Source organism: Protopterus annectens, chromosome 8.part1 (assembly GCF_019279795.1).
Source record: "Protopterus annectens isolate FY-2018-M chromosome 8.part1, PAN1.0, whole genome shotgun sequence".
In the NCBI taxonomy this organism is placed as follows: domain Eukaryota; kingdom Metazoa; phylum Chordata; order Ceratodontiformes; family Protopteridae; genus Protopterus; species Protopterus annectens.
Window position 1 is genome coordinate 19,263,781 of NC_056742.1, and position 143,623 is coordinate 19,407,403.

Here is a 143,623-nt window from a genome sequence, read left to right on the forward strand (position 1 = left end):
TATTAGTATGGCCAGAGTGTGCAGCTATCACCACACATGGGGTTAGTTCCCTATGCCTCTGTGTAGTAGAGCTGATGAAGTGATCCATGGTGTGACAGTTCAGTTTCACATACACTCATCAGGGCTCCTCTGGAAGAGTGTCACTGAAGGACTCAGCTTAATGTAGGTTGGGAGCCTGTTCCAAAGCAAGGGAAGTCTGTGAGTTAGTAATGTATCTCTCCAACATGTTCTATTTATTGTTGTGATGATGATATCCCTAGAGCATGTGGCACAGTGAGCTTGGGTTTACTTCAGATAGAGCATGTGCATCAGTTCTGCATTGGACATCGACCTGTCTGTTGGGTAGAGATCACCCGAGTAGATAGTATGTAACAGAGTACAGATTGAGTTAACTTCAGTCTTGTTGCTTGGGGCAACTGTTTGAAGCCAGTAATCCTCTTGTTGAGGTACTTCAGTGGTCTTTCCAACTGCTGAAGGTGCCTAGTCAGATTCATCGCAAGTGTGCAGTGATACACTCTGATGGGTCTGATGACTGATGAGTAGAGGGAACCTCCTTTGACCTACATGCAAAGGCCTTGGCAATTTGTGGGAACACATACCATGATTTTCTAACCACTTTGTGAATCTGTTTCTGGAAGTAGAGATGACTATCCACATGTGTCCATAGATCCCTTATTATTACTTCCATATTTAGGGTGTTGGCACCTATGCAGTATTTGTATGACTGTAGCTCGAGGCCATAATTTTGACACCACATCTGTCTGACTGAGACCCTTTTTAAGGATGTCTCTGTTGTCCCAAACATTGATTATGGCAACCTTTTTGCAGTCATCCACAAATTTTGCTAACCATAGCCCTTGTGTGTTTGACTGTATTTCTGAAAAGTATACACCAGACAGGAGGGGTCCCAAGACTGAGCCATGGGGGACAGCAGTTGTTACCAGCTTACAGTCCAACAGGGAGACCACAATTCCTACCTTGTGGGATCTGTCTGTGCCCCAGTTGGTAATCCATCAGATGACATACGTGTTTATGCACAGGTTGTTGATTTTGTGGATACGACATGTGTGGGGGATGTTGGAAAAGGGCTTTTCAAGGTCTATGTAGGCTGTGTGGAGCTCATTTCATTGATGTATGTCCTGGGTAACTGCCTTGAAAACTGTCTAGCAGATTTCGGGACCATGATCTGCCCCTGACCAAACAAAAATGGGTAGGGTTGGGTATTTGTAGGCTCCCAATAGCTCTGTTTATGAGTTCCATAATGATGGAATCCATGGCCTTGCAGATCAGGCTTATTAGGCTTATAAGACAATAGTTCCCATGGTCTGTTGTGCACCAACACTTGTGGAGTGTGCCAAACATTGCTGTAACCCATTCAACAGTTTCATATCCTGTACAGAGGGTGAGTCTCAACAGACTGTTCAGGTGCAGGGTCTGTTTGTTTTGGAGTTCACATATGACACAGCCATGGACACCATGTCATCCCATAGACACTGTGTTTTTAGGTTTGGTTAGAGCTGCCTAACCATTGTATATGTGATTTCTGGCTTTTCACAATCTCTAGGTATGGTAATGGGCCCTTTTGTCAGTAAGAGGGGGGTAAATATGTATGAACCTGTCTGAGAAGATGTTGGCAATGTCAGTCATGTACATGTATTCATTTACATTTTGCACTGACTCAGAACATATATGAGTTTACATTGATATTTATGACATAGCTAAAGAAAGCGTCATGGTTCTCTATGGACTCTTTAGCAATATTTTTGCCAGAACATGGCTTGGATAATGTTAGAAGTGCTCATTGTTTCTTGATGATACTGATCGGAGATTTATTGATCTTCTTTGGATTTTCACTTTCTTTGAACAGCTTAAGTGCTTGTATTACATAGTTTGATTATGACAGGGGTCCAATATATTATATGGGTCTGTTTTCATATCACTGTGTGCGCAAGGCAGGATTGGTGAATAGTGACAAGTGTCTGGAATAAGAACTGCGGCTGACAGATATGTGTGGCCCACTGCTGTATTCAGACATGGCCTAAGTGTGTGAGCATGCCCAGTATGAACTTTCAGTATGCTGCTGACTGACATTTGCTAAATAAGTGTGTGAGCATGCCCACTATGGACATATATACTATATGTATGTGAAAAATCAAGTTGGTTTTTACTTCAGGGCTCACCTTTGTGTTGTACATCGACAGGACGCACGCTCTGTCTGCAGGGCTTCCATGAGTCAATTTGCATAGACTTATCAACATTTCTACATACAGGGGGGACAGCTATTATTTGTACATTTCTAACCGGGGGGGCACACCTGATTGTTACTGTGGGTGTACATAGGATGAGGGGTACACCTGACACTTATACACATTTGCTAGGCCTGCAGTGCTATGTCAGGTACTCCATTTCAGTCTGTACTGTTGCCTATCATACTGGCTTGAGGCATACTACTGTACTACAGACCTTAGCTTCCAATTACACGCATATTAGTTTGTGACTTCATAGCCTACCCAACCCACATCACACTGCCTGGCCTGCTGTTATCTGTCTGCATAGGCCTGGGGGAGGTTACTCATATGCCTCTTCAGAGTTCATGATACAGCAATTGTTTGTGTTTGCGTTTGTCTACAGTTGTCCTGCTGGCTGTGACTGTTAGGTATGTGACCCCTCCGACTGGTATGTGTGAGTGACTTAAGTTGTACCTGTGCCAACAAAATGCTGTCATGGCTTAGTGGTTCAGTACTGTGACTATAGTGTGCAGTATCCTGAGTTCGAGCCCTGTCACTGCTTTTTATTTTTCTGCTAGCCAGACCTGACTGGTTAAGGAACAGTAAAGCAGGTGTGAGCGTGTTTACCTAACTTTGCTCAACGTTGCCCAACTTTGCCCGACGTTGCCCTGGTTAGTGCGGTGCACAGCTATGTGCAATTGGATTTAAATAGGCTCAATACTGGTAAAATGTGCTTAGCGGTGCTTTATATTGCTTAAAATAGAGCACTCATGCCTTAGGTGGTGCTGCAAGGCTACCTATGTCAGATGCACATAGTACACTCCCTATACATGTTTGAAAACAGGTAGTGTCATGTTAGGCATCCCTTTTACTGTATGTGCGAGTCAGAGAGAGGTGTCATTTCCAGGGTTCCAAATGAGTCAGTGTATGTGCTATGCGTTGCCTCTTTGCCAAGGCCAGGGCATACTGGGCTTGCCTCCTTCTGCCTACTAGGGCAGGCTCAGGTTGTTCCTCCTCTGAGTCACGCTGTGCCTGTGCAGGCCTTGGCAATGGTGGTGGGCTGTTTGGCCCTGCCCCATGCTGTTCCTGCTACAGCTGTTTCTGCAGGATCATATTGTGTAGCATGGCACATACCATAACAATTTGGGTACATGTAGTTGGTGAGTACTGCAAGGCTCCATCAGATGTGTCCAGGCACCAGAACCATGACTTGAGCATCCCAAACACATGCTCAATTGTGTTTCTTGTTTGTGCATGTGCCTCATTATGGAGTTCTTGTTCAGGTGTGTGGGCATTTTTGATGGGTGTCATCAGCCATGGCTCCAGTGCGTATCCAGCATCCCCCATTAGGTGACCATCAGGGATGTCCCCATTGGCAAATCTGTGGTACAGCTGTGTCAGATGCCAGATGCAGATGTGGGAATTGTGATAGCTTCCAGGGCAGCCAGCACACACATTCATTATTATGCCCTGGGCATCGCACACTACCTGGCAGTTGATGGAGGGGAAGCCCTTGCGGTTGATGTGGACCCTACCCCACTCACCAGGTGGTGCTTTGATGCATATGTGCATGCAGTCTATTGCACCCACTACCTCAAGGTATTCTGCTATTTTGTGGAAAAGATGCATATTGCTGGCCAATGCCTCACAGGAATTGGGGAAATATATGTGGTCACCGACATGTGCTGACATGGCATCCAGGAACTGGCTGAGTACCCTGGATGCTGATGCCTGTGAAATCCCCATCATATCACCAGTTGGTCTTTGGAAGGTACCTGTAGCTAGTATTCTTATGCCAGCACATACCTTGGTACCCAATGGGATGGGTTCCCCTCTTTTGGTTCTGTGTGTGAGGCATGGCTGGCACAGCTCAACAATTTGCTGTAGGAGATCTCTGTCTACCCTATAGCACTCCACTATCTTCAGCTCATGTAGCCCCTGGTAGGTTACCCTGGGTCTGTACACTCTTCTCCGTCTCCTCACTGTGGGTTGCTCAGCAGCATTCACAACATCACCACCCTCAGCACCTTGCACATGTTGGTTTATGATAGCAAGAGCAGCCCCTAACATTTTGTCTGACTTAAGCTTTTTAAGCTTTCCCTCTTTGTATACTGCAGTGTTGCAGAGTTCTTCAGAAAAAACAGGGGGAAATGGTGTTTGCAGAGTTTAAAGTGCTGGGCTGGGCTGGGCTAGTCTGCTGCTTGTGTAATTGGCTGATTCTGATATATTTTACCTGGCAGCTCTGCTAGTTCTCCTTGGTTAACTTCCTACTACTTCTTTTCCTTCCTTTTGCCTTTCTGTTTCCGCCCGGGAGGAAGCGCCGCACAAACACGGGCAAATGAGAACACACGTGCACACACGCTGTGTGCATGTTTGCAAGGAGTTTCTTATCATTTAACATTGTGCACCTTTGGTTTGAGGTTTTCAAATAGGACAACTGTAGGTACACCTGTTGCAATCCTGAGCAACTCAAAGCAAACATAAGCCACTGTGCTTCAATTAGCTTACAGCCTGTCTGACACACCCCTCATGATGTCACCTATATTCTACTCTACTACTCACCTACTCCTACTCTTACACTCAAGGGACATGGCTCACATGCTGGGGAAAATTGGGATATCCTTATGCTCATTTGCATAGGATTGCCTACTAATGCATGTTTACATCTGTCACACTGAGCTTCCCCCACTTAGCAACCACTACTCAGTGGCCATGTTGTCTTCAGCCTGCCATTCACCTGCATGGCAGAATAAGCTTTTTAGTGAAAATGCCTATTTTTGGCTTTTTTTAAATTATATTCTTGCTTTTGTAAGCGCCACGCATTTGCACGGTGCTGCGCTATGCTTAAACTTTGGAGATCGGGGAAAAAAAAAGTTAAATTGTTATATTTTTAAACATTTATAAATGCCAATGGCCTTATATTTGGCCATTGGCATGCTTCCTCAACTGTATGCATCCTTTATTTGGAGCTGTCATAGCTCCATTTAGCTATTTGCAGAACGATACTCCGTTACCAACGGAGTACATTTCTGCAGCTAACACTAATCTTCCATGGACAGGTTAGTGTTTCCTGGATCACAAATTTACCTCATTTGCATGGCTTTCACCAGCAAATGAGGTAATTTGCATACCACGATGCTGTCCGTGCAAGAGTAGCTTTAGCAGCTCTTGTGCATGCCCTTGCCTGCTGTACTTGGATCGCACGGCAGACATATTGCCGCCGTGAGCTCCTACACTCTTCTTGCACTCCGTGCAAGCTTTCGTAAATCTGGCCCCATATCTTTTATTGCATTGTGCTGAATAAGATTATGAAATCAGTGTTTGTATTGTACCATTCAATGTTTTGCTGTTCTAGATACAGTTTTAGAAAGGGCACCTATTTTCTTTAATAATCCTTAATTATTATACATTTGCTGCATGATGTCACCGGATAGAATACAGAAAATACTCTATAACATGAATGTAATGTTTCTGTAGTCTACATAGTCCATAGGGCTTTTTAGTCTGTAAGTTTTCTATGTATCGTTGATAAATCAGACTACATGTTATGATTACAGACATTAACATTAAATTATTTTAAGTCATGGTACATGCAACACTTGATTATATCATATGGGCCACCTATTGCTACTTATGCAGATCCTTTATGGACATTTCCACCTCCCAGAAATATAGCAGTACATGGGAATTTACACAGATGTCCTGATTTACTGCTACAGTGACTCTCCCTGCAGAAGATAGTACAGTTGTGTGTAGGTACATTTTAGCAAAGCAGTAGACCTTGAGAGATATTTCACTACAGCAATAAACCTATCGTCCCTCTGTGTCCCAGGGTGGGGTATATATAGTTGTATTATATTTCTTTAATAAGTTGCACAGCTGCTTTTCTTGTTGAAATAATAATAAATTATTTTTAGAATAATGCATTATTACATTTGTAAGTACCAAAGAAGAGTGAAAGAGGCTTTAAAAACTGAAGAAGGCTCCTAGCATACCTTTCAACCTCTTTGCTGTAGAAATCTGAACAAAGCCTTTCGTAAAGGGAACAATGGGCCACAAATAGAGACAGATTTTAAGCATTGCTCATATAAACTTAGAAAGTTGCTAGAATAACAAGATTTGTGTTAGCATGCATTTTCTGAAGGGTACGAGATCTGAAACTTAAACATATGTCATTATTTTGTGACTTTGGTCCTCTGTGATTTGCCAGAAAAAAACAAATTCTATGAGGAACAGAGAACAGACCAAAAATATGAAACAAAAATCTAGACAATCTGAAAATCTGGGCAGTTTAGAGGTATGGCTCCTAGCAATGTTGGCTATAGTCAAATGCCTCACATACCAAGCGGGGTTCTATGGAGTGCTGGTGAGAAACCAGCATGAGTCTTGACAACAACAGAAAGACAGATGATGAAAATCTGGCTGAGAGAAGCCGAGGTATGTGAGATACAACTCATGTGTCAACTGTTACACTAATCTCTCTTTGAAAATCTATTGTTGCTGTAAGCACACCTATAGCTGTATTTTCTGAGGTGAACTTGAATATATTTCTCTTTCCTGCCCAGCTGTCTTTATTGTACAGTTTTGTTTCAAGTATTTTTCATCTTTATTTTTGGCTGATTATGACTTTTTTATATGCGTTAGGTGTTTATTTGTATTTTGCTGCCTTTTTTCTTTATGTTTTGGTTTATTATTTATTTTTTTATGTTTACTGTAATTTTCTGTAGTTTTCTACTTCCAGGACTGATTTGTCAGTAGCAGCAGATTATGATTGGATGATTGTGGTCAGTCATCTGTTTTGTGTTTTATTTACTTTATTTTATTTTTTTGTAATGTTGAATTGTATATGTTTTGGGGGGTTGATTTATATAAATGCAATTTTTATTGGGTATTTGCATGTGTTTGTCTCTTTTTCAATTTGCTTGATTTTCTCCCTCAAAGATAACTGGAATTAGTTCTGGAATTGATGAAACACACTTAGTAGTGATAAAAGTCTGGTGATATATACAAAGTGATAAACAAAAGTTACCATAGTCGTTACCCATTAAGCATATTTTTCACCCCTTTATCAGTGTCCAGTGCTACAATATGTATCTATATAGAATACATGTTTGCATGCATATATGTAGAAAGGGACTGGGAAAGAACTGAGTGGTTGCAGCAGTCAGATGGGAAACAGAAGACAAACGAAAATGCATATTTGCATGTGTTATTCTTCCAGAGGCTTCAGTCCTGCTTCTATGAGTCTCACCAACTGAAAAATAAAATTTATTTCATACAAAAAGCAACAAATTCCTAAACTCACTGTTAAATGTTTTAGAATTTTTGTATGGGGCTTCAACCCCTTGCACCCATGACATAGAGTGTTGTATACCCAACACTTGCTACTTATATACTAATGCTGAGATCACTGTACCTTTGAGTACAGGGGATATACTGGGGTAAATACATTGAGATACTGTGACCTCTGTAGTTGTCAACATTTGAAGCTGCATTTCTGTCATTCCAAGAGTCACGATTGCAGAACCCCGGATACATCATCTCTGTGCTGCACACTCTTTTCTGTCCCATTACTGACATTTCGTATAATTTGTCTTAGAGTTGTTGTCTTCTGACACAAAGGCAGCATAATGTTGTGCTGCGCTGGTGACTTAGGTTCAAGAAAGGGACTGCAGAGTTGTAAGGTTTGGCTGGGTGAGGTAGGGTAATGTGTTTACATTCCTACTGTCCTCTTCCAGCGATAGTGCATGCACATACCGTAGCTGTGTCTGTACAATTTTACTTTCAGGGAATGGGGAGTTAGATATCTTGTGCAGAGTATGTGGAAGGGTATATCATGTCTACCTGACAACCCTGTCTATGTCACTTTCTTGGTTAGCACCAAGAAAGGTTAGTTACTGACCAGCTGCTATAAGATGAAGTTTCTCATATCTGTCCCAATTGCCCTTATTGAGACCTCATTCAACAGCTTCATTGAAGCAGTAAACATGAGGATCTGCCTCTAAGGAGTCAGGAAGACCATGCAGTGAAGGGTCACATTCAGGAAAACCAGTCAAGTGCTTAGAAAAAAGAAGCAGATGGTTACAGCAGTCAGATTGGAATTAGGCAGGCAAAAAATATATGACCTATAGTACTAATATGTAGGAAGACTGTATTCTACTAGTTAGGAATGCTTTGGATGCAGGTAAATAAACCTGTGTTACTTTTCATGTCTCATGTTTATTCTGGAACACTCTAATACCTGGCCACTTGACATAACTGCTTGAAGACAGACTGACTGACCTACAGAGCAGTATGCTATAGACTAAAGTAATATTTTGGTAAGCTAGGTGTGAGCATAGTTACTTTGGTTTGTGGTTCAGTCCTGACATCTGTGGTCTCCTCTTTCTGAACCTATTTGCTCTGGTTTCCTCCTCCTTTCCAAAAACATGTTGACCGAATGGTTAAATAAAATTTTGTATTTATTCTTTCCCTTGTTACCAGGTGATTCTTGATAAGGGTCCACAGACTAGCTCACTAACCTGGTTAATCATTAATAGATAGGTAGACAGATAGATAGTTGCCTAGACTTGTTTCATGTACTGTAAGCTTTTGATTTGTGCTCTAGTAACATACCACATACGTTGTCCAAAGATACTATGAGTGGTCAAATGAGACAAGTACATTATTTATAATTTTCATATCTTTTTACCACTATCATTCTAGATGATATACTAGCTGTTTCAAACATGGTGACTTGACAGTAACTATTATAGTGCACATCTGAAGGGATCGGACCTGTAATGTTCCACATATCATAGGTGTGATTACAGACATATGGCAATATGTAATGGGCCTTACTGCCTGATGATGATGGGTGTTAAGTTAATGCAGTGGAGTCTGTAGCTAATGTCATACACCTGTTGACAAGGTACTGTAGAATGTCTGCATGGCAGCATGACTGAACAGCTCTGAGCATACTATGACATGAATATGATAAATCTTTTGGTACTTTTAGCTGTGGTGTTATATCAGGCTGTTGTATTACTCAGCATGTCTGATATTGTTTGACAGATGCTGCTGAACAGGAAGAAAACCAAGAGATGTTCCATTGATGCTAGTTATGGCTATGTCAATGAAGTGATGAGTGTTTCTACCTTGATAACCATGTATTCTTATGTATGCATTCTGCCTGTGACTCTACTATCCATTTTTGCTATAACCACACCTTGCACTTTTTAGCTACCAGTCCTGAAGAGTGGCGGAATGATGTCCTGTATGTAGCCATTCAGTCTCAACCAGCTGAGGTGGCTACTTATTGGTGCTGTGCATGGCACAGAGTGAAATTATATTTGCTGTGGTGTAGGGTTTGACAGTGACAGTAATCTCCCAACCCATGGTGGTAATGTAGCTGACACTGTATAGGCCATATACTACTTCACCATAACAGCAGCTGCCTTCAAATAATGAGGTTAGTAAAGGGCTGTGCTTCATAAAGCTTACTGGTATCACCACTACTCTATAGCTGGTATCTACAGAAGTTACATAATAGTGCAAACAACACAAGTCAAAGTATGACAATGTGTTCATACCTGAAAAATCCCAAAACATAATAAAAGGAAGAAATGTTGCAGAGAGACGCACCTTCTATATCACGTGCAACAAAAACACTAACTTTGAGGTTACTGTACCTGGAAGCAAGTGTTATTTCACTTGTTGGGAGAAGAAGGACTTTATTTTTTTGTGTTAGAATTAAACTGCTGTGCATAGTTTTGTAGGATGAAGGCTCATTTCATTCATAAAAGCACTGTACCCCATCATGAGGTACATGAAGACATTACCACATTACACAGGAAAACTAGGCTGAGGATGAAGCAGTGCATGTGCTAAACTTTAGGGACCTCAGACAGGCATGGATCCTCATAGACATTGTCTTGCAAACAGAAAGTATTATGTAAGACCAAGGGGTATTCACCCTCATGAGTACCACTCCTCATCTGTGGCAGCCATAATAATATGCATGCTGTGCATCTGTTTCGCTTTAATGACACGCACAGTATTTCTGCCTGTACTGCTCCATCCTATGGCTACCTATATAGAGACATTTCTGTTTCCCTAGAAATATTTTTAAAGATCATCTATCACCAGAAATATGCTTGTCAAAACATTTGTCTCTGTTTCCCTAGACCACTTCCATCTTTGCTTTGTCCTTCTCCTTGCTTTATGTTTCTTCAACTCTATCCAATTGTATTTCCATCTTTCAACACTGTACTTCAACTCATATAATGTGTGTCTAAACACCTTTCTTTTGTCTTGCAGCTGCCAGTCTTCCCATCAAATCAAATTATAAGGCTGCCAAACAATATGGCTGTGATCTTACTTTTTTCTACTCTCAACTAAGTGTCCACTTTCCATCTAACTTAATTAGAACCAGTCTTCTTTTACAGTTTTGCATACTAAATCTTCATTAGTTGTTCTGTAATACTGGAGACAGTAAAAATGTCACAGTTTGAATAGTCTTCTGAGGGCTGTCCTGAGGAAATCAATCCACGTTTTTGCTGATATTTACCAGGGGAGCATAAAATCTGAGGGAGGAATAGGTTCTGTCAGTGTTTATTTTCCAAGTTATAGTTTATGTGCCAGACATGACTGTGCCTTGGATGTAATACGGTATATAATAAACAAAGCTGAAAATACTTAACTTTTTCCCATAGAAAAGGAACAGCTGAGGGGCCTGAATTATGAGAGAGGAAACATGTTATCATAAACTTCAAAGACGAAATTAAAGATATATTACTAATATACTACTAGCAGATAATTTGAATCCAGAAATCAATACAGATATATTTGGCAAATCTTAACATGTAATACCAACATTTTAAATATGTCTATTTTTATCACGTTCATGACAAAATCGGTAACTTTTTAAGTCTTGATATATTCCTAGAGCATATCACTGCTAAACTAGATAAATGTAAATTTTAGTTTTCAAAAAAACTGGTCTATGAATGGGTCATCCCTATAACTAGCATACATGCAAATGGAACAGCAGTAACTCTTGAAAGAAGTTTTTGTCACTAGCATTGTTCTGAACACCTCCGCAGCAGACAGTTTGGCTGTAAATAGGTGCATGTCATTGTGTACTATACCTACAAATGAGAGTACAACATAGTTTTCTATCTGTTTGTTATCCAAGCAAGTGAAAAAAATGGCTCCCTATTGAAATGTCAGCACATAAAATGCTGAGTGATGACAAGCTGAAAACAAGATCAAAAATACAGAACAGCAAATCTCAAAAATCATTCTTCTCCTTTAAACTTCTTTTTGCAGGGGGACAAGGCGCCCCTGCACCCTCCCATGAGGGAGGGCAAGCACCCACACCCCTGAACTTATATATACTAACCTCAAGAATGCCATACCTCAAAAAAAAGGGGAATATTCCGAAAAATGGAATCTCAGACTTAGTATATGTAAGTCCAATCTTTTCCCATTCAGGCTCTGTAGTTTAGGACTCACTGTAGCAGGTCCTGAGATTCAAAGGGTTAGTAAAAAACAAATGTTTGATTAAAAGCATTGACTATCTTAGTATCCATTAACAGGAAATCAGTTTTATTTATTTATTTATTTATTTATTTATTTATTTATTTATTTATGTGTTTGTTTATTTGTTTGTTTGTTTGTTTGTTTATTTATTTATTTATTTATGTATGTGTATATGTATTTATGTATGTATGTATTGGATATCTTGTTTAAACATTTTAACAAGGTGTTCCTTTAGAAAGATTTAATTTCAGGAGAGAATTACAAGCACACTAATAAAGCTTTACAGTGTATAGCAAATATGTTATGTGGTTTGGCTGCAAGCAGAACATGCCATCATCACAGAATAAACCAGCAAGCAGATTATAAATCTATGAATAAAAAGTAATAGCGCTGCAGTGAACATACGCAAAGAAATTATATAGTCATAGCTTATGAATAGGCCATCGTATGAGGAGAGTAAAAGTATGGCCTGGGAAATATGTAAACATAATATTCAAAGAACATACATTATAAAATGGGCAAACCATTTCATAATTAAGGAATATGGCACAACAAGGTGAGGTTTATCATTGGCTAACACCCCTATGTATAAGACAAAGTGCTTGTCTATGGCTGACCGTCTTTGGGTTTGCTCATATCAGATAATAAATCACACCTTAAAGCATCTTACTCCACTTAAACATTTCCCTCCAACAAAGCAAAGTAGATATAAAACTGAATACAAAGTATAAGCAAAAGATAAGTAACAGAAGAAATTGGTAATTGTTAGAAAAAAAGTGAAAAAATGCTTCCTACTGATTAAAGTGCTTCTTTCAATCTGACACACACAGACACACACTCTACACCAGGGTCAGAAAACTTTACTGCATTGCTCTAAGTAGGAACAGCTGTCATAATTTGCACAGGGGGACAAGAGAGTACAGGAGTGCATGTGGTTTACACGGAAGTGTGTGAGTGTGAGTGTTGAGGTGTAGCAAAAGGAAAAGTGCATCTACGGCTAATGTGAGAACTTGCTTGGGGGGTAGTTAATGTGTAGAAGGACCAAGTTCAGTGGATGTGTGGGATGTGCTGGGGGGCTCTGTATTGTATGCATACATCTCCAGGGACACAGTGTCAGCACATGGCACAGCACTGTGCCTTGGTTTACTGTAAAGGTCCAGGGCATGCATGACATAAAGTTAATCTTCCCAGGCATGCCCACAGCCACAAGAACTGGCTCTACCAGGAGTTGTGCTGGATGTGCCAGCATAGGCACAAATATGACCACAAGAATGGCCTGTCCTAGGTGTAGATATATCCACAACTGATGTTGTAGTGGAGGTGCTTGCAGTGTAGGAGTAGAAACTTGCTCATCTGTGGCTAGGATGGTTAACATCCGAGAATGTAGTAGATGACTGGCCATGAAGATGGTGCCACACACCTGATAGTTGACCCAGAGAGACACTACATGCGCCAGTATGTCATTCAGTCTATCCCATGAATCATACTTATGAGTCATGCACTCTTGTACATCAGCATGAATAGCACGGATCATTCTCACTAACTCTGCCACAGCTCTGGTGGAATTAACCTGTGTCTCCATAATGTTCCTGCACATACGATGGGTCACAGCTACTAACACACAATTCTTACAGGGAGGACAGTAACTATGACTCTGGCCAGCACAAGTATCTACCCTTCCCCTATGTAGGTACCCCTGCCTACAGATGTTAAGGACAGATTCAGTCATCTCTGCACTGGTGTCTCTCACACTTCCATGATCTATAGTGTCCCCATCAACCTGTCCACTCTCAGATGGCAGTGTGTCTTGGGTATGCACAGGCACATACACTGTATCCATACTCTGAGGAGGGGGTATGGGGGTCACATTCCCTGTGTCCACCACACACTCTACACCCCCAGACTATACCAGCTCATCCCTGCCATCATTAGCAGAGACTAAAGATCCTCCACCATCAGACTAAGTAGTTCCACCGTGCTGGTGCCAGAGAGTGATTCACTTGTGAATACACCAAAACAATACCACAGTGCTAATGCCAGGTAATGATTCACTTGTGAGTACACCAAAACAATACCACAGTGGTGGTGCCAGAGGATGATTTACTTGTGAATACACCAAAACAATACCACAGTGCTGGTGCCAGATAATGATTCACTCGTGAATACACCAAATAATACCACAGTGCTGGTACCAGCTAATGATTTACTTGTGAATACACCAAACAATACCACAGTGCTAGTGCCAGGTAATGATCCACTTGTGAATACACTAAAACAATACCATGGTGCTGGTGCCAGAGATTGATTCACTTGTGAATACACCAAAACAATAAATATCCAGTGTAAGTATGACACAGCACCACAACTACACATGCAGCTAATAGCCTTAAAACTACAAAAATACAATATTGAATTATAAGCCTACCCATTACTTGTGCAGGTAGCTGTTGTACCTGGGTGCCAGAAGTGAGACAAGTATTATAAACTGTAATGTGATTAACATGTAAAAATTGAGGTTGACAGTGATAGTAAGACTGAATACCTAGGGCATTATCATTTCAGATTCTCAGTGGCATATCCAGCTCTGCCCTGGTGTCCCACACCACACTATGGAACTTTGTGGAAATTATACTGCTTTTACATGAGGCCAGAAACTCCTCTGTCTCCATAAGGGGTGGTTCAGTAGACAGCCAACCATCTGTCACCCTCTGTTCCTGTGCAATTGTCTCTGTTTTGTGGGTGGGAGCATGGATCATATCAGTCACCATCTGCCAGATGATGTCATAATTCTGATGTTGACCACCCACATTATTAACATTGTTTACAGGTTCCCACCAAATACAGTCATGGAAGGGCTGATCATTGGAATGCACTGCAAAGAGATATCTGCCATGAAGACAGAGGATATCTAGTACCACCTAATTTTTATCCTCCGTAAATGTCAGCTTGCAGGTGGATGTGGTTTTCTGCACTTGTTTCTTAGCCATAGCTCTGTTGGTATGGAAAACTGTAGAATTAACTACATCGGTGCTAAATAGATCTTAGAAATCCTAACACTGATGCTATACCATACTACTTTATACTATTCTACACTATACTATACTATGCTAATAGGCCATCTGCTGTGCTGTAGTTAGGCCTAACACTAACATATGTGTATCCACAATACAATCTTTACCTGAATATCATGCATTATTGTATCTTAAGCACAATCCTCCACCCCCAAAAAACAGCACAACTGCAAGTTAACAAGCACACAGCTTAATGACCATGCAATTTAACAAGCACATGAGCATTACAATATAAGTGGTTCAAAGGTTGTGGCTAATCACATATGTGAAAGGTGCACAACAGTACAATTGTGTTTAGCACAGTACTATTGCTGCAACCTACCATAACAGGCATACATGGTAATGTTGTTATTAAACTTGGAATTTGTCCCTAGAGAGAGTTTTGGCCAATATATTTAGAAACACTGACAAACTGACATCACTTCTAGGGCTTACATTAAACAGCACACAAAAAGCTACCCTTGGACAAAGAAGTAGATATAAAAAGTGTCACTTACTGTTATGTAATCAGATATCTTCTTAAGCAACAAGCTGTTGAGGTAACATGGAAGATTCAAACAACATTCACATTGTAGATATTTGTCTTACCTAGTGCAATGAGGACATGTGCTTCTCTTTGAGCTTATATCCCTCTCTGGGCATGATAATTATACCAACTGATGGTTTCTGAATCACTCAGTTTGCATGATGAGCAAACCTAATAAAGATCATGAAATGTTTTACTTGATGTCATGCACACAACTGAGCACTTGTGGCCAGCTCTTCACACCTGAGTTGCATAACAGATTAGGACTGAGAGACTTGTCATCCCATAATTAATCATTTGAATGATGGAATTGCTGTAGAGCAGGTATTCTTAGCAGCAAACAGATAAGTGGAGGACTGCCATGTTTCACACTTTAAAGTGCTATTGGAATCATAATAATACACTATGTACATTTAATTATTTTGTCACCTATCTTGCAGATAATGAGCCCATTGAAGCCTATCATTGCATGAAGCTTGAGACACACAAGAAGTAATTTGCACACCATTTTCCAGCCATTTTCTTGTGCTCTTTGAAGGTGAGACAACTATGGCTGGATAAGATGAGGGTGGTGTTCCTTGTAGAGCACAGAGGTGGGGTGAGGAGGAATCCAAAATTTTTCTAGAGATGCCATAAACATTTCGGCTGTACTCTCTGGAGGAGGGATATACCAGGTCACAGTAGAAGGCTGATGCCAGAAATAGTATGGCCAAAGCTGTTACGTATGCTACTGGCATCCCACATATGGTGGTGAGGGGTACAGTACCACCAACACTACAGCCACTTGAGCCAATTCAAGCCTGACCATTTTGGCTGATGGTAGGATGAAGTTAGAGCACATGGGCACACACACACACACACACACACACACATATATATATATATATATATATATATATATATATATATGGATATAGAGCACTGTATGAGTGGATTATGTTAGTGTATGTGCACGACTGCTGGTAGTGACCTCTGTCTGACATTACCTGTGGCTGGTATGGATGTGAAAAAGGAGGATGCAGACTGTGCAGGCACTGCTTATGCATGGGCATGGGTAGGTGTCTGTGTTTGTGCCGACTTTATGACTCCATGTCTATGTGTGGTCAATACTGTTAAATAACAGAGGCTGACTAGAGCAGAGCCATGAATTAGGGCTTTAATACCTCTGCTCTTCTTGACCTCCCATTTACAGTAGTAACCTGAGCTACTTGCAGTGTACAGATTTCACGTGTGTGTGTGTGTGTGTGTGTGTGTGTGTGTGTGTGTGTGTGTGTGCAGAATGATAGAGCATTGAACTGAGACAATGCTCAGAATACTCAACTGAATGATTCATAATCCTGCAAATTTTAATTGAATTAGATGCATCACTACTTGGGATGTGCATAGCTATGAATGGTAGAGATGTGTAGCATGTATTGTAATGCTGAATTATTATTTGTAAACCCCAGCCATAAATTAATTTTGTTGCTGTTATTCTTTCATGGGAAAATGTGCCAGTTGTAACATTTTCTTTGTTTTATGGGATGGTCCCTATGATGACATAGAAAAATTTATATACTACATTAACCATAGTACTGCATTTTTACAATTGACATACCAAGTAGGTAAAGATGAAATACATTTCTTGGACGTAAAATTGAACAAAGATTATAAAAATAAATGTTACAAATCCAACATATATAGGAAGGAACATTACTCCAATACTTATTTTGGAAGTGACCACCCTTATCAATTAAAAAAGAATATAGTCAAAGGACAAATGATAAGGATGGCTAGAATGATTTCAGATAAGGACAAATTTTTAAATGAATTTAATAATGTTGAAAAAATGTTTCATGAAAGAGGATATCCAACTGAACTAACTAGTTCCATTAAGGAATATGTACAACAAGGAAGGATTAACAATATATATGTTCCCCTTTTAACTAATGATGGGACTTTGGACTCAAATGTAAAAATAAGTACCCCAAATAGGCAGGATATAAGAAATTTGGATTGCATAGATACATTACCATATTTAACGCTTACCTATTACAAAGGTATAGGATGGTTGAAAAAATGTATTAACGAAACATGGGAGATGTTTAAAAATATGCCAACTAAAACTAATATATTTCAGTACACAATAAAATATAGCTTCAGGAGGAGCAAAAATATCAAGAACATTATTGAAAGAAAGAAAAAAAACAATGCAGAAGGGAATTGTAAGAAATATGAAACCTTTAGATGTGGAAGATGTGCACAGTGTATCTATATTGCTGGGTTAAAAGAAGTCAGAATACCCAGTTTGGAAATGACATTCAGGGCTAAGAAGTACAATAGTTGTTATTCTAAAGGAGTAGTTTATTTAGCATTTTGTAAGGCCTGTTGGAGTTATTATGTAGGGAAAACTGAACGTCATCTCAGGACTAGAATTTATGAACATATTAGGGATATTAATAAGCACAATGAGAATAATGCCCTATATAGGCATGTCTTGGTATGTAAAGAAGCGGATTATAAATTTTGGGTATTGGAAGAGATAGATTATCCAGAAAGGGGCGGTGACTGGGAGACACAACTGGAATTTAGAGAAATGATTTGGCAACTGAGACTCGATGCATGTTGTGGTAAGGGTCTCAATGACCACATTTCTATCACCCCAGCATTGAAATTGCTTGCAGCAGACCCAAAGAGACATAACAATAACAATAATAAAGTAAAAACAAGATGAAAAAGAAGAAAAAATGTTTATTATTATGACAAAATGGTAGTAATGGATACAATATTTACAATATTTATATTATTAGATGATTTTCCAGGGACCAATATATATTAGGGACATTTTAACATGAATTTTATTATGAATTTACAATGAATTTTATTATGAATTGACTATGTATTGTTTATATAAATTTTTATAAATACACACACACACACATATATATATATTTATTTGTATATATATATTCTTATTTATGGTGACATATAATGATATTTAATATATAATATATATTACATATTATATTTCTTATTTATTTATTATTATGCCTATTTATGGGTAATTTGCACTTATTTAAGTATTTTATGAACATACAATGTTTTTAGCAAAATGTATTAAACGTTTTATAGGAGTATATACATGTAATTATTTGAAAGGATGGTTCAGACAGCTCTGTCTTATTACACTGTTTTACTATACTGTTTTAAACTCACTATTTCTAAAGTCCTTTGTTGTATGCTAGTTCTTTAAATGACAATTAATTAATTAAGTATTTTTATTGCCAGCCAATGAACTAGTATAAAAAAGACAAATTTTTGTGAAGTTAATTGATTCTGAAGATGTCTCCGAAGGGAGATGAAAGCACTTAATCAGTGAAATCAGTGAATGTCAATGAATTGTGGATTTTATTTTTATTTTTCTGTCTCTGTATGTGGATTTTTACATCTTTATTAAATAATTTTTGGAATATTTTCATCTGACTACATTTGGTTTATCTGGACCATTCAGGTCCTGGTATATAGAAGACAGCCTTTATTGTACTGGAGCTGCACGTTAATGAAACTATTGCTGTTAGACAGTCAGTGCAAAAAAAAAAAAAACTGACAACACATTTTTTAAGCCAAAATTGTTTTCCCTAATCTGTTTTATGTTTGGGAAAAGTATGATACTGAAATAATATGTGCATGTCTTCCATGTAACCCCTCTCTGATAGCAAAGAATTTATGAAACTGAACAATATCACCACTGTAATACAGCTGTGCCATAAGAAGCTTTATTTGTTGTATAATTTATAAATACTGGTACCATGCCGTCCATATCCATAAAATCACAATCTTTTAAATAATCTTCTTTCACATTTTAACCTTCTCATGTACCTTTTTTGTTATTAGGGTTAGAAGCAAGATCTGAGTAATTAGGGATTGTTTGGGTGTCAATGAAAAATGTAAGAAAGACCACCATTGTTGCAGTCAAGGAATGAGTTACAATAACTGTCTCTGGAACACAAAGTTCTGCCTCAATTAGAGGTAAACACATGAAGACTTTAATACTGTTAACAAATAAACTCTCTCAATCATATAGCGCTAGTTATGTTTACTAATGAATATGTTCATGTTTAAGGAGAGTCTCATAATCACACATACAATAATGGCTTACTTTATTTTTAGTTGCTATTGGCTATTTTTTTTATTCTAGGGCCTAGCTATATACTTTTACTGAGAGTATAGGCAGAAGCCATGTTTCTGAAGTCTGATCTCCTCTGGATGCTAACTGAGTGATTTGTGTTTTGATTAGATTTGAGGGATGTTACATAACTCCAGGTAGAGAATTGCTGTTCTATAATACAAAGCTAGAGGAAGGTACTGACCACAGGTATCAGCTGGCATATGCCACGTACACAACAGCATACACTTTCATTGACACAGTGTCCAGGGGTGTCACTAGATGGGGGCACACTGGGGGCAAGTGCCCCCAAGTGCCTCATTCCTAGAATATTCTGTCTTTTAAACATTCCAATTGAAATCAAGCAGTAGCAGTGGTATGTTCATTCCAGATGGTCTTGTGTCCAGGAACTGGAGATAATGGGCCTTTTGAGAGCTTCAGGAGAGTGACCGGCAGTACGCAAGTCCCCATTTAAACCCAAGTTTCTGTTTAAGTGACTTGGCAAATGGAAGTAGAAAGAATCAAACCATGTAACCTTAACTGCAGGGGACAGCTCTTTCAGAGCTTAAAACTTTAATCATCCACACAACCTTCCAAGCCTCTATTACCTCCTGTTTTTTTTTTTTTTTTTTTTGGTAAATCAGTCAATAGGGTTTCATAGTTCTCCTTGTTTGGAAAATGCATGCCCATGCAACACCTGTTGTAGTTTTGTTAACTTTTTAACTTTTTAAATTAATTAGAGTTGTCTGCCTTTAAGGCTCTGAGATGTTAATAAACTGCTTTCTGTAGTCAAAAGTGCCTACAATGTGACTGTGAGCATATCACTCAGACAGTACTCCTGGGCAAACCCTGAAAAGGGACATTTTCTCTGATGGGGTTACAAGATTAACAAATAGATTTAAAAAAGTATTTGAATTTTGTTCCTTCTGGGACCTTTGCCCCCCCTTCTCCCCATTATTTTTGCCTCTGTCCAGAATTCTTGAGCAAAGAAACTGACAATTATTTTGGTCTGTTCCTCATACCATTTATGGTTTTCTGGAAAATTGTTGTGGATTATAGTTATTAAATAATGCCAGGCATGTGAGTATCAAACTTTGTGTCCATCAGGCAATCCGTGCTAATGTAACTTTCAAAGTATATAAGAGAAAGATATAAAATCTGTTCCTGATTGTTGAGTCTTTGTCTCTAATTCTTCAGCCAGATGTTGTGAGAGCATGGGGATGGTGTGCAATGGGATGTACTATGTGGTTCTCAAAGGAGTGAGCTGTAATACATTCTCAGTCATTGTTTGTTCATTAATTTTTCACAGGCAAACAAATGCATGCAGTCACAGAATGGACTTTAATTGTCATATCTATGTGTGTGTGTGTGTGTGTGTGTGTGTGTGTGTGTGTGTGTGTGTGTGTGTGTGTGTGTGTGTGTGTGTGTGTGTGTGTGTATCCTGCATCCTAGAATAGTCATGGTGTAAAGGAAGAACTGATTGTAGTAAACAGCGACTTCATCATATGAGACATGTTCTTTGTATCTAATATTTGATTCCTTATTTTGTTGACTGTTAAGAGTATGCTTATTTGGCTGTGAATAAACTGTACAACATGAAGCCTACTAGTTTGATGTTATTATTTTAACTATCAATGCATTTTTAATTTAACTTGCTTTTTTGCAGGAACAATGTGTGAAATGCTTTGTTTTGGGCTACAACAGTTTGTCTGGTGCTTAGTGTAGATCAGTTAAGGCTTTGAGCTGTTAATGAGCTGCTTCATATAGTGCATCTTATGATTCCCTAAGCCTTCATTTGCCTAGTCTGAGTCTGACCATGTCATTTCACCAGCCAGTGCTTCTGGGCTTCCCCTGAAAGGAGAAACATGTCTATTAGGCAATCCCAAGCTGTTAGCAAATTCATTACAAATTTGTCTTTTGAATTTCTGCACCCTTCAGATAGCCCCTAATTAGTGCTTCACTATTTGTTATTTGACTATGAATCCCTGCATGTCTGTCATAGTTTAAAGTGTATTGTTGCAATTTCCTAAGCAAATATAAATATCTGACCCATCGTGATGGTATTAATCTTATTATATGTCATATCAGATTTACAGTGTTTGATACAAATACATTTGCAATTAATTTCATTAGTAAACACCGCTCCTTGAAAACTTATTCGAAGCTAAAATCTCCTGACATGCCATCATGAAATACTGTACCACAATGCCTACTTACATTAGTGTATAAGCTATTATTTTTTCCATGCTATATGCAGAGCAAAGGGAGTCTTATTTCCTAGTAAGACAATTTGTCAGATATTTCTTACAGGTGGAACACCTATCCTTAAAGATTAACACATTTGATGCTCTATTAGTAAAACTAAAATGTAAATAAGTAGCTGCTCCTCTAAAGAAGTATGGTGGTTTGATTACCAAGAATGCATTGTTGGTGTATTTTAAGTAACACTAATACTCAATTTGATATCATTGTGTGGGTGTGGTCATAAGGGAAAACTGAGTCAATAGTGAAACTGAAACATAAAAAATGTCATAATCTTTGTTTTGTTTTCCAAACCACTTGCAACTTTAACATCAGGAGTATATCCAGAAGTGAAATAACTGTATGGCATTAGTGTAATATTTACTTATGAACCTATACACCCATTAGAAATTACTCAAAGTCACACAGTAGGCAAATAGAGGTAGAAAGAATGAAACCCTGTAACTTTGATTACAAGAAGCAGCTTACTAAGAGCTTAGAGCTTTAATCATCTGCTTAATTAGCAGATCATCACTCATCTTATTTTCTGATAAATCAGTAAGGGTTAAAAAAATACTAAAGTTTTCAATCAGTCAGTAGTGCAAGTTATTAGAGTTTCATACTTTTTGTTGTTCAAATGTTCAGAAAATGCATACTGAAGCAAAATCTAGCATTCTGTCAAATGTTTAAGTGAATTAAAGTAGCCTGCCTCTTACCTGTCTCAGGTTTTTTAGATCATCAGTGATTTCACCTCATATTTATGCCCTGTTCCTTGTTGGCTTCTGGCAATTTTTTGCAGATTAATGTCAGGTGTGTGAGTTTCAGATTTTGCATCCTTTAGAAAATGCTTGATAATGCAAAGCTTGTTATTCTATCAACTTTCTAATTATATGAAATAAATATTTAAAAGCTGTTCTTGTGTCCTTGTTTTTCGTTCTTGAGTTAAGAAGCCGAGACGGCAGAAGGGAGTTGCACTGTATGGTTATGGCATCAGTGAGTTGGAATACATTATTTATAAATGTATTCATTTCCTTGATCTCAAGCAAATATCTGATATATTCACTGATACAGGAGCTTGTGATTGATGTGTGTGTGTGTGTGTGTGTGTGTGTGTGTGTGTGTGTGTGTGTGTGTGTGTGTAAAGTATTAGCAATGTAGTGAGTAGTAGTGAGTAGAATGAAGTAATAACTGAGATGGAGAAAAAGGCTAGAGTTGTTGGTCATTGAGAATTTGTAGCTATTGATGCTGATGGAGAATACGGGAATAATCTGCTTATGTTTTGTGGTTGGGGCTGATTTACTGTATACATTTTTTGTCTCATAATAATGCAAAGGGAAAGTTTTGTGTTGTAACCAAATGACTATTCAGGCAAGCAAAGAGAGACTAGGGGAGGTATCAAAGAACTTTTTATAAATATAAAGTCCACATTTTAACCATGGTGTAAGCTTCCTTTCTAGGTATTAATAAATATGTCACATTTTACTGATCTTTACCATATTGTACAAGATAGTGTAATATTTAACAATTTGAAAATGGAAGGTTGACTATAGCTGTAGATTCTTTAATTCTTTTGCTTGCTGCTGTTATGGATGGTATGGCATTTATGATATTATAAGTTTGCTGTTACCTGTATTGCTGCTAAATAAAAATCAGCTCCAGTAAGCATTAAGTTATTTATGTATGTATGTATTTATTTATTTGTGTATTTACTTATTTGTTTATTTATTTTATGAGGGGGAGTTGTCTGGCTTCCCATCTGGGGCCTTGGAATTTTGCAAATTGAGTTGCTTCTCCAAAGAGACTGTAATGGTTGAAGAACTTGGTATGTGGTAAAACACGTGTAAAGTAACATTTTAACCATGCTGTGAGCTCCCTATCCAGTTATTAATTAAATGTTCCACATTTTGTCTATTTGTTCCACATTACAAATTGTGGTAAATTGTTCCGTATCTTGAAGACGGAAAACTGACTATGGCTACGGTATCTTTAATTATTTTGCTTGCTGATGTTATGGATGCTATGGTAATGTCAAACCATAGTAAACTGTCTAAAAATGAATAAGTTTATCTTTACAAATTTAAGGATATGTAGTTTTAATGATCTCAGTCATGCAAATTCTTCAGTCTTCTGCTGAGACTTGTTCATAGACATTTATAACAACATTCAGAAAATCATAACTGCATCATTTAAAATCCTACACATCCAAAAAATATTCCAGTCCTGGAATGGGTTTTTGTGACTGGACATTCCCTTTTGACTGCTTCCCATATCTCTCACTCTGTTTGCCCTATTTTTGCAAAATGTCCCTGATTTTGCTTCGGATGTGTGTCCTGCCCCTCATAACATTTTTGATTTTTCTGGTAAATCACATACAATTACACTCAATCAATAATGTCAGTCATTAGAGTTTTATACTTCCTATTGTTCAGAAAAATGTATATTGATGCCAAACGTGCGCTATTGATTTTTTTAGGTGAATTAATGTAATATCTAAAAAATCCCTGATTCTCTCTATCTCTCCCTATCCCATGATTTTTGGCTTTGTCCAAAATTATTGCCCAAATAAGTTGTGAGGTATGCTGGTAAAATGTGCTACATTTGTTTAAAAATATTTACTTACAATATAGTACATAATAAGTTCAACTTTTTGTTAATGATATTTTTTCTGTTTCTACTGAAGCACAAATGTTTCTGTGTATGTAAATTTCCCACCTTTGTTATATTGGTAGTTTCACTTTGACTTGTTATACTGCATATCGACACTTCATCCAAACCATAATTTTTTAGTGTAACAAATTAGTAGTTTCTCTGTGTTGTAAACATTGCCAGGATTTGTAAAATTACAGCAGTAACTGTTTTTTTCCCCACAGGGAAATGGTCTTGCATGTACTGCATACTTTATTGGTATGGAGTTTTGGTGTTTTTTTCATGTCTTACATGCTCCACCAGCTAGCCAAAGCAGCCCTACTGTGCCCCTGCAAGAAAAGGAACCTGGAGTCACTGCTGATGGTGACACAAGTGCCATGCATGTCCTAATAGGTTTTTATTTTCCTGCATGATTGAATAGACTTTTGTGATGTTTTTTGTTGATCACTGAGAAAATATTCTTTTACATAACAGACTGCTAAGTATGATTCCTGGTGCATTCAGAATCCTGTTCCCAACACCATTTACTTTTGTGACATTAAATGCACCAGGTTTAATTTTTTGAAGCATTTCCCTGCACAGAAATGTATAATTTCCAATTTCTTTTTTTTAAGTTTTACTTGGTGTTTACAAAATAAAACTCATTAATGTTTCCATGACATCACCATGTGCTTTTTCATAACTAAAGCTTTTATTCATATGTGTTGTCATGAAATCATGAAGCTACAATAAACTTGCAAAGAAGTTTGCATTCCTCATCAGGTCTGCTCTTTGATACTTATGTTTTTTCTGCACCTCAATGTTAGTGGTATCAGAGCCAAAAGAAAGCATTCGGCTTTGTTTCAGGGTATTGACTGTTAAAAGTTTCTCACAGCTAATCAATATTCATATAATGCAGTTGAGTTGCATCTGACTCCAGGACTGACCCCATGAACAGTCACCACCATCCATACAGTTAGCTCAGTTGACACATTTTATTATGTATTAATGCAAACTGTGTACAATTCCTTTGGCACATATGCTTCTTAACAGGCAAGAATACTTACTAAAGACTTAGTAAACAGCAGCCATTTTAAGTTATATAGGTATAACAATTCTGTTAGTTTTAGCTAGCAGATTGAAGTATCTCGTTCTCTCGGCTGCAAAAGCAAATTCACTCTGTTCATGTTTTCAGATGACTTTTTTTAAAACATGACTAGTCCATAAGCAATACTGAAATACAGCAGAAAAATATTTTTTAAATGGTTCTGCTTTGAATCTTGTTTAATTTCTGAGGAAGTTATGGGTGCCCATGTCGTCATCCATTTACTTCTTAAATGTATGAATTGATGAAATAAGATTAATTATGGGCAGGAATTTGTTCAACAGGCATGAGAGCTTTTGAAATATGAAATTGTCATGTTTCACTGTGCTGTTGATACAAATTTTTATTGAGACCACATGTCTTCTTATGTTTAGGCCTGCAAGGAAGTATTCTAATAAAAGGGTTTCAAACAGTATACAGTTCTTTAATGCTCTGAATGTCTGACATAGGTCTTCTCTTAGAAGGGGATAAAATACAGAGAAGAGAGAGATTTGCTGCAGCCTATTGTTATACGAGAAGCCTTGAAGCCATTAATGAGGAATCTTTGCACCTTTAGTTGTAGCAGATGACGAATGAGAAGGTTACAGAATATGTAACAATATTTTAGAATTGGCTTTCTAAGAGCTACTTACAGGTGACACTTAGTTTCCTGTTCAGCCCCAAGGAGAACCAGGTGAGGAACTCAGTATGGTATGTGGATGGTGATGGCCATATAAGTATCCAGTAATAGCTAATCATTTACAGGGCTTCCAAGACTTTTACCATTTAATACACGTTTAGCTGTTGCAGTATGTACAGCTAGCAGAGGTGGGGTCTGGGGGTTTGTGGATTGCAAAATCCTAAAATCCTGTTTTTTTTCCCCCCCTGACATTGAAACAGAATAATTTTTGCACCATTAATGTGTAATATGAAAATGCTATTTGAAGGGAGTTGGCGTCAGAGGGGTTGTAAAGACAAAGCTCCAAAGTTTGCAGTTATTTATGGGGTCTATATTAGAACACTGAACGCTGAAAATATCAAAGAAACAGAATACCAAATTTTTTCCTAGGGAAAGAATTTGGTTGTCTGTTTCTGTTGCTTTGGTATTTTCAGTGCTGTGGTGGAAAGTTACGGGTTGGGTTCAGGTAAGTGTGCGATTGCGTGGACGTGAGGGTTAGGGCGGGTTAGGTGAGTTAGGGTTAGGGAGCGAGTCAGGTAAGTGTGCAATTGTGTGGACGTGAGGGTTAGGGCGGGGTAGGTGAGTTAGGGTTAGGTGAGGTGACTGTGGAATAGTGATGGACCTTAGGGTTAGGGTTTGGGTTAAGGTAAGTGGATAGTTAGAGGAGTATGTATAGTTTAGTGTAGGGTTAGGTGTAAGAGTTTAGGTGTATGTGTGTGGATTGCTATTTGTCTGGTGCCCTTGTGTTGTGTGTATGTGTTTTGGAACAGCAAATTTTTTCCCTAGGAAGAAATTTGCTGTTCTGTATGTTCGATGTTTTAAATTTTCGATTAATAGGGTTCGATATTAGAACACTCGAAATTTTGAAAGTTTGGTGTTTTAATATAGACCCTTATTTATGTATTTGGTAAGTTAGACAATGGAATGTGTTTCAACATCTTTGGAAAAAGATGTGAAAAATAAGAGACTGCAGGACAGAAGAGTCACAGAGAAGGAGATTTCCCCTTCTGCCCAAGTAAATTCTATGATGTTTTTTTTTCCATTGCTTTGCTTGTAAGATTAATAGGTTTCTGATTATTGTGGAATGATCTCCTTTGTCGACAGGAGCTACAATAGCCTGCTTCCTGATATCAGGAACATAGCCATTTATTAAAGCCATGTTACAAATTTACATAAAGTAGTGTATTAGGTTATTCTGATTGCACAAATTAGGCTTTGTGCTATTTTATCCAGTCCTAAGGAATGAATGTTCTGAGCTGAAGGCAGAGGTGAAACAAAAATGAATATAATTAATGTAAGATCATTTTTCTTGGGAGGAACAGTAGTAAGGATTCCCCTTTGTGACCTGAAATCTGCTATACATCTGTATTCTACTATGTTAATTGTTGTCATATTGTATGCTGTGTCTATGTTATGATTCAATTTTGTTCTATAGCTTAGCATTTTTGAAGACCTTCTATACCACTGTCACATTATTCTTCACTGTAGGGATCTCCTGCCAAGGATAGCCCAATGTCCGGCCAGTAAACCAATCAATCACCACCAGTTATCTCACAGGTTGGACCTCCTCACACAGGACAAGGGGTCAGTCATCCATCCTCACTTGTCCACTCTTCAACTGACATGGCGGGTGATAGCGTTTTGATCCTGTTTAAGCACCTCTTTTCTGAGGATGTGCTCAGGGTTTTACAGGAGGCAAGAAAACCTGCAACCAGAAATTCTTATATGTCCAAATAGAAGAGATTTTCTGTATAGTGCCATACTCATAACCAGGACTCTTTCAGTGGGGGTCCATTTGGTTCTCTTGTATTTATGTGAGTTGCTCCAGTCTGGCTTGACCTATTCTTCTGTAAAGGCTTGTTTGTCTACAATTTCTGCCTGTCTGCCCTTGAATCCTACTTTGGTTTCTCGCTTTGAGATCAAACAGTATCTTAAAGGTGTCCTGCATCTTAGGCCCCCAAGGAAGCCTATTCCTCCTCCTTGGAACCTTAATTTTGTTTTTGAAAAAAAAAATGACCTAGACTCCTTTTGAGCTACAAGTTTAGCTTCTCTGCAATATTATTAGTACAACTGTCTTATTGCTTGCTCTTACTTCTGCTTGGAGAGTTTGTGAGCTTCTGGTCCTTATGGCCATCCCTCCTTTTCTGTTTTTTCACAGGAACATGCTTTCCCTTTGTACTATTCCTTCTTTTATGTCCAAGGTAGTTAATGAGTTGTCTTTGAATCAGGCAGCACAACTCCCTTCCTTTTTCCTTCTCCTCAGTCTTCTAGTAAGAAGGTCCTACATAACTTGGATTTGCACAGGCAGCTCAGGTATTAGTTGGGTAAAACTAAGGTCATTCAAGTTTGACCAGCATTTTGTTTCTTTTCATCCCAGGACATTGGGTTTGGCTGTTTCTAAGCAATCCTTTCCTGGATATCTAAGGCTATTTTGTTTTGTTATTCTTTTCATGGCAAATGTATGTCTACTTCAGTTAGAGCTCACTCCAGTAAGGCTGTTGCCTCTTCTGGTGCTTTCTTCAAGGAGTTGGACACCAATTCCATCCTTCAAGCTACTACTTGGTCTTCAGTGCATACCTGTACTACGCATTATGAACTGGATGTGGTTTCTAGGGCCAGAGCATGTTTATCTAGAGCCATTCTGCATGGGGTTGTTAAGGGCTCTTCCCGGCCTTCCATCTCCCAGTCCTTTACTCCTGAGCTTTTGTACTCTCCCTACATTGAACAATACTGCAACAGTAATACAGATGAACACAGTACAGTTGTGTAAAATATTACCATAACAGTAAATGTCCTTCCCTTCACTGTTGTAGTATTCGCTCCCTCCCTCCATCTCCCCTTTTTCTTTTGGGCTTTGTTTTGGCTTCCTTCCTGGCTGAGGGTCTCCCTTTTCCATCTGCACCCCCCCTTTGGATGTGCATAGCCTCTTTTGTCCTATGGAGGCTCTTCTTACTGGGGTAATTCAGTTCTAGGTAACTGTGCCTGTACATCACCTTTATGCCCTACATCCTGAATGGAGAGCATATATGTCATGTATGGCATATACAAGATCTAAAGGCTTTGGTATACTGTCCGTACATTGGGCTATCCTTGGTAGGAGATCCAAACAGTGAAGAGAAGGCCATCTACTGTTATAGTAATATTTTATATAACTGTACTTTCCTTCCCTTTTATTTTACAGGTGTGGTTGAAAAAATCTATTAGACCAGTTTAAGGTATCATATAGGGCCATGGATGATTTGCCAGTTTTTTGTAAGGGTCCAAATGTGCATCATAGCTGATTGATGCAAGGCAATTGCTCAAGGCACTATATTTGCCATTTGAAAAATCCTTAAAGATGTCATATGTTTGTATTAAGATTGCTATGGTATATATATGAAAAGGCATGGCATTGTGGCAGGAAAATAAAGGATTATCTTTAGCTTAGCACAGTTTAAAGAGATGTGTTTTAATATGACATTCACTATGCTTCTGCCCCTTGTTGGCATTTTTGTCATTTGTTCAAGATTGCTAATATTTATGAAGTCTAGTAGTTTTTGGACTCAATTATTGACTGGCACATAATTTGTCTAGTCAGTGCAGGGATAATTTGGGTCACTAGATTGAAAATATTTTGTATTATGGGGAGGATTATATCTTTATCAAGAAATTTACAATTTTTACTCTTAGAACACATTCTGTATTGGTAAGGTTGAGTTTTCTTTGGTATTTTATTTTGCTGTTAAAGACATTTTAGTAAAATATATTTTATACTCTTTATGGTATTTTTTTTTTATTCTTTTTACCCCAATCCTGCTGAATGTCAAGTGTCCACCTACTAAGCTAGAGTCTGTTCACTGTTTCATGGGCCACTCCCTAGAACAGCAAAGGTGAACGCCATCTGGAAGGGGCCATCATTTAGGCAAACATAAGGTTTGCTTGTGCCTTTTGCCTGTTTCTCAGCCATCAGCATGTTTCTAGTATGGCACCAACCACAATCTTGCAAAGAGGGATGAGAGATCTTCATTACTAGGCCATCAATCCCTTCCCCCAGAGGAATCAAGCTTTTGAGCACTAGAGACAAAGGGTATTGCCTGTTGTTGACATGTTGGCATGTAGAGCTGAACAACCATTCTCAAATCTGCATATGCATCAGCACCTCTCTTGAAAGGATACATGTAGCATGTGGCCAGCCCCACCCTCACCTTTCCCCAGGATTAACATGCTTATCATTCCCTGTTAGCTCCATCAGGTATCCAAACTAATAATCAAACTTGGGTCACCTCAGCCATAGTCATGGCTTTATCATTCTGTGCCACTGGGGCAGGTTAATTCACAGTATTAGGTAAGATTCGTAAACATAATGAGTACTGCTTCACCCCCTGCACCACCTTAGTAATGGGAGCTAACTATAACCCTAACCATGCCCCTTGCTAAACCCTAGCCCTGCACCTTATGTTAAAAAACCTTCCCCTGACACTGCCAGACCCGGATACACAAATATGTATAATAGCACACTACAAACATTAAATCTTACTCCTTACCTAACCCCAATCCTAACTCTAAAATGCACACATTTGTATGCAAACACAGCTTCTATACCCTTACCTAACCTTTACCCCAACACTATCACCCAAATGCACACATGCACATTCTGAATCCACTTCCAATCTCCACTCACCTGTTTTGAAGAAATGGCAGTTTGAGATATCGGATGTTCGATAATTTCAACCAGCTGTAACATTTGCTGACCAAAACACAAGATTTGACAAAATGTGTAATAACCATATACACATACTATAGATATACACACACGTATATATGTATACACACACACATACCCACACACACACACACACACACACACACACACACACACACACACACACACACACACACACACACACATACCTATCAGTTGAATGAGTTTTTAGAAACCTGAAATTCATATGGACATGGTGGTGTTGTCGCTTTTTTTCATGCTTCAATGTACTTTTATTTGAGAGAACAGCTTAGATTTGTGAAAACAGAGTAGTATTATAATAGTTTAGGTAGAAGGGAAGTGGAGTCTGTGATGACACTAGCATGTGGTATCATAAAAGGATCAACATGGTACTGCATACCTTGTTTGGGGTTGAATTGTTGCAAGATACTTTTAATACATTGTTCAGTCTTTAGTAGAGTAGCAAAGTTACCTCAAAGTAACTTGAAGAAGTGACAACTTCCAGAGGAATTTTCTTTTGCATTATATATTGAGATTTCTCTGAGCTCTGGGTGCTGGTTCTTATTTGGGTTAAATCATGTACTTTTTTAAGGGTGATGCTAAGTGTGGCTAATGATTTTGTGAAACACAACAGTCTAGATTCATCACCATACTCTATGATGGATTCTCTGACTCAGTGTAGGTGTGTTGTTTACAAAGATTGTAAACAGAAGTAGCCCTAGTACAGAAACTCAAAACAACTGTGATGTGATGTAATGTGAAGGTGATAGCTGACCAGACTGCCTTGTGGCTCACGAGTGATAGGACAAGTAACTGTTAAAATGCTGGAGGCTACTCATGGACAGGCCCATATTAGTTAATCTTTCTAAACGTATGTTATGGTGGGTATCAAGTCTTTGATAATTCATGAACAACTGAATTGATATATTTATAGTTATTTAGTTGCTGACAGAACAGGTCTATAAAAATTACAAGTGTTTCTGTGCCATGTCCCTGTCTGAAGCCATGTTAACCTCCATTTAGAATGTTATGAGTGGCAAGTTACGTAAGTTGCTATTCACTTTTTCACTTTTAAGTGTTTTAGAGTCAAGAAAAAGGATAGCTATGAAATAATACCGAGTTACTTCCATGTGTGGAACTCCTATATGTGACAGTACAATTTGTACTGATTTCTAGGAATCATGGACTTTTATAGACCTGTTTACTAATATTGTTGCAAAATAATTTACAGTACCAACACCAACTACAGTACCAGTACCAACACCAACTTTTTGTGTATGTAGAGTCATTGCCTGGTATAAAAGAGTGTATTTTTACACTTTGTAAGAGTTTTTATAAGTGTATACCTAGCAGAGTCTGAGGCTATTGTTATTGATGGTGATGGCAGTGGGAAAGGGGTAGCCTGATCTGAGGATGTTGGTGCATGATATATAGCTGTAAAGTCATTACAACATTTTATGGACATGTCAACATCTGTGCCTCTAGGGCATGGTTTAGGTTGTGATAAGTATACAAGGGTCAGAAAAGCATTTACTGATTTCCTGGAGAGGGTTGTAGTTTGGTAAATTTATGTTGTGTCTGATAATATTCATTTTTTGTAGTTGATTAGTTAGAAATTTTACTTTATTATTAAATTTCCTATAAATAAGAAGATTTGAAGCTGTTTTAAAATATATGCATTCTTTCCATCCTTTGCCTTGTTGAGTCATCAAGTGTTTTATGGTAAGAGTTGCCCACAGGCACTCTTTTTGTCTGATTCTTTTATATAGAGTGGTGCTATTGAATTTAGTATATCTAAAAGTGTTTTCTTTTTTAAACTTTTTTTTTATTAAATTTCAGCAAAATAATAATCAATAACAAAGAATGAATATAGAATTTAAATACCAATACAAAAAAAAAACAAGAAACATTCAACAACTAAAGTATTTACAAAGGTGTCTACTAGGTAAAATTAAAAAGCTCTTTTATGTATATCAACTATTCTTCAATGTTCAGTAACTGTCTAGTAAATGTTTTAGTTTAGACCACAGGTTATAGGATGACATAATTCTGATGGATCTTGATTTAATGGTCATCAATTCCAGGTGACATAATTCAATTATGATGCTCTTGAATTCCACAAAAGAAGGTGAAACCTCAGTCTTCCAGTTTCTGGTTATAACCTTTCTGGCAACAGCCAAAATAGACCATAATAATGGATATTTTATTAAATGTGTTTTCTTAAATAAATTACTCGCATTATTGAATGGGAGAGTTCATACTGGCTCGTAACAGATCTTAAAGAGTGTGCCTGCAAACATTTTTTTTTCTAACTGCTTAGTGTTATATACCTACTGGAGCTGATAAAAAAATAACATAGTGTTTTGTTCTGCAATTTAAAACTGGGCAGTTGTCACTTAATAAGTTAGGCTAGTCTCCACTTGTAACACCTCAAACCTTATGTAGTGAAAGCCCTTGGGATATATTTGCAAGGCATGTGCCATTATTCCCATGTTGGCATGTAAGTAAGCTAAACACTTTAAAAATAGCTGATTATATGGAAAGTTGTATTATGAAATGGCTAAAAGACAGAACCCACATAGCTTGAGTGGCAAGTGCCTCAAATGAAAGTATGAAAATAACCTGTGAAGTCCCCTAGGACTCTGTACTATATCATCCTCAACATCTACTTCTCTGATGTCTAAAATGAGAACCAAGACCACTGGTAACTAAGTTGTCAGATGATTGCAAACTGGGTGATATCGCCATGAACCCTTAGTAACACCTTCCCCCTTCAGAAAGAACTTACCCTAGTAAAACGTGATGTATTTAAAATGGGGACACAGTAAACATTAAAAGTTTTTGTACCATTGAATTTCACAAACATACCTTACCCTTAACATATATAATAGTTTACTAAGTAAAAATGTAATCACTGACCTAACTGGATTGACATTTCCTTCTTCTTCAGTAGTCATGTGGCAGTTCTTGTCAGAAACTCCTTTTTCTAAGCACAGCTAATAGCCATGGTTATATCCTCCAGCTCTGAAGATGTAATTGTTCCCTATGTCCAGCAATGATTACACCAAATTCAGAGTATGATGACCTCTTTGAGATGCACTTCACTTGACATATCAAGCAACTGATGAAACCCCAGAAGTTCCAGACTAAGAAGATTTCAGGCTTAAAGACCCTGAGCTACCAAGACAGGCTAAAAGCTCCATCTCCCTTTAATTAGTATCTTATAGAGTACACAATCATGATCTGTGTCTCACCTGCCTCAACAAGAGACCCTGTAATCCTTGATCTCCTATGGCTGAAAGTCTTATAACTTAGCAAGCACCAGAACTAGAGACCTAAATCTTCACAAGAGTATAAATAGAACATAATGGTAAGATAGATTCATTAAGCAGTACCTCCCTCATCTTTGATATAAGCTTCCCATGTAGATTAAACAGTGCAGTGCATAATCATCCTATAAACAGAATCTGGATTATTGGATGGGCACCTTCACATTTACTAAGGACTAACTAGCCAAACATTCCTTGAAAAATGGGGTACAGCTGGATATTGATACACTGTGCAATTGGAGGGCAGGGTGATGGTATAGAATTCAAATAGGTGAAAGGTGGAGGCATGCATAGCAGCTTCTGGAGGAAGAGTAAATGGCAGTATTATAAATGTTACTTCATGAAGGTATGTGCATTTGAATGCATTTATAACATGGCTGGTGGAGTACAGGCATGTAAAAATAGGAAAAAGAGGGGCAACTGCTGGCACCAGTTGCAGTACAAAAGAGGACCTGAGAAACCAAAAGTTTTTTTTCACTGTTTCCATAGATATATTCATATTAATCTAAAGCAAAGAGTGGCCAGCCTTTGAGGAGGCAATAAAATGTAAATAAGTCTATTATCAAGAAAGTGAGTTCAGAGATAGAAAGTCATTCCCATAAGAAATTCCTATTTTAAGTAAGACAATTAGCTGAAGCACTGTGGAAGAGGCCCTTAAATACCAAAGTGGGGTGGGGGTGGGGTTTACAGTAGGACAGGTAGTAGTGTTGTGCAGTACTGTTAATGGTAACACATAAAAACTAAATTTTTTTTCTCAGACAAACACCAGTCAGGCTGATAGAAATGGCAGAACCTGAGGAAAAACAATAATAACCAGAAAAGACTCAGTAACGTCCACGAAGGGAGACAACAGGTATAAATAAGTAACCAAATACCTAAAATATCTAGTCTTCTCCAAGTATTAAGGTCATGGGTGGGACAGAAAGCTAATTTCTTTCCAAAATATTGTGAACCTAGACCTGAATGGAATCCCAGTTCTGTAACTGGGAGACAAGGGGTGAACATAAATGAAATGTGTAAGTGACTGAGAATGGCAGAAGCTAGTCTTAATCTGCATATAACAAAGACCACTGTATAAGGAAAGCTAATTAAAATGATTAAGACTGCAAAGACTAGCAGTTTTGAAATAATCTCATATCTTACAACTATCCTGAGGGAATGTACCTATAAATTTGTGCTCCAGTCCCATCTGTTAGTGGATCAATAATTCAATGAGCGCATCACAGGGTTAGGCAAGCAATGTAGTAAATAAACTAAAAAAAAAAAAAAAAAAAAAACACGATACAAGACCAACATTTGCACTTAATAAGATGTAAAACAACATGCCATAGGACCCCAAAGCAGCTATATGTCAATAAATATATGACATATTGTATATAAGTGAGGCTAATGGGAAAAAAGCAGTCAGAACCCAAGTAAAAGCTTAATTAGGGCATTTTCCAAAATTAAAACATATTTGATGGGTAATGGATTTGCTCCATGTATATGTTTTGCATGGTTTCACCGGTGATACAGACAATCTTCCTCTTCTGTAAGAACAGTGGTTTTAAAAAATGTGCTTATCTCGTATTACCCACTAGTGAATAAAGGGAACAGAATAAATGAAGGCAATGAAAAATAAATAAGATGTAAAGAGTAAAACTAACTGCTGGGCTCTCAACCCCAGATCTATTTATTCAAAAGTGGATATCAGACAAGCAAAGCTTTTGGGATATTTCCCTTCATCAGTGCAAATAAAAATTCTCTCACATCTAACAACTGAATACTCATCACATAACACAGAACCCCCAATAGAACTCTCTTAAAACACATTCAAACATAGCAATTCATCTCATACAACAGTTTTAAAGGTGCAGATAAGATTAATAAATACATAAAGTAAATAAATACTGCATATATGTGTTTCAATAGAACTTATAAAAACTAAGTACAACTATAAAGACACAAATGTATTCATAGCTTTATTTGTCTGTTTAAAAATTGGTTTGAGGCTGACAGCAGCATTCAAAAAAGAGGAGAGTAACACTAATTAATTTGCTAAACATATTATGGACAGTGGTTCTAAACATGCTTTCAGGTTTAATGTTATTCAAAGATTGACCCCAAATATGAGAGGAGGTGTCATTAACAATAAAACAGAAACAGCTGAGTATAACTGGATTCTGAGATTAGAAGCTAGTAAGATTCCAGGTTTGAACACTGCTGTCACCCTTAAACTAATTTTAAAACAAAGACAAATGAAGCAATGAATTCATTTATGTCTTTATAGTAGTACTTCGTTTTGATAAGTTCTATGGAAACACGTGTATGTATTTATTTACTTTATGTATTTATTAAGCTTATTTGCACCTTTAAAACTGTTGTATGAGATGAATTGTTATGTTTGAATGTGTTTTAAGAGAGTTCTATTGGTTGGGGGTTTTGTGTCATGTGATGAATATAAAGTTGTTAGATGTGAGAAAATTTTTATTTGCACTGATGAAGGGAACTATCCCGAAAACTTTGCTTGTCTGATATACACTTTTGAATAAATATATCTGAGGTTGAGAGCCCAGCAGTTAGTTTTATTCTTTATATCTCTTATTACCCATAGTACCACTGGCACCACAGTCATCAGGATCTTCATCAGATCAGCATTCATGTCAGCAACAACTGAAGCTGAAGCTGATAGAAGGCTTCTTTCAGTGTCATAATGCTTTTGATCGTTTCACCTAGTAATTGTGCAACAAGGTGGTATACTAAGTACATTTCAAACAGTATGCATTAAAGCAGTCCCTTAATATGAACACAAGTGTGTGTGTGTGTGTGTGTGTGTGTGTGTGTGTGTGTGTGTGTGTGTGTGTGTGTGTGTGTGTGTGTGTGTGTGCATATGTCTGTGTTTATATATATATATATATATATATATATATATATATATATATATATATAAATATGGATATGCATATACATTTCAATAAGGGGATGTATGATAGGAGTTTTCAATGTTAATTGCATCAGTTTACATATGCTAATTTGTTCACATTGTTTATTATCATATAATTCAAAAGTTCACATCACCAGTAAAACTACCCATTGCATCAGGTGGCATGCTCTATTTTCCAATGAAAATTAGTAAATGAACAAATGTCCAGTGTGTTCACAATTATTATTTTCTTTCCTGAGATTCTGAGAGTGGTCTCAGTTAGCAAATAATGCAAGTTAAGTGAGTTTGATGCGGTAATGTTTAGTTAAGAGTTGGCAAGGTAAACACTGCCTGCATTTAGTAATCTCAAGTTTTCTTTCTGTATACTTTGAGGATGAAATAGTAGTAAATTTCATGTATGAATAAAAGATTATTATCTACTAGAATGTTTTTCTTTTGTTTATACTTGGCTTTCAGAAAGCCAGGTCAGCAAAACAGACAGTGTACACAAAGGCACAAAAGCTAACTTTCTTATTGCTTTTCCTTAACATGCATTAAGATAAAAATCCATCCATGTTTATGCTGCTTTATTTTCCTGTACAACAGTAAGAACAAGCAACTCCAAAATCTTGAATACTTTTGATTCTGTTTATTTTCTTTTTGTGACATAATTTCTGGAAGAAATCTGGTTGCAAGCAGGCATTCCCAGTGATGGGAAAGTCAACCAAACAAGCATTCATGAAACTGATTTCACAAAAGAAATAGCTATAACTTCTATCAGTATAAAATGTGAATGACTACCCACTTCTGTACAAAAGTTGATAATAAAGAGGATCATGAATGGATCTACAGACTATGAAGTACTTCAGAGGCATCCCTACAAGAAAAAGTAGATAGGTCAATGAGGGACACATTATGTGCTGCACTGGTGTGTGTGAGTGCGTGTGTGTGTGTGTGTGTGTGTGTGTGTGTGTGTGTGTGTGTGTGTGTGTGTCTACATTGGTGGGGGAAGGGGACACCACATGTGTAGCTGGATCCATTGCGAAGAAGGATGATGCCCTGATTTTGATTAATGGCCTGAGCACTAAAGGACCAAGCTGGGGAAGGAGAGAAGTGTGAGGAATTGTTTGCCTACCTCTTCATGGAGAGTAGGTTTGGGCATGTGTATTTTAAAGCCACATGGTATCAGTGTTAGGTGGTTGAGACCAGAGACATGATGGGGAGCATTTACTTTCAAAGGGACAGGACTTTTTCAGGTATTACATCACAGCAAAATCAAGTGACATTCCTCACTATGCCTATTGCATGCCTACGCTTTGAGCAATACCTGGGAATGTACAAGAAATGGAATTAAATGGTTTAATGTCACCATCTAGTGGCTGCCAGGTAAATGGCCTTGCAATGCCTGTACAGTCACCATGTAGCGACAGAGGTGGCACAGTTAGTGGGCAGGCACGAAAAACAAAAAAAAAAAAAAATGGTGAAAGAAAGAATGAAAGCAATCCACGTACATATTATACTAAATAGTATGCCTAAAACACAGTGGTTGAGTATTTATGTATTTATGTATATACTCTGTATTGCTTGTATACTATCTTTGATATGAGTATGTTTAAACAACTGTTTTTTCACCAATTGCATAAGCTGCCAATAATATGTACTAAATGTCTTTATTAAAGTAAATTCGGTATTGTATGTGTAATGTCTTACATGTGGAGCTTTTACCCTGGGACTCCACTGAAAATTGGCACTTCTGGCCCAGTTGGATCATCCTGGTAAACAAATGCAGATAAATAAATAAATGTTGTCAACCAAAACAAGAAACCATGAAACACAAATGGATTTGTAATCAGGAAACAAAGTTTATGCACCAGATTTTATTAATCACTCCAAATCGAGCACTTTCATCTCAAAATACTTCTTTGAAATCTGAAGTAATCATTGTAAAATCTTAATTTATGTAGACACATCCCCACCAATAAAATGAAACCATTTAAATCACATGACCAGTTAAAAATTGAAAAAAAAAAAGGAACACTTCACAGATACTTACAAAGGCACAAACAGTAAAAATGTGAAAACATAATCTTTTGCTGTTACCCACTTAATAAGTGAAGGATATAGACATCACCATTGTGTTATTAAAACAATTAATATTTTCAAAGTCTAACTGCTTTTAAACACGGGTAACCAGAGACTGAAACTTTTTTATTCAAACCCAGATAAAAATGAACTCCTAGCCTAAGCTGCAACAGTAGATCAAACTTTTCAAGTTGACACTCCCATAACCCACCTCTTTGGTTCTTTTCTACCTCTTGCAAGAATAAAAAATAAAAACGTTTAAACTCAAAACTCAGGACTGGGCTATAGAAGGTGTCAGCTTGAAACGTGTGAACTACTGTGGCAGCTTAGACTTGTAGCCTGGCATCTCACTTAGGGCAGGTATGCTACCTTCTGAGCTACTGTTGCTGGATTCAGTATATGTTTTCACACCCACAGAGGGGCTGACTACTTTATTGTTAAATCCACAAAGCACACTGTGCCTTTCAGCAAGGAAAAATGCAGCATTTTTCATGAGCTATTTCTGCATGGTGGATATCTCATTCAAAACTCACTCAATCCACCACCATCCTGATGGACGCAGGATTTTCCAAATGATGAGTGATAACATCAACAATTAGTATGTGTTATGTACCCCCTGTTCCCCATCTGACCAATGCTACTTTCTGGCTTATTCCCAACCCCCACTGTCTAAGTACTTATTTAGCTTCTCATTAGGTAATACTAAATGTACCCATTAAGAGGGTTCATCTTCTGAAGTCTTGGAGGACACGGCCTTGAGTCTGCCATGGCCTTGAGCAGGGAAATGGGGGAAAAAGTCCAACATGGGAACAGCTGGACAGACACTGGAAGCTGTCATATAGTGGTGCCCAGTCAGAATTACTAGCTGAGTGAGTTACATGCAATGTTATCAGAAAGTATGATGCAGGCACTGCACATAATGTGCTGGATATCATTTGATCCCTCTTCTTAACCTGCTATGGCCTGGAAGATCCTTGGATGTCACTAGCATTATAAGAGTGTTTAACTTACTTTGTTATCTTCTTGGTTAACTCTTTGTGGCACTAGTTTGTTTCATGTAATAAACTCCAGTGGCTTTTCTACAAGTTCTTTTTTCTTAACAATACTTCAGTTCTGCGATGCAACATCTTATAGGTTCATAGATTAGTACTAGGCTAACTGCCCTTGTGAGCAATTTTAAGCCTAGCTAATTATCCCCTGTAAGACTCAAACCCTGCACCTGGTGTTTGTAAGGCAAACACCTTAACCATTAGGCTACCCTCCCAACCACCCCTTTTTTTTTCATTTTTTTTTTCTTTTCAAACTTATCTAATTTTTATTTCATACATAAATCTCCCATTATCTACACATGTACAACATTTAGTTACTTGTTTTATTTTTACAATTGTTAACCAGGTAAGTGCACTGGTCCAAGGACTCTTTTAAGGCGCAACCAGAGCCATGACGGCAAGAACAAATTATATTTTAAACAAATTAGTCATAACACAATGTAAGGTACCATGATAAAATATACATGCATTTTGATATGTAGTAGCAAATAATGAAGAAAAAAATTAAACTAAATAAAGTAATATGCAATAGTCAGGAAGGAATGAAAATAAGTTAACAAATTAGTTTTGTCAGTTTTATGCATTAAGTGCTGTACATTTAAGTTTTTACTATGGATCTCCAAAACATGTAGTCTCAGGCACTGCTTGTGGATTTGTTAATTTCTCCATCAGTAAATGCTGTGCAACATTTCAAAGACTAATCCAAAGCCTCTAGAAAGCCTTTTGGCTTTCTGTTTTAATGTCACGATAAATCTTCTCTAGTTCATGTTTGGCACTTTGGCTACTATGTAACAGTTTTCATCATACCCTCTCAGTATAAAAATGGAACCAGGATTTTTCTTGATTTGGGTAGTCTTAAATTTTTGTAAGTACCATTTATGATGTTGCTTAGCTCTGGTACTTAAAATCAGAAATGTGAACACGGCAAAAGCAGCACTCTGAAGAGACCAGCAGGCCACTGCAAAGCCTGTCCATTCAATAATCTCTCCCAAAATGTTGGCTCCTGATACATATTCAAACATTCCTCCCCAGGGTATTTTGTAACCCATCTCGCCAGGCTTTCTTAGAGTTCGTAGTAGATGATCGGAGTGTAAATTTAATAACAATCCAGCCAGCCACAGTACAAAACCTACAATGAAACGCGGGTCAGTTATCCAGTCCTCTGAGTAAATTCCATACTGACTTAGGTATCTTCTTTGCAAGTATCCATTATACATACAAAAAATAAAGGCTAGTATGAAGGGAATAAATGGTGTGGCCTTTCCACCTCATATTAAAAATGGGTAGATCAATGCTCTTTGGACATAGTGAGTTAAGAACATCGCGATAAGTGAACTTCTATTCTATCTTTCTTAGAATTAGAGCAAGCATCATTACTTCCAAATAAGGTGTCTCTTTGCATATTTGAAATGCTCAGCTGCAAACCATTCATTTGAGCATGCTTATTAGAGACACTGGTGCAAAGCACTCTCTTTTTGCTGTGCCAAACATAGTTGACTACTAATAGTTTTTTGGGGTAACTCATATTGCTTCAGTTTAGTAGAGTTTTAAAACACAGAACAATTCAGAAATACAGGACATGTATGGCTCACATAAGCAGTATACTTTTTTTTTTTACTGTTGAAAGACATGATACTACAATCTCAGAATTTGCTTCAGCAGCCTGTTAAGATTTTATTCTGCAGACTATTGAATTATGAGCTTTACTGTCATTAGACAGCAACACTCTGCCTGACTTACTACTCTTAAAAACAGTGCAACATGTTTCCTCAGTACACTCTGGTGTATAGATTACAGAACTGCCTGATTTAGTTTCTGTGAAAAGTACAATAACTCTTCTTAGCACACCACTGAGCATAGACTTTTATTGGCACGTTTCCAACACTCTGTGTTTTAGTTACTATTTGACTTTTTAAGTACACTACTTTTCCATGTTTCATTTACTAGGGGAATTATGATAAATCCAGCCCCTTGTAGATACGTAGTTTGACACCTCGGTGCTTTATAATTCATTAAGTTCACTTCTAACTTTAAAACACACAAGTTAACTGCTTGGAATTTCGAAATGCAACATAATCCTGCCATGCTTGCTACTTACTTCAGTAATTTATTTTTTTTGAGAACATGCTTCATCCTGAAAGATAATCTTCCAATATATTTCTTGCATCAGCTTATTATTTATTTTATTTTATTTATTTTACATTTGTTTTTATTAGTACAATTATTGTATATATCTTGTTAAGCAACCCTCAAGTTATTTCATATTGCATTGTTAAAACACCTAACAGTATTTGCCATTCTGTCAGTCATTAACATGCCATATACTTCAGAGTTTACCTTCTGACTCTCTCCATCTCTCTTTCTCTTTCTCTGTTTCTCTCTTTCTGCTCAGGGTGTGGCAAAAGAGAAGCTTCTCGCAGTACCCAGCATTCTCTTAAGAGTTCACTTCACAATGCAATTTGAATTTCACCTTTGTTAGATTAACAGGTTGCTAAAAGAAAGACAAAAAAAGTAGTTTCTCATTAAGCACACACTGAAGTCACATATTATTTTTCCACAGGTGGGGAAATCAACTCATGTTAGATCTGCAGTTGCAGTAGCAACTTAGGTATCAAAATATGGTGTAGTTGTATATATCTATACTAAACTTTGACCACCAAATAACCTTCAATGTAATATTAGTAACCACTAGAAACTCTGCTTCATATTTCAAGAGTACTTTTTACAATTAATTACTCATCTGAAAATCTGAAAGGTAAGAAGAAGTGCTGTATAAGAACAAATCATCTCAAAAAGTCTTTCAAACGAAGCTCTGGTGGCATAGAAGGATAAAGGTCTGACTACAGCCCAGGTGACCTGAGCTTGATTACAAGCTCAGATATTTGACAGAGTTAGCAGGGAGGATGTCTGTGTCCATTCTGGGAGGAAGAATTTGCTGGTCACAGGTTGTAGCAGCCTCCCCCTGGCTAATACTCTCCTAAGCCTAAGCCTGCCTCTGGGCCTAAACCTAACCCAGAATCTTACCTTATAAAAAACTTTCCATGATACCATCACAGTGAGAGGGAGGGAAGGTTCCTTGTAAGATCACAAAAGGAACTTTTTTTTCCTTTATGATCTTTTTGTATTTTGATAGTTTTAGTTTTCAGTAGTTGTGCCTTTCAAAATGAAAGCGTTGATGAATTCTCTGTTGATCAGTTACCATAACCGTGTGCTTATGTGTGTATGTGTGTGTGTGTGTGTGTGTGTGTGTGTGTGTGTGTGTGTGTGTGTGTGTGTGTGTGTACACACATACATACACATGTATGTAACACGCAGTCAAACAGAATACAAGTCATAGTAGAAATGATAAAGAAAAATGATCAAGTTCTTGACTTATCTGCTATGTTGCAAAGAGGAAAAATAAAAAGCTTCCCTGCAAATCTGCACTACCCCTGCCAACTATTATTTATTTTTCAGTTTGTTTACTGGGATAGCCATGATCACCGTGAGGCAATGTCAGTCTCAGTCTGGGAGAAAACAAGTAAACAAGAACATCATAATTATCTGTCCTCCTAGCCTCTTAGATCCACTGATCCAAGAGATTCTCCTTTTACCACTTCAGGTGGGCATAGTGATGCCTGACCTGCTCACCAGTTCAGGGTATGCCAGTGGCCTGGTGAGGTCACAGGCGAGGCGGTCCCAGGCTTCCGCCTTGTATTGGGAACCCTGGTACTGGCCTTGTAGCAGTCTCTGGTCATAGCTTTCACAAGGAGTTCTGCCATGACTCTGGACTCGTGGATGCCACAGTGCTGTGCCCTAAAGCGCACACCCTCTCCCATTCCAGACATAGTGCCTACAAGGGGAAGCTACAACCAGTTATGAGATTTATTCCCACCCGTTGGGTTTAAATAGGGCAGATTTCCTGCACTTTGCTGTGACTGGATGGTTTTGAAAAGGCTAAGCTATGGGCAAACCTGCTTACCTAAGGTTGGTATTGCTTAAAGTGGTGTACCAATGTGCAAACTGAGTTAGATGGCCTACACATTGCTTACACCTAGTAAGCTGGGCTGTGCAGTGTTTAGCACTGCTTAATTTTTAATTTGTGTACTATTTGCCTTTGGCATTGATTTATTATTCATTACATATTATATATGTGTTTGATATCCATGATTCATGTGTGCATACACTGTATGCGGTCCTTGTGTTTATTAGAGGATCTCAACACTTTATTACAATGACACCTCACATCTGGGCTTAAAGCAGTACTCCAGTTCACATATTTATGTTATGTAGTAGGTTATCCCACATAAGACTGTATATAAATTCCTTTCACATGTTCAGTTTGAATTTCCTATAGTGAGGATCTGTTTGGTGATACCTCAAGTTTTATGTACTGCTGTGATGGCTTAGTGTTAACTACCTTGACTATAGTGTACAGGGTCCTGGGTTCAAGACATGCAATGACTGTTTATTTTGTTTCTGGCCAGAACAGCATCTGTTGCATACAGAGTGATTAAAGCACTTTTAAGCAATTGTAAGTGGGTTGCTTACCCCCATGCAAACAGGCTTAAACTCACTTACTGCTGCTTAAATATACTTACTCCCGCTTACTACTGCTTAATAGTGCTTACACTTGCTTACTAGTGCTTACTCTCCTGCTTACCACAGCACTAATTTAGACAGTAATGTCTAATGGTTCTTGTAAAGGTGGTGGATTCAGAAACTGTATGGAGTTACCATTCATTACACATTTTACCTTCCATTTGTATCCCTGATTCCTGTGAACATATACTGTATGGGGCACTTATGATTATCTGTGGACTTTGCAACATTATGACACTGACACCTCACATCTGAATTTAATGCAGTACTTCAGTTCACAAATATATGTTATTTAGTAGATTATGCAACTAAAAAATATTGGTCATAAAGTAATTTGACATGGAAAATGGAATGTATTGGAGTAGGACTTGAACCAGGAATGACTGCTCGTAAGGCGAATGCTCTGCCCACTACACTATTGCTGTACTTCTTCATGTGCATATATCTTGCTTTTTACCCTCTTTTGCGATTTAAGCTGCATTAACCATAGCTAAGTGATGGGCAAATCTGAGCACCTACAGTTACATTTCATCTGTTTCATAAAAAAAAATACCATCTTTATATTTGTTGTTTTAACTATTGCTCTTGTACACGTGGGAGGATGTTGCTGGGGATATACAAACACTTATGAGCAGTCTCGCTCATTTTTTTATTGCTACTCTGCTGTTTTTCATTGCAGGGACGTGTATGTTCTGAGGCCTCTGCTCTCAGACATGCCCTCTGCACTCTTACATGCTTTGTGTAAGATTAGGAGCTCAGGCAGCGCGTCTACATTAATATGCATAGTGCGCTGCCGTCCTGCTCCTAAACAGTTGCATCCAGCAGGACTAAGCTAGTCCTGCATGGAAAGATATTGAATCCAGGGGAGTATCATTGGCATAACAGAATAAGAGGAAAATGGTAGCAGGTCATTGGGTACTATGTTTGCAAAGACAGACAAAAAGGGGGGGTAGAAATTAACCTTTTGAAACACATTTGAGTAATATAGGTATGTGTATGTGTATATACAGTGGATATAAAAGTTTACACCACCCCGTTAAAATTCCAGGTTTTTGTGATATAAAAAAAATGAGACCACAATAAATCATTTCAAAACTTTTCCCACCTTTAATGAGACCTATAACCTGTACAATTCAACTATAAAACAAACAAATTTTGTTAAGGGAAAAATATAAAAAATAAAAAAATGTACAATAAGCTGGTTGCATAAGTGTGCACACCCTTAAACTAATACTTTGTTGAAGCACCTTTTGATTTAATTACAACATTCAGTCTTCTTGGGTACACACCTGCATCAATTAAAGACACTCTGATTAACCCTAAATAAATTTCAGCTGTCCTAGCAGGATTTTCCAGACATTTACTCAGTTACCTGCTACAGCAAAAGCCATGGCTCACAGAAAGTTTGCAAAGCATCAAAGGGATCTTATTGTAGAAAGGTATCAGTCAGGAGAAGGGTACAAAAAAATGTTCACAGCATAGGATATACCATGGAACACACTGAAGACAGTCATCAAAAAGTGGAGAAAATATGGGACAACAGTGACGTTGCAAAGAACTGGATGTCCCTCCAAAACTGATGAAAAGACAAGATGAAAACTGGTCAGGGGGGCTGCCAAGAGACCTACAGCAACACTGAAGGAGCTGTAGGCATTTCTGGGAAGTACTGGTTGTGTACTACATGTGACAATATTTTTTTGTTTATTTATTTTTATTTTATTTTACATTTGTTAACCGGGATAGTCCAACTGGATACATGTCCATTTTCAGTGGAGGCCCGGGGAGAAAAGCTCCAAAGAAACACATATGCAGGACATACAAATAGATTTTACATGTTTCTAGTCTATTCAACTGAGACAATATAGATGAGCACACATTATTAATCCCTTCACAAATACATATATAATGATTAATGCATATGCAAACAATAAAGTATGTTAAATATCTATCTAGACTCACATCATGCATCTGAATGTGGTATTGATAAGACTAAAACAGTCCAATTAGGAGATTATGTGTTTAAGGCAAGAGTTATAGCAGGAGTGGAGTAGGACTGAAGTTAGTCTGGTGTGGAGCAGGGACATAACCATTTGTTGCTGAGATGGCTTTTGAGATTGAATAGAGAAGATTCCAGGGTAATGTATGGAGGCAGGGAGTCCCAAATTTTGGATATGTAATATGAGTAGAGGGAGTCACCAGCATGGTTGTGTGATCTAGTAACTGTTAATATTAACTTATCTGTGGAGCGGAGTTGCCTAGGACAGGAATACTGATGAATTAGGTTGCTTAAAGCTGGTGTTTTATTTGGGTGGGAGAGCAGCTTATAAGTAATGATAAGTTGATTTTAGATTAATAAATTTGGCAGTTCAAGCCATTCCAATTGTTTTAGGTTATGACAGTGATGGGTTCTAAAAGATGAGCTATTAGCAAATTTGGCTATTTGATTATAGCAGGTTGCCAGTTGGCTGGTTTCTGTTTTGGATAGATTTGTTAGGATTGGAGATGCATAAAGTAATGTTGAGAGCAAGTGAGTGCGAGCAATTGTGTTCCTAGCAGTGTGGGTCAAGTAGGATTTGTGTTTGTAGAGACTACCTAGCTTTCTTTGAGTGTTTTTAATAGCTAGATTATTGTGGATATCAAACTTTAACTTGTTATCACTGGTGATGCCTAGTAGTTTTGTGTGAGATTTGGGTGTGATAAGTGTACCATTTTTAGAGTGAATATTGAAAGTGGCAGTAAGGCTGGTATTTTGTGAGGGGTGAAATAGCACATTCTTGGACTTTTTGGGGTTAAGAATGAGGCCATTGTCAGTAAGCCATTTTTCAACTGAGTTAAAATTATCCTAGGTTTTATTGTGTAGTTCTTGCAGGGTTGAGGCACTGCATATTATAGTGGAATCGCCTGCATATTGGATAAGGCTGGTGCTATTTGCTGCTGAGTGGAGATTGTTTGTGAAAATTGAGAATAGCAAGGGACCCAGTATTGATCCCTGAGGTACCCCAAGAGTGACTGGTAAAAGTGGAGACAAGTTATTGTTCCACCGTACTGCTTGTTGCCTGTCCCTAAGATAGTTGTCAAACCAGGCGATTGATTGGTTGTCTAATCCTAGGTTTTTGAGGTGGCAGATGAGTTTGTCATGGCTAACCATATCAAAAGCTTTTGATAGGTCTAAGAAAAGGGCAGAAGTAGGTTTACCATTGTCCCTGTTATGGTTTATGATATCTGTGAATGCTAACAGAGCTGTGGTGGTACTATGACCTGGACGGAAACCATGCTGAGTTGGAGATATGAGTTCCCGATTTATAAGGTGGGACATAAGTTGATGGTGGATGCATTTTTCTAATATTTTAGCCAGTGGAGATAAAATAGCAATTGGTTGGTAGTTGGATATGTCATAGAAAGTGCCACCTTTATGAAGAGGTATGATATAGGCAGTTTTCCAAATCAGGGGTACTGTAGCTTCAGTGATTGATCTATTGATTAGTATAGAAACTGGTTCAGCTATTTTTGCTGCTACCAGTTTCAGAAATTCGTTGTGGAGGGAATCTATTCCTAGTGTTGTGTGTTTCAGCTGGGATAGTAGTTTATTTATGTAGGAGGATGGGGTGGGTTGCAGTTTAAAAGTGCGCATGTAGTCAGTGGAGGTGGGGACACCTCTTGTAGTGACAGTGAGATATTGTTGAGCTAGTGCTTGTACAGTTTCAGTAAAGAATGTATTGAATGATTCGGCTATGTTGTCTTTTGTTAAACCTGATGTTGGGGGAGGGTTAATGGTTTTACTAGGGTGTAGTAACTTGTTTAAACCTGCCCAGAATTTCTTAGGGTTATTCATGTGTTGGGTTTGATGGTTATTGAGGTAATTTCTTTTGTCTTGGATAACTAGTTTTTTGTTTAGATTCCTAATCTGTTGGTAGGCTTGCTGTGTACTAGGACTTTTATTGGACCTCCAGGTTGTCCAGGCTCTATTTCTTTCAGCTATTTTTGCCTAGTTTCCCTCGTTAACCATGGAACTGGGTTTGACTTTACTCTGGTAGTTTTTGCAGGGGCATGTCTATTTAATTGGGGTTCTCCTTTATTAATAATCTCCTTTATTCTCCATATGTCTGGACAATGGAGTAGTGTTGCAAGACAGAAGCCTTTTCTTATACAGAAAAACATCCGGCCTGGGTAAAATTTGCAAAACAATACATCGAGTCTCCCAAAAGCATGTGGGAAAATGCATTATTGTTTGATGAGACCAAGGTTGAACTTTCTGGCCACAATTCCAAAAGGTACATTTGATGCAAAAACAACACTTTGCATCACCAAAAGAACACCATCCCCATGGTGAAGTACGGTGGTGGCAGTATCATGCTTTGGTATTGCTTTTCTTCAGCTGGAACTGGGGCTTTAGTCAAGGTGGAGGGAATAATGAACAATTCCAAATACCAGTCACTTTTGGCCCCAAACCTTCAGGCATCTGCTAGAAAGCTGAAGATGAAGAGGAATTTCACCTTTCAACACAATAATAACCCCAAGCATACATCCAAATCAATAAAAAAATGGCTTTACCAGAAAAAAATTAAAGTTTTGGAATGTCCCAGCCAGAGCTCAGACCTAAATCCAATAGAAAATTTGTGGGTTGACCTGAAGAGGACTGTGCACAAGAGATGCCCTCACAATCTGACAGATTTGGAGTGCTTTTGCAAGGAGGAATGGGCAAATATTGCCACATCAAGATGTGCCATGCTGATAGACTCCTACCCAAGAAAACCGAATGCTGTAATTAAATCAAAAGGTGCTTCAACAAAGTATTAGTTTAAGGGTGTGTACACTTATGCAATCAGCTTATTGTACATTTTTTAGTTTTTATATTTTTTTCCCTAACAGATTTGTTTGTTTTTCAACTGAATTTTACAGGTTATAGGTAACATTAAAGGTGAGAAAAGGTTTGAAATGATTTATTGTAGTCTCAGTTTTTATATCACAAAACCCTGGCATTTTAATAGGGGTGCGTAAACTTTTTATATCCACTATATATATATATATATATATATATATACACACACACACACACACACACACACACACACACACACACACACACACACACACACACACACACACACACACACACACACACACACACACACACTAGCTCTGAGAGTTCCAGCAGTAGGGAAAATAAACATTTTCATTCTCAAGTCACTATTGGACCACTGTATCCTACACATAAATAACAGCATTGTGTAATAGGCTATGCATTTATTTGGGGCACATCCATTTTCACTTTACCAGCTGCTCATACATGTTTGTGCGTATATGGATCTACTTCTAAATTTCTTATGGTTGAGGCCATAAGATTGAAGTTTTGAAACTTTGAACCATTATAATGGAGATTTACCATTTTCCTCACTGTAGTGCAATGTGGGAGTTGGTATATTTAATAAGCAGGGGGTATGGGGGTGCAGCCCCTCACGTGGGGGGGGGTACCAGGGGCTTCCCTGTACCCTGTTTTTGTTTTTATTTATTTTTTCTATTTGTATTTCAGTGTTTCAAAACTTTGCTCTTATGGTCTTGACCATAAGAAATATATATATATATATATATATATATATATATATATATATATATATATATATATATATATATATATATATATATATATATATATATATATATATATATATATATATATATATATATATATATATATATATATATATATATATATATATATATATATATATATATATATATATATATATATATATATATATATATATACACACACAGTGAATATAGAATGTTTATACACCCTTGTTAAAATGCCAGGTTTTTGTGATATAAAAAATGAAACCACAATAAATAATTTCAAAACTTTTCCCACCTTTAATGTGACCTATAACCTGTACAATTCAATTGAAAAACAAGCAAATGTGTTAGTGGAAAAAAATATAAAAAATAAAAAACTTACAAGCTGGTTGCATAAGTGTGCACACCTTTAAACTAATACTTTGTTGAAGCACCTTTTGATTTAATTACAGCATTCAGTCTTCTTGGGTAGGAGTCTATCAGCATGGCCCATCTTGACTTGGCAATATTTGCCCACTCTTCCTTGAAAAAGCACTCCAAATCTGTCAGATTGTGAGGACATCTCTTGTGTACAGCCCTCTTCAGGTCACCACGCAGATTTTCTATTGGATTTAGGTCTGGGCTCTGGCTGGGCCATTCCAAAACTTTAATTTTCTTCTGGTGAAGCCATTCTTTTGTTGATTTGGATGTATGCTTGGGGTCATTGTTGTGTTGACTAATTGTTTTCCTGTAGGAGTCAGTTTGATCCCACTCCGCTTTGCTTCTCACTCAACTCCCATTCCCAGCCAACTCTGACATCACTTCCTTTATACTGGGCCTACTCCTCCCTACTCAAATTCCAACCTATCATGGGACGCCTAACTCCTCCCATCTGCAGCAATGTAAACTTCTCACAAATAACCACTCAGGGGTTCTCCCCCTCCAAACAATAGAAATTTATATCTGCTGTTCATACTGTCACATGCACCTAAATGTCATTAGTGGCCTTAGTTATATTCTGGTCTTTATACATCTGACTAACTTCAAATATCATCGCTACTCCTCCATTTCCTTTCTCATTATTGCATAATTGAATTTATTAATAAGACAAATTTTCTCCACTTACTCCACCTCTGCCTCCCTTCACTTCATATTGCAACTCACTTTTTCCTCTTCCCTATAACAACCAAAATTTAAAATGTTTATCCAAGCTTCATATCTCTTTCTGCTACTATTAATATCCTATCTAAAAAACTATCACTGTATACTTTCATCTCTATGCACCTCTCCTTCTTTAGTTTACGCAGCACACTATGAAATCCGGAATAGCTATACCAAAATATTTCCATGGTTTTCTCTTCCCTTGTCTTTATTTTAAGCACAAAATACATCACTACCACCACGCTACTCAAAATCAATATACTACCTCTCAAAAATCCCACAGTGTTGTGATGCCCACTCTAACCTGGGCCCCGAAAACTCACTACTTAATCTACATAGTAAAGACCACCCCTACAGAATTGCAACTTAACTAACTTTTCTTCAGCCACCACCTCACACTATACCTCTTCCCAACTATACTGTCATATTATTGAACCTCCACTTATCCATACTAATAAAACTAGCTTATCAAACCACTCACCCCATCATTCTCCCACTGGCCTGCCAAAAAAATTGATTATTGTCACTATCAACCTCCGTAGCAATTGTAACACAATTACAGAACTGCATGCCTAGATGTCACAGTATAACCCTATTATTGTTGCTATCATAGAAACCTGCCTAAAGCCTAAAATTAAAGATTCTGAACTACTCCCTCCAGGTTATAGTATTATCAGAGCTGATAGGCCCTATAAGAAAGCAAGTGGAGTAGCCTTAATTTATCCAAGTTCATTTAGTCTCTCACCCTATTCACACAGCATTCCCAAATTCCAAAATGCCGATATACATGTATCACTTCTTAAGCTTAGCAATAAAATACACCTATGTTTTGTTGCAGTCTATATCCTACCTGGAAATATAACAACTTTAGAAGAAATACTGTCCTGGACAACTAATAAAATTAACCACTCAGTGTGGCTTACTACCCAGGCAAAAGCTACAATGTCTAACAGAGACAAAACATAGAAAGAATGGCTTAAACTTAAAACTCTGTATAAGCTGCAACTTTGTAGAGAATTGTGCAATATGGGTAAACAAGCTGACCTCGATAAAAAATAAAAAAAATATTATTATAGCCATCTACAACAACACAAAAATGATACCCCAAAAATTGTGGACATCAGTATGTAACCTGTTACATCCAGGTTCAAACAAGGAACTCAACCATTCTCATAATACCTCTTCATTAGTAATTGCTACCTTATTCAATACTTCATAGAAAACATTGCCTCCCTAATGAAAAACTCATCAACCCCATCCGGTGCTTCTACCACCCCCCCACAATAACAACAACTCCTAATAATTCAGCAAACAACAGCTTAGACCAAAACCAGCATTGTCCATACAATATACACACTGCCACTTCTTTTATCCCCACCCACCAACCAACATCCTCATATGAACCTAACTCACCCTCTATATCCATTGCTAGCAGCTTCCAGTTAGGACTGTCTCCAAATAAATGATAAAAAAAAAAATTCTATTTAAACTAAAACCTTGCTCCGCTGCAGCTGGCAACCTCCCACCTGAATACCTAAAGATAGCTGCTGATGCTATAGCATACCTAGTCTCTATCCTTATCAATAGATCAATAGCTGAATCCTATGTACCCTCACTGTGGAAAAATCTGGTAGTATTGTTCTTCATAGATGTGATATATCATACTGCGGTGGTGGTGCTGCGGTAGCGTTGTCGCCTCACAGTTAGACGTTGCACGTTCGATTCTCAGTTAGAGCATCTTCTGTGTGTTGACATGTGTGAATGGGCGTTCCTTCGTTGAAGGTTTTTCATTAGGCCCGGCAAGCCAGCACATAAAAATCTACTGCCAATCATTAGCAGACCGGAGTTCCACTGTGGCAACCCCTAACCGGGAAAAGCCGAAAGACAGTTATAGATGTGATATATCAGATGACATATCTAACTTTCAGCCTATTGCAATATTATCAATACCATTTCAAAAATTCTTGAAATATATATTCATAAGCAACTCTTCCACTATTTTCTGCAAGTATGGCTCTTAACATCCACCCAACATGGCTAGCACTCAACACACAATACAACTATTGCCTTCCTATCATTCATTGATACCATAAAAAACAGCTCAAGCAAACGTGTTTTCTCTTTATTCCTTGACCTGTCAAAAAGCCTTCATTACAGATTCTCACCCTAAACTCATATATAAACTTTCTCAGCTTGAACTATCCCCTCCTTCATTACTTTGGTTCAGTAGCTGTTTAACTGACAGCAGCCAGTCTGTAAAATGGCAGAATACTCTCTTTCCATACCTGTAAGTCTCCACTGGTGTATCCCAGGGCTCTATTCCTGGTCCTTTAAAACTCAGTAAGTCCAGATTCTTTTATACAATATGCTGATGAGTCCATGCTTATATTTGCAGCTAATAACTTGTCTTAACTCTACCATATCATGTAAGAAGTGTTTTCCTCAGTTGAGAAATGGGTCCATAATGCATAGCTACTACTCAGTCCTAAAAATAAGTTGCTACTATTTTTCCTGAAAATCACGCATGCCTTATAAAGCAACTTTAAAAAAATATTTTCACTAAACAAAACTGAAATTGAAGTAGTCTCTCATACAAAACTACTTGGAGTGGATATTCATAAGAACCTTAAATTTGACCTGCATGTTCAAAATAACAATAACAAAAAAAGACTCACCAAAAATTATAATGGTCTATAGACATAAAAACATCCTTAGCAACACTGCCAAAAACACTCTTGTCATTACATACCTTCTACCATCTATCTTATATGGCGTACACATCCAAACCAACCTTCAGGTTACAGTTAAAAATAAGCTGGAGGCTTGCTTTGATAAGGTTGCAAAATATGCCACCAAGAAACAATACTGTGGCCACCACTGTATTGCCCTTAAGGCTTTGAATTGACTTGAATTGCCTCACCACTTAGATAACATACAACTTATTTGCATATACAACATTAATCTAATAAACAACATTTTCTCAGCATATATAAACCCCAGAAAACCTCTTGCCGAAGTCTACACTCATACTCTGTCACTAAAAAATAGAATTCTATCTCTCTGCAGATTAGTTCTACCTGTAACCTCTCTAATTTCAAATAACTACTAAAAGACTACTTGAGTAAGACTTGGGTCTGCTCCTGCACTACCTCAGGTTGAACTAGTCTCTCCCTCCTTCCACCCCCAACATACTATGACTATGTTCAAATAGAAGGAATTAGTAAAATACATTTCTTAGATAAAGGGTAAATATATTTCCCCAGGCTATATTATCTAGTCATCTCTGTTCTAAAATGTGTACTTAATGTGTTTAATGTCATCTCTATGAATTGCAACTTAGTTTTGACTAATCACTTGGGCTTCAAACTAGTCATCTTACATAAGGAAGGTTTATGGTTTACACTCTTGTGACATTAGAGATAGTTTACATCCTTCTAAGCTGTGAATTGCTGGTTGAAGGCTTATTCTGTTTGTTATTCTAAAAGTGTCGTAGTTCTGGTTTAAGAACTTGAGCTTCAGGCCAGTTCATCATCATCATCATCATCATCTTTCAGCTTTTCCCATTAAGGGTCGTCACAGCGGATCATCTCTGTCCATTTCTTCCTATCCTCTGCATCTTGCTCTGCCACACCAACTGCCTGCAAGTTCTCTCTCACCACGTCCATAAACCTTATCTTAGGCCTTCCTCTTTTCCTCTTACCTGGCAGCTCCATCCTTGGCATCTTTTTCCCAATATTCTCATCATCCCTCCTCAGCACATGTCCAAACCAACGCAATCTCGTCTCTCTTGCTTTGTCTCCAAACTGTCCAACATGAGCTGACCCTATAATATACTGATTCCTAATCCTATCCATCCTAGTCACACCAAGTGCAAATCTTAACATCTTTAACTCTGCCACATCCAGCTCTGACTCCTGCCTTTTTGTCAGTGCCACTGTCTCCAACCCATATAACATAGCTTGTCTCACTACCCTCTTGTAGACCTTCCCTTTCACTCTTACTGGTACCCGTCTGTCACAAAGCACTCCTGACACTCTTCTCCACCCATTCCACTCTGCCTGCACTCTCATCTTTACCTCTCTTCCACATTCACCATTACTCTGAACTGTTGATCCCAAGTACTTAAATTTGTCCACCTTTACCAACTCTACTCCCTGCATCCTCACCATTCCTCTACCCTCCCTCTCATTTACACACACATATATTCTGTCTTAGCCCTGCTGACCTTCATTCCTCTGCTCTCTAGAGCATATCTCCACCTCTCCAGAGTCTCCTCAACCTGATTCCTACTCTCACTACAGATCACAATGTCATCTGCAAACATTATAGTCCACGGGGCTTCCTGTCTGATCTCATCTGTCAACCTGTCCATCACCACTGCAAATAAGAAAGGACTCAGAGCTGATCCTTGATGTAATCCCACCTCCACCTTAAATGGATCTGTCACTCCCACTGCAGTCCTCACCACTGTCACACTACCCTCGTATATATCCTGTACCACTCTTATATACTTCTCTGCCACTCCCGACTTCCTCATACAATACCACAACTCTTCTCTAGGCACCCTGTCATATGCTTTCTCCATGTCTACAAAGACACAATGCAACTCCTTCTGACCTTCTCTGTATTTCTCCAATAACAGTCTCAGAGCAAACACTGCATCTGTAGTGCTCTTTCCTGGCATGAAACCATCCTGCTGATCACTAATCATCACCTCCCTTCTTAACCTAGCTTCTACTACTCTTTCCCTTAACTTCAAGCTGTGACTGATCAATTTTATCTCTCTGTAGTTACTGCAGCTCTGCACATCACCCTTATTCTTAAAGATAGGTACCAAAACAACTTTTCTCCACTCCTCAGGCATCCTCTGACTTTCCAAAATTTCATTCAACAATCTAGTTAAAAATTCCACTGCCATTTCTCCTAAGCACCTCCATGCTTCCATTGGGATGTCATCTGGGCCAACAGCCTTTCCATTCTTCATCCTCTTCATAGCTGTCCTTACTTCCTCCTTGTTAATCTGTTTCACTTCCTGATTCACTATCCCCACATCATCCAACCTTCTCTCTCTCATTCTCTTCATTCATCAGCCTCTCAAAATACTCTTTCCATCTACTCAACACACTCTCCTCTCTTGTGAGTACCTTTGCCTCACTATCCTTTATCACCCTTACTTGCTGCACATCTTTCCCAGCTCTGTCCCTCTGTCTAGCCAGTACAGGTCCTTTTCTCCCTCTTTAGTGTCCAATTTACAATAAGAAAGTTTGTGGTCTACACTTTTATGGAAGAAGAGGGTAGCCTCTGCCCTTCTTCATTGTGAATTGCGGGTTGAAGGTTTATTGTGTCTGTCATTCTGAAAGTGTCTTAGTTCTGGTTTAAGCATTTGGGTTTTAAACCAGTTATTTTGCATTAGGAAGGTTTGTGGTCTACATTCTTGTGAGAGGAGACAATAGCCTTCTCCCTTCTGAGCTGGGAATTGCCGGTGAAAGCTTATTGTGCCTATTATTCTAACTGTCTCACTTGGCTTCCAAACCAGTTATTCTACATTAGGAAGGCTTGTGGTCTACACTGTTGTGGGAGGAGAGAGTAGCCTTCAGCCTTCTGAGCTGGGAATTGCTGGTGAAAGCTTATTGTGCCTGTTAAACCAGTTATTCTAAGGAAGAAGGCTTTGTGGTCTAGACTCTTGTGGGAGGAGGGAGTAGCCTTCACCCTTCTGAGCTGGGAATTACTGGTGGAAGCTTATTGTGCCTGTTATTCCAAGTGTCTTTGGTCTCCACTCTTTGACATTACTGTCTAAACAGATTTTTTAACTACTAGACCATCTAGTTTGCTCATAACAGAGAGTTCCTCGTCAAGTTGCTTGTCTTATTGACTTCTTCAATATTTTCGTTTTCCTCACTCCTCTCTAGTAGATCAGTGACCATAGATATGCACTTCCAGACTCTCTCTGTGGCCACTCTGGTTGAGATGGGTATTCTGAGGCATTGCAGCAATTACCTCATGTACACTGACAACACACTTATTCTTAAAATAGATATTGTGTGTGAGAGGTGTAAATACACTTTAATGCTGGAGGCAAAATTCTCTCATACAACCAAAACTAATCCTATAGAGGTCGTCAGTGACACTTGCTCCACGCCTAATGCACAGGGTAAAGACCCTACACATAAAGCTACTTATGCTGAGGCACTTAGAGCTAACCTTCCTAAAGCACTAAAACCTCCAGCACAGTACAATTAAAGAAAGGGTCTTCAGCCATCACATAAACACTCTTTTAAAACACCACCTACAGCTACACATAAGTAACATCATAGCCAATGCCTCCACTGCTAAGACCTTAAGGTAAACTGGCACACAGCCACATTTCCTGTTCACTGATGATTCTACAGTGAGGTACAGCGAATTCCCCCTCACCAGACTGGGAAGGGGCGAGTCACAGTTAGCCACCTTTCTGAGACTAGAATTTGTCAAGTCACACCAGCACGCAGGTCACTGACCAACTGTCTTTGTCCATGTGGATGTTAATGACCTGAGACTTACTGCCCTTGACTTTATGAAGTGAGACAAGATCCAGCTCGCTGATTATGTGTCTCAGGCAGGTATGAGCTTAGCACTAAGCAGCATACTACCTTCTCTAAGGATGGGGTCTATATCATATTGTCGAATACTTACTTTGTTGAGTCACTATTTATTGAATGCACTTTGTCAAAACCTGTCTTCACTGAATAGACATTTCATCAAACGTTTTCACAGGGAAAAGCAATGGCTGGCCAACCTAGTGCACAGCACTAAATTCTAAAAATTTAAAACCCACCAAAGTGGGGGGCTTCACCCCCCCACATCCTCCAATGTGGGGTTCTATGCCCACCACACCACCCCTAACTGACCAACTCCAAGATAGCACTACAGTGGGAAAAAGGGCAAATCCCAGATGATGGCCAGCCGTTGTTTTTCCCTAAGAAAAACTATGATGAAACAGCCATTCAATGAAGAGAGGTTTCAACAAAGTGTGTTTAATAAATAGCAATTTGACCAAGTAAGTGTTCGACAATAAGATATAGACCAGAAACCAAGTAAAACGGAAGGTGCAAAAAGTCACTAATAACCAAAAAAAGCACCAAAATCCAGGGACTGTGTCACAAACAGTTTAATAACAAAGCATGAACAATGCACAGAAACTGTGCATTGTTCGTGCTTTGTTATTAAACTGTTTGTGACACAGTCCCTGGATTTTGGTGCTTTTTTTGGTTGTTAATAAGATATAGACCCCCAAGGATGATGCCACGTTACCAACAGAAAATGATTGATTTTAACAATTGGCTTAGCTTCTGGTGTTAGTTCAGGGGGGTATAATATCTGACAGCCTGGAAGTACATGGTTGACAGACCACGCTGCTTTGCCAGGGATGGTCTGACTTATCCACTCTAAGCTTTCTGATATTGGCAAAAACCTTTTCAACCCCCCTAGTGCCTTTTTTAGGCAATACCAAACTGATAAATCTACTGACTTAACTGAGCCTATGAAGGTATATCTGAAGGTGGTACTGCTCAATGCTAGAAATCTTAACAAGAAACTCCACTCCCTGTAAGGCTTCCTTTCCTTGGAAAGTGTAGAAATCTGTGTAGTAATGGAGATTTGGTTTAAAGTCGCTAAGGGACCCTCAGCAATGCAAGGTTATAATGTCCTTCACACCTTTACACCAGCTACTGCACAGGAGGGAACTAAAGGTGGGCGAGTGTCAGTCTATTTTAAGACTAATCTCACATCCAGACTAGTTAAAGTGTATGACCCACTGGAACTCATACATGTGCATCTCACCATAAACAGGGTGCCATAACCTATCCTTGCAACATATAGGCCCCCCCCCATGTCACAGGAAACCCACACTAACTATCTCAATGTACTACAATCTCTCACCATTCAACCCAATACAATATGTATGGTGGATCTCAACTACCTCTCTATAGATTGGGAATCCTACACCACTTCTAATGCAAAAGCCCTGTAGTTCATCCTGGAACAGTTGGTCTGTTCTCCAACCAGGGGTACAAACATCCTTGACCTTGTACTCATGAACATGGGGGGCAGTGTTCCTCACCCAATGTAATATCTTTGCTCTTCAGATCTGACAATAAGGCAGTGTTACCTGAAATAAAAATTAAATCTGGTGATCCAACAAAACCAAAAATCATTAGGAACTATTCCAAGGCAAACCTCTCTCTACTAAGCAACACATTGACTAAATTCCAAGCACCCCCAAATCGAGTAAACACCATAGAATACACTGAGCTATTTACAAAATCTCTATACAGCCATATTCATAGCTGTATAGACTGAGCTGTTCCCACTTGTATCAAAAATAAGGCAAACTCAAAAGAAAAGCCATCCTGGTGGAATCACACTATAAACTGGTTGTACAACAAAAGAACAAAATCTTGGACAAGCATAGCAGGAACAAAGCCATACATATTAAAAGCCCCCCAACCAATCAAAACAGGCAGGTAAGAAGTTAATTAATACTTCAAAGGCTAAATTTGAAGAAAAATAGCTTTTCAGGTAACGGACAACCACAAAGCTTTCTACAGCTATGTCTGTAACCTCAGAGGAAATACACAACAATGGCAGAACTTACTGCAAACGGTATCATCCACACTGAACTGGAGGCCATTGCCAACCTTTTGGTTGGCAGGTTCAACTCAAGGTTTCCCCCCCACTCCCCCCGATAGTCCAAAGAAAATACCACATAACACAATTCCCTAACCATTACTAGAGATCAGGTCATTAATGCACTTTCCAAGGTCTAAAACACTGCATCAATGAGCCCCAATAACATTGTGGGATGTTTAATAAATAGGAAACAGGACCTCTCTGATCCACTTGAATCAATTTTCAACTGGAGCCTTCAGTCAGGTTTTGTGCCCAAGGAATGGAAGACGGCTACAGTTATTTCCATGCACAAAGGAGGTCCAACCACTGATCTGGGCAAATACATGCCTATTAGTCTTACCAGCCTCATATGTAAGGCCATGCAAAGAATAATCATGGAAATGATAAATGAGAACATAGATAACCTGAAAATGCTGAACCAATCTCAGTTCAGCTTTGTTAAATGAAGGTAGTGCCTATTAAATCTGGTGGACGTTTTTGAGAGGGCCACCAAAGCATTGGATAAAGGTAAGAATGTGTACCCAGCTTACCTCGACTTGACCAAGGCATTTGATACAATACCAACTCAGGTATTATAGACAAGCTCACTAATTTAGGTTTAACCCCTTTTATAACCCACTAGATAGCCAACTGGCTCACTGATAGAACTCAGGAGGTCAAAATAGGTGAGACCACCTCCACCAAGAGGCCAGTCACCTGCAGAGTCCACCAGGGCTTGGTATTGGGACTGCTCCTTTTTGGCATCTATTTGTCTGAAATGGAAGCAAATGCTGAAGGTTTATGGCTGATTAAGTTTGCAGATGATTACAAGTTGGGGGTTATCATTCCCCTGCATACACTAGCTTTCTTTAATAAGGTCTATCTCTGACTAATAAATTCTGCTAAAGCCATGGTCTTAAACTCAATGCTAATAAATGCATAATTGTACCCTTTGGGAAATCAACCATCCTGGTTAATTACCATGTTGAAAATACACACCCTAAGAGTCGACCCATTGTGGTTAGGAGTGGCGGCTGGTGACTTCAAATCGAAGGGGGGCTGCAGGAGACAGCTGAATGGGTAGGGCCAATGGGAAGGGGTGCGACCAACTAGAAAGAGGAGGAGCTATGCTCAAAACCACAAAAACTGGAACTTTAATTAAATACGCTGCTCTGGGTGCCAAACTGTCATTACGATAGTCCAATCAAGACAAAATGAAGTGTAGAAGAAAAAAAATATTTCAATGCATTGGCTGCATGACAGCTTACTTAATATCTAGATGGAAACAAAAAGGTTGTGAGGCATGAAAAAATAAATTACTTTTTAAATACATTACTGGATTACCAGTCAAAATCAAGTACAAGACAAACAAGCAGCACTCATCTCAAACCACTTCTCCTTGCACTGCAGTTCTAATTATAATTTATATTCATCTTTATAAAAAGTACCAAGTAACCTGCTGAAAGCAGCAATGATACCCCCACTTGTAAAAATGTTTCTTACCCAAAAAAAGACCTGCTTCCTGATAACTATCTACTTGCTTCATTGGAAAAACATGATCAAAGTAAGAAATGAACAGCAAACAAGAAACAAGCTCAAGATAAATTGCTTAAAGGATTACTGCACAAGTTATGGACCAGACATGATCGATTGGCATTCTGTTTAGTTTACGGGTAAAGCCTGCAAAGATGACAACAAGGTTCCAACAAAGGTAATGAGCTTCTTAAAATACTGTAATCCTGTCCTTTATTACAAATACTGTCATATGCATTTCAATACCCAAGGCTTATACGTTATCTAGTTATGTAAGTATTCTCTGCATGGCAACATCAAAAAGGCTTTCAATGTTGGTAATTATTTAACAGTAAGCTTACTTGCATCTTACAATCTCAGACAAGCTTACCTGATGGTCATGAAATCATTGCTACTTAAACATAGAGCAACAGGCACTTTCTGAATAATAAGGAGCATAATAAACCGTATAAAAATATGACAGAAAACCAGAACATTCTGCAAAATCAAGCAAGACAGATGAAAATTTACTGTAGTACTTATGTCTACCTTGGATGGGGGGCAGATACTATACACACTTACACTTCATAACGGCTCCTTGCCTTACTTGGACACATCCAGAGTCACTACCTAGGGGAGTAGGGTGCAACAAGTATGTCACAACTTGAAATGTCTCTGGCTGACTGCAATGGCCCTGACACATTTCATACCTCTCAACCTCAGAGCAAGAAATCTGGACAAAGTCAGGCCCAAAATTAAGGACAATATTTAAATATTGTTCTTATAAACTTTCTAATAGAATAGTACATCTTGCATTAGTATGAATTTTCTGAAGGGTATGAAATCTGAAACTGAAATGTCTGTCATTATTTTCTTACTTCAATCTTTAATGATTTGCCACTAATTTGCCAGAAAACCACAATTTTATGAAAAATGGGCCAAAAATATAATGCAAAAATATAAAATACCCACACAATACAGCTGGGAACCTGTCAAAGAAGGGACTCTTTTTAATATTAGCACTGTTAGCTTGAGCAGATGACAAAATAAATGAATCTACATGCATTTTTTAAATAAAAGTAATCTATAACTCTGATTATCACAGTTATTTATTAATTGTAAACCCTCCATGTTTTCTTCCAAAATTGACATTTTGCGGAGGGATTAGAGGGAGAGCAACATTTCATTTTGAGCCAAAATCGGGGACAGTTGAGAGGTTTGGATATGCCCAATTCTATAAAGCAATTTGCATGTACCTCTCAACCTGTTAACGCAGGAAATCTGGACAAGGCCAAATATATTGGGGGAACATACAAACAGTACTAAAAATTGCTCTTGTATAAACTTAGTTGATAGAACAGGTCATGCTTTAGAATGCATTTTTCTGAAGGTTATGAAGTCTGAAACCCAATGTCTTGTTATTATTTAGTGACTTAATTCCTAAATGATTTGCCAGAAAACCACACATTTTATGAGGAACAAACCAAAAATAAGAAGCAAAAATGTATTCATTCTGTGAAAATCTGGACAGTTGAGAGGTATAGTTCAGCTGAGCTGGGGCTGTCTAAGTTTGCCATCCTTCCCTCTCACAAAATCATGATCGAATGGAGCCAACCCCTGCAGCCACTCCAATGTCCTATTACTTGGCTATTTCGCCCCATTTACCATAAACACTGCAATGTGCATACTGCTTTACTTCTACAATGATTTGGATTTTATTTGAAAGTTTTATTTTGTATTTTACAGCACAAACACTAAAACATCTGCTAAACAAAGCAATGCAGTCTCACAATGAAAATAGACTTAACATTAAAACTCTGCCCTTGAAACTCACATTCATTGAAACAGCAGTGAAATCCACATTCAAAGAAAATACATTTGGGTAGTATAAAGATTAACTTTGGGCTGTTTTCAAATGATAGGCCCCTTGCACACAAAACATACATGTGTTGTATGATACACCTTCCTGATTGTATTAAATTATATTCATTGTATATTACAGTACAGTTGTTAGAAGGTGTTTTAAATTTATTGTTTTGAACATTTTTGCAGTAAACAATGAAACAAAATGCATGCACCATTAATGACAAAACTGCCCAATTGAGAACATTTCCATTATAGAAAAGTCTACTCAAACTTATACAATACACCAGTATCAGTAAATATGCACAATATCTGCAGAAGTAGGTCATCTAAATAATTCCACATTAAAGAGATCTGTAACTAATGAAGAGTTTGCTGCTAGTTAGTATCTTTGCCAAAGCAAACATCCTCAGTACGGCAGCATCCACTCCTTGGGGGAGTAGAACCCACTGCCTTCTGCATCAAAAGTAAGTACATAACCTGTTGTGCTATTAACAACGCAAGCAGACTCAGCATAAGCAGCACTAAACATCTCTTCCCCTGCAACTCTCAGCTCCTTATAAAATCTACTCAATACTCAACTGTATCTCAACTTCGTAGCACAAGAAATCTGGAAAAAGCCAATATTTATTGGGGGGGGGGGCAAAAGCCTAAAAACCAGGGACACAAACATTGCTTGTATAATCTTGGAAAGTTGGTAGAATAAAATGCTGTATTACCACCATACATTTTACTGTCCAGTCTTGAATCCAGGTCCCTGTGCAAAACAGTCAGAGCAACATACCACTATGTCAAATCAGCTGCTTTGTGAAAGAGAGGAAAACTAAAACTTAAATGGCTATCATTTAGTGAATTCAGTTCTCACTATAGCTGTCAACCTCTTAGCACAAAACACCTGGACAAACCCAGTAATGTGGGGAATTCAGCCCTCAAACATATCCAGTGAATTCAGTTCTTGCCATAGCTCTCAACCTTAGCACACAAACCTGGATGAAGCCAATAATGGGGGAATACAGTCCCAAAAATAGGGACACATTTCAAATATTCATATTATAAACATAGAAAATTGCTAGAATAAAAGGTTTTGTGTTACTATATACTTTCTGAAGAATATGAAGTCTGAAATTCAAATGCCTGTCAATTTTATTTATTTAACATTTGTTAACAAGGAAAGTCTGATGGAACAAAAAACAATTTTCAGCAGAGGCCCAGAGAGAAATACTGCAGACACATGTCTTTGTAACATGGGAGGACACCAGAGCAAACCCACGCAGGAGATTCAGACTCCACACAGAAGGCACCCCAGCCAAGAATCAAACCAGAAAACCTCTAGTTGTGAGGCAATGCTACCACTGCACCATCAAAGCAAACCCACACAAACACAGGGAGGACATGCAGACTCCACACATAAGGCACCCTAGCCAAGGATCAAACCTAAGAACCTGCAGCTGTAAAGCAACAATGCTACCACTGTACCATCAAATATCTCAGAATTTAAGTACTCAGAAACCACAGATGTTAAGAGGAACAGAACAAAATACGAGGCAAAAATCTGAAAAATTTCACAAATGGTGGTGGGTAGGGAATTCAGGCTCTTGTTACCTGCACTCAAGGTACAGGGTTCAAGCCTGATTTCTAACCACCACCAGGTTACATGTTCTCTCTAGCCACTGCAACAGGTAACTGCATAGACTTCTGGGATATCTGGAGTGCAATGTTGAGCAGTCAATTCGGACTGCTGGTGAGACAGTCTGGGATTTTGTGAGCATGCTCCAGACTGTTTCACCAGCAGTCTGATATCGGGGAAATGCGTGAGCGCGCATGCACAATTTTCGGGATTCGCGTTTATTTTTTTTTTAGTTATTTTCTTTTTTTGTTTTACTTTTTATTTTACAGCTGGGAGGGCTGCAGTCCTGCAGTCCGATAGCACGAGCCACCCCTGGTGAGGGCATGACATCTAGGTCCAAACAGTTCTTTATCCCATTGTACTCCTCCCTTATCAGATCAATCATAGAGTACAATGTTCACTTTGGTATGTAACTAACCAGGCATATACAGCAACTAGAGTGACCTCAAAGATTTTCGGGATTCGCAGTTATTTTCTTTTAGTTATTTTCTTTTTTTGTTTTACTTTTTATTTTATAGCTGGGAGGGCTGCAGTCCTGCAGTCCGATAGCACGAGCCACCCTTGGTAGTTAGGGATCTAGGTATGCATGTAGACAGTTGCTTTACCTTCAATCACCATGTGACCGCAGTGGTGAGGAAATCCTTTTATGCTGCACAACTTATAAGTAAGGGCATGTCATCTAGGTCCAAACAGGTCATTATCCCACTGTACTCCTCCCTAATCAGATCAATCATAGAGTACAATGTTCACTTTGGTATGCAACTGACCAGGCATATGCAGCAACTAGAGTGACCTCAAAGGTTCCTTATAAAAAGGATACAAGGCGTAACAAACCTGCCTTATGCAGAATGCCTTAAAGCCCTTTCCCTCTACTCAGTCTCCTATAGATTGCTGAAGGGTGATCTATTTCTGGCTTACAAGACATCCACAAACCCTGCACTTATGAATCTCCTACATATTCTTAAATCAAAAAGTAACAGAAATACAAGGTCTAGAGACCTGAATTTTGTCTGTGACTTAAACAGAATATGGTGGAGAAATAGACATGTGCCCCACCAATTGCCCCTCCTATGGAACAGGCATCCCATCCATGTGAGGCTGAGTTTATCTATTGCCCAGTTTAAGCATAACCTAGACATGAAGATGGGGAATAGGACATTTACATCGGGCCTGGCAACCTTGTCCCTTATGGACAGAGGTAGCTTATAAATGCCTATTCCTCAGTGTCCTATTTGGATGCAGGACATCATTATTCTTTCAGGATAACTTAGCTAGGCTTAAACTATTAACAATGTTTTTTTTCTTCTCCCCAGCTCTCTTCTGAAAATGGTACGTTATCCCAGATGGACATTCCTGTTAAAGAAATGTCAGATAAATAAACAGATAACTTATTGCATTATACAGGATGGAAAGGTGTAGCCATCAATGAAAAGCTTGTATGAAGAACTCTATAATACACTGAAAAAATATTACTTGCTTTTCCAAAGGAGTATATGAGAATTGAACTAAGCTGTATCAAATTGAAAATACAACAATTATTTAAAAGCTAAAAGTAAATGCATTATGCTCAATTTTTAATTGGTGAGATATATTAAAAAAATGTAAAATGGTATATAATTTAATTTGCCAGTGTTGAAATGTATTAGAGTTTGCAAAGGAAGCTAATCCTTGTTTCATAAATATTTGTACATTTATAAAGTCTAAATACTTCTTGGAAGTTGCCTTTATTTGCACACTAGCTGCCAGATCATATCCTACCCTTTTGAAAATGTAACTGTGGAAACAGTAAAACATCTTACAAAACTGGGAACAAAGCAATACCCATCAGAAATGCTGCTTGGGACTAATACAAGTACAGGCAAAATGATAATTCAAGTCAGTAAGTATGTCAGTTAAGGGAGTTACTGCAATCTGCCTGGTGGAACATACCCTAGGAGACAGAGCTCAAAACATATTAGACTGCCTGCAATCACTGTAAGCACTCCTTTTTGGTCTTAAAAGCCAGAGTCAGTAAAGATAAGATACAGTATATTTTCAACCATAAGCTGTTTGTTTCTAATTCATATAGTAGATGAACTTATATCAATATTTTCTGTTTGAATGTTTTAATTTCCAGTTCTTGTGCAACTTCAGTACTGTTTGCATATTTAGTTGGAAATGACATGCTTTAACTTATTTCTTTCAACTGAATGTATTAATGTTTAACTTTGAATGTAGCTGATGTTTTACTTATTCCTTTAAGGGGGTTATGTACTTTACTAGTAAACTTACCATAAGTATGGGCATCCACCTGACTCTATTTAAGCAAGTGATAATATTCATGTAGTTAAGGGGTGGCTTGATTGAAAGGTCATTTGGGTGATGGCCGATACACCTAAAAGCTTGGAATGGATGGAGCTAGTGAGGTGCCATCTACCCAAGATTCTGAAAAAAACAACGTGTAAATGTGTGAGTCAATAATAATGTTGGTCAAGTTTTAATAAATGTTGGTAAGATTTAAGTGACAGGCACTGTATTCAATCTGACATGAGTGAAATCTGGGCCAGCCATTGATTATAAGACTGAACTGTTGCTGTTCTATGTAAACCTTATTTGGATGTGGCAGAAATTGGCCATTGCTCAAGGAAACAGTGCATGTTTACTATGTATCCTTGAGGCCAAGTGCCCTTTGTATATTAGGAAATGCCAGTAGCGAGAGACAAATCCATTATTGATGGTTTGATCATCACTTCAAACATTGAACTCTGTCTTGTAGGTCACTGCTGAGCTTTCAGTAATATGACAACTTCAGCTGAAAGTTTCTTCATCACTGAGATGATTTTACAAACCTTAATATCATATATGTAAGGAGAAGAGGTGGAATATGAGCCAGGTAATATGTGTGAGCAGAAGGTGTATCTTTACAGAGCAGCAAAGTTAGTCTTCAGCTGCTAGAATGGAAGGCAAAAACAAAATACTTGAAGACTTGCAATGACTAAAATAGCTGATAAGAGTAATCCATGCAGAGCTCTGAAGAAAATGAGATGTTAATATCACAAATGGTAGTGTTAGCTGTTACTGAGTGGACAAAGGCATTGGAAATATTAGAGAGACAACTTCGGTCAGAAATCTAGGATATAAAACAAGTAGTAGATGTTATTATAATGAAATGTGAAGACTCAGAGAGCTGAAGCTGCAGGGATACTGTCCAAATTCTTGGTCTGGCAGATAAAGCAGAAGGAGAAGACCCAGGGTGTTTACATAGAGAGGTGAGTAAAGGAGACTTTGGCAGAACTTCCATATATCTAGACTGCCAGGTGGGTCAGGCACATAAGACTGGGAGGGGCAGCAAGTATGGGAGACCCTGTTACCTGGTGGTGATGGCATTAGCTGCTGAAGCCAATTCTAAACTGAAAGGGATTTTGGATGGCAGGGATGTAGGATAAATACTGGAAGATTTTTTCCCATGCTGTGTGAATTAGGAGGAAAGTGTATCTCTGTTAATGTGCAATTTACAGAAAAGAATGCAGCATTTTGGGTGAACTACACCCTCCCCCAGCACTGAAAGTAATTAGGATGGGCTAATCTTACTGGTACCCAATGTTCAAGACACTGTTTATACTTATGAACAGATGGGGGTAGGTGAAATGGTGGCTTCATTCTGGACAGCATTAAAACAATCTATGTCAGCCACCAGTGTGAGATCAGGTGAGTAGTTAAATGTGTCAAGTCAAAGGGATATGGAGGAGGATACGTGGGCAAGGTAATACTACCTGAAAAGAAGGAGAGGGGGTATGTGAAGCTCTGAACAAAAATTATCCTTTTTGTATTCCAGATGACTGAAGGATTAGCACACTAGTGCCAGTGAACAAGAACAAAGAGAACATTCACAACTGCGGGTCATAAATAAGTAACAAACTCCTGTCACACTGCTTGAAAGTTTGAGAGAGGGTGATTGATACTGCATGAAAGTTCTGGAGTAGATGATTGATAACTGAATATGCAGAGTAGTAGAAAGTAAGATGGGAGATGAGCAATTTGGCTTCAGAGCAGGATGCAGCACAACCAAACCAATGCTGGCAGTAAGACAGATATTTGAGAAGAAGCTAGAGATGAGTAAAGAGTCCAACTGGGTATTCTTAGACTTGGAAAAAGCAGATGACAAGGTCCCAAGAAAGCTAATTTGGGCAGTCCTGCAATGTTTCAAAGTTCCAGAAACACTGGTAGAATTAGTGCAGGCTATTTATGAAGACCAAATGCCACAAGTATAAACAGGGTTCGGACTCATGAAGGATTTCCCAGTGGGTGTTGGTGTACATTAAGATTCATCTATGAGCCCGCTGCTGTTCATACTGGTGATGGACTACATTAGCAAACAGGTCAGAGGGGACAGATCAACAAAGCTGCTGTATACAGACAATGTGGCATTACAGACAAGCTCTGAGTGAGAACTTCAGCAAAGGATAGGGGAATGGAATGCAAAACTGAATGCACATGGGATGAAACTGAGTATAAATAAGACAGGTGTAATGGCAGCAAATTCGGTGATATGAGAAGAAGCTGAGAATTGCAACAGAAATGAAAATATTTGAACGGGTTGACAGCTTCACGTATCTGGGAGGTGTGGCTGAGGAGAAAGGAATGGAAGTCTGAATGAAGAGGTCAAAACAAGAATCAGAGGGGCTGAAGCCAACTGCCAGAGAATGCTAGCAGTAGTGTGTGACAGAAGAATGCCAAAGAAGCTGAAAAGTAAGGTGTACAAAACAGTGATGCAACCAGTTCTACTGTATGGTGCAGAAACATGAGCAGTAAAGGCAGTTGGGGAAGCTGGAGGTGATGGAGATGAAGTGCTTGAGATGGAAGGTAGGATACACATTGGGGGACAGATAAAGAAATGAGGACATGACAGCAGAAGCACAAGTAGCTCCAGTTGAAGAAAAGGTCAAAGAGAAGAGACTATGGGGGTTTGGGTACATGTGCAGGAAAGCAAACAACAATCACAAGTTCATAAGTTCATAGGTAGGTACTAGGCTATCTGCCTAAAGGCATTTATAAGCCTAGCCGGAATTGTGTTGGCTTTCACCGCCCCCTTAGATTAGTTCCCTGTGCCTCTGTCCAGCAGAGCCATTGAAGTGATCCCCGGGGTAAACTTTCTGTTTCCCATCCACTCATCGAGGTTTCTCTTTAAGAGTGTTAGTGAGAAGTTCTGCCTAATGTAGATTGGAATATTTTTCCAGAGCATGGGAAGGCTCTGGGAAAGGAATCAATCCTTCCAGCACGTCCTATTTATTGTTGTGGTGAGGTTTAGATCCCTAGAGCATGTGGCTCAAGGGGATATGGGTTTCTTTAGGTGGAGCATGTCCATCAATTCTGGGTTGGACATGGCCTTGTATGTCAGGCATAGATCACTTCTGAGTAGGCGGTATGCAACCGAGTACAGCCGGAGTGTCTTCATTCGAGCTGCATAGGGCATATGTTTGAGGCCAGTGATCCTCTTGGTGAGGTACTTCTGTGGTCTTCCAGCTATAGCAGGTATCTTGTAAGGTACATCACAAATGGGGCGTTGTACTCTATGATGGGTCTGATGAGTGATGTGTAGACGGGCACAATGACCTCTTTTGATCTGGATGCAAACCCTTTTGTGATTAGGTAGGCCTCATAGAAGGATTTTCTAATCATTCTGACAATGTGATTATCAAAGGAAAGATTACTATCTACTTGGGTCCCCAGATCCCTTATTACATATTCTGTATTTAGGGGGCTACCACCTATGTGGTAGTTTGTGGGTACTTTGTTTTTTCCAAAGGGGATGACTATGCACTTTTTGTCATTTAGCTTGAGGCCATGGTTTTGACACCAGGTATCTGTCTCAGTGAGACCCTTTTGGAGGATGTCTGTGTCAGCCGGAGAGTCAATTATAGCCCCTACTTTGCAGTCATCTGCAAACTTGGTCAGCCATAGACCTCTTGTGCTTGTCTGTACCCCTGAGAAGTATACGCTGAACAGAAGGGGTCCTAGGACTGAGCCCTGGGGAATGCGACTTGTAACCGGTTTAGAGTCAGACCTAGCTCCCGCAACTCTTACCATGTGGGTTCTGTCCATGAGCCAGTTGGCAACCCATCTCATAATGTAGGGATTTATGTTCAGGCTGGTGAGCTTGTCTATAATAATATAATGGGGAATGGTGTTGAAGGCCTTTGTGAGGTCTAGGTAGGCTGTGTGGACCACTTTTCCCTTGTCTATAGCCTTGGTAACTGTCTCAAAGAAGTCCACTAGGTTTAGGAGGCATGATCTGCCCTTATCAAAGCCGAACTGGGTAGGGTCCAGTGTCTGGAGGTTCCCAATGGCTCTGTTAATGAGATCCATGATGATGCACAAAATAGCCTTGCAGACCAAGCTAGTCAGGCTTATAGGGTGATAGTTCCTGGGGTCTGTTGTGGCTCCACCTTTGTGGAGTAGAATAACTGTTGCTGTGCTCCATTCTATGGACATGTAGCCTGTGGAGAGGCTGAGTTTGAACAGTGCGTTTAGGTGAGGGGTTAGTTCATTTTTGAACTTGTGTAGGACGCAGCGTGGGACACTGTCCGGTCCCATTGATGCTTTGTTTTTGGCTTTGGATAGGGCTGTTTTAACCTAAGTGTCTGTGATTTCAGGGGCAGTACATTCTTCTGGTATGGCTATGGGCCCTTTTGGGGGGTGAGAGGGGGGTGACGTTTGCACTGAACCTGTCTGCCAGGATGTTGGCGATATCAGTCGGTTCAGTGTATTTTGTGCCATTCTGCACTAACTCCGAGCAGATCTGAGAACTGCCACTTAGATTCTTGACATAGCTAAAGAATGCCTTATGGTTATCTTTAGAGCCCTTGGCAATTTTTCTTTCGAAGCTAGCCTTGGATGATTTTATGAGGGATCGTAGTTTCTTGCTGATACTGATCAGGGATGCCTTATCTTCTTGCAATGAAGGTGAAGAAGATATGGAAAGACAGGAAGAAGGCAAGAAGAAGCAGGGGCATCCAGTAAAGATACATATGGATTTGTGTGAGAGAAGACTAGATCACTGTCAAAAGGAGCTTCAGCATCAGTTGTTGAGATCCAGCCACCTGATACCTGATATGACCTGAGAATGTAGTTGAGAATCGGGAAGAAGTGGGAATATCTGCCAATTGTTTCCTGAATTGTTTTCTGTTTTTCCTTTAGGTGTCATGAACCACTGTGTGCCATAGAGATAAACTGTTGAGAGATTGATTACATGAAGGAATGCATGAAGTAGTATTTGGAAGATTGCGCAGTATGAAGAAGACAAAGAAGGAAGAGACTGAAATAAATAGAAAGGAGATTGTTTATGGGCAATGCCTGGCATTCTTGTCAATGCCTGAAGGTGACTTGTATAAATATGAGGAGTGTAATCTATACGGCCCATGCTATTTAATTTTTGAAGTTTGAGACTATTATAAGTCTTACTTATGACATAAAGATGTCAGGATGTCAAGATGTCTCCTGTTACATCTCTTACTTATACAGACCAAGACTGAGTATTGCAGTGATCAAATAGTTAATTATGTGTATACTTGAAGGGAAGTCTAAATAACTGAAGGTTAATTGTAAAATTTTGTGTCTGCATAAACTAACTAATTTCTAGTATCTGCTCTTTGTCTAACAGTCAAAATTTTGCTTTTAATTAACTGTTGCAGAGAAAAGACAGGTGTGGGAGACAAGTGAAGTCTAAAAAGAAAAGAGACTGAGGCACTGTGGAAATGAATAGTTTGCTCCACTGTTGCTGTTTTCTTAAATACCTCTGCTAAAGAAGAAGGCCTGAATAAGTTTTTTTAATATGATCTAGTTTAATTTACAACTGTTTAATGGTTATCTCAAAACAGAAAAATACATGTTTGGCGGGCTTTATAATACTGTAAAATTGGGTACTGAAACAATCTGCAAATGTGGCACAAATTTAATTATACTGAAACAAGATACTAGCAGGATTCAAAGACAGGTCCAGTCATGAGCAGGAAGTATGTGGCAAAAAGGGCCTTTTAGCACAATCACAGAGCCAGCAATTTACAGGCACATTAGTCACAATGAGAAAAGACCTCATTAACAGCAAATTTGCATGTCTCTTAGTTGCAGGCATTAACAGGCCCTTCTCCACTGGCAGCTGATGCATCACATTAAAACAGGCCCCTTCCTCATTCATTCCTGCCCCCACACACACACACACACACACACACACACACACACACACACACACACACACACACACACACACACACACACACACACACACACACACACACCTCCATACTTCTTACCTGTCCCTAAATTTAAAGAAGGTCCCAGATATTACCTGTTATTTTTCACTTTTTCTCATAAAACACAAATGTTTACAGTTAGTAAAACTACACATTAAAGTTGATTTATTTTTATTTTTCAAAAGTTGCTTTATTAACTCTTTATGTATATTACAGTAATAATTAGTAAGATTTCCTTGTGTTGCTCCCCACCAATTTGCCTAGAAGTCTTCAGCAAGGCCCCGTTATGCCACAGACCATAATGCCACACATTAGTGTTTCATACCTTTTAGTAATTCATGCTTCATGTTCCACAATCCATGTACTATTAACTTTGTAAACAGGTTAGCTTATTAGCAAGATTGTCCTTGGTGTCTAGTGTTCCTCCCTATATGTCTTTCATGCTGCACAACCTATTGTTCAATTAACTTTTGAATTGACCTATTGATATTCTTAACAATTCCTGGTGTCTAGTCCCCCTCAACAGTATTTTAAGATTTACTTGTTAGCAGGGAGACTTTAGGTATGTCAACTGTCCCACAAACACACAAACATCCACTCACCATAATCCCACACCCAATCACCCAATTGCACTCATGGACACACTAGTCCATTTACCCCCCCCCCATACACATGCACACTTGTACCTCTTCATATACTTACACATGCAGCCACACACATACACATATGCACATAGTCCCCAACACTACCTGCCTACTAAAATCACAGGAACTAACCTCTAACACAATCTCACCTCTTGAAAGTAATTTGTGAACATGTGCTTTTGGCCAAGTTAATTACCGCAGCTAGTAGTTCTATGAATCAATCAGTTGCATAAAGCACTTATGACAGGCAATTCTGGGGAAAGAGCACATGGCTAATTACCCTATACTACCTCCCCAAAATGCCTTATTTGTATTTGCAGCAGTGGGGCTGTCTGAGAACTGGAAATAGGTACTGCTGGGGTAACCTTTCAGACTCCAGGCTAATGAGTACTCTAGAACACAAAATGTCATGTTTGGGTGTCTTTATAAAAGTGTGAGATTAGTACTGAACAGCAGATATGGCTACAATGTAAGTATATTGAATCAAGATAATAATGTGGTGACAATGGGGAATTATGACATTTATGGCTAAAAACAGATGAGATTTGTAGTGGTTGATATATGTTGTAAATGTTAAAAAAATTATATTTTCTTTTGGAAGATTTGATGTGCTAAGCATTAATATATTGAAATAAGATAATTAATATTTTATGAGGATTGGATACTAAGAGTTTTTTAATTGATCATTGCAAAAGTGGAGTAGGGAGGATCAGTTATGCCATCTTGGAGACTGCAAGCTCAGAAGTGCCTTCTTCCCAGATGGAGCACATAGGCATAGAAGCATTTTCCAGCCATAGGTCCATTGGACCTAGTCTTTATGTGACATGGAATTGATGTAGTTAATAATTTAGGGGAATTACTGTTTACCCCCTAAAATAAAGGAGAGTGAGGAACCCTACTAAATGAGAGAGCAAGAGAGAGAGAGACAGAGTGAATAATATGTAGGTTATTGAAGAAAGATTAGATGCTGTTGTGCTGCAGAAAATGAAGTTAAGAGGTTTTAGTGGCTAGAAGAGGGTAACTGCAAAAGAGGAGGAAAAGAGGTATGGGGCTATTGACATGAAAGAGCCATAAATGGCAAACATTGAATATTGGCAAAGACAGTAAACGAAGACGGGGGACCGGTAGGTAGGGAAGGGAAGACATAGTTGTAGCATTAATGACAGTTTAGTACAAATGAAGATAGGAAAAAAATTGTTTGACAATACCTCACAAAACAGTTGAACATGAAGATGGAGGAGAAGCATGGTAGGACAATTTTAATATGTTTTTGATCTGAGCAAGGATAGGCTGTATGGGAAGCAGGAGTTCCACAGAGGTTGTCAGAAGTCCCTTGAAAATCAAACAGGAAGGTGTGGCCTGGTGCCTGTGTGAAGGTATGAAAGTTTAGAAGAAGCTTATACATTGTCAAGACAATAGGCACATCAGGTCAGTAGGTTAGACATTGCTTGTTATTAGAGTGTGAGGAGGTGAAGTAAAGAGGGTGAAGGTGAGGGAGACAAACTATGCTATCAATGTATATTTATTCTTGACCGGCAAACTGATGTTGAGGGAGGACAGTCTTGGAGGTAGCATCCAGAGCACTGAAGAGAAGGCAAACAGATGAAATGACAGTAGCATTTAACAAAGAAGGTTCTGATAAAAATAAAGGAGGTAATAGGTAATGGAATTGGATTGAAGTAACATGGAGAGGAAGTAGAACAGAGGGGTAAAATACATGGAAACAAGATAGATTAAGATGGTTGGACTAAATGAATGGTTGACTTGGATTCATACCTACAGTTCAGGTCTTAGGGGACTAGCTTCTTGTGGAGTTAAATAGTATTAAGATGGTACTAACTTCATGGAAAGATTCAAAGTTTCAGATGGAGGCAGAAAGGAGAAGAGCTAAATGATGGGGTAGAAGTGATGTGCTTACTAAGTTATTGCATTGGTAGCTAAATGATTAAAAGCATAAGGAATGTGTTGGAAAGCTAAATTGAGAATAACAGTATATTAACAAATTCAAAAGAGATAAGGGAAAAATGTATTAATTGTCTTATGAGGCTGTATGAGATACATGAGTGTGTTAGTTTAGAACAGATAATATAATCTGGAAGGGGAGAGTAGTGGCAGAGTATTGTAGGAGAGAGAGGCGAATAAAATTGTAGAAGACACTAGTGGAGGCTATTCAATATTTGAAAAAAGGGTACACTAGGGGTGCTCATGGGGTCCTGGTAGAATCCTGCAAGCAGGTAGGAATAGAGATGACAGAGGTATTTAATGATAGCCTAGATAAGGGGAGTTACCGAGGTCAATCTATGAGGCTACAGAATTGGTCCTGAATAAGAGAAGGAGGGAAGGGGGTATGTAAGAAGCTACTGGCCTACTTCTTTGTGTAATGTTGATGTTTTTGTAAGGGTATTAAAGAGAATAATGCAATCAGTACCAAAGATAACAGAGGAGGTGGAGGTAAGTTTTGTAAAGAAAAGATCTTACACAGATCATTCAAAGTTCATTGGATGGGCAAAGATTTAGAGGAAGAGAAGAGAAGAGGAGAGAAGAGAAGAGAAGAGAAGAGAAGAGAAGAGAAGAGAAGAGAAGAGAAGGGAAGGGAAGGGAAGAGAAGAGAAGAGAAGAGAAGAGAAGAGAAGAGAAGAGAAGAGAAGAGAAGAGAAGGAAGGAAGGAAGAGAAGAGAAGAGGAGAGGAGAGAAGATAAGAGAAGAGAAGGGAAGGGAAGGGAGAGGAGAGGAGAGGAGAGGAGAGAAGAGAAGGGAAGGGAAGGGAAGGGAAGGGAAGAGGAGAGGAGAGGAGAGAAGAGAAGAGAAGAGAAGAGAAGAGAAGAGGAGAGAAGGGAGGGAGGGAGGGAGGGAGGGAGAGGAGAGAGAGAAGAGAAGAGAAGAGAAGAGAAGAGAAGAGAAGAGAAGAGAAGAGAAGGGAAGGAAGGAAGGGAGAGAGGAGAGGAGAGAGAGAAGAGAAGAGAAGAGAAGATGAGAGGAGGAGAGAAGAGAAGAGAAGAGAAGGGAAGGGAAGGGAAGAGAAGGGAAGAGAAGAGAAGAGAAGAGAAGAGAAGAGAAGAGAAGGGAAGAGAGGAGAGGAGGGAAGGAAGGGAAGAGGAGAGGAGAGGAGGAATGGAAGGAAGGAAGAGAAGAGAAGAGAAGGAAGGGAAGAGAAGGGAAGGGAAGAGGAGAGGAGAGGAGGAGAGAAGGGAAGGGAAGAGAAGGGAAGAGAAGAGAAGAGAAGAGAAGAGAAGAGAAGAGAAGGGAAGAGGAGAGGAGAGGAGAGAAGAGAAGAGAAGAGAAGAGAAGAGAAGGGAAGGGAAGGGGAGAGGAGAGGAAAGGAGAGAAGAGAAGGAAGAGAAGAGAAGAGAAGAGAAGAGAAGAGAAGAGAAGAGAAGAGAAGAGAAGAGAAGAGGAGAGGAGAGAAGAGAAGAGAAGAGAAGAGAAGAGAAGAGAAGAGAAGAGAAGAGAAGAGAAGAGAAGAGAAGAGAAGAGAAGAGAAGAGAAGAGAAGGGAAGGGAAGGGCTGGATCTGATGAACATTTAGAAAGAATTTGATTTTTGAGCAAGTGGCTCAATGAGAAAGATGGATTAAGGGTGTGAAGACCCGCTATAAAATCATTGGATTAAGATATATGCGAACATGTAAATCTGAAAAGAAATACAAAATGGGTGCCCTTTGTCACCAAATTTGATTTTAATATGAATTGAACTACTTGTATAGGAAGTCTGGAGAATCTTAGAAGAAGGGAAGGCTCAAGAGAAGTGACGCAATAGTCATTGTTTCATAGACATACTCTTACTGGATGATAAAAAGCAGCATATTCCAGTAAGGGTATATAAGGAGTTTGGGATGTTCTCATGGAAGTGGTATCATCATAAAAATCAGTGGGAATAGGAATAAGTAAGGGAGACTGGGGGTGGTGGTAGGGTTACTCTTGTCAAATGTGGGCATAAGTATTTAGGGTTGAAATTGTATTGATGAGATGAAGAGATAAGAAGGGGGGATTGGGAAGAGTTAAGACAAAAAGACAAAGAACTGGTAAATTATTGAATATGTAGAGCATGAGGATGTTATCTGTATGATGGAGAACTGAAGTAATAAGGCAATGATTCTCCAACATGAAGTTTATTTGGATAGGTACATAACTATAAGGTCTCAAGATAGGGATTTGAAAATGATTCATGCTCTGTGTGCTAACGCTGTATGCTGGGAAGAAAAGAGTATATTGCAAAGGGTAATGGGAGGAAGGGAATACCATATTGTGTAACATATATGGCAGCAATAAATATGATGTAAAGACTAAGAGAGCTACAAAATGACCAGTTAAAGTGAATGTAGTGGGAAACAGGAGAGACAGATGGATGATCAGTGGTGTTCATATTGGGAATGAAAGGGGCACTTGGAGGTATACAGGAATGACAATGGAGGTAACAGTGAGTTAAATGAATGAGGCAAGACTTTCATCATGGGGTGCTTCATATGCAAGTAAAGAAGGGGTTGTTGGTATAGTAAAGTACAGGAATGGAGATCAAAGGGCGTTGTATAGGTGAAAGGCACTCTGAAGGTTGAGGATTATGGACAGCATTTAAGGTGCAAGGAGTTTGGGAAACAAGAGAAAGAGATTGATGCTGAATAAGGGAGACTGATTTGTTTTATGGATGGTTAATTAGATCCCTGAAAGAGAAATTTAGTAGAACAGAGGTAGTGAAGAGAAAAGAAAGGGTAGTAAGAAAAGGATAGTTCATGTAGAATGGACCAATATTAAGAAGGATAAAAGAATAAAATGTATATAGGAGTCTGGGAAAGAAAGACTGGTGAGAGTACTATGAGAAGTTTGCAGAAGAGATGGGAGAAAGAGAGCCCATAAAGGGTAACAGTAAGGTACGGACAGTATTATGGAGATTAGCAAAGAAAGTGAAGTTAGTGGAATCAGTGAGAGATGTGCACTGGGGGATTTCTTCATCAGTGGTGTAGAGTGTTAGTACAGGTGAGAAAAGAGGAATGGTGGCCAGATGATACCTGCTGGAAATACAAGCAAGACAGAGCAAACCAGCTACATATGTTGTGATGCTGTAAGACAGTGCAGAACTTGTAAAGGGGGGCATGTATGAAAAGTGAAATATTGGAGGGCAGAATTCTCATGGGACTTCTACATTTCTCTCCTCATATACCCACTCTGTTCATAAATTTCTTCTGCAAACTGCCCAAAAAAGACCAAATGGGGATACTTGGGATTAACATGGCTAGTCTTGTAAAGGCTCTAGGGCCACTAGCCTAGTAACTTCCTGTGAACCTATTTTTGCAGTAGAAAGTGAACAAAATAAGCAAGATGAAATTGAAATAGACATTTTGTTAGTAGGAGCAGATATTAAAGATGTTAGTGAAGTGTAGGAAAAACACTGAGGGAGAAGTATGGAGAAGAAGACAGTTTCAGATATGGACCTCGAAAGTCTGTTTGGACTCTGGTAGAATGCAACAATTGAAGGAAATGGCTGAGGTATCATGTGAATAATGAGACAAACACACTAGAAGACGGGAGTTTAGTAAGTGTGATATTGTAAAAAAGTTAGAGAAAAATGAGTTGAAATGAGTAAATGTGCACCATGGCAAGAAATTAAGATGGAGGGGTTTCAGTCAGCTCTAGGTGATCAAGGGGGATAAATATGAATATTACAGGGAAAGGGAGACTTTGTAAAGATGTAATTATGTAATGAAGTCTAATTAATAATACAGTGACTCAGTTATGTAGACTAGCAAATTTGGAATGACAAATGAAAAACAATAACAATGATATACAAAAAAAACATTGACCCTTTTCTGAGAAAGCATGTACTTCCACTAAAATGCCAGCTGTGTTTAGAATCAATAGAAAGGGAAATCTGCATTTAAAACATTTGTCCTTGAGGATGATCCAACTAGAACAGAACTTGTTACTGGTTCAAATCTAGTTCAATGTATCCACAAAATGATACAGTGACATGCCTGAGGCATTAATCTTATCCACGTGTCACACAGAAAGGAACTATTAGATGTAATTTCCCCTATTCATATTTTGTCTTAACTAATTTACTTTCCTAATCAAACATTAATAGCAAAACAGAATAGGTTTTAATGTTGACCCTGTTATTTAGGAAACTCATGTAGAATGAATTAGAGCTCTTCATAGAAGCCTTGTCATGTGTGTTATACTTACTATAAAAAAAACTTTGTCTAGAAGATGAATATGCTTAATTTACAAACATAAACCATTAGTCAGTCAGATCAAACAGTTTTTCTTCCTGCATGTAGAGATAACATAATTATATGATGACCTTTTTTTCAGTGTTTCATTTCATCTATACAGTTGGTTTACATTATTAAATACCTTATGATTTTTGATAAATTCAGACTGGTGTTTGGCTTCCAAGATGGCCACACACTGATCAGCTTAATTTCAGCTCTCCCAGTGTGAACAAAGAAACTGAAAGACAAGGTCCCATAACTCTACAAGTTTTAGTAAGTTTGATTACAGGCTAGTTTGTACAATACCTGGATACCAGCAAAGAAAACACTTAGAGAGCCTGAAAGAAAATCAGCTAGAAAAGATGAAGAGAAAACACTAATTGGGACAAATTACAAAACTGTTCAGCAAAAAAAAAAAAAAAAAAAACACTTCAAGGTCCAGCTTTGGTGCAAGTATTCTTGAGGAAAAAATTAAATCAAATGTGCTCAGAGCTGAATACAATAAATGAAACACTGAAGGAGTATATCAACTGAAATAACAAATGTCTTGAACAAAAATAGAAGAAGATTAAATGGCTATTCAGATTACCTGATAAAATTGCAAAAATTAGAACTTTAAATGAAGAAAAGGGTGGCTGAGTATGAGACTATTAAGAACAGCTGTTTCAAAAAAACTTAAGTTAGAGAACATGGCATGCAGGGAAAGCCTGAGAATTTCTGCCGTACCAGAGACACTAGAAGGAACAGACTGCATTTATTTTATGAAAACACAAATATGCAACTGAATTGGTATTCCATAGCGGTATTTGTTAATTGAAATGACACATCATCTATATGCTCCAAACATGGCAATGAGAAAGCAGCCAAGACCTGTATTAGTTAAGATGAAATCATGCAGCCAAGCCACAGAGGACGATGAGACTAATGATGTTACTCCTTTATTGAACAGTAAGTTTAGCGCTTTCATTCACAATAATTTTAACTTCATCAGAACCTCAGGATTAAAACTGGAGACAGTAGAGTGCTTGCAGAAAATTATTATTCATTGTACACTAGACAGAAGAGAAATAAATTTATCCCAGCAATCAGGGAATGTTGAGAGACAGGTGTGAGATTCAAACTACTGTATCCAGCTTTCTTCAGAATATTTTTCCCAGAGGATCAAAGTAATTTTGTGATGCAGAACAGGCTAAGGAGGAAATTCAAGGGTTTACCAACAAAAAGTGTGCCATTAAAAAGAAGGGGACTCTGCTTCTCAATCTTCTGATGATAAAACTCATGGAGAGACTTTGCCAGTGAAACCTCTCCATGTATTCCAAAGGAAAATGCTTGACAGTTCAAAACACAGGAGCTGACTAGAATCAGGACTATCCTGGACTTGAAATGGAGTCTGTGGTTGGGAGATGGAAATGAACAGGAAGAAGATCAGCAACACTGAAATTAGTGAATAAATGCAAGATTTGTATACAGTATTTGTATAAAACATTTTATGATATAAATTGAATGTAATATTGTAAGCATGCTGAGTTATTCTTGTGTGTGTTAAAATATACTCAAGTAAATAAGTACTTTTTTTTCTTTTTAGTTTTAAGAAATGTAGGCATTACAATCTAAAAAAAAAAGAGAAAAGGCTAGACAAAATGAGTTTTAAGTTAATGTTCTGTATTCTTGGGTTGCTGAGGTGGAGATTGAGGTGCTAAAGGGCACACATTATAATATATGTGGAGTTGATATATTTTCCTTAACTTTTGCACAGGTGAATGTCTGGGTTAAGGCCCTTGTCTTAATCTACTAACATTTTGTGTATATGCAAGTAAATAAGAGAACACTGAATATAATGAAAAGTTCTCCTTTAACAAATAAAGGTTCTGTGAGAGATGAGAAGTTTGCAGCTGAGGGCAGCTGTACGTTTTGTACTTATGCTTCCATAGAGACAAACTATAGAGTCAAGCAATAAAAGTCAGAGCACTTTTTAAGGCTAAATGTTAATCTTTTCTGAAAGTATTTAAGTTGTTTTTCACATCTGGGAGGGGAATAATGATAAGGCAAGAACAGATAGCAATTAGTGAAAGTAGAAGCACAGGTTGTAATATGCATCTTAACATGGATAACCTTAATTTTAGTCTAAGTAATGCTTATGTGTACAGCTGTCAGTTTGGGACAATTGTTCCTATCAGGAGGGTTCAACTTTATTATTTGAGTATGTACATAGTTTTGTGTGTTTGTTTTAAGTTAATAGGTTATGGGGATATTCTGGAGGTGTTTTTTTTTGTCTGAGGGTTTTCATTAAAACAAACATTCTTGTAAAATGTGACATAGGTTCAAATGGAGATGATAAGAAATGACTGTATAAAAGATCAGCCTTCAAAAATTAGTTGTTGCAAGCAAAAAGCAGGAAATAGGCATTTTAAAAAAAGCTGTCATATATTAATAGATGAGAATAATAACTTCTTAGCCTAATGGCTACTTTAGCCATATTATTTTGGTGTTAATTCACAAGTATAGACAAAAAGGAAAGAGTACTGAATTATATTAAGAAATGCAGAATGCAAATAGCAGTGCTGCAGGAAATACATTAGGAAAGATGTGAGTATGTGAATTTGATAAATAAAGGATTTCAGTAGGGATATTCATCAGAGAATCAGGGACAAAGGAAAAGGGGAGTACTTATACTAATTCTAGAGGAGCTCCAATAGTAATAGAAGAGGAAAGAAAGAAAGATAATGGTATATTTGTGGTAATAAGGTGCTACTGGTAAAGGAGGAGGATCACTGTGGCATGAATTTATATTCCACCTAAAACTGCTATTATGGAGCTAAAGAAAATTTTATTTATTTATATGTGGGGACTGGAATTTGATTTGCAACAGTGAGGATGTATCTGGGGGACCTAAAAGGGAAAATATAACAAAAGAGGACAGATTTCTGAAAAAAAATGTATGAAAATATTTGGTATGGAAGACATGAATACAGTAGTAGTAACTCAGAGAGAATTGACATATTATACTCCAAGGTACAAGAACTGGGCTAGACTAGACAGAAGTTATATTTCACAGGAACATGTACATTTATTTGAAACCATCCAGTGACTGTTTCATATCATGCACCTATAACAACTAAGATAAAAATGCATGGTAATGAAGTAAAAATGAGACACTTGTGCTTCCCCACCTACTTGTTAAAAGAAAAGAATTTATGGAATGGGTAGTAGAAATTATTTAAGCATTATTAAAGAATATAGAAATGTTTTCATAAGGTATAGCTAGTAAATGAGATAAATTGAAAGTGTACTTTAAAAATAAGAGAGTAATGAAAAAAGACAGGTAGGGTTAAGAAGTAGCAAGAATTATTTAGAGGATCTGACAAAGGTTAAATAATTGCAGAATAAGGGGAATCTCACAGAACAAGAAGAGGTGCCACTGCAAAGTGCTAAAGAGAAAATAAGAGAGTACCTGGATAATATGCATGAGTTTAGAAAGATGGCTGTTATGCAACTGTTTTTTAATATTAACTCCAGAGCACAAAAACTTTTAGCATAACGGATTATGCAATAGAAAATAGAAATGGTTGTTGCCAAACCTAGGAACCTGTAACAAGAAAAATAACTCTTGTAGAGGTATTAGAGATATTCAGAAAATGAAAAGTTTTATAAAGCAGAGAAATGTGGGAATTGAGAAAGAGCAGAAAAGGAAATATTTATGGAAGACTCAATATGCCAAGGTGTGAGGTAGATGGAGCTCAACAATTATCAGTTACTATAGGAGAAGATAAGATAAAAACTGTGATGTACACTCAATGTGCTGGAAAGTCTTCAAGAATATATAATATTCCTGTGGAAGTTTGGAAGATAGGAGGGAAGAAAGTGATAAAGACCTGGAAGGTTTTGTTTAACAGTATTTTATAAAGAAGGGAAGCACCAACATTCTGGAAGAAAGCTGTGGTGGCTGTAATGCCTAAAGACACTCAAGACCCATCATACCCAGCTTCATATAGTCTCATTTCAGTTATGAACTATGACTATAAAATGTGTATGTCCATAAAAGCTAAAAGAATGGTAAAGATGTTGTCAAAACTGATAGGTATGGATCACTGTGGTTTTGTGGAAGGAAGGCAAACATTTGACAAAATTAATAGAACAATGATGATTCAGAGGGAAACAGAATGTAAGAAAATATTGCTGCTGTTGGAGGGCCGTGATGCAAAGAAAGCATTTGACTGAGTAAGATTGGATTTAAGAGTAGGGCAATGGAAGTATTAGCATCCCCTGATACAATAATAAGATTACTTAGACAAATATTTGAGGGATTGCAGGAAAAAAAAATAAAGTGGGAGGGTTCCTCTCTGATAACTTGTGACTGAACAGAGGAACCAAGCAAGGATGTTTTCTTTCTCCTTTGTTATTTTCATTATATGTAGAACCACTGGCAAAAAAAATTAAGGGACTCGGAAATTCAAGGATATAATTGGCATGGTAATTAAGAAAACTTGGATTTATTTGCAGACAATGTTATTTTGTATCTGATAAAGCCAGAAAGGATATCGCATTGTTATAGAACATCTTGACATAGTTTTAAGTCTTTTCAACATATGAAATTAATCACGATAAAACAAAAGCTGTAAACTATGCACCCAAATATTAGTTGGTCCCGCAATACCCATATTTAAATGGGCACAACAAAATGAAATATTTACGAGTATGGACTAAACTAAGGATATGTGAAAATAGGCTAAACAAAAGATAATACAAAAACTGAGAAACTGGCAGCTCTTGTTTATTGATATGGATAGCAAGATACAAGCAGTGAAAATGTTTTTAATCCCTTTAGTTTTATATACAGGTCAGGCATAGTTTATCAACCAGAGGAAAAGTTGTGAAGAATAATTAATAAAGAACTCAAATAATTTATCTGGGAGGGGAAGAGGGCAAGGGTCAAGTGAGATAAGTTAATCCTTCCAACATGACAAGGTTGTTTAGGATTTCCTAATTTGAAGGGATATTTTAGAGATACACAGTTAAGGCTCATATACATAACACAAGCAGAAAGGTATAATTCAAAGTGGAAATGGATGATGATGAACCAGGAGAAGGAGAATTCAAGAAATAAGGAGAGAGTGGGATTTTGGATGTAGATCGTTAAAGAGAATAACAACAGCCATGCAGAATAGTATATTCATAAAGTAGCAAAAAGTATCAAGAAACTTAGCCAACATGAGAATGCAGAAAGGGGGTTTTGCTGATAGGGATGACTGTAATTAGAGATAGGCAAGAGGAGGCTGGGATTTACTGGAGAAAACTGGCAAAGCAACCAAGGTACTGGGAGCGAATAACTAGAGAGGGAAAGGTAACAGAATGGGAAGAGGCCAAGAAGATGTTTGGACTGCAGGCTAGAGACTGCCTTCTCTATCAGGGGTTGATATTGGAGTACCTGCAAAGAGAAAGGGATAGGGGAAACATAAGTGAAAGACCTGCTCTGGTAGAGTTCTTAGAAAAATATAGAACAGAAGATGCTGTTAAAAAAAGATAATTAGTAGGCCATATAAAATAGTGCACAATAACTATAGGAATCAATCAGAGGAGGTTAGAAAACTTTAGGAAGATAGATTAGATAAGCAATTGATAAGGAAACAATGGGATGGCATATGTATGGCTCCAAAGTATGCAACAAAAGTTTAGAAGATTTAGGATTTTTTTAGAGGTGTTTGCATAAGTATTTTTATACCTCAGGCAGACACCAAAGAACTTTTCCTCTGGCACATAGCCAATGTTGGAGGTGTGATGGGGAAGGCCTTACTAAGTTTAATTCTGGTGGCTGACAAAAAGCAATTACTAGAAAATGGAAAGCAAAGTCTAAACCAACTTTATTTGAATTATTGAATATTCTAACAGAGGTAAAAGAACTGTAAGTGGGATCTTTAGAAAGGGGTAGGAGCAAATTACATAGAAAAAAAAATGAAATTGTGGGAACAATACATGTAAAATAATGTTTTGGAGAAGGAGTGAGATTTATGGGAAGATGGGAAATTAGCAATTTATGGAATGTTAGATTGATGATAGTTATACAAAAAACATATGCCATGCATAATATTTGTAACTAGGAATATATTATATGATTTGTTTTCTTTTATATATATATATGTTTGACTGTGTCTTAAGTGATAATTCAGTAAAGGTGTTAAAAATCAGACTGGTCTTTGTAACCAAATAAAATCATTTTTGTCACCATGCATGATGCTTAATAACAGTTGAAAATAAAAATAATTTTTAAAAGTGCAGGTAGAAGGGGAACATAAATTAAAATATATTTTTCCAGTATTCACAAGAGGGGCAATATGTGCTTGATGTTAACAAGAGAGAAGCAAACATCTCTTTGTAGTTATTTGAAAACCCAGAACATAAATATCAAGAATACATCTACAGAGATTTTATGCAGATCTAGCATAGACTATCTGATCATAGAGATTGATCACTACTGGCTACCACATATAACTGTTTGGCAAAAGGTAATGGCCTTCAGTCAAAATTTACCTGCACGGCAGCTGATTCAATGAGACAGCCTATCAGAACATTGCAAATGAGATTCACCATAAAAGGATAGTGCCTGTGTAAGGGAAGCTAGTTGTAGTATTTACAGCGCTCAAAGAGAAAACAAGTGACATGATGAACCAATACTGCTGTAATGCCATCCTCAACATATCTACAGAGGTATGGAAGAGGATTGTCTATGGACAGATATCCAGTTGTGGTATATCTAACAGAATGCTGCCAGACACTAGCATGCTGACTCCATGGCATAAAGGGTAACACCTCACTTTCAGGTGTGACTAATCACCTTAGGAATTTCTCAACTGCTGAGACAGCATTTTCTTATCATTTTCCTGTGTATCTGTACAATTACACCCCATGTTGTTTCTAACTACAGCATCCAGTTGTTTTGCAGTTGTCATAATGGAAGATGTCAAAATGGCAGGTGGCTAAGCATAACACCATTCCAAAGACTAGTCTTTACAGCTGGTCTAGTCTATAGTTTATACCAAATAACTACTAACCAGAACTGCTGCACAAGTTAAAAAGATGCATTGTTATTGAAACCAGAAGTATCGTTATCACAGGCAGTATTATTTCACAAGCTGCTGGTTTGGTTCAATTATAAGTTTAGATATTTCAGAATACAAAAATAAAAAAATGATATGAGAAGCCATTTTACATTGATTTTAGAGTTCAACTGTATCAGTTTTTGTATCATTCAGTTATTTGTTAATTGATTGTCTTGATTGGTGCTAGTATATTAGGAAGCACATGTACTGATGTAAGTATTCTGATGAAGTCCAGTGCTAAGTAAGGATGAAAGCACTTAATAAACTGTCAGTTGTTGCTGTTTGCATATTTTTTTTGCTTTGAAATGTGTAATAATGCTACTTGGTTGGTGTAGACAACATTTATGCAATACTCTACTGTCTAAACCTAACAAAACTGGACATAAGACTGTTTAAAGATTCAGTTTATGCGCACACATTTTGCATATAAAGTAGCCTACTATGTGACTCACCAGCAAACATTCTGACTTAATACAACTCTCCTTGAGAAATAAGGCCAGAGCTGCCTTCATACTTAAGGTTTAGCCTTGAGCTATTTCATAACCAAAACAAATCTCTTTCATAGCTCATTAGAAACTCACAAATTTGCACAGTCCTCAAGAGTCTACTGAATTCTGAGTTCAAAACTGTAGTGAACAATATGATCATCTACATGCTTAACAAGTTAGAATATTTTCAAAGTAGAGTTATGTAAGCGGAACTTACCATAACAGTAGATTTTTTAATGATCACTGCTGCAGCAGCTTTAGCTATATGGGGGGAGGGGCTATATCCTAACAAGGACATAACAGCCAGACAGCTTTCAAAGCTTCAGGGCACCTTCCACAACTGACTAAAAGACATGCCTGGGTGCAAAGCCCTTCAGAGGTTTCCTACTAACAGGGAGAGGGAGAGACTTTGCCCTGAAAGGACAACACTGGGAACAATCAAAATATATGTTCACATCCTGACACAAAAACCACAACAAAAAAATAAGGGGGATGGGGGAGGGAGTAGCTCCTGCTGCAATGATCATTTGAACATCTACTGTTATGGTTAGTTCATCTTACACAAATGTACTTCTTCATATTGATTACTGCTGCAGTAGCCTTACCCTGAATAGATTACCATAGCTAACTATATTTTGGAGGTGGAAGGAGAAAGGTCCAGGATCCCCGGGAGAATGGTTCTAGCAAAGCTTGATGTAGACCTAGAAAAGGAATCAAGCTTGTAGCACTTTATAAAAGTACGTACAGAGGAACAAGCTGCAGTTTCTAGAATCCAACCCCTTCCAAAAAGCCATAGATGAAGCCAAGGCCCTGCTACAGTGGCCTTGACCCTACCTGGAATAGATTTGTTATGCTGAGCATAACACAATGTTTTGTCATAGGTTGTCCTTTCCTCTTACCTTCACAAGAAATTAACAATTGATCCTGTGAATATAGGTGAAGGTTGCCAGCCTAGCTAGATAGAATTTTGTAGATAATTCTGTCATTTATAAATATTAATGTAAGCCACAGGCTTATTCTCTTAAATGGAAGAAAAATTGTGTTAAATGTGGAACTGCAAAAATGTAACAACAGTGCACTCTGCTGTAAGAAAGCTGATAAGTCAGGCATTGTGTGAAATTCTTTGATCTAAAACTCGGAGCAGAGATATCTAAAGGGAGGCATTCTGCCTATTGTTTTGAGGCCAGAGTTAATGGCTAGAATTTACATGTATAATTTATTTTATTGCTCTGGCTTCCTGATCAGCTGCAAGATCAAAAGGGCTATTAACCTCTGAGTTTTTGTTAGCCTGGGAACCAGAAAGAAATGATGTAATCTGAAATTAATCAGTGGTACTGTGTTATCAATTTAAGGATAGAAAGAATTAGAACATTTAGCATTTATCTTGAGAACACCCAACTCATCAGCACTCTGCCTGTGTTCTATATGTAAGTTTATTTTAGAACTGTGTTTTCTCTTATATATAGCTAGGAACTAGGAAGATTAGCTTAGTTTTTTCTGTATTGATGTCAGAACTTTTCTACTGTATTATTTTAAGTATTTCTTTGTGATCTCTGAACTCTTGACTAGCACTGTGTAGTAAGAAGTATTTTCTTTTGTTTTTATTATTTAATATTAAATATTTTTAAACTTTTCAACTGTGGCTGTTTTGTGTAGAGATAATTTAAGCTCTAAAAGCACATTGCATGTATATAGTGATACTGCCCAAGCCACTCCAAATAAGCCTTGACTGTTCAGTTGCACTTACCATTTGGATAATAATATTGCACAGTAATAATTGGACACCCTTTCATAAGGGCCTTTTAGTAGCTGATAAATATTAGTGGGTGGTGGCAAATGGTACTACCATATAGTCTGGGTAAAAGGGGCACAGCTGGAGAACCTGTGCCAGTCTTCCCCAGGAGTGTCTGTGTTGTTGTATATAACTCTTTTCTCAAAGTGTGTGTGTCAGCTACTTGGGCAGGGACACAAAGCATTGGTTGGACAGAGAGGGTGCTGGAGGTTTTAGCTTGCCCACTAGGCTGAGATCTGGACCCTATAGCTGTGCTAGTGGGGAGTCTTATTGGGGACCTGGAAAGAAAGGGAGAAACCAGCTCCATACTGACTGTGATCTCTGTGTGCTCTTAAGGGAAATTGTGCTTTACTGTGTGTGTATTTATTATACTTTCCCTATATGGACACCCCTCACTGGTGTTAGTGGTGAGGATTGAGGCTCCTTGATTGCTGGGCCAGTGAACGGGCATTACAGATCCAAAGATCTGTACTTCTGTCACGATAGCACCTGACTGATGGACATTCAAATATAGAGAATCATTTCTCCCTCGTTTTTAGGTTCAGGAAATAAAATGGGGAGATGGATAGTTTGGCTTAAAGTAAACTCAGATACCACTGTAGGGATAAAAGAAGGATTAGTTCTCAAAGAAACCCTGCCTCTTTGGAAAATGAGATAGGGTTTATTTGCCATAAGAGCTTGCAACTCAGATACCCTTCTTGCAAGCTCACAGCAATCAGTAAATCTGTTTTAAATGTTAAGAACCTCAAGTGAACCAAATTAGCAGGTTCAAATTAAGCAATTGTTAGTTTCTCTAACACAAAATTAAGATCCCAAGAAGGGGTCACCTGTACACTTGGAGGCCTCTTATGTAAATCTTTCTGTCAAGAGCATTTTGATATGAGACTGCATTGAAAGAGGAGGATATGTAGTCAGACATGCTGAACTGGCTGATAAATGAACTGTGATAGAAGAATACGAAAGGCCATAGGATAGTAACTCACACAAATAATGTAAAATCAGAGAACGACTCACCCTGAATGGATGCTGGTTGGCACTACCTAAAAAACATTTTATATTTGCTAATACACGATTTTCTAGTTGCAGGCTCTCTAGCTAACATTATTACCTGCTGCACATCCTCAGAAAACAGGTGCCTAAAAGGCAGTCAACTGAAGATGATTAATGTTGAAATGTATCAAACACCCCTGGTCCTGTGTGAGTATATTCTGTATGTAAGGAAGCTTGTGGTAATTTCCCTTGGCCAATTCCAAAAGAAAAGAGAACCATGGCCATGGCTGCCTGGCCCAGAAGGGAGTCACCACAATTATTCTTGGGGGATTCCTTCTGAATTTTCAGAAGTATCAGAAGATATTAGTGGAAAGGTGGGAATTCATACAGGAACAATCCTGTCCAATGGAAAAATGCATATGTCTTCTACTCCTTCTTTTATGGAGTTCTGGGAAATAATTTTACCAGTTGATTGTTCAAAGAGGAGGCAAAGAGGCTGTTTGAGGAATTCTACACAGATGGATCAAATTTTGGAAGATCCCTGATCTAGTTTCCATTCATGAGGGCCTGCCCAAGTTCTGCACAGCTTGTCTGCTGCACAGTTTTGCTCTTACAGAATGTAAACTGTCTGTACATTGAGACTGTGCTGTGAAGTTATATCCCAAGCTAAAATGGCTGGTCTGCAAAGGGGGTATGACCTGGTTCCCCCTTGCCTGTTGATGTACCACATGACTGTCTGCAACCACATGAAAAAAGTTCCCAGGGACCAAAGATGGTTCAGAGAGTTGAGTGCCTTGATTAGGGTAAGCATCTCCTTGATATTGATGTGCTTGCGTGTGTTCTTAGTGTCCACACCCCATGCACTTTTATCCCGACAAGGAAAATTTGTCTGTGGTCACTGACTGCTATGGAGTAGGGGGGGTCTATATTATAACATTGAGGTCTTAAAACTTTGAATGTTATAATATTGAACCCTATGCACCGAACGCTGAAAATAGCGAAGCTGCAGAATATGGAATAATTTCCTAGGGAAAGTATTCGGTGGGCCGTTTCTGCAGCTTCGCTATTTCCTCAACTGTGGAGCGAAGGTTACGGACCGGGTTAAGGTAATTGTGCGAACAGATTAGTTTAAGGTGAGTGTTGGATAGTTAGGGACCTTTGGGTTAGGGAGCGGGTAAGGTGAGTGTGCGATAGGGACCTTAGGGTTAGGGAGCGGGTAAGGTGAGTGTGCGGTAGTTACGGACCTTAGGGTTAGGGTTGGGTTAAGGTAAGTGGATAGCTAGTAGTGTATGTTTGGTTTAGTGTAGGGTTTTGTGAAGTGTATGTGTGTGGATTATTTATTTTGGTGTGCTTGTGTTGTGTGTATGTTTGTCGGAACAGCAAATTTTTTCTCTGGGAAAAAAATTTGCTATTCTGAGTGTTCGATGTTATAGTCTTTCGATTGAAATGGTTCAATATTATAACATTCAAAGTTTTAAGACTTCGATGTTATAATATAGACTCAGAGTAGGAAAGGAGAAGGGAAACCTGGATTTAAGGATGTCTGTGGTCTCCACCAAAAAAAAATTCTTCTGACAAACCCCAGCACATTGATCTAAAAAGATAGGAGGCATTGATAGTGGGACCAAAGAGATTTCAGATACCACTGTATCTGTTTCATGTGGAGTCTTGCTGGGGTATCATGAGAATCATAGATGCAATGAGATAAAATCCTGATGGACTCCCTCACAGTGACAGAAGTTTGTGTGGAAAACCTGATCAATAGAGCTAAATAAAGATCTTTTTTTTTTCCTGTGGAAGAAAAGCTCTTTGAACTGACATGTCTAGTTGACATCTCAGAAATAAAAACCTGTGTGAAGGGGTCAAAAATGACTCTTGAATGTTCTGTTGGAATCCCAGTTTGTACAAGAAATCTCTCACCCAGGAGAGAGTTTTCTGGACCCTTGAAAAATAATATGCAAAGATAAACAATTTGTCTAAATCTAGACACTTTCTGAACACTCTTGGTGCGGTGGATAGTCCAAAGGGTAAGAAAGAGAACTGATAATGTACTCCATGCACACAAAACCTTAAGAAACCTCTGAAGTCTGGATAAAAAGGATGTGATGATAAATATCTTTTAGGTCTAGCATTACCAGGAAACTTGACAGAAGAAGAAGAGGTAACAGGTTATGAATTGACAACATTTTGAATTTGGGTGGTATCACAAACAGGTTTAGAAAAGACAGATCCATAACTGGTGTCCAAGCATTTTTTTTTTTCTTTTGCACTAGGAACATCTTTAAATAAGACCTATTGCCCACCTGGGAAGGAAGAACTGGCTCTATCGCTCCTTTGGATGGCATATGATGAAGAACAGGTAGAAACAAAAGAGTCTGATCTACAAGATGAGAAATGAAGCCAATGAAAGCAGACATTTCCTACCACTGTCATCTGTGACCTCGATGAATGATTTTTGGAACCCATTTGTCTGAAACAATCTGTTGCTGAAGAAACAAATGGAGATTCACACTTTTCAGAAGAGAAGAGCATGCAGGATGGGAGGGGATAATGAGGTCACTTGAGTAGTTATTCAGATTTGTTGGACTGTCCTTGGTTTTGGGAGATTTGAGACATTTTGTGGAACTCCCTTGTCATTTCTTCTTAAATTCTGTTTACCTGAATTGTTTTGAGGCTTTTTATTCTGGATTTTTTTTGCCAAAACTGGACGATAAGAAAGAAAGTCCCTTGTACAATTTGGAAAAGGAAGGCTGACAAATCTTACAGATTCCCTGGATCAGCATGCCCCTTTCATCACACTTTTTGATCACCTCTGCAGCAGAGAGATCAAGCCCTGACTCTCTATCGAAGGGACAATTTAAAATCTCATTTTTACATCGTCTGGGAGGGTCTGTGAATGCAGCCAAGAAAACCTCCTTAAAACAGTACCAAGGGCCATAGGCCTGTAAGAAGTATCAACAAAATCAAAACACACTGTAAACAATGAATAGTGATGTGCACAATACAAAAAACTAAATTATTTAAAGCAGATTTTTCTTCACAAGAAGAAAGTGTAGATAAAACATTCCTCATACTTTCACAATTTGTAAGAATAAACTTTAACATATGAGCCAGACAATCAAAATTCTGAAAAATCAAAGTTGCGGAAGCAGACCTCTTAACTGTACTGAATTCCTTGGTATTTCCCAGTTTTGAGGGCAAAATATTGGGGTGCCACAAATTCCAGAGTGTCACCTTTAAATCCTGATTTTTTTTATTTTAGAATTTGTAGTTATGGTAAGTTACCGTTGACATCATCACGCATTGCCAGCATTGTGGGACAGTGCCTGACTCTCCTATTGTTTCAGGAAATTCAGGTTATTATGCATTGTGTTCAAACTCTGGAAGATAAGCAGAATTCTGATATACGCCTATCCCCTACTGTTTTAACACAATTAATGTTAACTGTTCTAAAGGGAGAAATCAGGATTACCAGTTGCTAAGCTACACACACACAAAAAAATAGCTCAAAGCAAGTTTCTTAAGAAACAGAAATGCTGCTCAGCACAGTCAGCTGAAGACAGTACTTGGTGGCTGTAAGACTTTTAAATTGAGCAGCTGGTTCTCAGCTTTCCCAGCAGAGATTGTACAGTTGCAACCACACAGAAGCGCATCACAAGCAGCAGCCCAGGACAGAGTGAGATAACTCACTACGAAATTACTAGCATGGATTAATCACTTGGGTAGCTGGCCGTACCCTTTCTTTGCCTCCCACATGATATCACATTACAATTGCTGCTGTGCATAAAACAGGAATAAAATTTAGTCCCACATTGAGACTACTAAACGGTAGTGATCACTCACTTGCTGACACCCCAGTACCTGTAGGCGGTGTGGGCAATAGTCCAATTGCAGGTTGTCTTGCTGAAGGGGCTCCCTCAAAGTCTGTAATCATAACCAGTGTGGAATAGCTGAAGAGTGCCGGAGACCTGCTGTGTGAGATAACCAATCACTCGTGCTTCTCAGAAGCTTCAGTCAATGGCACATTCGCTGCAGCAAACCTTGAGCCTAGCATGAGTACTCATATTGCACTTCTTGCTCTCTGCAGCTCTCTCTCAGTAAATGTAACAGTACAGCAGTAATGAAATGGTACAGCTCTTGTGCCTTGTGAATGACTCCAGACCGCATTTCATTTCTGTGCTTGCTCACTAGTATAAACAAGGTCACTGCCATTAATTAAAAGAAATTCCACAACACACAAAACTCTCTGTGTTAGAACACAACCCACCCCAACTCAATATTTAAAACCATTCTTACCAAGCAACTAAAACTGCACCATACTTTTATCTGCAGCAGTGGTGCAACTTGGCGAGGCCAATTTAAGACCACCTCCAACAAAGCATGTTTCCCATGGTCATGTGCACTACAGCTGAAGTGCCGACCCGTTCATCCTGAGTGCTTGCCTGGTTCCAGTCTTATGGACATTTGAAAGGTGGCCATGGTTGTAACTGAATGAAATCTTAAGAATTAGAGTCATTGTTATCTCTTTTATTTGTTTGGATTTACAAAAAATGTTATCGCCAGTCAGTGTGTGTTTGACGCTAAACATGATCAACAACAGGTAATCAACAATTATTCATTTATTATGGCAAGGTTGTATGCAATGCATGCTTTTATAATATGGTGCTGTATGAGAGTTCCATGCAAGGAATGAGAGGTCTTGTTAGAGTTCCCAATTGTTTGCCTTTTCCAGTGGCCCTGTACTTCTTTGTGAAGGCACTATTTTGGTCCACTGAGCTGCTTCCCAATGTTTTATTTTTGTGACAGCAGAGAGCGATTAGTTTGAGAGTTACTTCATCGGGCTAGCCTGTGCAGAAGAGGCCACTATCTGCCAACAGGGAGGAGATCTTGTTGTAGATTGTTGTTCCTAGACTCCTTTAAATGGCTAGCCTTTCCAGTCCCTGAGCCATGTTCACTGGATTGAGTGTTCAGGGACTACTTAGACCAACAAGGAGGAACGGTGTGTGTGTGTGTGTGTGTGTGTGTGTGTGTGTGTGTGTGTGTGTGTGTGTGTGTGTGTGTGTGTGTGTGTGTGAGGATATGGATTTCTTAACCGAGATCATCAAATGGCTAAATTGTGAATCTTATAAAGATCATAAATTTACCAGTATAAGATTGTAGGCATTGCTAGGCTGGAGTAAAAAAGAAAAAAAAAAAAACACAAAGTGATGTAGTTTCTTTTAAATTTAGTTTTGTGCATTTTTAATATCTGGGGAGTAAAGCATGAGGATTTTGATGCAATATTACCATTATTCCTATAATTCATTAAGACATGAAACAACTTGGGAAATGGAAAGCTGATTACATTTTAAGAGTAACTTCCTGACTTTGAATGTATCTGGGAACACTCTAATCACCATATAGTTCTGGTCTAGGTGACGTATTAAATTAATACAAGGAAGTACTTAAAATCATTACGTTTATTTACTTTTCGTTGTTTAGCTATGTTTAGACCCATTAACACATAGGCGTTTATTCCATCAGCGATCTTTAAGAATGTAATGACATGACTATTCTTATGTACCGGACAGATACAGCGAAGAGCTTCTCGACAGGAAAAAGGCCTAAAAGGGCAAGTGGAAAGTTAATTTACAAAGAGGTTATATTTAAAAAAAAATCAGAGAGCAAGTATGTCCTAAGGACTGACTAAGGTATCATCTGGAGTAATAATGACTGTATCATTGCATTGTCTATCCCAGGAATTTGAAACAATTCCAGTGAACTGGAAGAGAACTCTCGTGATTCTGTTTCATAAGTGAGTTTCAAAAGGACACATTTATATCTAGTAAGCTGTAATGAAGAACTTCAAAGGTGATTTGCTCAATGTCCTGTCAGTAGATGGGTTATTGGCCGAACAACAACGTGTGCTTTTAACAAGCGTATTATTGCCTTTCAAATTTATTAATGTTTTATGTTTTGTGACTAGGTTATAACAGACGTTGATGGGAAAGTGATTTTTCTTGGATTTTGGTAAGGCATTTTAGCTTGTATTACAGTGAATGGTGCTGGAGAAAGGTAAAGGGACAGATGTGGGCCTGAAAGCAAGCAAGATAGGAAGCGAGCTGGATTCCAGGGAGCTTGTGTGTGGTGATGAGTAAAGTAATGTTTTTGGAGCAGACATGTAGTTTAGTGTACTCATACCTAATTTTATTGAAGTGGTAAAGAATAAGGTCAATTTACTTATAGATGTGGACTAGAATGGGGTGTTTGAGAAGGGATTTTGCATAGATAAATTATGCCTTACTTTCATTCTTGCAAGTATAAAGGCATTCATTTTGGGTGCTTTAACCTAAAAACAATGTACATTATAGAACGGAAGATCTGTTGGAGAGCCTAGGGCAGGAAAAGGGCTGAATGGTTAGTAGGGTCATTGTACCATTTAAAAATAACAATGCTTTTGACTACAGGCAATAAGACACACATCATTTAAAGCAGATAGGACAGGAGGAATGGATGTAGGTTCACAAAAATCCTTCTATAACAACTTATAGTATTTTCTGAGGGACTGAGAAAAGTTAATGTTCTTTAACTGAAAACAATGGGACTCTAGCAATAGTCTCAGAGAAAGAGAAACCTCCACAGAGAGATCAGAAACTGGGCTCTCATCTGAGATGGAATAAGAAATCTGAAGGCAAAACCCTGAATCCATCACTGCATCTTCCTGTTCAGATTTAGAATCTTGAATCTCTTCAGGAAAAGAGGAATCCCTCTTTCTTTTAACAGAAACTACTATACTGAAAGATCAGTAGCCAGAATTAAACCCTGAACCTGGCCCAGTAAACTACTACTATACAAAGAACTTTGAGACGGAGTAGATACATGCTTGGTTTTCTGTTTCTTTTTGACAGGAAAATTTAGGCCAACTGTGGTACTAATATCAGCAGCTGCTTCCACATGGTTGGGCACAGCATTCTGAAACACAAGGAACCGTTCCCAGTTCTTTCTCCCAAGACTTACATGAGTGTCTCTCTCTTGTCCACTGAGGGGACTCCAACAACTGCAGAGGATGAGGCTAACCCCTGATTCATAGTGGCTGTAGGTACTACACCAGATGGATGTGGAGTAAAAAATGAGATGTCTGAGTTATAACAAATGGCCACAGCAGTCACTCACCTGTAGATGAGGCAAATTGGTAGCCTGCTGTGTTGGCAAAGACTATTTGCTTAACTTTGTCTTTTTGTGGCTGGAAGAAGGACCTACCATAGGACCGGTTATCTGTTGCATGGTAAAGCCTCTTTTTCATGATAGACAAGCAAGAAATGCTGGTAAAACTATCAGTCCACAGAAGCTACTTTTTTGACAGAAAACCACAGTAAAAAGCACTTTAAAACACTACAGCAGACCCACAGTGTAAAACTAAACACACTTTCTACACAGAAAATATGTTTTCAGTTTGTTTACACTACTTTTAAACTGATAAAAAGAAATGAGTGCTCTGTTTAAAAGAACATTACAGTCTCAAGACAGTTCATTGAATAACCACACTCCTAGCTTTAAAATAACTTTCCTGAAGAGGAACTTAATAAAAAAAATAACACAGTTTAAGAAAATGGAAGTTTTTCCCCAAAAGGGAACTTATATGTCCATCAAAGAAAAGCATAATCTGACCATCGATCCTCAAAAACCTCAAAGGAACATACTGTCCAGCGGCAGTAAAACTCTGAAGGGCTCTGTGCCCATACTTGTCTTTTAGTCACCTCAGCTCAAGCTGCTTGACAGTTTGGGTCTGTAAAAGGTGCTCTGAAGTTTTGGAAGGTGGCTGACTTTTATATCCTTGGCAGGATTTAATCCCCATATTGCTGAGGTAACTGCAGTAGTGATCAATATGAAGAATGTACTGAGATACTTACCTGTCAGTATGCTTTAGTTTCTAAGACTGTGAGCTGCTGACACATTTCATTATATAGTCTTTTCCAGGTATGATTCCTTCATTCTGTACTTTTGCAATGTGCAAGTCACTCAGCTGGAAATTTTCACATACCAGTCTTAAAAAGACACACCTGAGTCTAGGCAGCTTCACTATTTAGCAAGTAAAGAAAAATAAAATCTGTTGATGTTTACAAGGCAGTGCTCCTGTGTCACCCCTGCAAAGGGGCATGTGCATATTGGGATCATCTGGTTAGCAAATAATAAAAAAGAAAAATGAATAAATAAATGTATGGTGAGGTAGTTTACTGGGTTATATGACTAACTTTAATACTGAGCACTAATGCAGTGGAACAGTGAAACATTGCAGCACCAAACTTATAATGTAAAATGGAACACTGAAACATTAACCCTGCATCTGGGGTACGGCAGGATGAGTACAGTCAAACAGGATCAGACGTTTTTGCTTTCATTTGAGGTACTTGAATTAACCAAATTAATATGTAGCTAAAAGTGATAATGCATTTCCAGCTTAATGGAATGACAGTTAAAATAATATTTCCCTTGGCCTTCTCTTCCACAGTATGCCATGCTTCCATTTTATTACTCTGTATTACAGGACTGATTCCACAGTATGCCATGCTTCCATTTTATTACTCTGTATTACAGGACTGATTCCACAGTAGGCCATGCTTCCATTTATTACTCCTTATTACAGGACTGATTCCACAGTATGCCATGCTTCCATTTTATTACTTTGTATAACAGGACTGATTCCACAGTATGCCATGCTTCCATTTTATTACTCTGTATTACAGGACTGATTCTACAGTATGCCATGCTTCCATTTTATTACTTTGTATAACAGGACTGATTCCACAGTAGGCCATGCTTCCATTTATTACTCCTTATTACAGGACTGATTCCACAGTATGCCATGCTTCCATTTTATTACTTTGTATAACAGGACTGATTCCACAGTATGCCATGCTTCCATTTTATTACTCTGTATTACAGGACTGATTCTACAGTATGCCATGCTTCCATTGTATTACTCTGCATTACAGGACTGATTCCACAGTATGCCATGCTTCCATTTTATTACTCTGTATTACAGGACTGTTATGAACAGGTTTTGTGACTTGCTATTTTTTTATATATTGTCTGCTATGGCTAGCCCCCTGCTGTTTATGTTTTCTGAATTTGATATCACTAATTCCATACTTTTAATATAAAAATACACCCACTTGTAACTGCTTTTGCTGAAATGCATGGCACCATGTCTGGTGTAACTATAGTGACTGTTCTATTCAGTAAATGCAACATACTCCTTCACTCATTGTCTGTTCAACAGCAGCTTGCTCTAATGTACATAGTAATATTATATTTTGCAATGTCTGTATTCAAGATGTACATTTATGAGTTGCTGGAATTTCCTGTGATTACCTTAAATGTATATAATATTTTTGGGTGTGACTACACATAACCTCTATTTTATATACTTATAACATCATATGTTCTCAATAGACCTTTGTTGTAAATTAAGTCTGCTGAGCTGGGCATGCATGATAACAAATGTAAATAAATAAATTGGTCTAGATTATTTGGCTTATGATTGACAGTACTGCATATTTTGTTATTGGTGCTATGAAAATGTGACTCATTTCCTGGCAGAAACCTTGAATGGTTTCATTGGTGCACCTTAAATAGCTGCTGTGCAATAATAAATCTCTGAGTATTTTACCTTATGACAGAGAGTGTACACATATACGTTTACTGCTTCAGTCTGAATAAGTTCATTTTCACTATCCCCACTACTTACCACTAAAAGTGAAGGCCAAAGCTTAAGCTGACATTGGAGAAGTTTGAATCCCGCCATTGCAAAGCAGATGTGAATGATCAGGCTCACCGCTAGCAATATGAAATGGCTTGCCTAACACTGATGGGGTCTGAACACTACCACTGCCAAACAGTATACAATGTGTGTATGTAAGGAACATGGGTGGTGGATCTCCTCCATTGTCCCAAATAGTTCTGCTGGTCACCATGGAAAATGTCTTTTTAATCACAGCACAGGCACTCAACAACTTAAAGCAAAAAAAAAACAAAAAAAAAAAAAAAAAAAAAACAGTGCACACATATCTGATTCACGAATTTAATAATAACCACCAAATGCAATCTGCCCCCAACAGCATAAATGAAATATTTACTACTATCATGAGTAGGGTTTTTAAACATAAACATCCAGATTAGGGCTGCAAACTGAAAATTTAGTCTTTGGCATAAGACTCTGGGCTGCTTTCTCCCCACCCTCTCCATAAACCACAGTGTCATCCTATGTTTCTCACCCATGGCAACTTCCTTTCAAGCAAATAATTATTTAAGCACACACACATCAGTAAAGATCAAGCACTGCATTTACTGCACCATTCTTGAGTAATAGCTATAATTTATAAAGATAATAATAAACACTCTGACAATATGTGCAAGTGATCTGCTATGGGAGATAGATGCCACAGCTTAACTACTTCCAGTGCTTAGTAATACCCTCTCCTCAGATAAATAACTTTACATAAATAAATAAATACCAGCCACAAGAATTTAGAAGTGAATGCATAAAATATACTTAATCAATAAAGAAGACAAAATAGTACTTATACAGATTGAATATGCAGAAGTAAATAAACAGCAAGGAACAGAGGACAATAATCAGCGGTGCAAGACATAATATTTTAAGGAAAACCTCTCTATAAACTAAGTAAGCACCCTAACTGCCTGTAACTGCAGAAATACTCGACCTGACTATTCTAAGTTAGGAAAAATATTAATCAGACCGATGCAAATTTTACAGCAGTATGAATAGATGCGCTTCCCACTTTTCTACAAGCCAGACTAATTAACTTTACACTTGTTTCAAGTCCAGATAAAAATGTCCACTCATCATTTCTGTTCCAAAAATAAAAAGTAACTATTGCACTCAGGCCCCACCATGCAGTGGAGCAGTTTCCTAGGAACCATGGTTAATTACACCAGTCCTTTCCCAATCACACAGTAAAACAATAGAAAATAAATAAAAAGAGACAGAATTTTCCATGCATATATTAACTGCCTGCTTACAAATGACTGCCACTTTTCACAGTTCTGGCCATCTGCACTTTCTAGAACACATTTCCTACATTTTATGACCTGCTGTCTTCCTGGACAAGAAGAGTGATAGCTCCAGATCAAATGCATTTCATAACAAGGGACTAACTTTTTTTTAGTAAAAGGGAATTCAAATTTCAGCTCCTATCTTTGCAGGTTTCATTTTCTGCATCACAGGCATGTCCCTACAATGTTTAGTGTGCAGGCTGGATATTCTTTGTGATGTCATGCTCATCTAGTTTTGTTTTGACCCCTAACTGGGAAAAGCAGAAAGACACAACAACAAGGCTTACGGCTCCATATTCTCAGGGGAGAGAGAGAGCTTTGCAGCTGATGACCACATTCTCAGCTAGGCAAGACCAATATATTCATTCAATAATCTGAAATAAGAATGAGAAAAAATATAATACAGTTTAAATCTGTTCCTCTGTCCAGGCAACACAGCTTCCATCCGCACTAAAATCTTGCTTCTGATTTTGGACACTGCCTTTATAGCTGAATATTTCAGAATAGGCTTAATAGGCTTTCTAGGGAACAAATTACAAAATGAATTATAGTGATCTTTGTTTCGCAGACAGTAGTTAGAGAGAGACATTAAGAAGATTTCAAGTAGCTCTCTTATAGGTTCATAGGATGTTATTGGCAGTGTCCCAAGAGGCTTTACTAGCCTAACCTTAAAATCTCAATATAAGACTTGATGAGAGATATCATCTGTGCCCAGGATTTTTCTAGCAAGGATCACTCATGTCCTGGAGAGAAGCAGGGCCAATCCCCACCAGAAATGTATGGTTTCCCATCCAGTCATCCAGTTTGCGGTTAAACAGGATCATGGAGGTGCTCTGCTAGACATGGATAGGAAGCCTATTCCAGAGGAATGGCAACCACTGAGAGCTGTATCTGTCTCTCCAGCAGGTCCTATTTATGTCGCAGGCTAGATTGAGGTCCCTAGAATGGGTGACTCTAGTCCCATTTGACTTACAGATGCGCAGCATTTTTATTAGAATTGGGTCAGAGATAGCCCTGTAAACCATAAACAAGTTGCCTCTGAGTAGTCTATACGCTGCTGAGGACAGTGACAGTGACTTCAGTCTGTCCGCATAAGACATGTGCTGGAGACCCTGAATGTTCTTAGTTAGAAATCTCTAAGGTCTCTCAAGCTGCTGCAGATGTCTGGTATGGTACATACCAATGGGAGCATTATATTCAATAACAGGCCTGATGAGGGACGAGTACAGGGGAGTTATAACCTCTTTTGCTCTTGAGGTGATGCCTTTGCTAATCAGATGAGTGACGTAGAATGCCTTCCTCACCACAGTAGACACATGGTGGTCAAAGTTGAGGTCGCAGTCAAGTTGTGTTTACAGGTCTCTCACTACTGAATTGGTACTTAGGGTATTATTGTTTATTTTATAATCAGCAGGGACATTGCTTTTACCAACAGGAATAATGATGCATTTTTTAGCATTTAGTTTAAGACCATGGCTTTGACAGCAGTCACTGATCTGTATAAGCCCCTTTTGAAGAACGCTGACATCGCTAGAGGATTCAGTGATAGTACCTAATTTGCAGTTATCCGCAAACCTGGTTAGAAACAGCTCCTCCATTTTGGCCTGGACTTCAGAGAACTATATGCCAAATAAGAGGGGGCCCAGCACTGACCCTTGTGAGACCCCACTGGTGACAGTTCTGCTGGTAGAGGTGAAGTCTCCCACTTTGATTAAGTGTTGTAGATCTGTGAGTCAGTTTGCAACCCACCTGACAACATAGGAGTTGATATTTAACTGGGTTAGTTTTGTCTATAATACCCAAATATATGATTGTGTCAAAGGCCTTGGCCAAATCAAGATAGGCTGTGTGCACAGCTCTACCTTCATCTATGGCTCTGGTCACATTCTCGAAAAAGTCCACAAGGTTTAGCAGGCACTACCTACCCTTGACAAAAACAAATTGGGACAGATCTAAGGTTTGGAGGTCTCCTATATCCTTATTTATGAGATCCATGATGACTCATTCCATTGCCTTACAGATGAGGATGGTTAAACTTATGGGTCTATAGTTACCCAGGTCTGTTGCCTAGCTGCCCTTGTGGAGGGGGATAATAGTTACTGTTTTCCATTCCAATTGAATAGGGTACCTAGTGGAGTAACTAGTTCTTGTTTAAAACATTAAGAACGCAGCCCGGAATGCCATCTGGTCCCATGGAGGCTGCGTTCTTAGTCTTGGAGAGAGCATTGATGACTTGCTCTTTGGAGATGCACGGAGGAGGTAATGTTGAAGACATGGTCTGTGGTATGCTTGGGGGGATAGGGGGTGAAATTTTCACCAAACCTGTCTGTTAGCAGGTTTGCAGTTTCCACGGGGTCAGTGTGCATGATACCATCTGCAATTAGTTCAGCACCCATCTGAGTCCTACCTTTTAGGTTGCAGACGTAGCTAAAGAAGGTCTTGTGGTTATCCTTGGCTATGGTTGCTAAATCTTTCTCATAGTTACTCGTTCAGGATTTTATGAGTTGTCTTATTTGCTTATTTAGGCTGAGAAGGGTGCTTTTCCAGTTCTGGGATCTCACTTTGGTATTTTAGGCAGCATATTCTATCTCTTATTGTATAATCTATTAATGCTAGAGGTCCACCAGGATAATTTGTTTTTTCTAATCCTATCAGGCACAGCTGTGTCTATACATTTGTGTAGATGTTTATACAGGGCATCAGTGTATACCTTAGTACAGCTATCAATGCCATCTGTAGAAACTGGAGCTTGAAAGTCTATTATACCATCCCTTAGGAGGGTATAGTTAGCTTTGGTGAAGTTTTTTAGCCTGACTTCTCCTTTGGGCAGTTCTGGTGCTATTGCTACTTCAAAAATAACTGATTTATGGTCAGATTTAACCAGTGTGGGCCGTATATTTGAGATGTTGCATTGGTCACATATTGGTGAGGACCAGGTCTAGAATATAAGAGCTCTTTGTGGTGTGGTGCACTATTTGTTCCAGGGCATTTCAGTTGACAAGTCCAGGAACTTTTGTGTGAATGAGTTTGGGCTTGTATAAGATTCCCAATTAATGGAGGGATAGTTGAAATCACTCATGACTAGGGTGTTAGGTTGTGGTTCGATTGCCCCAAGTAATTCTAAACAAGCTGTGTGGGCTTCTTAGTTCATGGAAGGGGACCTGTCACTGACGATGACATGAAGGGGGGAGTCTTACCCATGGTAATGTGGACTTAGAGTAACTCCATAGCGTTATCTTGTCTAACCACTCTAGAGGAGTAATTATCTTTAATGTTGATAGATACTCCACCTCCTTTGGTTTTCACACCTTCAATTTGTGGTCTGAAAGTGTGGAAGGTATTGTAACCTTGCAAGGCTGGGGTACTTTCTGTAGCCTTGACCTAGGTTTCTTTGACCACACAGATGTCAACAACATCCAGAGAGAGGAGTGCTTCCACAGAATGCAGTTTCTGATTTAAACTCCTAGTGTTTAGCAGCATGTTTGATATTTTCACATTGAAAATTTTGTTTTTATGACCTTGCCTAAAAAGGCATTATGGGGGAGGCATGTGCCTTAATAAGCAATCAAAAGCCTAGAGGTGCAGTATGGTCTATCCACCATGTCATCCCAGGATGACAGGAACTGGATCCCCTTAAAATGACACCAGAAACTAAGCCAAGTGTTGAAGTCAATATATTTTTTTGTTTATATTGTGGTATCATCCTAGGCAAGGGTAAAATGCTGCTTGAAGCTAGGGACATACATGCCTGGGACACATATTCAGAGAGCTCATTCATGTCTGTCCTCATATAGTCCAGAGAGATACGTCTCAAGTTGTTCACACCAACATGAACTATGACAGAGTCATAAAGGCATTTGCTGTTGAGAGACTTGAGTGCATGTGTGATATGAAGAATCCTTGCACCAGACAGCTGACCATAACCTTCTATTTGTTTAACCTCGTGAGTGGGACATCTATATGTCTCACTATAGAGTCACCTATAGCTAAAACATTTGGAATAGATGTGTATTGCCTTAAGGGCTTATTTGGTGAGACTCTGGTGCTAGTGTGTTTATGTGTATTGGGTGCTTTGGGTGTAGTGTTAGGTGTAACACGTTTGTGTTTTAGTGGTCTCTGGTGTTTAGCTAGATTTCTGGAGAGTACCTCACATATGAAGGTTTATGTGTTGGGTGCATATTATGGGTACTAGTTGTGGTGCGTGAGCTGACAACCTGTTTAGTGTTGCTGTTATGGGTGAGAGAGAGCAGTGATTCCAGATTCTTAGTGTAGGAAAATCTCTTGCAAATTGTACTTGAGTGATTTAGGAGTAAGGGATTGTCAGTGTACATGAGGCAGGTGCTGCACAGCCTCAAAAAAAACATGTCAACCAAGCAAACAGGAGAAACAATTGGAAACTGACAGTCCATAATGCAAGGTCTGAAACTAGTATCTCCGCAGATAAGCAGAAAAAGATGGTGGTATCTGGTTGGGGCAATTTTAGGTATATAAAAATGGGATCTATAGTGTCTGACATTTAATTCAGCATACACGCATTCTCATAGTGAATTTAGATTCCTTTTTTTTTGGGGGGGTAAGAGATGCAGACACATAGAATACAGGCTTGCCAGGAAAAGGAAAGCTTACCAGGATATGAGATTGCCTTTGAGATATTAAAAAGACAAACATACTAGTTAGAGCAGTCATTTACTTTATATTTATTTTATTGAGGGAATGTGCATGCACTTTAAAAAATGGATAATCTTGTATAATCTTTCTGCACTATATAAACAATTAATTACTTTGATAAACAGAGCAGTTATAGAATAAGAATTATTAAGCATACTTGAATAATGTCCTGCAATGGAAGTTAGATCTGAGAACTAAGGAAACTGAATCAGAAGAAAAAAATTCCTTTTTTCATCCATTACTAGGAATTTATAATGTGTTTGTGCTCTGTGATTTACTTCCAAATTTCTAGAAAACTTTGGAATACGTAAACAAATCTTTTAAAAAGTATTATCTGTGAAAGCATAAAGCATGGATCTCATAATGGCATAAAAGTCTCTTCCAAAAATAGTTCTTATCTAGCTGGCAGTTACTAGCAAAAGACCTTGTGAAAAGAAAAAAAAACAACAATGAAAGAAAAGGCACATAATAGCAACAAGGTAGAAATCCACAATTAAATGTTTTTGGTATTTATATGGGCAGCAATTATGCATTTATAAAGAGAATGCCGGCAGAACAATCTAAAATACTGTCTTATTTTATCCTGATTTGACATTTGACCTTTGGTCTTTACATGTTTCATAGCACTAATGGAGGTGATGTTAAGATAGAAAAAAGCTAAATGAACTAAAGACCTGGGCCAAAACAAATGATAAAATAATGAGGGGAAATAAAACCAAATGTATGTAATTCAGTAAATCAAACTTTCAAAGTAGTTGTACCTTTGAAAAATAAAAACTTAAAAGGTTTGCTTTTGAAGAGTTTGGGCTACTGACTAACAAAATAAAATAATCACTTTTACCAACTAGAAGAAATTGGGGCTCAAAGATTTTAGGATTTAGAAAGAGATTTACTAAATAAAAAATGAGTATATACCAATTCATTGTTTGCATGTAAAAAATTAATTTCAAATTCCTTGAGGCACCCTAATACTAAGGACTGTAACAGAGTATTAGAAAAGTTGCAGTACAGACTTACCAAGGAAATTTACTTGTATGCAGATTATTGGGGTATTCACAAACACATAGTGTGCTGTGCAACCCTGTTTCTAGCAGAACTAGGAGTGTCTGATTCAAGACTTCCATAGTGCTACAATGATATGAAGGCTAAAAGCACTACAGTAGAATACTAGATAATGCCGGATGCAAATGTAGCAAGCAGGGAGCATTGTTGATATAAATTAGCTATGTGCTCTGCACTAAAGTCTTCCTCTGGAATCAAAATAGTATAACAGCGAGTTTCAAAGATATGCACTACCATGTTAGCTCTTGCTAGCTGAGAAGAGAGCAGGGGGACAGAATGTGCTCTTTCTTGGCATTCACCTATTGCTGCTAATGGAAACTGTGAGGCAGACATCACTGCATAAGACAATGTATGCAAGCAGTGTGCATATGTGTGTAGGTGTGTGTGGCTGTGCCATGTTTGTCTGTCTGTGTCTGAGATACTGGGTATCTGGGTGACTGTGTATGTGTGCTTAAGATAAAGCTTCTAGTACACAAGGTAAACTCTCTAGAAATTTCATAAATTATTAATGCATAGCAACATTAAAAAATGGTATTATGACATGTTTTTGAGCACTGGGACAAACCAATATGGTTGAAAGTTGTAATACAAATTCAACTTTTAATCTGCACTTAAGATTACTTTCATGGTGATCAGGGGATTCTGAGTATAACTGGCAAACTAATATGAACTTTTTCTTTCTACCAGAGCCATAGCTAGATCATCTGAAACCCTACACTATTCTCCAGACCAGTGCCACCTCAACCCAAAATTGAAGAACACAAAAAAGTTTTTCCCAAAGTTGAAAACCAAAAAAAAAAAAAAAAGATTATGCACTTTACAATAGTTACTAGCAAATATGCTGAACTTCAGCCATAAGTGTGAATGCATTATTAGCTTTCATTAAGAAAACCTCAGTATTGTTATGACTTCACAAATTAATGCTAGTACTGCATTCACACCTCATAGGCACTTACTGATCAGAGCCCCTAGCAGTTTGCACCCATGGCAACCACCTCCCTTTACCCTAACATACTTAAGGCTCTGGTTCATACCTTGATCCTAACTGCTTTAACTTCTTTACAGAAAATATTTGATGACCCTGACAAAGCCTGTTTCATGATGAAAAGCAAAATATTATGAAAAAAATGCGCATCAAGTTAATTTCATAAACACAAAACTAACTATTCTCTTCTGCTCATCAGCAAAAACATGTTCTCAAAGAAAATTCTCTCCATTTAAGTAAAGATTTTACAACTATAACAGATTGTTACATTATTAAAGTTGCACTATCATTGTTTTACGTACTACTCTAAAATTATAATGTCAGAAGTTTAACTGCATGAGGTGAAAATTAATACCAGCCTTAGACTTTAAAATTGTCTCAAATCTAACTTGTGTTCTTGTCACGTCACTTAAAATCGTTTACTGTACATGATGGCATAATAACCTCTTCATTCATTTTGCTGTAATACATTAACCTCTGTATCTAACACAATAGTATAGTTTCCCTATTTCTAGAAGCTGCGGTAATAGTGTATCTCAGAAATAAATGCATATTCTACTCACTAATGCAGCTGAATTTCAGTTTACTACCATGCGTAAATGCACATTTTAACTGCTTGCACCTTTTATTAAAATTTTTGCATTCCAGTATCTCCAGTAATATGTCTCTTAATATTTTAGCCACAGTAAATAACGTTGGCCATTTTGTAGTTATGAAATGTAAAAGCATAGAGCTAGTAACATCACCATTGTGTAAAGCGAGCTTTCCAGTACTTTATTTAGTTAGTGTTTACGTTTACGACAATAGGTTAAATAGCTAAATGATTTTTTCAGTACTTGTTCATTGTATTCACTAGAATTATTCTAACTAGCATTATAAAAGAGCTTTCTGATTTTGCATATTATTTAAAAATAAGTCAGCTCAGAATTCGTTATACTTTTTTATTTCACTGTAGTGTTTTTCAAGAAAAATCATCCAACCCTTACTTATTAAAATGCATAAATATGGCTTCAGTTATGAGGTTATGAGGGACATCCACAGAATTTCAGAATGCATGAATTTCAACATATGCATTTATTTATATATATGTATATATATATATATATATATATATATATATATATATATATATATATATATATATATATATACCCCCTTAAACTGCTTCATAATTCTTCCTTTCCCGCCATGTGTTGACTATAGAACATAGTACTAAGATATTATTTATTTATTATTTTCTGATTGGGTTAGTTCTGCTAGGCCTGAGGCCTGTGTCTTCTTTTAAAGGGAGACCAGAGAGAGAGAGAAAGAAAGAGCTAGAATTATGCAGACGGGGAAATCTGACCACGTAATTATGCTGCATTTTGTTAAAGATTTAGTTCAGTATGCTGAAAACTTTTATTTCATGCTCCTGCTGTACTTACAGTTGAAGAGGAAGGTGCACCAACCTTTAGTAAGCATATGGGTTACATTAAAATTCAGGGTGTTTCTTTTTTTGTGTGCTGGTGGGATTTCTGAAGCTGTTAAAGCATGCAGGCATATTAAAGATGGCCATGCAGTCTTAGCATTATTACATAAGCAAACTATCACAGGTTATTATAAAATGTTTTAGCAACAGTGGGCTCCTTCAACACTGTGCTCCTTTACAATTGTATGAGAAGTACATTTTGTTTCACAATGCATCAAATCAGAATAGACAGCTTGAAGTACAATGAGCTCATCAAGAAAAAAATCTGATGAATGCAGTAAATGCCATTGCAGCTACAGCTATATATGTAAGTTACTACAAAGTTTTATAATCCCTGTAAACTATTTATTATTATATATTAATGTTGCATAAAGACAAAGTAAGTCTCTTTTTTACTTTGAAGATGTAATTTTACACTTTTAATAATCATAATAAAATGATATTGCACTGCTGTTTCTTTCCAATGTTTTTTCTATGGCTAAAAAAGTTACAGTACCACCCCAAGTGCTTTTTTAGGTAAAACCTGAGATCTTTAGTCTTCCAAACTCAGTACAGTTCCCAAGAGGTTGGGGTATAAGGTCATGTTGGAGGTATCTCAAAACGAGCACTATACCTCCAACATGACCTTATACCCCAACCTCTTTTGTTATAAGTAACAGTGACAGCTAGCCAAGAATTAAGCTTTTTAAAGCAATTAAAGCTTAAAGTGTGTGTGGGAGGACCATGTCTTGTCAAGGCCTGCAGAACACTAATGTAGTAATGTCATGCAGTTTCCTGTTTCTTATGGCCATCCTCAATACTTGATGGTCTGTAGAGCTTAATCATTTGTAAACAAGGAAGAACGTGATTTATGGCAGCTTACCACAACCCAGTGGCAGTTTAGAAGCCTCACTTAGTAGATACTTACACTTTATGATATTTTTACCCAAACTTAATAGTTGTACTGTCATCACTAGCTAACTAAAATTGCATCATTGAGTTTTTTGCATAAAAGTAAAAGGACATTGGTGTAGCTCCTGGTAAAAAGTACAGATCAGTCTAAACAAGATGGCCAAATCAATCCACTGGGCCAAAAATAGTGTGATTATCAACATTTAATCCAGTAGAGACAAACTCAGAGTTATGCTGCTTAATGCTAGTAGTCTAAATTGGAAACTGCACTCACTGGAAGCACGCCTTACCTTGGAAGATGCCAATGTCTCTACAGTCACAGAGACATGGTTCAACGCCACAGAGAGCACCCCAGCCATGTAAGGCCACAATGCCTTCCACACATTCAGAAATCAAAATGAGCATGAAAGAACCAAAGGAGGAGGTGTATTCATCTTCCTTAAAGACAAATACACCTCAAGACTGGTCAAACAATACAACTCCTTAGAACTACTCCATGTCCAACTAACTGTAGGAAAAACACCCTTCCATATCATTGTTAGCTATAGGTCCCACACCATGAATCAAGAGAACCACTCTGCCTACCTGGACCTACTTGAGTCACTCATTATACAGCCAAACACTTTGGTCATGGGTGATTTCAACTATCCTTCCATCAATTGGGAGTCATATATGAGCACAAACACATTCACCCTAACGTTCCCGGACTTTGTTAATGCAAATGCTCTGTAACAGATAGCCTGCCCCCCTACAAGGGACTTGAATGTCCTATATCTAGTACTCAGCAACATAGGGGTCTCTGCACTACCCTCTGTGTGTTGCCCTACCTGGTAAGGTTTGAACATAAATCAGTCTCATTCAAAGTAATGATCATACCTGAACCCCTCCCTTCAAGAGCAAAAAGTATGAAACATTTCTTCAAAGTGAACTATAGCCTCCTAAGTGATGGCATAAATAGTTTCAAATCCCCTGCTACCACTGTCAACAATGACTACTATACAGAGATGTACACAAATGCCCCATATAAACACCTGTACAAATGTATAGACTTGGCTGTACCTGAATGGATCAAAACAATGTCCTCACAAAAAGACAAACCACCCTGGTGGGTAACAAGAATAAATAGGTTATACTTAGAACAAGAGGAAGAAACTAATGTCTAAAAATAAGAGGGAACTGACTCAACAGAGGACGGACACCCTCCACAGCTCCAAGAAGCAAATTAGATATCTTGTAAAAATCCTCTAAAGCCAATTATGAAGATAAACTAGCATCCCTAGCTAAGGATAATCACAAAGCATGCTATAACTACATCAGAAATCTAAAAGGGAAGGCACAGCTTTGTGCTGAACTAGTAGTGGATGGTACCACTCATACTGACCCTGAGGACATCGCCAACATGTTAGCAGACAGATTTGGTGCAAACTCCATCCCCCTGTCCCAAACAGACATACCCCAAAGCATCAGTCCTCTACCTAGTATCTCCAAAGAGCCACTTTCCATGGCCAAAACACAGCCTCTATGGGACCGGATAACATCCCAGGCTGCCTACTAAATGGTCTAAAACAGGACCTAGTGGATCCACTTGGCACTTTCTTCAACCACAGTGTAAATACTGGCTTTGTCCCAGCAGAGTGGAAAACAGCAACATTAATTCCTTTGCACAAAGGGGATCCATCAACCAACACTGGGAACTATAGACCCATAAGCCTAACCCACCTTATCTGCAAGACCATGGAGAGAATCATCATGGACCTTCTCAACAAAGACATAAGTGACCTTCAAACTCTTGACCTGACAAAATTTTGTTTTGTTAAGGGTAAATCGTGCCTCTTAAACCTGTTGGACTTCTTTGAGAATGTCACCAAAGCCCTGGATGAAGGCAAAACAGTACATATACGAAACCAAACAACTGGGCTCATGAACAAACTATTATGCACAGCAGCAAAGAACAGGATAAATTAAATAAAATGTGCAAACCAGACATACGGGAGGTCTGTCCAGTAAAAATCAATTTAATACAGATAAGCGCTTTCACAATATATACACTATCACTTCATCGGATCAAGAGGAAAAAAATTAAGAAAACACACTTAAAAAGACAGAGCAACCAATCAAAAGCAATGCTAGAGTCCACAATCAATTAAACGGCATAATGTGCATAGGTCTGCAAACATGCATAAAATCCTAGTAGAAAAACATAATAAAAACATAAAAACAAAAACTAAACATATAAATCTACAGCAATAAATATCAATCACGTATATTATTCAGGTGATGTAGTACTATATGAGTCGTCCTAACATTTATTATGTATAATAATTGATATTTATCAAGTGGACTCTAACATTGTTTTTGATTGATTGCTATGTCTTTTTAAGTGTGTTTTCATCATTTTTTTCCTCTTGATCTGATGAAGCTGTAGTGTATATATTGTGAAAGCACTTATTTGTATTAAATTGATTTTTACTGGACTAACCTCCCGTGTGTTTGGTTTGTACATTTTATTTCATTAAAACAGTACATATAGCCTATCTTGACTTAGCAAAGGCTTTTGACACAATCCCCAACTCAGACAACATTGAGAAACTATCCCAGCTGGGAATTAACTCATATATCACTAGATGGGTAGCCAACTGGCTCACCGACAGAACGCATACAATCAAAGTTGGGGATTCCACCTCTACCAGCAGACCAGTTACCAATGGTGTACCACAAGGATCTGTGCTGAGCCCCCCTACTGTTTGGAATCTATTTTTCAGAAGTCCAGGCAAAAACAGATGGCCTGTGGCTTACCAAGTTCACTGATGACTGCAAACTGGGTGCAATTATTGAGTCCCCCAATGATGCTGACATACTACAAAAAGGGCTTACACAGACAAATGATTGGTGCCAAAGCCACAGACCTAAACTAAATGCAAAAAAATGCATTATCATTCCTTTTGGCAAAGGAGATGTCCCTGCAAATTACAATATTAACAGTACCCCCTTAGCTCAAACCCTGTGGTGAGAGATTTGGGAACGCAGGTTGATAGTAACCTTAATGTCGATCACCATGTGTCCACAGTGGTAAGGATGGCTTTCTATGTTGCACATCTCATAAGTAAGGGCATTGCATCCAGAGCTAAGGATGTTATAACTCACCTATACTCATCCCTCATCTGACCACTAATAGAGTACAATGCTCCCTTCTGTATGTACCTCACCAGAAACCTGCAGCAGCTGGAGAGACCTCAGAGATTTTTCACCAAGAAAATTCAGGGCCTTCAACACATGACCTACATGGACAGACTGCAGGACCTGTCACTGTACTCTGTATCTTATAGACTGCTGAAAGGTGACTTGTGCCTGCCCTACAGAGCAGTCTTAGACCCTACCCTAATGGAAATGCTGCACATCCGCAAGTCAAATGGGACAACATTCACTCACTCTAGGAATCTTAACCTAGACTGCAACATTAATAGGAAATTCGGGAGAGAGAGAGATATCTCCCAGAGATTGCCACTCCTCTGGAACAAGCTCTTAATTCACATAAGACAGATCTCCTCCATGACCTTATTTAAGCGTAACTTAGACAACTGTATGGTAGACCATAAATATACCCCAGGGGTGTCAATTATGTCCCTCTTGTATATGGGCAGTCAGTGCTGATCATAGACTCAAGTTGCAAATATAGACCATACAACTTGGTCAATAAGGGAACAAGGGTATAACATGGCTAGGCTTATAAAGGCCCTAGGGCCAATAGCCTAGTAACCTCCTGTGAACCTATGAACCTATGATACTGTTTTTCATGCTTTACACTAGAGAACACTTTAACTAATTTTCAATGGAACTTTTTTTGTTTCCTAGTTTAATCAGTTTTCTTTACCACCACAGTGGGAGTTTACTGCCATGCCTGATGCTGTGACCCACAGGCACATACCTAACAATAAGATCTTCAATACATTTATAAAAACCATTCCCAACAATCCTTCTCTTCTGAGCCTTCCATATTAACACACCATGTCCATGCATTCAGTTATGTGTTAATAGCCACAAAATTCGATTTGTAAAATTTCCTTTGTAATGTTATCTCAGAATGATACTGATGTGATTTAAACATAGTTTCCCATTTAATACATTGATGGTCAGATGAACCTAGTTCTTATTCAATTACATAGTGTATAACTTCCATATTATCTTTAAGCCATACAACATGTAATTTATTCCCATATTTAGTGGTGTTCAGAACAATCTGAATATCACTTTTTTTAAGCTGCCCATTATTACAAAATCAGCAACCTTAGATCCAGATGTAAGAATGCTCCATTCCATGCCATGTACATTAAAATCACCAGCTACAATGTCTAATTTCCTATCAAAAAATTCTAAAATCTTGCTCCTGCAAGATATCCTTATCCATATTCACGTTTGGTACTCTGTAAACTAAGGGAACATTTCTATCTCTGGTACCCAATGAAATCTGCACCACGATTATATCACCTGTTTCTAATGCGAGAATCTTTTGATTTTGAAAAGAATGATATGTTTTGTAACCGGGTAAAGTCATATAGGTATTCCTGGAAGTAAACCACATTTCTGTAGTCAAAAGAATATATTTTTACCAGCAATTCTAGCCTTAGAAACTCAAATTTATTATTCAATGTTTCTGGCATTGGTTAGGAATCATTTAAAGTTACCCACTCTTATTTTACCTCCTGTTTTGCTGTTTTTACAGCCAGTGAAATACTTTACAGTCTTGTAATTTTAAATTCCAACAGTTTATTACCAATAATAACTTAAGTGTAGGTTGGTTCTACAAAAATAATCCTGCCATAAATTCTATGTTTTCCCAGTAGGTAATGACACCTACTGAATTCTTATAACATTCATGTTTAATTTCATTTGTGACATTCCTTGCAACAGTTTATAATAATTCCTGAGATCAAGGTACTGATGGTAGAGCAGAAAAATAGACTGTAAACCAAACTCTTTTACTCTGATAAAGAATATTCCTTGTACCCTAAAAAAAATTCATTTTCTGTTTTACCAACATCATTACAGCCTCCAATGTTAATCATGGCATCAAATTTACCACAACATCATTTTTTTCCTATTTACCATAAATGGGTATTCGGGGTCTGAATGGAGAGATGAAAAGTCAGCAAGCAAAGGAGAGGAGCAGTGCTGAAATTTAATTCATCCTCAATTCTTGGTAAGTAACTTCACGAGGTGGACCCTGTTTTCACAAAATCTCACCAAGGTGACACTGATATGTAGACTGTATTTATGTAGCATATATAATGGACAGAAGTAGGTCAAAAATTAAAAATGATAGCTGGGTGCCTAGACCCAGGATAAAAAAGTGCCCAATCCTGGTAGGCGGACTGGTGCCAGGACTGGAAAAATGGCAGTGTAGAATCCTCAAAATACAGAAACATTCCTACAGCAGGGCCAGGCCAGGTCCAGGGGGAGGATGGCCCCCCTGTTGTAGAAGGAAGTAGCAATCCACAAAAATCACAAAAACTGATAGGCCAAAGAAGAGCCATAAAGGTGATAGAGTAGACTATTGAGGATAAAAAAGAAATTATGCATTGTTACTATTATGCAAAAAGCCCAGACTTTCCAGACATAAGAAATACAAAATGATTAAGAGAGAAATTAGAGGAAAGAAAAAGTCTTCTACAAGAAAAACTGTCAGAAGCTACAAATGAAAATTTACATTCATTAATAAAACAGATTTGTGAAAAACAGTATATAGATCAAGAAACTTTGACCTGTTTGGAAAAAGAAGCATCTGAGGAAGTGTGGAAATATAAACAACAAAACCTAGAGATATTTGAGCAATATAAAAAAGAAATATGGTCATGGGAAAGAAAGAGAGATTTGATATGGTGCAATATTTATGTAAAGGAGAAAGCCAAATTAATCAATATAAAGAAAGCAACCCCAAAGATATTCAAAGAGAAATACAGGCAAAGGCATCCAGATATGGAAAATTTTACAATAAAAAAAAATATATCACAAAGATGGAATGTAGAAAAGAAGATTAGTAAAGTAGAAGTTAAAAAAATAGAAGTTGAAGTTATGGAGTGCCTGTGAAGTGAAGGATTTGGTGTATAAGGTCTAATACAGGTTATATTACAGCATGATGGAGTGAGTCCCCAAAGTATGGAGAAACAGGAAGCTCAGTAAACATCTGAAGAAGAAATATGGACATGGGAAAGAAAAAGAGATTTAATATGGTCATATTTATGCAAAGGAGAAAGCAAAACTAACCAATACAAAAAGAGCAGCACCAAAGATATTTGATGAGAAATACAGGCAAAGAAATGCAGACATGGAAAACTTTACAATACAAAAAATAAGAAGACAAAGAGGAAATGTAGAAAAGGAGATTATTGATGGAGAAGTTAAATGAATAGAAACTGAGGTCATGGAGTACCGGCAAAGTGAAGGATTCAGTGTAGAAATCCGAATGCAGAAAGTACCACAACAGGATAGTGCAATGGATATCCAAATTAAGGAGGAAACCAGTGGAACAAGAAGCAATTGGTCAGGTGCTATATCAAGATATTTTGGAGCCTTCCACAGGAAATCAATATAAACAATCACTTGAAGCTAGATAGCAAGGAAAGGAACAGGAAACTGTGGAACCTCTGATGCAGTCAATGATGATAGGCAAATGAGTTCCCATATGACAAAGCAACAGATGGCACAGGATGAAATTGAAGAGAAGGTGCTACAGGAAGATGCTATAGAACTTTCTATAGAATGCCCACAGAAAATGGAAAACAAGGAATGTGCCCCCAGTTTGGAAGTAAATGAGCTAAGAGAAGAGTTCATAGGTTCATATGTTCATAGGTGTGTACTAGACTAATGGCCCTGCAGTCTTTACAAGCCTAGCCCATAGGATTATCCTGGGATCGTGACACCCGACTTTAGTTCCCAGTGCCTCTGTCGAGTAGAGCCACTGGAGTGATCCCCGGGGTGAATTTTCTATTTCCCATCCACTCATCAAGATTTCTCTTGAAGAGGACCAGTGAGGTGCTCTGCTTGACATGTATGGGAAGTCTATTCCATAGCATGGGCAGTCTCTGGGTTATGAACCTGTCCCTCCAGCACGTTCTGTTGACTGTGGTAATGAGGTTGAAGTCTCTGGAGTGTGTCGTGTGCAGGAATTGGGATTTCTTTAGATGTAGCATTTCTAACAGAGCTGGGTCAAACATGGCTTTGTAAGCCAAGAAGAGATCGCCTCTAAGTAGCTTGATTTAATAGACATCGATTGACATATTAATATCAATGAGAGAAATAGACTGCAGAAGGTCAATAAAACCCAAAAAGTCAGAAGTCTGATAAAACAAATGAATGCAGTAATTAGAACTACCCATATAGATCTACGTAATATAACAGAAGTAAAGAGGATATATTACTGTGCAGTTAAATTAATAACTTGATAAAGTTCTACCACAAGAACATAGTAAGGGAAAGGAAGGGGAGAAATTGAATACCATCATGGAAGTATTGAACAGAGAAAACTATAAAGCAATTAAGATAAGAAATGTCACTCTTAGATGACTATAGAAGAGGGAATAGATCAACAAAAATACTGAGAAAGGTAGATGTGATTAAAGCAATGCATAGTATTAGAACAGACCAGGATATATCATGCACTATCACAAATAAACTAAAACTTTCAGCACAAGCGGAAAAACTTAGAAGATGCACAGATAAATATAAAGGAAAAGTACAAAATAAGCGATTTATTGATGCCCAAAAAATTTTTATAGAGAATTGAGAAATAAGGTAAAAGGAATTGAAAGACTGCCAAAAAAATGAGGGAGTAGATACATTTTAGAGAAGTATCTATGAAGATCCTGTGGAACATAACAAAGATGCTAAATGGCTAGAAGAAGTAAAAGAAAGACTAAGATTTGAAACGTGCAGATATGAAATGGGATGAAGTAACAGCCAGAGAGGTTGAAACAAAGTTAAGAATAGTCTTCAATTGGAAAACCCCAGGCCCCGATGCAGTAGCTAACTTTTGGTTAAAAGTATTAGCATCTTTGCATGAGGATTTAGCCATGAGTAAGAACTATTTATATACGCACCCCAAGCAGACACCAACCTGGCTAACAACAGACAGAACAATGTTCCTTCTTAAGAGTGAACCTGAAAACTACCCTAAAAATTATAGACCAATAACTTGCTTTCCAACAATGTATAAGCTATGCATGGGAATTTTTGTCGACAGAGTTTATAATTACAAGCAACAATGTAAAGGGAACAACAACAAATGCCTGGTTGTAGTAGCTGGAACAAATGACAGAACCCTCGGCTCGAACTGGAAGAACGTAGTTTATTGCAAACAAGACAAACCACCAATATTCACAGGTTAAGCGCTTTCATCTGATTGTAACCAGACTTCCTCAGAACAACGACAAGGTGGATCTGGATTGTTTAAATAACCTTTTAGGCGCCAAACTCTGAATTAACAATAATAATTAAACAGACAGTACTCTAAATAAATTATAACTACATATCATATAACTAGCTACTTTAAAAAACTCACTATAATGAACTCACTCTAATGAAAATGATATATGCATTTAAAAATACTATTAAAAACATGTGTAATAATAAATCTATATACATATATGTCATACATAACTCAAGAAACGGGTATAACACTAATAAGCATAATACCCTATACAGTTAGGAACATTGTATCAAAACATAACCATATTAGTTAATCATACACAAAAAAATTACAATAAGCAATGATAATATTAATGGATAAAAATGGATATTAATAGATAAAAATAATAACCCAGAATAAACTGGACTACTTAGCCATAGATAAAAACGACTTAATACTAATATGGTCATTAATTCCTGGAAATCTAGTGGCATCAGTAAGCATCTGCCATCTACTCTCCTTCATAGCCAAACTAGCCTTAATATTGCCTCCAACTGAGGATATTTTAACCTGATCAATGATGACAAATTTGAACTGATGATCTTCACCTTTCATAACAATGTGTCGATATAAGGCATTCTTGTTATCCTTAACCCTAATACTATATAAATGGTCATATATACGTTTCTTTAGCTGTCTCTCCGTTTTGCCAATATAAAAAGCGGAGCATATCGTACAACTGGCTAGGTAAACTACTAACTTGGTATTACAATTACCAGCCCTACTCTTAATATATGTCTTATTATAATTATCCAACCTGATTCCTTCAACTTCATTTATTGCATGACATTGGTTACATGTACCACATTTTTTGGTACCTGTTTTTTTCTTAATCACATATTTATCAGCCCCATATTCCAAAAGCCTTTTGATGTTAGGTCCTGTCTTATATACAAATTTCGGGTGAATACCCAATATTTTAGTTAATTCATCATCAACAGTTATTAAGTTCCAATTTTCCATAATAATATTTTTAATAAAATGTACCACCGGTGAATACATCATAACACATACCCTATTACTTTGTTCAATTTTCGTTATTCCTTCTTTGTTGAAAGGGCTACTTGATATATTTCCCAGTAGGGGAAGATACTTTTTACCCCACTCATTCCCAACATACTGGACTACATCACTTAATAGTGAAACAGGGTATCCCCTGGCAATAAACATGGACTTTATAAATTCCAGTTCCTTATTCATAATTTCAACTGTTGATGACATACGGGCAGCTCTTATACACTGTCCCTTAAAAACATTCTTAAACATATAAGATGGATGGTTGCTACTAAATTCTAAATAGTCATTGGAAAAGGTCTCTTTCCTAAAAATTTGTGATATAAATCCATGCTCACCATGACTAATGTATGTGTCTAAATAGGCGATTCCTTTATCACTATAATTATAAGTGAATTTTAAAAAATATGTGGTATTATTAATATAGTTAACAAATTCTCTTATCTTATCAATAGGGCCTTTCCATAATACAAATAAATCATCTAAAAATCTAGAATAGTAGGCCATATATTTGTTGTAATCACATTTAAACAAAAATTCTGTTTCCCACTCAAGCATAACTAAGGTAGCGAAAATGGGGGTACACAATGCTCCCTTCACTACTCCTCTAGTCTGCCTGAAATATTCACTCTCAAAATGTATATAATTATGATCTAAAACAAGTCCCATCATATCAGTAATTAAATTTATTCGATCCCACTCCATATCAGAATATTTCCTGAGGCTGTTGCTAAAATATTCTAAGCCAATGTCCTTGGGAATACAGGAAAATAAATCCTTAACATCGATAGTTATGAAAACCAAGTCACTACTCCAAAGGTTAGGAGTGAGCTGTCCCAAGAACATCCATGAATCCTTAATTAGATGTGAAATATTACTATACACCGGTTTTACCCATCTGTCAACTGCCACACCTAATGGGAATGTTACTGCTCAACATCACGTGCAATTTTTCGAGATTTTCTTTGAAAAATGCTTTTAGCTTTTTGTTCGGCAAGGTTAAACTGTTTGTCATACAAATCATTCCACTGAGAGAATGACTCATTATTAACAATTTCATTATTCAATATATCAATCTCCTGCAATAACCCAGATAATTTATCATCATTTTTCTTAATAATAATCTTCATATAACCTATACCAAAGCTATCAAATAGTTGGTTGAATTCCCCTACAGCTTCATTGTTTATCTCTATACCCATAAGTAATTTAAAAAAACCTCAATCCTTTGGGTACAATTTGCATAGCAATACACTTAGACAAATAAGCATTATCAATTTTCAAACTTTTAATAGTTAGTAATTTCTTTCCCAAAAGGTATATCTTGTCCTTGATAGATGACTTTGCTCCACTAACTTGTCGCCCAATGGTATAATTCTCTGTGTGACCATCATTGTTGTTAAAATCATAATTGTCACTTAAAAAACGGTCCAGAAAGTCATTGTCATTACCACCAAACACTCTGTCGGTAGTGTACATTTTATTTTTCTTATATTGATTATTACTAATTGTTTTATTGTAATTAGGGCTTGAATAATTAATTTTGGGAAAGAAATTACTAACTATTAAAAGTTTGATGTTGAGCAGTATGCTGATAATAGGGCTTATATATGGCCCAAAGACTATCAGATACCTGGAAGGGACAGGAATCAAAGAAATATAGAAAGACAGGTAAATAAGGATACTAATTTTCAAGGGGGCAGGTTTCATCCAGCACCAAAAAGTGTATTCACCCCATGGAACAGGAGAATGAGATAAATAAAGTAGGAAATGATACAAGGACAATTCAAGACTTTGGTTTGGATGATGAAATAATTGTTGATACATCTAATCAATCTGAATTGGTTATTGATAAACGTGGAGATAAAATTATACATACAAGCAATGGGTTTAAAGTATTTAACTACACTAACATCAATATTTCTGAGGAGTTTTTTAGGTTATTTACAAAAGGGATGAAATTTATTCCCACTGTTGGATTTAATTTAGTTGATACCATTTTGGAATTGAAATTGTATTGTAGGAGGTTAAATTTAGCTATCCAATTCAAAGAAGGCAAGTTGGATGTTAATTTATTTGAACATGGTTCATTAAAGAAGAAAAGTACTTATATTCCTTGTACACATCCTGGTGTAGCAAGCTTTGAAAAGATGGCTAGTCAGGATGTTTACAAGTTTAATAAATTATATAAGACTGATAAAAATATCCAACATTGTATAAACCATAATTTAACTAAAGGTGAACGTGGATGTTTAGAAGAATTGGTTAAGAACAAAGAGGTTAGGGTAATGAAACCTGACAAGGGGGGTGGAGTTGTGCTGTATAACAGGATGGATTATATAAATAAGATTTACAATATTTTATATCATTCAGGTAACTATGAAGCTATATCTTTAAATGAGATCAATATTGGGTATAGACTAATTGATCTTGCCATAGAAGAATATCTGATTGACCATCGGATTACCAATGATACGTATCAATTCTTGAGGGTGGAATTTCCTATTTTAGCCACTATCATTGGCATCCCTAAAGTACATAAAAATCTCTCACAACCCCCTTTTAGACCGATAATATCTGGCAGTAGGTCTAAAACATTCCCATTAGGTGTGGCAATTGACAGATGGGTAAAACCGGTGTATAGTAATATTCCACATCTAATTAAGGATTCATGGATGTTCTTGGGACAGCTCACTCCTAACCTTTGGAGTAGTGACTTGGTTTTCATAACTATCGATGTTAAGGATTTATTTTCCTGTATTCCCAAGGACATTGGCTTAGAATATTTTAGCAACAGCCTCAGGAAATATTCTGATATGGAGTGGGATCAAATAAATTTAATTACTGATATGATGGGACTTGTTTTAGATCATAATTATATACATTTTGAGAGTGAATATTTCAGGCAGACTAGAGGAGTAGCGATGGGAGCATCGTGTGCCCCCATTTTCGCTACCTTAGTTATGCTTGAGTGGGAAACGGAATTTTTGTTTAAATGTGATTACAACAAATATATGGCCTACTATTCTAGATTTTTAGATGATTTATTTGTATTATGGAAAGGCCCTATTGATAAGATAAGATAATGTGTTAACTATATTAATAATACCACATATTTTTTAAAATTCACTTATAATTATAGTGATAAAGGAATCGTCTATTTAGACACATACATTAGTCATGGTGAACATGGATTTATATCACAAATTTTTAGGAAAGAGACCTTTTCCAATGACTATTTAGAATTTAGTAGCAACCATCCATCTTATATGTTTAAGAATGTTTTTAAGGGACAGTGTATAAGAGCTGCCCGTATGTCATCAACAGTTGAAATTATGAATAAGGAATTGGAATTTATAAAGTCCATGTTTATTGCCAGGGGATACCCTGTTTCACTATTAAGTGATGTAGTCCAGTATGTTAGGAATGAGTGGGGTAAAAAGCATCTTCTCCTACTGGGAAATATATCAAGTAGCCCTTTCAACAAAGAAGGAATAACGAAAATTGAACAAAGTAATAGGGTATGTGTTATGATGTATTCACCGGTGGTACATTTTATTAAAAATATTATTATGGAAAATTGGAACTTAATAACTGTTGATGATGACTTAACTAAAATATTGGGTGTTCACCCATAATTTGTATATAAGACAGGACCTAACATCAAAAGGCTTTTGGAATATGGGGCTGATAAATATGTGATTAAGAAAAAAACAGGTACCAAAAAATGTGGTACATGTAACCAATGTCATGCAATAAATGAAGTTGAAGGAATCAGGTTGGATAATTATAATAAGACATATATTAAGAGTAGGGCTGGTAATTGTAATACCAAGTTAGTAGTTTACCTAGCCAGTTGTATGATATGCTCCACTTTTTATATTGGCAAAACGGAGAGACAGCTAAAGAAACGTATATATATGACCATTTATATAGTATTAGGGTTAAGGATAACAAGAATGCCTTATATCGACACATTGTTATGAAAGGTGAAGATCATCAGTTCAAATTTGTCATCATTGATCAGGTTAAAATATCCTCAGTTGGAGGTAATATTAAGGCTAGTTTGGCTATGAAGGAGAGTAGATGGCAGATGCTTACTAATGCCACTAGATTCCAGGAATTAATGACCATATTAGTATTAAGTCGTTTTTATCTATGGCTAAGTAGTCCAGTTTATTCTGGGTTATTATTTTTATCTATTAATATCCATTTTTATCCATTAATATTATCATTGCTTATTGTAAATTTTTTGTGTATGATTAACTAATATGGTTATGTTTTGATATCAGTACACCCAACAGTGTACAATGTTCCTAACTGTATAGGGTATTATGCTTATTAGTGTTATACCCGTTTCTTGAGTTATGTATGACATATATGTATATAGATTTATTATTACACATGTTTTTAATAGTATTTTTAAATGCATATATCATTTTCATTAGAGTGAGTTCATTATAGTAAGTTTTTTAAAGTAGCTAGTTATATGATATGTAGTTATAATTTATTTAGAGTACTGTCTGTTTAATTATTATTGTTAATTCAGAGTTTGGCACCTAAAAGGTTATTTAAACAATCCAGATCCACCTTGTCATTGTTCTGAGGAAGTCTGGTTACAATCAGATGAAAGAGTTTATAATTATTTAGAAGAAAACTCAATTGTGGCAGTAGAATAGAAGGGCAATAAAAGAATATCATATGGAACAAAGGATTATTTGTTGTTGAATAAAGCCATTCTGGAGAACAGTAAAATGGGAAAGAATTTAAGTATGACATGGATTGACTATAAAAAAGCATTTGATAGTATCCCACATTCATGGATAAAAGGGTGCTTAAAATGTATAAGATACACCTTACACTGATCAACTACATTACAGTGACCATGAAACATGCAATTAAGCCAAGATAAAGGACAGATTATTATCCCAGGGATAAAAATTCAAAAGGGGATATTCCAGGGTGACTCTCTGTCACCCTTGCTATTCTGCCTTGCCATTAACCCATTAAGCTGTTTAATAACTTAGGCCATGGCTACAATTTGGCTCCTAAAAAACAACAAAGTGTAAAGACTTCTCATCTTCTCTTTGTCGATGATTTAAAGCTGTACAGTTCATCAGATGAGGAACTGAAAGCACAGCTGCAGGTTGTCAAAACTTTTTTCAGATGATATAATGATTTCGTTTGGTCTTGACAAGTGTGCGAATGCAACCTTTAAAGCAGAAAAACTGCAGCACCAGGAAAACATCAGTTTGGGACCAGAATGTGATATAAAAGAACTTGAGCAAGAGGGAGTGTATAAATATTTGGGAATTGATGAAGGATCAGCAATAAAACATGAACAAATGTGAATAAAACTTAGTAAGGAATACTTTAGAAGTCTTAAATTAATTCTGAAAACAGTGTTGACATCTAGGAACAAAATCCAGGCTATAAACCAGTTTGTTCTTCCTGTCCTAACTTACAGTTTTGGAGTGATTAACTGGACCCAAAATGTGTTGGACTGATTAGATAGGAAAACAAGAAGGATGCTTCATGCTCACCAAATGATTTATAAAAATCAGTGTATACCAAGATTATATATTCCCTGTTCTGAAGGAGGGATGGGCCTCCTTGAAATTAATTACATGTATATATCTGCAATCTTGGGACTCCACACATATTTGCTGACCTCACAAGACCCAAATGTAGTGAAAGTCTTGAACCATGAGGAGAATAAATCTAAGATGAGTTATCTGCTTAATTTAGCGGAAGCATATTGGCATCACACAGGAATTGAGATAAAACCAGACGTAGATAAAAATCAGGTAGCAACTGAATGTGCCAAAAAATAAAAGAAAGAATATAAGGTGAAGGGCCAGATGAGAAGTCAAGAAATGTGGAAAAAGTATAAATATAGTTGCAAGTATAGAAAACTTCTGAAAGAACCTCATGTTGATCAGGACGAACTCAAGAATGGTTAAGGAGAGGCGAATTCAAACCAAGAGATGAAAGGTTAATATTGGCATCCCAAGATAGTGGGCTGTGTATATGCTGGTTTACAAAGTCCATTGAACATGTGGGAAAAACAGACAAATGTAGGTTTTGTAAAACCGAGCTGGAAACAGTCACACACCTCATTGCTAGGTGTGACATACTAATGGCAGAATGACTGTATACTGAAAGGTATAATAATGGGGCAAGACTATTGCACTGGGGATTGTGCAAACATTATGGTATTGAAGTGGCTGAAAAACAGTGGAAACTTGAGCCACAAAGCATCATATGGAATCACCTATTACCAACAGTTCAAAAGATAGATGCTAGAAAACCAGATATAGTGGTCCAAGAAAAGAAGACAAAAGTAGCATTGATCATTGCAATTGCTACACCCAATGACTACAATGTCTTGAGTACAGTGAGACACAAAATCATAAAATATCAGGATCTGCAGGCAGAAATGAGAGCAATGTGGAAGCAAGATATCCAGACAGTTGCATACATGTGTATTTTATTCTTAGTTGACGCAATGAAAATTATTTTTAGCTTATAGCTTTAAATCACTGGAGCACTTGAATATCAGGTTTTTTCAATTAAGATTGTAATTACCAGGATATATATTAGGCATTGTAGCATGAAATGTCTGTAACACTTGATAAAGCTCAGGACTGCCTGAGCGAAAGCGCTTGTGTGATTTTTTGTGATTTGTGCAACTAGAGAACTTTTGTTATTAAACCTATTTTGGTCTACAATCCAGTGCTGGTTCCTTCCCTATGGTCGTGGATTAATTTCTTCATTGGTTATCGTTTTTTTTTTTTTTTTTTTTTTTTTTTTGATTCATTGTTTTTTACAGTTCCAATAGTAGTTGGAGCAATGGGTCTTATAAAAAAGAATTTACAATCGTATTTAGAAATGTTACCAATCCATGTAACCCCATACGAATTGCAGAAGGAGTCATTACTGGGCACATTGCGAGTGGTGCAATGAGCACTTTTGGCTGACATCAAAGATTGAAGCAATACTAATTTCATGAACTTTAATCATACTTTGACTTAGGAGTGGGGTCCATTCCTGTCATAGTATTAGAAACCCAAAAGATTTAGAGAAATTAAAAAGGGAGAAACCATAAATTTCTTAAGTCTTATCCAAGTCCTTCATTTTGCAACTTCTTAAACAGGAAACTGTTCTATCTCACTGTATCCTGGGTATCATTTCCTTTAAACCTATTAACATATAGTCTCCTAAGACTAGGATATGAGGAAAGGAATGAGATTTACCACTAGTATACACATTAGCCATTCTACTTATGCTCCTAACTTGCAAGTATCAATTTCTCATGTTCCACTATATCCCCAAAGCTTTTTGCTGTTCCTTTCTTTCCATCTGAATATCATCTCCATTATCTGTTATTATGTCACCCCATTATTTTTTATTTGTTCCTAAGTTGTTTCTAACAACTGACTGCAGCTCATTAGATGGAGTCCCCTGATTGTCTTTGACACCATTATAAATGTTATTGTCTTTATTTAGTGAAACATTATGGGAGTTCTTGCTAATATGTTTTGCAGAAGTAACACCAGCATACTGGATGTTGACTCTCTCTCTCTACATTCATTTTCATAAGCATTATCTAACTAAATGTTGCAATATCAACCAAATATGTCAAATTGACTTTATCCCTTAAATTGCATCCCCAATCTCATGTGTTGTCTTATTCCAAGTATCAAAAGTCCAAACCTTCCTTTTTTTTAAATCATAACTTCTGGGAAAATGCACTGGCCTTCAGTATCATCACATATTTGACAATTTTCTTCCTTCCTTATATTCTAAGTCCTTTTTTGTGCTATATTTAGAACATTCTTTGGTTAGCAAATCCCAATCTTCTATATATTTACTATACATTCTACTTTTTTGGCAAAATGTTTAATAAATGTTCCAGTGATGCTGTCTAGACAAAATCTGTCCATCTCTCCTATATTACTGTCCTCACTTCTATAAGATCTAATGACTAATGCCTTTGTGAAGCTCAAAGATGTTTCTTTACTAAAGTTTGGCTGCAGTTATGATTATTAAATCATATTCCTCACCCACCTCAACTGTTGTACATGCAATGATGCACAAAGTGCATCATTGCACCAACACAACATGTATATGCTTGAGTAAAACGGCAGTCAGTTGACTCTCCAAACTCTACAGAAACACCCACTCCAAGCAAAAATGTTCCCACAACATCTTTAAAAAAACAAATGATAAAACAAAAAAAAACCTCAAAAGAAATAAAAAAGGTATGTCTCACTATAGTCTCAGAAGGCCTAGACGTACATCATAAAAATAAGTAAATAATAACTTTCAAGAGACAATTCTCTGTACAGAAAAAATACTCAAGAAGGGTGGATCAACTATCTTTACCACATTGTCAGTTGACTCCCAAAGCTGCTGCAAAATACGCATATTCTAGGAGAAGCTGTTCCCACAGCATCTTTAAAAAGATATGTGGTGAAACAAACAAAAACAAATAAGAGAAACAGAAAAATGAATGTCTCCCCTTAATCCTTAGAATGACTAGAGGTACAACATAGAAAAGGAAATAATAGTTTTCACAATGCTTTTTCCTGTGCCAGGAACAACAATACAAGCAGCTGACTATCTGCTTGAGTAGAGCAGCTTAAACATCTGTCTCTCGCTGGCAATTCAAAATGTTGTAGCAGCTATGTCACCATTGCCTTCTTAAATAGCTTGCTGAAGTTAAAATGAATGCTACCTAATCTGGGGGCCTTTCCCGTGTTAAGTGCATTCATAGGTTGATGAAAATCATTTACACTGGCAGATATATTTTGGCATGCCCTTTGCTGCAGTATAAGTTTAGGCCACTTGATTTTAGTTAACCAGTTTTTACCACGCTCTGGTTGTGCTGTCCGCGGATCTCAATATATACTTAATTTTGAAATGTCAGGGATTCCAATGTTGAGTCATGAAATACAAAAAAAAAAAAAAAAGAAATGAAAATACAGGATAAGTGAGAATATTGAACATTACTTTCTTCTTTAAATTTGTTTTTGCAGAAGGGCAAGATCTCTGCACCACTGATGTGGGGGCAAACTTCCCATACCCCACAAAGAAGTAAATACCAACTCCAAGATTTCCATACTTTGGTGAAAATGGGATATTCCAAGAAATTTTAATCTCAGATTCAGTATATGTAAACCTGGACTTTCTGTCATTTAGCCTCCACATTTTGTGACTCGATTTACGAGTCTTGACAATTCAAGCAGTTTATCATTTAGTGACTTATATAATTAATTCATCTCTTCATAGGATCATAGGATCATAGGAGGTAACTAGGCTATTGGTCCTGAGGCCGTTATAAGCCTAGCCAAGCTTTCAGCCCATGTTTAGACAAGTCAGCACCCAGAGCCCCTGTCCAGCAGGGACATAGGTGGAATCCCAGGGATTGGGATGATGGCTTAATGGCTAAGGTGTTTGCCTTATAAATACAAGGTGCAGGTTTTGAGTCTCACAAGGGATAATTGGCTAAGCTTAAAACGTCTCGCAAGGGCAGTTAGCTTAGTACTAAAACTATGAACTAAACTATGAAACTATGTATTTTCTATTTCCCATCCAGTTATCCAGGTTGCGCTTAAAAAGGGATAATGAGGTACGCTGTTTGATATAGAGAGGGAGTCTATTCCACAGAAGGGGAGTCTCTGGTACACAAATCTGTCCTACCAACAAGTCCTATTGATATCACAGATCAGGTTGAGGTCGTGCGTACGAGTTGCTCGAGTGGAGCTTGACTTGCGGATATGCAACAGTCCCATCAAGGAGGGGTCTGAGATTGCTTTGTATGAAACTGAGTAGAGGGACAACGCTATTAGTCTATCTGGGTAGGGTTGGTTTTGAGGCACTGGATTTTCCTGGTGAGGAACCTCTGTGGATTCTCCAGCTGCTGCATGTGCTCTGCAAGGTACATGCCGAAGGGGGCATTGTACTCAATAATTGGCCTTATAAGGGAAGAATACAGGCATGTTATGACCTCTTTGTCCCTGGATGAGATACCCTTACTTATGAGGTAGACCATGTAGAAAGCTTTCCAATACAATGGAAGCAACATGGTGGTCAAAAGTCAGGTTGCTATCAACCTGGGTGCCCAAATGCCTCACTAATGATTGTGCACTTAGGATGTTGTTATTAATGTGATAATATGTGGGGATGTCACTCTCCCCAAAGGGGATGATGATGCATTTTTTGGCATGCAGCTTGAGGCCATGTTTCTGGCACCAGTTATTTGTTTGGGTGAGGCCCTCTTGGAGTATGTCCACATCACTTGGGGAATTGATGACTGTGGCCAGCTTGCAGTCATCTGCAAACTTGGTCAGCTTTAGCCCACTGGTTTTGGCTTGCACCTCAGAGAGGTATATCCCAAATAACAGAGGCCCCAAGACTGATCCATGGGGTATGCCACTTGTTACGGGTCTACTGCTTGAGGTGGCGTCCCCTATTTTGATTAGGTGGGTTCTATCAGTGAGCCAGTTTGCTAACCATCTGGTAATGTATGGATTGATGCCTAGTTAAGAGAGTTTATCTACTATGCCCGAGTAGGGAATAGTGTCGAAGACTTTGGCCGGGTCAAGGTAGGAAGTGTGCACTGTCTTCCCCTCATGCATGGCTTTAGTGACTGTCTCAAAGAAGTTGATCAGATTTAACAGACATGACCTCCCCTTGACAAAGCCAAACTGTGTGGGATCGAGTGTTTGGGGGTTGCCAATGTCTCTGTTAATGAGGTCCTTGATAATCCATTCCATGGCCTTGCAGATCAGGCTAGTTAGGCTGATGGGTCTTTAATTTCCTAGATCGGTGGATGCTCCACCTGTCTGTAAAGGGATACCAGTGGCTGGCCTCCACTTAGCTGGGACAAAGCTGGTACTCAGGCTTTGATTAAATAGGGTGCCTAATGGTGCTGCAAGTTCATGCCTGAGTTCATTCAGGATGCAGTCTGGGATGTTATCAGGTCCCATGGAGCCTTTTTTGCCTTTGAGAGGGCAGTGATGACCTGTTCCCTAGAGATAAGGGGTGGGGTGGCAGGTACCTGGGATGTCCTGATTTACTGATGGGGGTGACAGAGGGGAGAAGTTTACACTGAATATGTCAGCTGATAGATTGGCTATATCTACAGCATTTGTATACATGGTGTCCCTGACCACCAGTTCTGAACAGATCTGGCTGCTTCCTTTGAGAATGTGGACATATGTGAAGAAGGCCTTATAATTGACTCTAGAAGATGTGGCCAATTTTGACTTGAAGTTGGCTTTAGAGGATTTCACTAGTGCTCTTATTTGCTTGTTCAGGCTCAGGAAGGATTGCCTCCATTTGGGCACCTGCTCCTTCTTTGTCCTGGACAGCAAATTTTTCCTTTTGTTATATAGTTTATTTATTGCAGATGTCCACCAGACAGGTTTATTCTTCCTTGTGGAGGATGATGTTGTCCTGTCAGGTATTCCTGATTCCATGCATCTATATAAATGCTCGTATTGTACTTGGTGCAGATTTGGACATTGGTGCTAGTTCCTACACTGGGGGAGGGGTCTGTGAAGCTGTTTATACCATCCCTCAGGAGGTTGTAATCAGCTTTGGAGAAGTTTTTTTGTTTGACCCTAGCTAGAGGGGGGTCAGGTGAGATGGTGACTTCAAAAGTGACCGCTTTATGGTCGGATCTTACCAGGGAGGATGATACAGTAGGGGTGCTGCAGTGGTTACTCATGTTGGTTAATACCAAGTCCAAGATATTATCACCTCTTGTGGAGGTATCGACTAGTTGTTCCAAGGCATTTGCAGTGATAAAATTGAGGCATCTCTGGGCATTTGTGTTCTGGCATGAGAATTTTTTCCAATGTCTCCTGTGCATCATACTGTTTGATAAAATGAAGTTCTTGCTGTAAAAATAAGGGATAGCAGCAACCATATCCAACGTCAAGAGAAAACTTTAATGAAAAAAGCAAAGCTTTCAGGTCCACACCCTTTTTCAATCCTAAAACACATTTACATCAACTGTTAAAACTTTAAATAGGAACACAAAACCATCACATGACTACAGCCAGTCAACCATGTGATAGAACAACATTAAAAATATAATTACTAAAAAACTTAAAAAAAAACATTAAACTTGAAGATTAAAGTTTGTTTTGTTGTAGTTTAACTAGAATAGGTTTTAGTGATATAGCACTGTTTAAACCAGGTGTGTGATCAGCCATCAGGCATAAAATCCATTCATATTGTTTGATTTCAAGCACATTATTTAAATCACCTCCCCTAATAGATTTATAAACTATGTCTATTACCCTAAATTTAAATTTATGCAAATTATCTGTACACAATATGTTTACATAATGCATTGTTCTCATTTCCCCTACGTATGTCTGACTGTAATGCGCTCCTTCAATTTTCTCATGGTTTTACCCAGGTAGTAGGAAGGGCATGACACACAGGTGGCTAGATAGACCACATTGACAGTGGTACAACTTACTGTCAGCTTAAAGTTATATATTGTCTTGGTAATGGGGTGTTCAAAATTTTCACTTCCTTTACCTAATAAATCAGAACATGTGCAACTCACAACAAAATGTACCTATTCTTGTTGCCTCAGAAAGTACTGTGGATTTCAATAGAAACATTTAACTTCTGCAAAGAAAGGTGGGAACCTAAAACATTTTCAATGACAGCGTTTCAGTTTTTTTGCTTATATTGAAATGGGTATAGTCCCAAGAGGATTACGAGTCCTCAAGATACCATCTTATGGGAATGCATACCCAGAACTTCTAAAACGCTGGCAACAACTTAATTTAAAGTTAAGTCTTGACTATATGTCTTTAATGAATGACTATTTTTCACAAATGGAGAGTGATTTGAAAGCAGAGATACTTCATATAAAAAATACTCTAATGGAGCTTCCTTGCTTTCTGAATATGTTACCTGTTTATCAAAAAATAATTGATAGATTACAGCAATTGGATGATAGGTTAGAAGCTATTAAGAAACGTAAAATTTTAAGAGACATTACAGATTTCCAGAAAGGCCACATATTCTCTTGGCCCAAAGTAGATGAAGCTAAAAATACCAATTTCAATGTTCGTAAGAATCAACATACACAAGAGGTGGATGTTTTCTTGACAAACGGAACTGGTACTTCTAATTTTCCTACTGTTCCTTTAAGCTCTATATATGAACCGGTTGCACCTGTGAGTGACACCCTTACAACTCCGTCTATCTCGGGGGTGACAATGCCAGCAGACACAAGTCTGAGCGCACAACATGTGGATTCTGTAGAAGGAAATAAAGGCTGTACAAAAAAGACTCATCAACTTACTTTGAATGTATCAATGCTGGGGACACAAAAGTGTTTCCAGTTAGAACACCTGGAGAAAATTCAAGAGCAGAGTGCTGCACGTGGAAGATCTCTACAGAGGCAGCACCTAAACTGGAGCAAATGCAAGAATGAGAGCCCAATGGACCAGGGCAAACTGAGCTGGAGATAATTCAAGGTACTGTAAACCTCTCTGGTACCGTGCTTGCGGCACCGTCTTTATCTTTACTACAGAAAGGATTAAACTTTATTTGTTATGCAGCAGATGACATCGTTGTTGCACTTACTGATTTAAAACAATTTGTGAGAACTGTAAATTTAAAAGTATTGTTTAAAAAAAATTCATTAGAACCATCTACAGAGTGTAAGAGAAGGAGTACTTTTATACCTTTGAGCATACCTGTTTTAACAGCCTTTCACGATGTATGTGAGGTAGATTTAAGAAAGTTTTATGCAACTAGACATGTACATAAGAAATTTAATTTAACTTATGAAGAATCCTTAGCCTTGAAAGTATTGGCTATGGATAATAATATAGTTATAAAGCAGGCTGACAAAGGAGGCTCAGTGGTTATCATGGACCGCGTTAAATACATACGCTCCATGGAACTGCTATTGGGAGAAGGGAATACTTTTAAACGCATTACAATGTCTGATGTTAAAAGGTACATTAGTGAAGTAAATATGCTGATTTTTGAGTTACGACTATGTGGAGACATAGATTTGTCCCTATTTAATTACTTCACCATGTCCCATCACCACGCAGTTATACGGACCCCCCCAAAATACACAAATCACTGAAAAATCCACCAATGAGACCTATAGTATTCGGAAAGGGCTGGATAACCAAGCCTATTTCAGTATACTTACAAAGGAAATTATGCCAGTTTTTGCCTGATTGTCCTAATATTCTGAAGGATACAACTGATTTTATCTTGAAATTATGACAATGGCATGATACTTTAGACACAGGAGCATTACAGTGCAATGATTATCTTTTTGTAACTTTGGATATAACTTCACTTTTTACAGTAATTCCCAATGAGGATGGCATTCAATCAATTAGGGAATTTCTGGTGCATAAGGGAACTATTCCTGCTAAAGAAATAAGAAACTTTATGTTCTTTGTTAGAAATAGTTTTGACTAAGAATGTTTGTTTGTTTAATGATGAATTTTATCTTCAGCTATCTGGGGTGGCAATGGGCACATTGGTGACTAATACATACGCAAATTTAGTTCTGCATCAATGGGAGCAGAAATATATCTGCAGTAATTTCAATGTGTTAAATCAGAATATTTGTGTATATCAACATTTTGTTGATGATTGTTTTGTTGTATGGAAAGGAACTAGCTTAGAATTATGTAAATATGTGGAGTATTTAAATAGCACTACCACCTTTTTGAAGTTCAAGATGCAATATTCTGTTAGTAATGTCACATTCCTCTATTTAAATTTGGAAATTAAGGATGGGGTCATTGAAACGAGCATACATAAGAAAGAAATACATGCTGAAAGATATTTGAATAGATGCAGTATGCATGCGCCTCCCCGTGTATTTAGAGGGGTTATGTTGGCACAATTTAGAAGGGCAACTAAACTTAATACTGATGATTCTTTTTTTCTTCGACAACTGGAACAAATGAAAACTGAACTTATGTCAAGTGGATATGACTATACACAAGTGTTAGAATTAAGCAATAAGGTTATATCAGAAAGGGGAATAACTGCTAAACCAATTTTTAAGGTGGGAATTGAAGACCATGGATCTACAGAAATCTGTAAACCTAATATGGAGAAAATTAGATATATTATGACATTTAATGTGAAGTCACACTTCGTAAAACAAATTATAGAGAAGAATTGGCTAATTTTAATGGCCTTTTCTGAAGTGAAGAATGTCATAGGGGATAGGCCCTATTTTTGCTACAGAAATTTGAGAAATTTGAAGAGTATGCTATAAAGATTTTACTTCCAAGTTAATACCATCAATAGCCACAAGAATAGGTACATTTTGTTGTGAGTTGCACATGTTGTTCTGATTAATTAGGTAAAGGAAGTGAAACTTTTGAACACCCCATTACCAAGACAATATATAACTTTAAGCTGACAGTAAGTTGTACCACTGTCAATGTGGTCTATCTAGCCACCTGTGTGTCATGCCCTTCCTACTACGTGGGTAAAACCATGAGAAAATTGAAGGAGCGCATTACAGAACATAAGTCAGACATACGTAGGGGAAATGAGAACAATGCATTATGTAAACATATTGTGTACAGATAATTTACATAAATTTAAATTTAGGGTAATAGACATAGTTTATAAATCTATTAGGGGAGGTGATTTAAATAATGTGCTTGAAATAAAAGAATATGAATGGATTTTATGCCTGATGGCTGATCACCCACCTGGTTTAAACAGTGCTATATCACTAAAACCTATTCTAGTTAAACTACAACAAAACAAACTTTAATCTTCAAGTTTAACGATTTTTTAAGTTTTTTAGTAATTATATTTTTAGTGTTGTTCTATCACATGGTTGGCTGGCTATAGTCATGCAATGGTTTTGTGTTCCTATTTAAAGTTTTAACAGTTGATGTAAATGTGTTTTAGTACTGAAGAAGGGTGTGGACCCGAAAGCTTTGCTTTTTTCATTAAAGTTTTCTCTTGATGTTGGATACTATTGCATCATACTGTTTGACCAGCCTGGAGGTGTGTGTGTGTTTTTAATATGTATTGAAACTCCACCTCCTTTGACTTTGCTGCCCACATTTTGATAGGATGAGTAACCAGGTAAGGCTGGGGTGCTTTCCACAGCTTTAAACCAGGTTTCTGTGACTGCACAAATGTCAGCATCTTCCAGAGTTAAGAATGCCTGCAATGAGTGCAGTTTCATGTTTAGACTCTTAGCGTTTAGCAGCATGACCTTTAATTTGCATTTTGTTGAAATTTTTATGTTGGTAGTATCGACCTCATGACTTTTCCTAAAAAATGCACTATGGGGGAGACAAGGGCCTTTGCCAGAAGCCTGAAGCCCAAGTGAGACAGATGCAGGCCATCTCTAGCAAAGCATCATGGTCTGTTGATCATATCTTCCCAGGCTGTCAGACACTGGATCAACCTGGAATGACACCAAAAGCTAAGCCAGTTGTTAAAGTCAGTCATTTTCTGTTTGTATTGAGGCATCATTCTGGGTGATGGTAGAATGCTGCTTAAGGCTAGGGACATACCTGCCTGGAACACATATTCAGCGAGCTCAATCATGTCTCTCTTCATATAGTCCAGGGAGGTACGTCTCAAGTCATTCATGCCAACATGGACTATGACAGAGTCAAAACAGTACCTGTTGTTGAGAGACTTGAGTGCGTGTGTGATATGGCGGATTCTGGCACCTGACAAACAACTAGCCATGACTTTGTCCTTATCCAGCCTGGTGAGAGGCACATTTGTGTATCTCACAATGGAGTCTCATATGACTAATATGTTGGGTTTATGGTTAGGCGTTAGTGGTTGTGGGGCACTGGTATGTGGACTATGCATGGTATGTGGTGTGGAGGGTTGTGGAGTTCTCCTGTGTTTTTGCCTCTGAGGTCTCCTTTGTTTGGGTTTGTTTTTGTTGAGAACCTCTGCATATGTGGGTGCGTGTTGTGTATTTGTGGGTGCAGTGACTGTGTTAACATCTTCTCAGTGCCAGATATACTGGCTTGTGAGGGAGAGAGCATAGACTCTAGCTTCTTTATGTAATTGCATCTCTCACAAATTGTGTTCCTAGGCAGTAGTAGTAGATGGTTATCCATGTACATGAGGAAGTTGCTACACTGTCTCAAGATGCCCATATCAACCAGGCTGGCAGGAGAAACCATAGGAAATTGTCCATCCATATTTGTCAGACTCTGAGGGAGAGAGGCCAGGGAGAGCTTAGGGGTAGGCCTACAGTCCAAGTGCTTAAACTAAAACTAAGAGGCTTAAAATAATACTTAAAATTTAAACAGGCTAAAAACAAGCAGTAATAAATGCAGCAGAGAAGATGCAATTGAACACTTTAGAGAACAAGTAGCATAAAAACCAAGATGAAGTGATAGAGTAGGAGGAGGAAACACAAATATTGTAAAAGGAGCTGAATAATGTTGTTGTTTTTTTTTTTAGTAAAGTGGAAAGGGAGAAAGGAGATAATTCAAGGTTAAGAAACTAAGGGGGTTGGCCTTCCCAAATGTTATCTCTGTATTAGGTAGAATGAGTTAATGACACTGGACTGGGAGGAGTGTCTCAGATCAAATTTACACTAGGGGCTGGCAACTGCAAAGCTACCAACTGGGACTAAATCTGAACTGAGACTATGCTACAGTTATAGCTACACTATTTTAAGCAGAAAAAAATTACTGAGATGTTTATCACAGCAGAAAAATAGCAGTGAGACACAAAATGAAAGTTTTAAACAGATAAAGGAGCAAGGAGAGTCTAGAGAATGTTTTTAATTGCAAACAAATCAGTTAATATGCTTGACAGGAAATCAGAACAAACAAACAGATACTTAACAAATAGAGAACATTTCCAGTTAATACCTTTCACACAATGAAACTAGCTAAAAAAGCTTTACAAACAATGTGACAGTGACATAACTGATTTAACAGGCCCTGTAAGGCAGACAATTTCAGTATAATTGTGCAGATTAGTTTATACCAATAAAATACAGTTAAAAATAGTAGGCAGCAGACAATAAAAAAGTGCTATAAATGGTTAGAATAAGCAATAACTAGTAAAAATAAGCAAGAAAACAGGATACTTATTGTTATATATCACAGTTCAGAATTATGGTCAGTGCCCCTCCACTGTTCAGCTCAGTGTGAATGAACAGAATTGTCAATGTCTTTAGGGGAAATACTGAGGAATGCTCCGTAGACCCTTCAATAAACTAATATCATAAGAGTGCCTTCTATCTTTGAGCCTTAATGCTAAGTTAAGCAATTTTGGATAGCATATCTGCTCAAGAACTCTTCTTCATTTTTTTTCATCTATTGTGAGTTATGGCTTAGTGTATAAGGCGCCATTCCTTTTAATCATGGAGAGTGTGTAGATTAAGATCATGTTGTATATATCATCCCTTGTAATATTTATGCTCCAGTCAACCCTCCACCCTAGCTTCCACATATGATATGTTCATTTAGTTTAAGCTTCCTTTCCATTTTCTGCTTTCAAAAACTGTTGTACTAAGTGAGTATTAAATGACTTCCATTTGGTCACCATGAGAACTTTCATCTCTCTATGGCCTGCAAAGTACTGTGAACCCAGGATCTTAAGAAATCTATATCTTCTTCCCTTTTCATGATGGAGGGTATTTTCCAGCTAACCTGCCCCCAAATCATTTTGTAGAGTTAATGAAACCAAATTGTGACCTGACAGAGCTATAGAAATAATATCTATAGTATTAATTAACTTTAACAGAAGGGAACTAGCTAAAAAATCATCAATGTGAGTTGCCACTCCAGGGATTGGGCAAAGAATGTGCAATCATTAACATCTGGATACTTAATTCATCAGTGGTCTGAGTTAAAATTCATTCTGCATTTTCATGTTTGATTCTGTGTTTGTGTAGCCTTGTCCTTCCTTTGGGAATCTTATCCAACGAGAAATCCAAAACCACATTAAAATCTCTACAACCATTCACCATAGGCTTCTTTCCTCCCATCTCACCCAATTATGTTCTAAATTATTCAGAAATGCCTAAGATCTTCAACATTGGGGCCACACAACTTTTCACAAACAGCCAACCCTATAGAGCTTTATAATGTCACAATATATCATCTTCCCTTACCATATACTGCTTCTTTTAAGCTTGCACTAAACAATATCATAAATCCAGACTTAGTTATTAGAGATGGAGTGAGCCCCAATCTGTCAGTTGTGAAATATATTTAAAAAATATCCATTTAAGCTTCATTTGTTTTTGGAAAAATGTTTTATGGGTCTCTACATTGGCAATGTTGTCAGATTCAGAAAACAGTTTTATAGGTTCATGGGTGTTTACTAGGCTAATGATCACAAGATCTTTTTTAAGCCTAGCCATGCATCTCATATCACTGACAAGTTCTGGTACCCTTGCTAAGCAGGAGCATGGGAGATGAAACATTTACAGGTTATCTGTGTCCATTCAAGACATAGGTGCCAAGCCAGGGATGAATTCCCTGCTCCCCATCTAATTGTCTAAGTTACACTTGAATTGAGTTATGGAGGAACTCTGCTTCACATGGATGGGGAGCCTGTTCCAGAGAGAGGGTAGTAGTTAATCTTCTTACATTCAAAGTAATTATTTGTAGAGATGCATTATTATTAGTAAAAAAAAAACTGACTACATTTCATTTACAATTATTAAGAATATGTAAGTTACCCAAAGTCCTAGCACATACCATGATGACCTTTATTTAACCAATTTATAAATCAGAAAGGTAATAACAAACTCAGAACAAGCTATTGGAAAGTTCATGCAAGGAAAACAAATGCCCACCACTATCAACATCAAGCCTCTGTTGGATTTTCAATTTTCACCATTCCAACATTATGCATTTAATTATTTATCCTTTGTATATAAAATATCATATCGGTAGATATATGGGTGTAACTCAAAAGGTAGAATGCACATTTGGTAGAAAGTTTTTTTGTGGCTACAAAAAGGAATGCACAAGTGACTGCTCACTTGTGTGAATCACATATAGTTGAAATTAGTTTTATACTGTGTAGGTAAGCAGGAGTGTGCACAAAAATTAATGCTTGAATGAAAAAGTGATTGTGAAGATGTGTAAGACTGTGTTCAGTTATGAATATGCATGTGCTTGCAGGTTAGGGTTACATTAACGGTTAAGTAAAGGAATAGAGTCAGTGTTGTGCATGTTTTGTGTTGCCTGTTCAGTGACATTTTGTCTTTTATAGTGGTACTGTTAGGGAAGGTGTTTTTAGTGATGTAATGTGTAGGGTTTGTGTTAAAGTTAGAGTCAAAGGTATTATTAGAGTTAGCTCATATGAAAAAGATGGTGCAGGGAAGTGAAGCGTATAACCCTAACCTACAAATTACGTTACTAAAAAACTTTCCCTAATGGTATCACTACCAAGACAACACTTGATCTTGGTTTTGTTTTGTTTTTTTGTTTTTTTTACTGGGAAAAAAGAAGTTATGTACCTACCATAACATTCCATGTTAGTTGTCTTCTTCTTGCCTTCTTTCTTGCTGGTTGAGTTTGGAGCCGATCCTCAGCTCCGACTCGGCCATCTTCTAAAGCTCGAGAGCTGTTTATTGGCTCGAGGCCTCCCCATATCCCATGATGCCTGGCACTAGATACCCAGATCTTGTTTGGTAAGTCTAACTGCAGACATAAAAAGGAAGGAATCCTATCCTATAATGCATAAAACCTACCATAGAGACTACTAGGCAGAGAGGAATAGCCAGAGAAGACTCAGCCAGTGAAAAACCATAAGGAACTCTTCTCGGTCAACTAGGATAGGGGGATGGAGGGTGGGACGCAAGAAAGAAGGCGAGAAGAAGACAACTAACATGGAACGTTATGGTAGGTACATAACTTCTTTATGTTAAGTTGTCTATCTCGCCTTCATTCTTGTTGGTTGGGACAGCATCCCTAGCACCTAAAATCTTGGGTGGCGCATTGGAACAAACTCTTCAGAACAGTGGAACCAAAATCAGCTCTGCTCCCGGAGACCACGTCCAACTTATAATGCAAAATGAAAGTATGTGGATTGGCCCACGTAGCTGCAGCACAAATAGATTCCATGGGCAACCTAGCCTGAAATGCCACAGATGTGGCTAAAGCTCTGGTGGAGTGACATTTTGGTTTAACAGGCAATTCTTTATTCCTCAGTTGATAGATGAATGTGATGATAGTAGTCAACCACCTGGACAAGGTTTCTTTTGAAACTGGAAGACCTTGTTTACTTTCAGCATAGGAAAGAAAAAGTTGGTCCAATTTTCTGATGTCCTTAGTCCTATGCAAATAAAAGCGTAGTTGCTTGTTAACTGATGCAACTTATATTCCGCCCTGTTGGAGTGGTTGGGAAAAAACACAGGAAGGTCAACGGACTGATTCAAGTTATTCTCAGAAGAGACCTTAAGGAAGGAAGGATTAGTCCTGAGAGTAACCCTGTCATTGTGGAACACTAGGTACGGAGGACGGATACAAAGAGCCTGAAGTTCCGAAAATCTTCTGGCTGAAGTAATCGCTATGAGAAAGAGGGTTTTCCAAGATAAAAACTTCAAAGAACAAGAAGCTGCAGGTTCAAAGGGGGGCAAAATTAGAGAAGCTAGAATGAAATTCTGATCCCACGGAGGTGGAGGATCTCTCACTGGGGGCCTAAGCAGAGTGGTCCCTTTGAGAAAGGCTTTACATAGCTTATGAGACATGATATTACTTTCCAACAGGCCAATGTGAAATTTGAAATTGCAGCTAACTGAACTCTAATTGTAGCGTAAGCAGACCCAGCATGAAAGAGTTCCACAAGAAACTCCAAAATGTGGTCTACAGGTTCTGAAAAGGGGTCTATACTCATATCCTCTGCCCAGGAGGATAAAGATTTCCACTTATTAGTGTAAGTTTTTCTAGTGGTAGACTTGTGCGATAATAAAATGATTTTGCTCACAGAGTGGGAGATATCAGGAAGCCTGGCTAAAGTTGGAAGTGGAGCAACCAAGTAGTGAGCTGGAGAGATTGCAGGGATTGGTGCAGCCCGCCTAATTGATGGATCAGCAGGTCTGGAACTGGGTCCAGAGTCCAAGGCTGCTCGAGAAGATGATGCAGGAATGGGAACCATATTTGTCGAGGCCAGTAAGGAGCAATGAGGATCATTTTGCAGCCCAATATGGTAGCTTTCTGTATTAGCTTCGGGATAAGGGGAAATGGAGGGAATGCATACAGAAGTCTCTGAGGCCAATCGTGGACAAGAGCATCTCTGGGGGGATGTCTGGGAAGTGGAAGGAGAGAGAAGAAATTGCTGCACTTGCTGTTGAAGGGGTTGGCAAAAAGGTTGCAGCAAGGTTGGCCCCATTTGTGGAAGATTTGGTCCGCCACTACCTGATTCAGAGACCACTCGTGAGGCATGAGAATTGCTCTGCTTAGCCTGTCTGCTATGATGTTGGATCTCCCAGGGATGTGCGTTGCAGTCAGAAACCATTGGGAAGAGATTGCCCACTGCCAGAGTCTGAGTGCTTCTCGACATAGGGGGTAGGATCTGGTTCCGTCCTGCTTGTTGATGTATCACACTACTGATATATTGTCCATTTGAATTGCAATGGACCTGGTAGGAAGAGAGTCTTGAAGAGCTTGCAACGCTAAAAGCACGGCCCTCATCTCCAAGACGTTTATGTGCAGATGGTACTCGTGAGGTTGCCAGGTGCCCTGGACTGTTCTGCCCTGATAATGCCCCCCCACCCGATCAGGGAGGCATCCGTGGTCACTGTAGCAACTGGAGGGGGAGTACAAATGGTCTGCCCTGGGGCACTGATGTGGAGACCATCCACCATGCAAGGTACTTTTTGCATGTTTCTGTGATCATAATCATGTGAGACATGGGAAGCTGCTGGAAGGACCATTGGGTGAAAAGAAGCCACTGGAGAATCCTCATGTGAAAATGAGCTAGAGGAATGAGTATGATCGCTGCTGCCATAAGACCCAGAGTTTGGAGGACGAATCTGACTTGAATTCTCTTGCATCCTAATAAGACCTGCAAATGTCGGTGAATGACTAACACCCTGTCTGGTGGAAGGCTGGCTGACATGTCTTTTGTATTTAAATTTGTGCCTATAAAGGTGATAGACTGACAGGGTGACAATGCAGACTTTTCGAAATTTATTGTGATACCTAGTTTGGAGCAAGTCTCGATGGTGTAGTCTCTGGCTCACAGAAGGTGATGCCTGGTGGTAGCAGTGAGGAGCCAGTCATCTAGATATGGAAACACCTGTAATCCTTGCCGTCTCAGGTGAGCAGTAAATACTGCCATACATTTGGTGAACACCCTGGGGGCTGTGGTGAGACCAAAGGGCAGAGCTCTGAACTGATAATGGCTGGCTCCCAGCCGGAAGCGAAAGAATTTTCTGGAGAATCTGTCCATTTTGATATGG

General features: G+C 38.0%; 1 pseudogene; it reads right to left on the reverse strand.

Annotated features, from left to right (window-relative positions):
* Positions 1–40,980: 40,980 nt before the first annotated feature.
* LOC122810065 lies at positions 40,981–121,373 on the reverse strand (annotated as a pseudogene).
* Between the last annotated feature and the right edge of the window lie 22,250 nt (positions 121,374–143,623).